The sequence below is a fragment of the Macaca mulatta genome, chromosome 6, assembly GCF_049350105.2.
Source record: "Macaca mulatta isolate MMU2019108-1 chromosome 6, T2T-MMU8v2.0, whole genome shotgun sequence".
In the NCBI taxonomy this organism is placed as follows: domain Eukaryota; kingdom Metazoa; phylum Chordata; class Mammalia; order Primates; family Cercopithecidae; genus Macaca; species Macaca mulatta.
The window spans coordinates 188503609-188644527 of NC_133411.1; the positions used below are offsets into that span (position 1 = coordinate 188503609).

The following is a 140919-nucleotide window of genomic DNA, read 5'->3' on the forward strand; positions in this document are numbered from 1 at the left end:
AAAACACAGAACATGAAATGAAAATTTAAAAGAGGAAATGGTGTCACAAAGAAAACGACGGCCACGGGACCCCGCGAAGCGCCGCAGGGGGCACAACGGTCCTGGGAGAAAGTTCAAGAGGAACTTCCCCGCGAACACGTCCTGCCGGCGGCAGGGAATACGCAGTTTTTATGTTATTGGACCTTCCCGAACCTTTCGAAGCTGCAGGAAGGCGAGGCGGGCGGTGAAAAGGAAGAAAAATCTCGCCTACCGAAGGGAAAGGCGGCGCCCGGCCGCGCCCACCCCGCTGGGTCACGTGACACGGTCAAGATGGCCGACAGGGAAGGCGGCTGCACTGCTGGGCGGGAGCTGGAGCCGGGGCTGGGGCCGGGGCCTGGGTCAGAGCTGGAGCCGGGAGAAGAGTTTGAGATCGTGGACCGAAGCCAGCTGCCCAGCCCGGGCGACCTGCGGAGCGCAACGAGGCCGCGGGCGGCGGAGGGCTGGTCGGCGCCCATCCTGACCCTGGCACGCAGGGCCACCGGGAACCTGTCGGCGAGCTGCGGGAGCGCGCTGCGCGCGGCCGCGGGGCTGGGCGGCGGGGACAGCGGGGACGGCACGGCGCGCGCAGGTAGGCTCGGGCCGGGTCTGTCCCGCGGCGGACCCGCGTGTCCCCGCTGGCCGCTGGCGCGGGCGCGGTGGGGGCCGGGCTGGGAGGGCGCCGGCCGGTCGGGGAGGTTACGCGAGCTGTTGGCCGGCGGACGGCGCCTGGCTGCGCGTGGGTCTCTACTCCGGCGGCCCAGCCGAGACCGCCCCCCGCGGCCCCGCGTGCCTGAGCGCGCTCCCGCTCCCGCGCCTCTGCGCTTTCCCACTAACTAGGTGAAGGACGTGTGCGCGTCCGGGCTTCGAAACTCTGTAGTAACTCCACCCACGGCACGGAGCCAGCAAGGTTCTGCTTTTCAGCCGCTCAGTGCGGGAGTGGAGCGCTGGCGGGTGTCGGGAGGGCGTGGGCCCTGCGCGCAGCGGACCAGCGGCGCCTCCGCTCACCCCTGCCTGTGAGATGGGGATTTTAAAGTCACCGGATGATCTCTGAAAGACTTTTCAGCCCTTGTAATGAATAAAGTGCCAGCATATCAGTGATAGTAAGATTTTAACTTAGCCCTCCAACGCCAGACATCCAGAGCTGTGCTATCCAATACAGCAGCACGCGTATGTTTGTGTGTGTTTTTCTTTTTTGTTTTTATTTATTTTTTGAGACCGAGTCTTGCTCTGTCGCCCAGGCTGGAGTGCAGTGGTGTGATCTCGGCTCACTGCAACCCCTGCCTCCTGGGTTCAAGCTGTGCTCCCGCCTCAGCCTCCCGAGTAGCTGGGACTACAGGCGCCCACCACCATGCTCGGCGTGAGCCACCTCCCGGCCCCGTATTTTTGGTAGAAACGGGGTTTCACCACCTTGGCAAGGCTGGTCTTGAACTCCTGACTTCGTGATACACCTGCCTCGGCCTCCCAAAATGCTGGGACTACAGGCTTGAGCCACCGCCCGCAGCCGAATTCCTCAATTTCTAACTGAATCAAATTGAAATTGAGTACTTTTAAATTGAATTAAAAATGAGTTCCTCGGCCGGGAGCGGTGGTTCACGCCTGTAATCCTAGCACTTTGGGAGGCCGAGGCGGGCGGATCACGAGGTGAAGAGATCGAGACCATCTTGGCCAACACGGTGAAACCCCGTCTCTACTAAAAATACAAAAAATTGGCTGGGCGAGGTGGCATGCACCTGTAGTCGCAGTTACTCAGGAGGCTGAGGCAGGAGAATCGCTTGAACCCGGGAGGCGGAGGTTGCAGTGAGCCGAGATCGCGCCACTGCACTCCAGCCTGCGTGACAGAGCGAGACTCCGTCTCAAAAAAAAACAAAAACAAAAGTGAGTTCCTCGATTACAGCGGCCACGTTTTAAGTGCTCAGTAGCCTGTGTGTAGCCAGTGGCTACTGTATGAGAGAGCACAGCATAGAACATCGCCAACTTCATAGAAAATGCTGGGACAGAGCTGAGGAAAGGTGGTGGTGCCTTCCAAGGAGCATCATAGCACACCCTTAAGGCCTCCTGATTCCTCCCCATCCACTGGTACCTTTGCTGTAGACGCACTGACCCCAGGTAGTGAATTGTGAGATTTGCAATGGTCAAGAATGATTAATAGGCCGGGCGCGGTGGCTCAAGCCTGTAATCCCAGCACTTTGGGAGGCCGAGACGGGCGGATCATGAGGTCGGGAGATCGAGACCATCCTGGCGAACAAGGTGAAACCCCATCTCTACTAAAAATACAAAAAATTAGCCGGGCGTGGTGGCAGGCGCCTGTAGCCCCAGCTACTCAGGAGGCTGAGGCAGGAGAATGGCGTGAACCCGGGAGCTGGAGCTTGCAGTGAGCTGAGATCGCGCCACTGCACTCCAGCCTGGGCCACAGAGCCAGACTCGGTCTCAAAAAAAAAAAAAAAAAAAGAATGATTAATGAGTAAAGTTGAAAGGCTGACTGGTTTTGAGATCCTGGCAGTGGAAAGTAGTATTAGAGGGTGATGCGAGCCTGTGCAGCCCGGAAATCTACTTCCCTCTAGCTTGACACCTTTTCCGGAGATTTCCACACATCAGTGGATGCTGAATTGCATACTCATTGACAGTCAATACTGAAAGTCAAGGCATGGCATCCCCTGGAGGCCTCTTAGATATTTCGTGGCAGGAGTAAGCAAATAATAAATGTTAGTTCTTCCCTGATAGAATTTCTTTCCTTTTTTTTTTTTTTTGAGACGGAGTCTCGCTCTGTCGCCCAGGCTGGAGTGCAGTGGCGCGATCTCGGCTCACTGTAAGCTCCACCTCCCAGGTTCACGCCATTCTCCTGCCTCAGCCTCCCGAGTAGCTGGGACTACAGGCGCCCACCACTGCGCCCAGCTAATTTTTTTTGTATTTTAGTAGAGACGGGGTTTCACCGTGTTAGCCAGGATGGTCTCGATCTCCTGACCTCGTGATCCATCCGTCTCGGCCTCCCAAAGTGCTGGGATTACAGGCATAAGCCACCGCGCCCAGCCAGAATTTCTTTCCTTTAATGCAGAATCAAGGAAACAAAAAGATAAATGTGTCAGTACCTGGTACAGAATAGTAAGTGTTTGCTGAACAAATGCATATTTGAAAAATACCTGTTTTCCATCTATGGAAGTGATATAAACAATAGCCAACACTTATATTGTCCTTCAAAGGTGCCAGGCATTAGTCCTAAATCTGTACAAGTATTCATTTAGTCCTCACAACAACCCTATGAGATAGCAGGACTAGCTTCATGGGTGTACGGTCAATGCAGGCTTTGATCACTCCGGTGGAAAGGGCCAGGCACTCAGAAGTATCCCATGCTTGAAATTCTTAATTTTATCTTTGAATTTGTGTTTTTTAAATGAAGGCCAATGGGACAGGTTCTCAGCTGCCCTGGCCCCCTAGAGCTGCCCTGGGGCTTCTCCCTAGCCTCCCTGATCCCACTCTTGCCCAGGCAGCATCGGGATTGCACCCTTTGAATCTCAGGGCAGGGTGGCAGGTACCACAGCACATCAGGCAGGCAAGTGGGCAGGGCCTCTCACCCGCCCCGTCCCTGCAGGGGAGTTGCAATCCATTAGGGCTGTAGTAAGGGGGAGTCTGACTTCTACGCTCTGCTCCAGGCCAGGAATTTTGCACTGAGCCTTGTAAATTATGCAGATGGCACAGGCTGATGAGTACCATTATTATCCCTGTTTTATAAAGAGGTAAACTGAATTAAAGAGAAGTAACTTCACCAACTGCAAAATGTCAATATATATACCCCATATGGATTTTTAAAAACTAGGCCAGGCATGGTGGCTCACGCCTGTAATCCTAGCATTTTGGGAGGCCAAGGCAGGTGGATCACCTGAGGTCAGGAGTTTGAGACCAACCTGGCCAACATGGTGAAACCCCATCTCCACTAAAAGAAAATACAAAAATTAGCCGGGCGTGGTGGTGCACACCTGTGACCCCAGTTACTCAGGAAGCTGAGACAGGAGAATTGCTTGAACCTGGGAGGCGGAGTTTGCAGTGAGCCGAGACCATTCCACTGCAAGACTGTCTCAAAAAATAATAATAATTAACTCGATTTAAGGAAAGTATTAATAACTGCCACTCACTCCAGCAAAAATGGTGACCATGGCTTAAAAAGAGATGAAATCTGGGGAACTGCTGGGTAGAGCCATGTGGCTGGTCCTGAAGGTCACCAGGATTTGAAGCCATCAGGTAGGACAGGAGCAGAGGTGGGGAAAGGAAATGGGCCAAGGGCGGTATGCTCTGCAGTGACACAAGAAAAACAGGTTGGGAAAAAGACAGTGACACCACTTCAGCCAGGCCCAGGCCCAAGGCTGACTCATGGTCTCTTTCCCCACTGATCTGCCTACACAAGCACTGTGGACAGGCAGGACTTTCAGAGGGAGCAGTTTAGGAGCAGAGATTAAATGTGAGCAGCACTCGTGCTGGCTAATATTTTTTCAATGGTAGAAGCTAAAGGAAATGCTGCAGAATGTTTTGAATACTTGTTTTAAAATGTCCCGGTCAGGCACAGTATCTCACGCCTATAATACCAGCACTTTGGGAGGCCGAGGTGGGTGGATCACCTGAGGTCGGGAGTTTGAGACCAGCCTGACCAACATGGAGAAACCCCATGTCTACTAAAAATACAAAATCAGCCAGGTGTGGTGGCGCATGCCTGTAATCCCAGCTACTCAGGAGGCTGAGGCAGGAGAATCTCTTGAACCCGGGAGGTGGAGGTTGCAGTGAGCCAAGATCGCGCCATTGCACTCCAGCCTGAGCAACAAGAGTGAAACTCCGTCTCAAAAAAAAAAAAAGGTTGTCCCATGTGGGGTCTGGTATGTGATTGCATTGTCCATAGGTGTCTTGTTTGGTTCTGGGGGATTTTTTTTTTAAGGTAATAAGTGAACATGATTTTTAAAAATCAAACCATACAAAAGCACGTTTGGACAGGCATGGTAGCTCATGCCTGTAATCCCAGCACTTTGGGAGGCCAAGGCGGGTGGATCACTTGAGGTCAGGAGTTCGAGACCAGCCTGGCCAACATGGTGAAACCCCGTCTCTACTAAAAATACAAAAATTAGATGGGCATGGTGGCACACACCTGTAATCCCAGCTACTCGAGAGACTGAGGCAGGAAAATTGCTTGAAACCCAGAGGCAGAAGTTGTAGTGAGCCAAGATCGCGCCATTGCGCTCCAGCCTGGGCAACAAGAGTGAAACTGTCTCAAAAAAAAAAAAAAAAGGGCAAATACTAAATCCTCCTTCCCAGAAATTTTCCCCAGTACTATTGTATCTTTGAGCTTTTCTGCACATCACACATGTGCTTTCCTCTCTCAACACTGGCTGTTTCCACACAAACAACAGGATGTACCCACAAGGAATACATCTTGCTTTTCAGAGAAATGCTTCCTAAAGGATGAGTAACAACCATGCGTGTTTTAAGAATTAACATGCTGGCGGGGTGCAGGTGGCTCACGCCTGTAATCCCAGTACTTTGAAAGGCCAATGAGAGAGGATTGCTTGAGCCCAGGCAAGCAATGGGCTTGTCACTTATTGCCAGTCAAGAGACTGGCCTAGCAATTTATTTAGCAATTCAGTAGGTGTAGAACTTCGTGATATTCTGTGTGTCATGTTGAACTATTATTAATGAAACTTAGAAATGTGAATGGTTTGACCAAGGTCATAAAGCCAGTACAACTGAGAGATGGAACCGCTAAAAGATCATTCCAGGTTTAATTTTCCATGCCTCTAACTTGAGTACTAATGGGAACAGGTCACCCACAGTAGAGGATGCATGAGATGGCAAAACACTGCCAGCAGCACTTCCAGAGACAGCACCACTCAGCGCTGATTGCCTGGAACACTGGTCTTAACAGTTTTTGCTCATGTAACCCCCTAAGAAAACTGCCTTTTTTCTTCTTCTTCTTTTTTTTTTTTTTTTTTTGAGCCAGAGTTTCACTCTTGTCACCCAGGCTGGAGTGCAATGGCGCGATCTCGGTTCACTGCAACCTCTGCCTCCCAGGTTCAAGCGATTTTTCTGCCTCAGCCTCCCAAGTAGCTGGGACTACAAGCATGCACCACCATGCCCAGATAATTTTTTGTATTTTTAGTAGAGACGGGGTTTCACCACATTGGCCAGGCTGGTCTCGAACTCCTGACCTCAAGTGACCAGCCCGCCTCAAGTGATATGCCCGCCTTGGCCTCCCAAAGTGCTGGGATTACAGGCATGAGACACTGCTCTCAGCTGAAAACTCCAACTTTTAAAATTAACGTATAAGATTCTTCATCATATTTCAAAGTTGCTCAGAATTCATTTTCTGGCATAGTGTAAATATTGACTTTTTAAAATAAAACTGTTACATTGTGTTTTGAAATGTATCAAGTGGTATGTAAATACCTTAATGAATTGATAATTACCACCATCCATCTTTAAAATAGGAAGTTATTTAATATTTGAAAATTTTACATTTTCCTTTTATTCATTGAACTTGAATTTCCATTCCACTTCTGCCATAGAATTAATGTAATAGATTTGTATGTTTTTAAAAGTGTTATTGGTCATCCTATAAGTCTCAGCAAAAAGTATGTAAATAAGTTAAAGTTTAATAAATTTTTATTATGACTAAAGCTCTAAGTGTATAAAAAATTTTTTTCTGGAGTGAATTATCATTAAGTTTATTAGTAATGCTACATTGGTAACAGGAACATAAATACAATTTTTATAAAAAATTATACATAAGTTTTTCTTGAATTGCATTTTTTTTTTGAGACAGGGTCTCATTCTGTTGCCCAGCCTGGAGTGCAGTAGTGCAATCTCGGCTCACTGCAAGCTACGCCTCCTGGGTTCAAGCGATTCTCCCACCTCAGCCTCCCCAGTAGCTGGGACTACAGGTGTGTGCCAGCACGCCCAGCTAATTTTTGTATTTTTAGTAGAGACGGGGTTTTTACCATGTTGGTCAGGCTGATCTCGAACTCCTGACCTTGTGATCCACCTGCCTCAGCCTCCCAAAGTGCTGGGATTACAGGCATGAGCCACCACGCCCAGCCAATGAATTGCATCTCTTAATGAGATGAATGGTGTTGGTTTTTGTTATTAGCATATATCTGTAGACAAATACATATGATTTACTGCTAAAGTGTGATAGAATTCAGCATCAGTTTTAGTCCTGTTTTTTGTTTGTTTGTTTTAGTAATGTTGGTCATCTCTGAACTCTTTCCAAGTTATATGCCCCAAATCACACTGATCTAATGCCAAAAATTATTATTATTATTATTTTTTTTTGATACGGAGTCTCGCTCTGTCGCCGGGGCTGGAGCGCAGTGGCCGGATCTCAGCTCACTGCAAGCTCCGCCTCCCGGGTTTACGCCATTCTCCTGCCTCAGCCTCCTGTGTAGCTGGGACTACAGGCGCCCGCCATCTCGCCCGGCTAGTTTTTTGTATTTTTTTAGTAGAGACGGTTTCACCATGTTCGCCAGGATGGTCTCGATCTCCTGACCTCGTGATCCGCCCGTCTCGGCCTCCCAAAGTGCTGGGATTACAGGCTTGAGCCACCGCGCCCGGCCCCCTTATTTTCATTCAAAGCAAATAACTGAAAATTACCTGACCTGCAGCCTAATCATATTAAGGAAATTTCTCAACTTTTGGGAGTTACCAAAAAAAAATTTTTACCAAGACTTATCAAGTGTGAGTCGGGCGTGGTGGCTCACGCCTGTAATCCTAGCACTTTGGGAGGCTGAGGTGGGTGGATCGCCTGAGGTCAGGAGTTCAAGACCACCCTGGCCAACATAGTGAAACCCTGTCTCTACTAAAAATACAAAAAATTAGCCGGGCATGGTGGCGGGTGCCTGTAATCCTAGCTACTGGGGAGGCTGAGGCAGAAGAATCTCTTGAACCCAGGAGGCGGAGGTTGCAGTGAGCCAAGATCGCACCATTGCACTCCATCCTAGGCAACAAAAGCAAAAGTCCGTCTCAAAAAAAAAAAAAAAAGACTTATCAAGGGATCATTTCACTTCTTATTCTTTCACTTAGGCACTTTGTTTAACCCAGAATACTCAGAATGGTTGCAGACATCTGAATATTGCTTATTTCATTCACCTTTGCCAATACAATACTTTTTGACAAAAATACTTTTAGTTTATCATGTATTTCAAATCCATTTTCATCAAAAACTTAGCTGCAGTTTGGGCTCGTTTAATTTATGGAAAATGGCCATCAAGCTAATGGCACATCTTAGGGTTGTGGATAGCAACTGGTTGAACATAATTACATAGATTTGTGGGGAGAAAAATTTAACTTTCTAAATTCAGGATACCCAAGCAGAGGGTTAGAGACCACCCCTCTGCCCCAAGCCCAAGCTTAACTAAATACCATAAAGCAGTAAAAGATCAGTCTTCACGTTTTCGGTTACTTAATCATCAAGGGCGACTCCCCCTCCATTCGGTGTGTGGAACCTAGTGCACCCCAGGTCACTGTATCAAGAGGAAGACAGGTTATGGAGTGAGTTGGCCTTCTTTAGAGGGAGGAGAAAGCGTGCCTGTGAAACTTGAAAATCTGGAAATTGAGTTCCTTAAAACATCTGGGCATACCTAGCTTTGGCAAGACTGCTGTATATGTATTCCAATTTCAAGACCACTAGATTATAGAACTGGGCTTCGTGTCTTTAAGGATAGATCTTTACAAATTGCTTTTATGGTTATTGCTCTCTTCAGAGTTTCTCCCTTCTCTTGATGAAGTTTTACAACTTTTATTTCCTTTGCCAATCATCCATTAAAGTTTTAAAATTTATAAATAATACATAGGCTTCTCTCGAAGTATAAAAATAATTATACTGGCCTGACGCGGTGGCTCGCGCCTGTAATCTTAGCACTTTGGAACACCGAGGCGGGTGGATCACCTGAGGTTGGGAGTTCAAGACCAGCCTGACCGACATGAAGAAACCCCGTCTCTACTAAAAATACAAAATTAGCCGGGCGTAATCCCAGCTACTCGGGAGGCTGAAGCAAGAGAATCGCTTGAGTTCAGGAGGCGAAGCTTGCAGTGAGCCGAGATCGCGCCATTGCACTCCAGCTTGGGCAACAAGAGTGAAACTCCATCTCAAAAAAAAAAAAAAAAAAAAATATTATACCGCGCCCAACCAAATGCTTTACTTAACCCACTTTTAACCCTCTCCATAACCAAGGTGAAATGCTTAGGCTGTTTCTTCTTGCCCGTGAGCTCTCCCCCTACCTTCTTGGGTTTTGCTGAGATAATTTTGAATTTTTAGTCCCAGGATGTCTCAATATTTATTTAAGACCTTTAGTACAAGTTCACGGCCATAATATTATCGTTCTTTTAGATTTAACTGCAGTTAACTATAAAAATATAGTACGTATAAATTTGCTCTTTAATTGTCCATATTAATCAATGCTGGTGAAATAAAACAGGTAAACAAAGGATTAATATCCAAAATATGCAGGTCAGTAACACTAAGGCAAGCAATTCACAGAAGAAATAGGAGACAATAAAGAGACGTTATTTAACCTCAGTAGTAATTGGACAACTGCAAACCAAAAACAATACGATCCCCCGCCCCCAATCCCATTGGTAAATATTTCGAGCGGGGTTTTCCTGCCAGGACTCTTACTTTGGGATCTAAACTTTTCGTTTCTAGGATACCAGCTTACTGGGTTTAAGAGAACGTTTGGCCTGCACATATAAATATCTGATGATAATTGCAGTCTTTATTATACCCTCAAAACAGTGCGACAAGGTAATGGGAGTTGAAATGGAATTCTCTGAATTCATTTGACTCCAAGGGAAGTGTGCGTAAAACCTAAAATTGTCCACTAGTAGCGGACGAAAGATTGGCAACAATTTGAGCCTGGAACTGGGGGGAAGATGCTTCCCTGCAGGCACCCGGCTGGCACTATCGGGCAAGAGAGAAGGCTGGAAAAGCTTTCCGGGCGGGGTGTGCATCCGCCCCCGTGCGGGCCAGAGGATGCAAAATGGCGCCCACTAGCTCCGTAGGCGTGGCCTTGAGCTGGACTCGCCCAATAGGAATGTCTGGGGGCGGGACGCTTTCCCAGCACGCCTTCTTAAGAGCTTGGGGCAGGGCTTCCTGTAGGTAGCGCCCTTCCATTGGTCGAAAACGGAACCGAGGTTGCGGGAGCAGCCAAACGCGGCGAGTCTTGCTAGAGCCGTCGCCGTAGCAACGCGCGGAGCCGCCTGGGAGAGGCCTCTGGAGCAGGAGGCCGAGTGGCTCTTCTGACCCGAGGCCCCGCTGTCCAGCTGGCGGGCTGTGGCCTCTAGGGATCAGGGACTACTTACCTGCGAAGCCCGGTTATCCGCCCGCCAGCACGTCCGTTCCCTAAGCAGACTGCCTGGCCTCTTGTCGGACCCGTCTTCTCACCGTGGCCCGGAGTCTGACCTGCCCACACGCAGTCCACTAACGAAGCTATCCCTGCGCCTGCCCCACAGCGTCTAAGTGCCAGATGATGGAGGAGCGTGCCAACCTGATGCACATGATGAAACTCAGCATCAAGGTCTTGCTGCAGTCGGCTCTGAGCCTGGGCCGCAGCCTGGATGCGGAGCATGCGCCCTTGCAGCAGTTCTTTGTGGTGATGGAGCACTGCCTCAAACACGGGCTGAAAGGTGAGCCTGAGGGGGCGTTTGGGAGCGTGGAAGTTCGGGCTGGGTGTTTGCTCGGCATTTTCTCATCAGTGCCAGACATCCTTCTAGGTGCCGAAATGCCAGCAGTGGACAGAGCAGACAAGGCTCCTGTCCTCAGAAACGACGTTCTAGAGCAGCGCTGGACAATAGAAATATCATGCAAGCTACATAGGCAGTTTTAAATTTTCTAGTAGCCAGGTTTCTTTAATAGTGTTAGATGAGGCCGGGCGCCGTGGCTCACGCCTGTAATCCCAGCACTTTGGGAGGCCGAGGCGGGCGGATCACGAGGTCAGGAGATGGAGACCAGCCTAGCCAACATGGTGAAACCCCGTCTCTACTAAAAATACAAAAAATTAGCCTGGTGTTGTGGTGGGCACCTGTAATCCCAGCTACTCAGGAGGCTGAGGCAGAGAATTGCTTGAACCCGGGAGGCAGAGGCTGTAGTGAGCTGGGATCGCCCACTGCACTCTAGCCTGGGCGATAGTCTAGCAAGACTCCATCTCAAAAAAAAAAAAGGATTAAGCAGTGAAGTTTAGCAGCTTTCACTTTCACTTGGCTTTTGGGGGAGAGGCTGTGGGTCCCTGAAGAAATTTTGCAACCCGTTCTTATGAATAACACTTTTGTTTTTCCTTTTAGTTAAGAAGAGTTTTATTGGCCAAAATAAATCTTTCTTCGGTCCTTTGGAGCTGGTGGAGAAACTTTGTCCAGAAGCGTCAGATATAGCGACTAGTGTCAGAAATCTTCCAGAATTAAAGTGAGTGAGAAGTAGTTATGCCGATTTGATGATTTTAAAAACTCCCTCGTATTTACTCATTTCTCAATTCCTTGCTGATGAAGCCCTTTCTAATTGGAAAGAGCTCTGCTGCTCATTATCCACATGATCTCGAGCAGGATTTGACTGTCTCTGAGCCTCAGTTTCCTTTTCTTTAAAATGGGGACAGTGATTCCTGCTTGCCACACAAGCCAAATAGGTTGAAAAGGTGTTGTCAACCAAAGGGCACTCAGGAGGAAAAGGAACTACTGATACACTCCTGGAATCACTGCTTCAGATACAGGTGGGCAGTTTTCTGAATAATACATTTTGGGCCAGATTGTAGACTCCAGGCCAAGGGACATTTGTAATTTGTTAGAGTAGGACTAACAAGTTACTTGCCATGTCTGGATCTGTCCTTGGGATCGCTATGCTTAGGCTCAAAATCAAAAACAGGCCAGAACACAAATAAGTCATCTTCATGGAATGTGGCATCTAGAAAGGGTCTTAGGGATCCTTGAGCCAATGCAAAAGAGCCCTCTGCACAGTTTCCCAGACGGGACTGGACTGTTCAGCGTTTATTTGACCCTTCTCCTAGGGAGCCAGCCTATTCCATTTTCAGAGAATAGTAAGAGTCACTGCCCTCAGGGCCTGCTCTGTGACAGGCATTGTGCTGAGAACATTCCTTTTCATTATCTCATTTAATCCTCCTCAGCTGTCCTCTAGGATAGCTGTTAGTGTCCTCGTCTACAAGTGTGGGAACTGATTAGAGTGGTTAAGTAACTTGCCTGAGGTGCCTCAGCAGGTGAGTGATGGAGTGGGAAGAAGACACGGGTCTGTTAGGCCCTGAAACCCTCTAAATCCCATGAAACTCCATTGCTGCCTTTTGCACCTGCCAACCTTTCAAATGTTTATTTGATGACTTTTTTTTTTTTTTTTTTTTTTTGAGGAGTCTCACTCTTGCCCCGGCTGGAGTTGCAGTGGCGCAATCTCAGCTCACTGCAACCTCCGCTTCCTAGGTTCAAGCGATTCTCATGCCTCAGCCTCCTGAGTAGCTGGGACTACAGGTGCGTGCCACCACAACCGGCTAATTTTTGTACTTTTTGTAGAGACGGGATTTCGCCATGTTAGCCAGGCTAGTCTCAAACTCCTGACCACAGGTAATCCACCCACCTTGGTCTCCCAAAGTGCTGGGATTACAGGTGTGAGCCATCACGCTTGGCCTTAATGACCTTTTTCATGAGCCTCTCAAGTCTACTGCCATGCTTCTTCAGTTGTTCTTCATATGGTACAATTTCTCATACCCTTCCTGCCCAGCTCGCTCGCTCTCTCAAGAGTAAAGCACCTACACAGACAGTGTCCTGATGGTTTCTTTTTTTTTTTTTTTTTTTTTGGAGATAGAGTTTCGCTCTTGTTGCCCAGGCTGGAGTGCAGTGGTGCAATCTCAGCTCACTGCTACCTCCGCCCCCTGGGTTCAAGCGATTCTACTGCCTCTGCCTCCCAAGTAGCTTAGGTTACAGGTTCCTGCCACCAGGCCGAGCTAATTTTTGTATTTTTAGTAGAGATGGGGTTTCACCATGTTGGCCAGGCTGGTCTCCAGCACCTGACCTCAGGTGATCCATCTGCCTCAGCCTCCCAAAGTGCTGGGATTACAGGCGTGAATCACTGTGCCCGGCTTTTTGTTTTGTTTTGTTTTTAGACAGAGTCTCTCTGTCACCCAGGCTGGAGCGCAGTGGTGGTGCAGTCTCTTAGCTCACTGTAACCTTCACCTCCCAGGCTCAAGTGATCCTGCCACCTTGGCCTCCCAAATAGCTGGAACTATAGGCTGAGGCAGGAGAATGGCCTGAACCCAGGAGGCGGAGGTTGCAGTGAGCAGAGATCACGCCACTGCACTCTTGCCTGGATGACAGAGTGAGACTCTATCTCAAAAAAAAAAATCATCTGCACTTTGACCCAGCAATTCCACTTACATGCATTTTATCCTACGCATGTAACACATGAAAATGACACGTGTACAGAATAATCTATTGCAGTCGTTATTTCTAACAGGAGATTAGAACCACCCTAGTTTTTTTTAACCCAGCTAAATAAATTATGGTGCTGTCCAACAGCGACACACTAAAGCTGTAGAAAAAAGTGAAGTCCTCTGTGTACTGATATGGAAAGATTTTCTTTTTTTTTTTTCTTTTTTTTTGAGACGGAGTCTTGCTCTGTCGCCCAGGCTGGGGTGCAGTGGCCGGATCTCAGCTCACTGCAAGCTCCGCCTCCCGGGTTTACGCCATTCTCCTACCTCAGCCTCCCAAGTAGCTGGGACTACAGGCGCCCGCCACCTCGCCCGGCTAGTTTTTTTGCATTTTTTAGTAGAGACGGGGTTTCACCGTGTTAGCGAGGATGGTCTCAATCTCCTGACCTTGTGATCCGCCCGTCTCGGCCTCCCAAAGTGCTGGGATTACAGGCTTGAGCCACCGCGCCCGGCAAGATTTTCAAGATGACGGATACTCAGCAAAATAAGTAGGTTGAGAACTGCATGTAAAACGTTAAATTTTTTTGTAAAAAGGGAGAGAATATATTTGGTACTAGTTTTCATGTGTAGAGACATGTTTTGGAAATGAACTTAAAGGACACTATATTAATGTATAGGGAAGGCGGGTGGGGAGGTGGAGGACAAGGAGACAAGTATATGCCTTTTAATACTTTCTAGGTTTCTTTTTTTTTTTTTTTTTTTTTTTTTTTTTGAGACAGAGTCTCACTCTATCTGCCAGGCTGGAGTGCAGTGGTGCAGTCTCGGCCCACTGCAGCCTTTACCTCCCGGGTTCAAGTGATTCTCGTGCCTCAGCTTCCTGAGTAGCTGGGATTACAGGCATGAGCCACCACCCCCAGCTATGTTTTGCATTTTTTGTTGAGATGGACTTTTACCATATTGGCCAGGCTAGTCTCAAACTCTTGACCTCTGGTGATCCACCTCCCTCGGCCTCCCAAAGTGCTGGGATTACAGGCGTGAGCCACCGCGCCTGGCCTACAATATATTTTTTAAATGGCCAAGTCGTATTCTGTTGTATATATAATTTTGTTTAACCCCCCTTGTGGCTGTCTTCAAATTCTTGTTACCACAAACCGTGATAATGATGTGGTGACCGCCCCGAAACATACATCTTTGTGTCCATCTTCAGTTATTTCTCTAGGATGTATTACTAAATGTAAAATTTTGGTAACCTGTTGTCATCAAATTGCCACTAGAAAGTTGTACAGTTGACCAGGCACAGTGACTCACGCCTGTAATCCCAACACTTTGAGAGGCTGAGGCGGGAAGAATGCTTGAGCCCAGGAGTTTGAAACCAGCCTGGACAACATGGCAAAACCCCATCTCTACAAAAAAAAAAAAAAAAAAAAAAAAAACCATTAGTTGGGTGTAGTAGCACGTGTCTCAGCTACTCCAGAGGCTTGACACAGGATTATCACTTGAGCCTGGGAGTTCCAGGCTGCAGGGAGCCATGATCATGCCATTGCTCAGCAACATGGACGACTGAGCAAGACCCTATCTCCAAAAAGAAAAAGGAAGTTGTAAAGTTTACAGTCTCACCAAGCAGCACTTGAGAAGCCTTTATTCTTTTAATGTTTAATGCAGGCCTGTTCTTTCTTTCTTTTCTTTTTTTTTCCTCTTCTTTCTTTTCTGCTTCTCTGGAGATAATGCTAGAATACAGAAAAATTACACCTTCAAGACTGGGGCTGGGCACAGTGCCTCATGCCTGTAATCCCAGCACTTTGGGAGGCCAAGGTGGGCGGATCACTTGAGGTCAGGCGTTCGAGACTAGCCTGGCCAACATGGTAGATGGTAGAAACCCCATCTCTACTAAAAATACAAGAATTAGCTGGGCGTGGTGGCAGGTGCCTGTAATCCTAGCTACTCGGGAGGCTAAGGCAGGAGAATTGCTTGATCCCTTGAGGTAGAGGATGCAATGAGCTGAGATCACAATGGTGAGCCAGGATTGTGCCACTGCACTCCAACCTGGGTGACAGAGTGAGACTCCATCTCGGAAAAAAAAAAAAAAAAATTGGTTCCACAACATTGTGAATGTACTTCACACTACTTAACTGTAAGATTAAAAATGGTTAAGATGGTAAATTTTATGTTCTGTGTATTTTACCACAATAATAAAACATAAAATTGTACCTTTAAGGCCAGGTGCAGTGGCTCATGCCTGTAATCCCAGCACTTTGGGAGGCCAAGGCAGTCTGATCACTTAAGGCCAGGAATTTGAGACCAGCCTGGCTAACATGACAAAGCCCTGTCTCTACTGAAAACACAAAAATTAGCCAGGCGTGGTGACACGTGCCTTAATCCCAGCTGCTCGGGAGGCTGAGCCACGAGAATTGCTTGAACCCAAGAGGTGGAGGTTGCAGTGAGCTGAGATTGCACCACTGCACTCCAGCCTGGGCGACAGAGCAAGACTATCTCAGAAAAAAAAAAAATTGTACCTTTGAGCTAACCCCTTGGAGATTTTACAAGCTTTAGCACTTTAGCAAGCACTAAGTTCTCTATTAGTCTTTTGAAAGAATGTTTATCTATTACACAAATCTAACCTGATATTTTCCTGTGATATTTTATGACTATAAGCAAAGCATTATCTAACTGTATTTGTAATAGTACTCAAAGGTGTGTGGTGAGCCATTTTCGATGCCTGCCCAGGCCACGTGCCTCCCTCCCCAACCCCAAACAGCCATTTGTAGAGTGTCCTCTGCATTTATAAGAGTGTGTTTCCTGTGTATCTCCCTAGGTAATTCAGGTTTCTTTTCTGTGTTTGTTGTTGTGATGTCACAATAGTTTGATGCTCTGTTTGAATTCTAGGACAGCTGTGGGAAGAGGCCGAGCTTGGCTTTATCTTGCACTCATGCAAAAGAAACTGGCAGATTATCTGAAAGTGCTTATAGACAATAAACATCTCTTAAGGTATTTCATCAACTAGGTTTGCTTATCTTTTGCTTGGTAAATAATTAGAACATAGGCCGGGTGTGGTGGCTCATGCCTGTAATCCCAGCACTTTGGGAGGCCAAGGCAGGTGGATTGCTTGAGTTCCGGAGTTTAAGACCACCATGGCCAACATGGTGAAATCCCGTCTCTACTAAAAATACAAAAATTAGCCAGACATGGTGGCAGGTGCCTGTAACCCCAGCTACTCAGAAGGCTGAGGCAGGAGAATCGCTTGAACCCAGGAGGCGGAGGTTGCAGACAGCCAACATTGCGCCACTGCACTCCAGCCTGGACGACAGAGGAAGATTCCATCTAAAAATAAATAATAATAGGCCGAGCGCAGTGGATCACGCCTGTAAACCCAGCACTTTGGGAAGCCGAGGTGGGCAGATCACAAGGTCAGGAGTTCAAGACCAGCCTGGCCAACATGGTGAAACTGTGTCTCTACTAAAAATACAAAAATTAGCTGGGCGTAGTGATGCATGCCTATAATCCCAGCTACTCAGGAGGCTGAGGCAGGAGAATCACGTGAACCTGGGAGGCAGAATTTGCAGTGAGCCAAGATTGCGCCATTGCACTCCAGCCTGGGTGACAGAGTGAGATTCCTCCTCAAAAAAATAATAATTAGAACATAGTTCTGTAGATCATTTTGAATTAAAATAAGTGTATCAGCCAAGCGTGGTGGCTCATGCCTGTAATCCCAGCACTTTGGGAGGCCAAGGCAGGCTGATCACTTGAGGTCAGAAGTTCAGAAACAACCTGGATAACATGGTAAAACCCCATCTCTGCTAAAAATCCGAAATTAGCTGGGCATGGTGGCATATGCCTATAATCCCAGCTACTCGGGAGGCTGAGGCAGGAGGATTGCTTGAACCCAGGAAGCAGAGGTTGCAGTGAGCCAATCACACCACTGTACCTCCAGCCTGGGCAACAGAGCGAGACTCTGTCTCAAAATAAAAAAATAAAATAAGTATACAATATTTATGGAAATTTACGACTGGTTCATTTTTGATATTTATAACTAAGCAAACATCATTATAAAAGGAATTTTCTCTAGACTATGGTGATTTATGAGGGAGGACTCTTTCCAGAGTTAAAGCTCTCTTGTAATTGAGAAACGTATTTTACAGCATAGCCTATAAAACCCAAGCTTTTCAGTGTTTTCAAGGCATGGCTCATTATTGAACTTAGCTTTACACGACAAATACTGATTTACAGTATTTCACGTACTCTGAGTACAGTTACACTGAGTAAGTTTGAGTTACAGATTTTGTTGTAATGAACTAATTCTTTTTCAATTAATTTTTTTATAATCGATACAAAATTATACATATTTGTGGGATACTGTGTGCATGTATACACTACATAATGATCAAATCAGGGTGATTACCATATTCCTCACTTTACTAATGAACTAATTCTTAAGAGAAAAGTTCCTACGCACACACACAGTGGCCTGGATGCCACTGGATTTGGTACCTGAGCAAGTCATTGCTGACCAGAGCAGTATCAGGCAGGGGCTGGACCCCCCCTCGCAAATGGTCATGATGACTGGTCAACAAGGAAGTAAAGCAGCACATGTTCCTCCGTGGGACACAAGAAGGAGGAGTGTTATGCTTGGATGTGGGATCCCATTTCCTGTTTATATGGGCATAAGTGGAGATGTAGTTCATATCAACACAGACGAGGAGCCAGTGGAGACACAGGAGGGGAGAGTGACAGGAGTCAAGAGGAGATGAGGAGAACCGGGGTCCAGGGTCTGCATGGAGCAGTTTACTTTAGACAGGAGGACGGGCGAGCCCATTCTAAGCCACAGGAAGAGAAGAGAGGACGGGAGAAAAAGCAGCCGTTGAAGCAGTGAAGGGAAATGAAAGGGAGGGAGGAAATCCACAGCAGTATCTTCCGGCTCCAGGGCACAGTTGAAAAGGCAGTTCAGGGTGGGGAAGGAGTGGGGATGGTGAAGCTATTTCTGAGCATCCCGCTGTCCTGTCCATCTCTTGTAGCGAGTTCTATGAGCCTGAGGCTTTAATGATGGAGGAAGAAGGGATGGTGATTGTCGGTCTGCTGGTGGGACTCAATGTTCTCGATGCCAATCTCTGCTTAAAAGGAGAAGACTTGGATTCTCAGGTAAAATGGAATTTTGGCTCTAGACAGAACACTTTCATTAGCCCAGGGACTTTATGTAGGATCTGCAGGCAGGTACTGAACCCAAAGAAGGGCAGATGGCAAAGAGCCCGCTGGTAGAGGACCAGCCAGGGGCAGGTGGGGAAGCAGCGGGGAAGGTCTCGGAAGGGTGAAGAAGTTGCATAGCCAGAGGTACACTTGGAAAGCTTGGCAGGTGTGGCAACAGGCAGACAGCTCTCCGTGGCTGAAGCAGAGGATGCTCCATGGCTGAGGTGGAAGTGGAGGCTAGGCCTGGTTGTGAGGCCATGGGTGCTGTGCTGAAGGGTGTAGCTGGAGTGCAGTGGCGCGATCTCAGCTCACTGCAAGCTCCACCTCCCGGGTTGGCGCCATTCTCCTGCTTCAGCCTCACAAGTAGCTGGGACTACAGGCGCCCGCCACCACGCCTGACTAATTTATTTTGTTTTGTTGTTGTTGTTGTTGTTTGTTTTGTTCGGTTTTTTTTAGTAGAGATGGCATTTCACCGTGTTAGCCAGGATGGTCTCAGTCTCCTGACCTTGTGATCCGCCCACCTCGGCCTCCCAAAGTGCTGGGATTACAGGTGTGAGCCACTGCGCCCGGCCTGAAGGGTGTAGCTTTTATCCCCCTTTATCCTGAGCTTTGGGAAGCTGTTGGAGGTTTTTAAGAAGTACACTGAAATGATCATGCCTGGGTTTGAGAAAGCTCAATCTAGCAGCCACTCAGGTTATGAGTTAGAAGTGGCCAGGAATAGATACAGCAAAAGACTTGAGGTCGGGCGCGGTGGCTCACACCTGTAATCCCAGCACTTTTGGGAGGCCAAGGCGGTTGGATGACGAGGTCAGGAGATCGAGACCATCCTGGCTAATCCGGTGAAACCCCGTCTCTACTAAAAAATACAAAAAACTAGCCGGGCGTGGTGGCGGCGCCTGTATTCCTGGCTACTCGGGAGGCTGAGGCAGGAGAATGGCGTGAACCCTGGAGGCGGAGCTTGCAGTGAGCCGAGATCACACCACTGCACTCCAGCCTGGGCGACAGAGCGAGACTCTCTCAAAAAAAAAAGCCTTGAGTCTAGTCTGGAAGTCCCGCAAGGCTGGATGGGGAGTAGGAAGATCGAGTCAGGAGAGAGTTGGGAAGTCAGGTTGATAAAGTGGCACTAATGAGAGTAACCAGTAAGGTGTGGAGTGCTCGGTGGGAAGGACAGCCGTCTTACGGGCTTTCTTCCTGCATGGGAGCTGGTAACCAGAGCCAGGGCCTAAACTCCTGGTGGCAGGGACCGTAAATGTGTGAGGGGGAATAGGCACCCTAACCCATTCCTCACTTCCACCCCCTCTTCAGGGCATCTGCAGCTGTGGCTGGGCCACTGCCAAGAAAAAAAGATTATTTTACACTGTCTGGCAAAATTCCCAGCCTTTTTCCTGTGTTGTGTTTGATGAACCTAAAGATTCCCTGATCCCTCCATGTGCAGGTCAATGTTTTTTTGTAACCTCTCCTCCCTTTAAAAAAAAAAAAAGTTTGATTGTCTTTGCATGTTGAAAAATATCTTTTTTTGAATTCAGAGAAGTAGTTTTGAAAAGACACTAAACGTCACACATATTCTCATTACTCTGAGACAGATAATTCAGGGTTACGTTGTGGTGTACATCCTTCCAGCACATGAATAAAGGTGTGTGCATGCATGTGTGTGTGTATATGTTTGTGTATTTTAGAGTGAGATGTTTGGAGGGTTTCTTTTTTTGTGAAACCAAACTATGATTATTTTAAGCACATCATTTTGTAATTTTTAAAAATGTAACAATATGTTCTACACAGTTCTCAATAACAAGAGATATAAACCATTTTAAATGACTATGTAGTGTTTCATTTTTTAATGTACCATTATGTAACCAGTACCTTATTAATTTAGATCGTTTCCATATTGTGACAGTATTATTGCTGGGCACATGGCTCACGCCTGTAATTCCAACGCTTCGGGAGGCCAAGGTAGGAGGATCACTGGAGCCCAGGAATTTGAGACCAGCCCAGACAACATAGTGAGACCTTGTCTCTACTAAAAATAAAAAAAATTAGCCAGGCATGGTGGTGTGCTGCCTGTCATCCCAGCTACTCTGGAGACTGAGGCAGGAGGATTGCTTGAGCCTGGGAGATCAAGGCTGCAGTGAGCTATAATCATGCCACTACAATGCACTCCAGTCTGGGCAACAGAGCCAGACTCGGTCTGGGAAAAAAAAAAAAACCACCGATATTATAGACATCCTTAAAGTTCTCTGTACTCTTGTCCATATATTTCCTTAGCATAAATTTGGGGTGGTTGTGTCAAAGTATACAGCCTACATTTTGCTAGATAATGTAAAACCAGCCTCCAGAAAGGTCTTCGTTATATACACCCACCAGCAGCGTGGGAGAACCCATTTCCTCCTGACACTGGATGTGGTAAACATTCTTGGTCTTTTTCAGTCTCATGGACAAAACAACTCATCATCTCGAATTTACAAGTATTTTTGTGTTTTATTTGCCATTGGGGGTTTAGCATTTGTGATCATCTTTTCATACTTGGTCCATTTTTGAGTTTTTTTTCTCTGCTTCTTTATTAACAACTAAGCACATTGACCTTTCTTCAGAATTATTTGTTATAATTTTTTTTTCTGGTTTCTCAGGGGTGGTGTGCCCTGTACATTTTTTATTTTTAATTTTTGGCAACCAGATTTAGTAGGTGTTTCCTTTACACCTTCTAAGGTATTGTGCTGTGAAGATCCTTCTCTATCTAAAGATTACCCTAACTTTTAAAATCAAATGTGGGGCGCCGGAACGCGGGTCCACGCGTGTGTTTGTCCGTCTGTCCAGCCTTTACCCCCACAGCTTTCAGTCACGGCCTCCGGTCAGTCGCAGCTCGGAGAGCCGGCCCCTGACTTCAAGGCCACTGCCCTGGTGGATGGCGCCTTCCAGGAGGTGAAGCTGTGGGCTACGAAGGGAAGTACGTCGTCCTCTTTTTGTACCCTCTGGACTTCACTTTTCTATGGCCCACAGAGAACATCGCTTTCAGTGACCTTGCCGAGGATTTCCACAAGCTGGGCTGCGAAGTGCTGGGTGTCTCGGTGGACTGAGTTCACCCACCTGAGTTGGATCAACAGCCCCCAGAAGTAGGGAGCCCTGGGCCCCCACGCATCTCCCACCTGCTGACATGATGGGAAGCTTGTCTGAGGATTACGGTGTGCTGAAAACCCATGAGGGTGTTCCTACCCTGCCTCTTCATCATCGATGGCAAGGGTGACCTTTGCCAGATAACTGCTACTGATTTGCCTGTGGGGTGCTCCATGGATGAGGCTCTGCGGCGGGTCCCGGCCTTCCAGTACGTGATGGAACACGGGGAAGTTTGTCCCACTGGCTGGAAGCCTGGTGGCAACAGTTAAGCCCAATGTGGATGACAGGGAATACTTCCTCAGTATTCCTTGAATGCTGGAACTAGGCTGGCCAATGGATAGTGAGCTTGTACTCCTACCTGGGTACCCTGTGCTGACCCAGAAAAGGCCAGACCTGCCCCTCCAGTCTCCACAGTCTGGGACCCTGGAGGGCTAGGCCAAGGCCTTCTGCTTCCACCTGGGTAATTTTTTACACACTTTATGTGTAAAAAATATGTAAATTTTACACATTTTTGCCATTTGTTTTGGCATAGTGTGAAGTAGGAATCTAAATTTCTTTTATAAATAGTTAACCAGTTTTCGCAATATCATCATGTAATGTATTTTTTCTACTAATTTGAAATTCCACTTTTATCATGTGTGAAATATCCATAATATGCATTCGTTTATTTCTGGACTCTTCTGTTGGAAATCTGAATCTCTGTTCCTATGCCAGTGGCACATTACTTTAATGACTGGAGCCACATAGTATATTCTAGACTCTGGTAGTTAAGTACCTGCCTACTCTACTGTAGTTTTGTTTCAAATATTTCTGGGCCATCCATTCTGCCAGATGAACTTGAACATTTTGTCAAATTCCAGAATAAAAACTCCATTGAGATTTTAGTTAATTAATAGACACGGTGAGCATTCTAGTCTAGTGCTATCTTGAATGACAGTGCCTATAGTGTGTTACCATAACGTATACATGTTTGCTGCCGATGTCTGAGGGATGCTATGTCTCACGTTTAGAGAGTGGTATTCCACTCCAGTTTACTTTGTGTTTTGTTGTTGTTTTGTTTTTTCTTTTCTTCGAGATGGAGTCTCACTCTGTTGCCCAGGTTGGAGTGCAATGGCATAATCTCCACTCACTGCAACCTCTGCCTCCCGCGTTCAAGTGATTCTCCTGCCTCAGCCTCCCGAGTAGCTGGGATTACAGGCGCCTGTCAACACGCCCAGCTAATTTTTCATATTTTTAGTAGAGATGGAGTTTCACTGTGTTGGCCAGGCTGGTCTTGAACTCCTGACCTCGTGATCTGCCCACTTCAGCCTCCCAAAGTGCTGGGATTACAGGTATGAGCCACCGTGCCCAGCCTACTTTGTGTTTTTGTTGGAGATGAATGTTGAATGTGGTCAAATACTTTTTTTGGATCTATCAACATGTCATACCTGTTTTTAACCCATAAGTATAATTGAATTAATCCATAGGTTTCTTATTGAATACTATCCCTGAATTTCTAAAATAATCCCTACTTGATCATTGTAAACCCCTGAATTTCATATGTTTACTGTTTGGAATTTTTGTGTCTCTGCTTGTAAGTGAAACTTCTGAATTTTCTATACTGCCTTTGCCACCTTTTGGTGTCAGAATTATATTAGTCTCATAAACTAGAAGGCTGGGTGCAGTGGCTCACACCTATAATCCCAGCACTTTGGGAGGCTGAAGTGGGCAGATCACAAGGTCAGGAGGTCGAGACCACCCTGACCAACATGGTGAAACCCCATCTCTACCAAAGATACAAAAATTAGCTGGGCATGGTGGTGTGTACCTGTAATCCCGGCTACCCAGGAGGCTGAGGCAGAAGAATCGCTGGAACCTGGGAGGCAGAGGCTGCAGTGAGCTGAGATCGCACCATTGCGCTCCACTCTGGGCAACAGAGCAAAACTCCGTCTCAAAAAAAAAAACATAAAACTAAAATAAACCTGAAAATAGCCTTCCTTTTCTTGTTTTCTACCACAGTTGATTAGATCAGGAATTATTTTTTCTGTGCAGGCTTGCTAGAACTTAGTGGTGTGAGCACTTCACCCTTATGCCTTTTTTGGTCTTTGTTCTTTGATCACTTTAACTTTTAGCATAGTTTTGATCAATTTATGGGTTTCCTAAGTCTTCAATTTTTAAAGTCATTTATAATTTTTTTAGAAACCATTTCATTCAGATCTATTAAGCTAGAGTTGTATGAAAGTATTCTCTTACAGCTTTTGAAAAATCTCACTGTTCTCATTTATAATGTGTATTCTAAATATTGATCACACTTAGTAGAAATTTGTCTACTTGGTTGAACTTTGACAAACCAGCTCTCTTATTTATCAATTCTACTTTGGGAGTAGGGCTTTATTTGCTTTCTAATCTATTAATTTTTGCTTTGGGTATTAATTCTCATCTTTCTGTTGGTTTTTTTCCGGCTGCATTTTTTTATTTATTTTTTATTATAAAAGAAATACTTGCTTGTTGAAAAAAGTTAGGCAATGCCAAAGTACATAATGTGAAAAGAGATGTTGAACCTCCTCATCCAATCCCCCGTCCCAGCCCCAGTTCTTCTCCCTTTCCCACAGGTAATGGTAAAGATTCTGGGGGAAATTTTTCTAGAAGCTTTTCTACTTTTTCTATACATTTATGTTCACATAGGTTTTGTTTTAAATTAAATCTTTTCTGATCTTCTATTACTGTGTAACAAGTCAGCAACAGCACTTCAGCCGTCACAATCGCTGTATCTTCCACAGTTGGGGGTGGACTGGGTTCAGCTGGTTGGTTCTTGTTCAAGAGCGCATGTGATTACAGTCAGCCGGTAGCTGGGGCTGGAATCACCTGAAGGCTCGCTCTCACCTGAAGGCTCTCGCTCTCTCCCGCGTCTGTCTGCTGTGCTGAGACCAAGGAGCTGGGGGCTGGAATGGCAGGGGTTTCTTGGACATCTCTCTGTGTAGATGGTCTGCAGCATTGTGGCTTCAGGGAAGTCAAGACTTTTTACATGAAAGCTCAGAACTTCAAATGCGTATGCCTCAAGAAAGAGCTGGGTGGAAGCTGTATTGCCCTTTTTAACCTACCTGCAGAAGTCACACAGCATCATTTCTACTGCATTTTACTCATCAAGACAGGCACTAAGACCTCCCAGAGTTGAAGGTTGGAAATATAGATTCCTTTTGGTAGGTGTGTCAGAGGTTGCAGACATGTGTTAGAACCATTACATATAGCCTTGGTTGCAACATAAGTAGGATTGTTATAATGAGATTGTATATATTATTCTTTGACTTAAAATTGTATCCTGTAGTTTTGTTGGGGTTTTTTGGTTGGTGGGTTGGTTGGTTGGTTTTTTAAGACACTGTCTCTCTCTGTCACCCAGGCTAGAGTGCAGTGGCGTGATCTCAGCTCACTGTAGCCTCAACCTCCTGGGCTCAAGCAATCCTCTCACCTCAGCCTCCCAAGTAGCTGGGACTACAGGCATGTACCACTGCACCCAGCTAATTTTTGTATTTTTGTGGACACAGGGTCTCACTGTGTTGCCCAGGCTGGTCTTGAACTCCTTAGTCCAAGCCATCCACCCGCCTCAGACTCCCAAAGTGCTGGGATTACAGGCATGAGCCACTGGGCCCAGCTTTTCTATATTACTGCAAACGTATCGACTGCATTCTTTGTTACAGTTGCATAGGTTCTGTGATATGGCTGTAACATGATTGATTTCAACTTTATTGATGAACATTTAGGGTGCACCCAATTTTCCTGTATTTCACATAAGAATGACCTCACTTACTCATTTTCAAGTGCTTTATTTATTGGCAAAGCCATTGATGTTTAGATGTGTAAGGGGTCTTGGTTCTCCCTTGTACCTAAGGGGTGGAGAATTTTCCTGAAATACTGATTAGACCATTTTACCAAAATCTGGGGGAAGACTCAGAAATGTCAGTTAAGGTCACCAGTTTAGAGATCCACATCTTTTTAAATTATAATTACTTTGTACACAAATAATGTTGTTGATCTTTGTAAACAATGGGATTATTGAATAAACAGAAAACTAGGTCGTGAAATTTCAGAATAGTCTCTGAAATCTGATACTTAGTCAGTTTTTCTTCTAGAAGGTGGTAGGGTTAGGTTTTTTTGGTTTGTTCAATTGATTGCCACTTCATAGAGCTGGTTGACGTAACTAAATGTTCCTAGGAAAGAGGTAAGAATGCAAATACCCTGAATTTCAAAGGTTGTAAGGTTTATGAAAAATAGGACATTTTATTTAAACTTGTGCATTTTATTTTATTTAGGTTGGAGTAATAGATTTTTCCCTCTACCTTAAGGATGTGCAGGATCTTGATGGTGGGAAGGAGTAAGTACTGCATTGTACGTCACTTTTTTTTTTTTTTTTTTTTTTTTTTTTTTTTTTTGAGACGGAGTCTGGCTCTGTCGCCCAGGCTAGAGTCCAGTGGCACGATCTCGGCTCAGCGCAACCTCCGCCTCTGGGGTTCAAGCGATTCTCCTGCCTCAGCCTCCTGAGTAGCTGGGACTACAGGTGCGTGCCACCACGCCCGGCTAATTTTTGTATTTTTAGTAGAGACAGGGTTTCACCGTATTGGCCAGGCTGGTCTCGAACTCCTGACCTCGTGATCTGCCCACCTCGGCCTCCCAAAGTGCTGGGATTACAGGCATAAGCCACCGCGCCCAGCTACATCACATTTTTAATAAAATTCTGGCAAAGGCAGGTCTTCCGGCCTGGGCGAGCGCCAGGTCTCCAGACGGATATTGCCGAAGACTAGCGGAGGCCCCGAAGCCAGGAATGGTGGGGCAGGAGGGGAGGGTGGGGGTGGGGAACTTCGGCCGAAGAATCCGGGTCGGACTGCGTGGTTGGGCCCAGTGGGGGTGGGGTGGGCAGGTTAGGTGTGGCCTCTCTCCACGATGGCAGTGCGGCCGGCCGAGGCGGTAGGAGCGCTGGGGTTGGAGGTGCGCACCCTGGGTGGTGTTCCCCGCCTGCAGAACGGGTAATGAGGCTCTTCTCTGCAGAAAAAAAAAAAAAAAAAAAAAAAAAAAAAAATTGGCAAAGAACACTTTTCTTGTTTTTGCTTTGAGATTTTAGATTTTGTTTAGTTATTTTTAAGTACAGAAGCAATGCATTATTCTCATTGTTTAAGGAATTTGGCTCTGCAGAAGAATAGAGTGTACAGGTGAAATTTCCTCATTCACAATGTCCCCTTGCCTCCATGTCAATCCCATTCTTCCCCTCAGAGGAAGACTGTTTAATGCCTTGCAGGTATTTGTTTGTTGGTCCTGTATTTTGCTTTACCATTTGTTCAGATATAAATGGGATAGTATTATATAAGTTGCCCTTGGACTTGTTCTTTAATCATAGTGTTTTAGATTTTTGTTTTGTTTTGTTTTGTTTGAGATGGAGTCTCGCTCTGTCACCCAGGCTGGAGTGCAGTGGTGCAATCTCGGCTCACTATAACCTCCGCCTCCCTGGTTCAAGCTATTCTTCCGCCTCGGCCTTCCGAGTAGCTGGGATTATAGGCATTCACCATCACGCCCGGCTAATTTTTTTTGTATTTTTAGTAGAGACAGGGTTTCCCCATGTTGGCCAGGCTGGTCTCGAACTCCTGGCCTCAGGTGGTCCGCCTGCCTTGGCCTCCCAAAGTGCTGGGATTACAGGTGTGAGCCACCACGCCGGGCCTAGATGTCTTTTCATGCCATTATGAAGCTCTCCCTCACCCTTGTTAACAAGGGTATTCTTTTAAAATAAGTTACCCAGGAGAAAAAATAATAACAACTATGCATAACATACTGCCATTTATATATATAGATAGATAGATATTTTTTTTTTGAGACTGAGTTTCGCTCTTGTTGACCAGGCTAGAGTGTGGTGGCACGATCTTGGCTCACCGCGACCTCCACCTCCCGTATTCAAGCAATTCTCCTGCCTCAACCTTCCTGAGTAGCTGGGATTACAGGCATGTACCACCATGCAAGGCTAATTTTGTATTTTTAGTAAACATGGGGTTTCTCCATGTTGGTCAGGCTGGTCTCGAACTTCCGACCTCAGATGATCCGCCCGCCTCAGCCTCCCAAAGTGCTGGGATTACAGGCATGAGCCACTGCGCCTGGCCCCATTTACGTTATAATAAAAAAGGATGTACGTACGTATGTTTTACTTCCATATGTATTCATGGAACATTTCTAGAGTGGCATATCAACCTTATAGTAGTGGTTGCCTGTGGAGGCAGGCATGGGAGGGGTTTTTCACTGTAAACCCTGCGATTGCGTTTGAATATTTCACCTCGTACGTATGTTACCTGCCCTTCCATGTCTTCCCGAGGACTCTCGCGGTCTCAGTGCCTGGCAGTGCACCTTACCAAAGAATGGACCAGCAGGAACCACACTAAAGCTTCATGCATCCTAAGTACAAGGGCTCACCCACTTGAAATTTAAACAAAATATATTATTTTATTTCATATTAGGCCAAATACTTCAAAGGAACAAAATATATTCCTTTTTTTTTTTTTTTTTGAGACAGAGTTTCGTTCTTGTTGCCCAGGCTGGAGGGCAGTGGTGCGATCTCGACTCACTACAACCTCCACCTCCCAGGTTCAAGCAGTTCTCCTGCCTCAGCCTCCCGAGTAGCTGGGACTACAAGCACATGCCACCACGCTGGCTAATTTTTTGTATTTTTAGTAGAGATGGGGTTTCACTGTGTTAGCTAGGATGGTCTCGATCTCCTGACTTCATGATCTACCCCCCTCGGCCTCCCAGCCACCGTGCCTGGACAGTTCTTTTGTTTGTAAGTCCCATGGGCTCCTTTCCTTCAGTGTAATAAGGGTTGTGTCAAAGCCATTTGCATGTGGCAGGTTGGTATTTTCACCTTGCTTGCTGATCCTGAAACCTTGGTCTGCAGGGAGCCCACTCCCCTGGCAGCCTGGCCTTGGAGACGCTGGCTACTGTGCCCCAGGCCGGCTTTGCTCTCTGTACTCTAGGACTGTGGATGTTACTAAGCTTTGGCTGTCTCTTGGTTTCTTGAAGACGTTGGTACTTCCACAAGGTGATTGGAAGGTTGGGGAACAGTTACAAAGTATTAATCATTAATAAAAAAAGTTCTCCCTTTTTATGCTCCTTTTAAAAGGCATGAAAGAATTACTGATGTCCTTGATCAAAAAAATTATGTGGAAGAACTTAACCGGCACTTGAGGTAAGACTCCTTTTTTTTCAGTGTGACAGTTACATGCGTGGTATACTGTCATTGTTTCATGGAACTTCTTTGAGTTGCCACATACTTATAAATAGCTTGTTTCCAAACCAAGACAAAAGGGTCATCATTCAGGCAACATTTATTTGTACAAACTGGAGAAGTATGATTTCTTCTTGATAAACTCTTGGGAAATCTTTATTCTCTGCTTTCTGCAGTTATATAATACAGAGAGGTAACTACATTAAACCTTGCCTCTCCACTCCTCGCCCCACAGCCACGTGGCTGGAAATGCCTTCATGGCAAGCACTGTTGCTGCTGGAATCAGCACACAGCACCCAGTGCATTAGGCCGGGAAAGAGAGTTGAAAACCACTGGGCTAGGCCCTCCAGAGCAATGTACTAGTGATCACAAGCATCTTTATCTTGATTTTTTTTTTTTTTGCTGGAGCTCTGTGGATGTGTTTCATGAAACACTAATCCTTGGAGGTATCCGTGGGGAATGTGGAGAGACACGTTAGAGGGTACATTGCGCATTACAGTTCTCCACAGGGCAGCCTCTCTGGCCCCAAAAGCCAGGTGAAGAAGCTGGCATGTTCCTCCCGGTGTAGTCAGGGACATACCGCTCTGGGGCTTTTTTCACTTTTCTTTTTTTCTTCTTTTGACAGGGTCTCACTCTGTTGCCCAGGCTGAAGTGTAGCGGCGTGATCTCGGCTCACTGGAGCCTCGAATTCCCAGGCTCGGGCAATTGATTCTCCCACCTCAGCCTCCTAAGTAGCTGGGACTACAAGCGCACGCCACCCCTCCTGGCTAGTTTCTGTGTTTTTTATAGAGACAGCGCTTTGCCATGTTACCCAGACTGGTCTCACCTGGGCTCAAGCAATCCTCCCACCTCAGCCACCCAAAGTGCTAGAATTACAGGCGTGAGCCACCACACCCAGCCTGTGGCTCTTCTTAACTGTGATGTTGGCTATTTTTTGAAAGTTTTTTGATCAATTCCTAGTTTATTGAGAGTATTTATAAGAAATAGATATTGAATTTTATCAAATGCCTTTTAGTGTCCATTAAAATAATCATGGTTTTTATCCCTTAGTCTACTGATGTGATGTATTTTATTCATAGACTTCTTCATACTGGACCATTCCTGTGTCACAGGGATAAACACCACTTGATCATATGTGGTGTTTTTTTTTTTTTTTTTTTTTTTTTTTTTTGAGGCAGAGTCTCGCTTTGTCGCCCAGGCTGGAGTGCACTGGCGCGATCTCAGCTCACTGCAAGCTCCGCCTCCCGGGTTCACGCCATTCTCCTGCCTCAGCCTCCCAGTAGCTGGGACTACAGGAGCCGCCACCACGCCCAGCTAATTTTTTGTATTTTTAGTAGAGACGGGGTTTCACCGTGTTAGCCAGGATGGTCTCGATCTCCTGACCTCATAATCCGCCCGCCTCGGCCTCCCAAAGTGCTGGGATTGATCATATTATTTTTATTAGGATTTTTTGAAACAAGATCTTACTCTGTCACCCAGGCTGGAGTGCAGTAGTATAATCATGGCTCGCTGCAGCCTCCACCTCCCGGGGCTCAGGTGATTTGCCCACCTCAACCTCCCAAGTAGCAGGAACCATAGGCATGCACCACTACACCTGGCTGATTTTTTGTATTTTTTGTAGAGACAGGGTCTCACTTTGTTGCCCAAGGTGGTCTCAAACTCTTGGCCTCAAGCGATCCTCCCTGGTTAGCCTCCCAACTGCTGGGTTATAGGCATGAGCCACCTTGCCCAGCCAGGATATAGTTTTAATAATTAAATTATCCTTTTCATATGTAACCTGGCTGGGTGCGGTGGCTTACACCTGTAATCCCAACACTTTGGGAGGCCGAGACCAACATGGAGAAACCCCATCTCTACTAAAAATACAAAATTAGGCAGGCGTGGTAGCACACGCCTGTAATCCTAGTTACTCAGGAGGCTGAGGCAGGAGAATCACTTGAACCCAGGAGACGGAGGTTGCGGTGAGCTGAGACTGCACCATTGCATTCAGCCTAGGCAACAAGAGCGAAACTCCATCTCAAATAAAAAAAATATATATAACCTGACTTGCTGGGAATTTCATAGTTTTCTTTCTCTGCCCTCATGTCAGGGGTATATAGTGTTGCAAAATGAATTAGTGAGCTTTTCCTCATGCCTGTGAACAGCTGGCTTCTAGATCATGGGCATTATTTGTCCCTTGCGAATATGAAGCAGCCAGGCGATTGTAATCCCAGCACTTTGGGAGGCCAAGGCAGGCGAATCACCTGAGGTCAGGAGTTCAAGATCAACCTGGCCAACATGGTGGCCATCTCTACTAAAAATACAAAAATTAGCCAGGCATGGTGGTGGGCACCAGTAGTCCCAGCTACTCGAGGCTGAGGCAGGAGAATCACTTGAACCTGGGAGGCAGAGGTTGTAGTGAGCCGAGATTGCACCACTGCACTCCATCCTGGGTGACAGAGTGAGACTCCATCTCAAAAAAAAAAAAAGAATTTATGAAGCTCAAAGCGTTTTTGAGGCAATATATTGCTAGCTTTTCAGTTTTTACTTAGTTGTTAGTTCATCAAAAAAATATATAAATATATAAAATATATTTTTTTAAAAATTATATATATATATATATATAAAATTTTTTTTTTAGATGGAGTCTCGCTCTGTCACCCAGGCTGGAGTGCAGTGGCACGATCTCGGCTCACTGCAAGCTCCGCCTCCCGGGTTCACGCCATTCTCCTGCCTCAGCCTCCCGAGTAGCTGGGACTCAGGCACCTGATACCACACTCAGCTAATTTTTTGTGTTTTTAGTAGAGATGGGCTTTCACCGTGTTTGCCAGGATGGTCTAGATCTCCTGACCTCGTGATCCGCCCACCTCAGCTTCCCAAAGTGCTGGGATTACAGGTGTGAGCCACCGTGCCCGGCCGGTCATTTATATTTTTAAGAAAAATATAAAATTTGGGGGTATTTTCTGAATTATCAAGTTGGCACAGAATTGACAATTGTATACTCTTAAAACTTTTCACTCCCTCTGTATCTTTTGGTTTTTTTCCCTTTTTCATTTTGTGTCTTTGTATTTTTATATTTGCCCCCTGGTTCCTAAGCCTTGGTTCATCAGCCTTGCCAAGTTTATTTCTTTGTGCCCCACTCACTGGCAACAGGGACTGGTGTTTGGCAGCATGGCCTGTTGCCCAGAAGTGCAGGCTCTAGAGCCAGATTCCCTGGGTTCAGAAGCCAGCACCCCTTTGTAGATATGTGAACTTGAGTGATTTCTTTTATATAAAATTATGGCTGCCTTGTCTGTAAGATAGGCTGACAATAGGATCTACCTCATTGAATTGTGGGGAAGATTAAATGAGTTGATGCATTTAAAGTGCTTAGAGGCCAGGTGTGGAAGCTCACACCTGTAATCTCAGCAGGTTGGGAGGCTGGGGCGGGAGGAAGATCACCTGAGCCCAGGAGTTCAAGATCAGCTTGGGCAACATAGTGAAACCCCACCTCTACAAAAAAAAAAAAATAGAAACATTAGCTGGGCCTGGTGGCAAGGTGAGAGGCCAAGATGGGAGGATCATGAGCCTTGGAGGTCGAGGCTGCAGTGAGCCACGATCACACCACTGCACTCCAGCCTGGGCAACAGAGCAAGACCCTGTTTCAAAAACAAAGAACAAAAAAAAGTAGTACATATTATTAAAGAGTATTTTTTAAATGGGGAAGGTGTAAAAGGGATTTAAAAACACGTTGGGGCCGGGTGCGGTGGCTCACGACTGTGATCCCTGCACTTTGGGAGGCCAAGGCGGGTGGATCACGAGGTCAGGAGATCGAGACCATCCTGCCTAACACGGTGAAACCCCGTCTCTAGTGAAAACACAAAAAATTAGCCGGGCGTGGTGGCGGGTGCCTGTAGTCCCAACTACTCAGGAGGCTGAGGAAGGAGAATGGCATGAACCCGGGAGGCGGAGCTTGCAGTGAGCAGAGATCACACCACTGCACTCCAGCCTGGGCGACAGAGCGAGACTCTCTCAAAAAAAACAAAAAACAAAACAAATAAACAAAAATAACACCTTGGATCCTTCTACCCAAAAACACTAATACCATGTTAATGAATTTTACTTTAGGTATATGAATGCCAACATATTTTGGTTTCTATCACCTTTTGTGTTGGGAGAAAAAAATTCTCTTTCCAGATGACTAAAAGAAAAAATAGGCTGGTCACAGTGGTTCATGCCTGTAATCCCAGCACTTTCGAAGGCCAAGGTGTGCAGCCTCACCTGAGATTAAGAGTTCGAGACTAGCCTGGCCAACATGGTGAAACCTCGTCTCTACTAAAAATACAAAAAAATCAGCCGGGTGCAGTGGCACACACCTGTAGTCTAGGCTATTCGGGACGCTGAGGCTGGAGAATCGCTTGAACCCGGGAGGCAGAGGTTGCAGTGAGCCAAGATCATTCCACTGCACCCTATCCTGGGTGACAGAGTGAGACTTCGCCTCAAAAAAAAAAAGATTAAATTTTTCTTTTTTTCTTTTTTCTTTTTTTTTTTTTTTTTTTTTTTGAGACAGTCTCGCTCTGTCACCCAGGCTGGGGTGCAGTGGTGAAATCTCAGCTCACTGCAAGCTCCGCCTCCTGGGTTCATGCCATTCTCCTGCCTCAGCCTCCCAAGTAGCTGGGACTACAGGTGCCCGCCACCACGCCCGGCTAATTTTTTTGTATTTTTAGTAGAGACGGGGTTTCACCGTGTTAGCCAGGATGGTCTCGATCTCCTGACCTCGTGATCCACCCGTCTTGGCCTCCCAAAGTGCTGGGATTACAGGCGTGAGTCAGCGCGCCCAGCCAAGAAAGATTAAATTTTAGAGATAAAACTTATTGAAAAGTATGTCGCAAATGTATATTTAGAATTCTCATCTTCTCTGAGTTAATTGGAGACCCTTTGCTTTTCCATTTCATACAGGAAATCTAGGAATCTCTCTTAACTGTTTCCAGTTTGAGAAAACAGTCAGCTTTTATAAGTTTATGTTTACCTAATATTGTTATTTTCTACAGCTGCACAGTTGGGGATCTTCAAACCAAGATAGATGGCTTGGAAAAGACTAATTCAAAGCTTCAAGAAGAGGTTTGTAAGTTTTATTGAAATTTTTAGACAAAACAGAATGGCCCAAGGTTAGAGAAATGGTCTAGTCGGTCTGTGGAAGCAGAGCTTCTTGCTGGTAGGAAGGGGCTTGCTGACCTCCAGTTGCCCCACGTAGGACAGGGGAATGTCTGTGTTCTGCCCTGTCCGAGGCTCCCGGTGAGACACTGCAGCTGATCACAAGCCAGTTCTAAGTGACTTAGATTTTATCACCTCAAAGTCATCCCATAGAAGGAAATTGCTCTTTGGAAAAGCCCAGCTTCTGTGGCGGAAGAGCCGTGTCTTCCTCTTCTTCTTCCCTTCCTATGATGCCGTGTGCCTCCCTGCTGCCCCAGAAAGCACAGACTCTGTCATAAGGAATAAGTGTCCTCGCCCACCCCTTCTGCTTTGGCCTCAGGAGCATGCAACCAGCCTCCCCACAGTGCGGTCTTTCTCTGCTTTCTCACTAGGAAGAGAGAATGAAAGGACAGGACAAAGGAGGGCTGAGCCGAGGAAGAGAGCTTGCTGCCAGCTGCCCGGCAGTCTGCTTGGTGGACACATCTTGTCTCCTGTTAGCAGGAGGGGGGTGCTCAGCCCTTCTGAGGCTCCCCACAGGTAGCAGTGTCCGGCTGCCCAGGCCTCCCACCTAGAAGGACGAGGGCTCTGAGAGGGGCTTGAGAAGGAACGCCTCCACGGCATGGAGGTGGGTTACAGCAGAAAGGAGAGCCTCAGAGCCCACCTCTGTAACGAGGGACCCCGTGTAAGGCTCCCTAAAGCCGACTGCTCCCTCCTGAGGCGCCAGCCCTGAAAGCCTTTCAGGAAAGGAGCTCAGATTGGTGTGAGGAGAAGGAAATTCGAGACAGCGTCTTAGATGGGGGTGTCATGGGGGAAACTTCATGGAACTTAGGATTGGAGGCTGCACAGTCATCTTGGTAGGCAGGCCTTCGAGCCTCAGGCTAGGTAGGTCGGTTGTTGAGCTCAGTTTTCTCACCCCAAGTTAGGTAATAATACGTACTTTACAGTACTGTTGCAAAGATTAAGACTAATATCTTGTAATGTGCTTAGGGCAACGCTTGCCACGTGGGAACTCGAGTTGTTTGATTTTAGGACAAGCAGATTCACTACTTCTCAGTCAAGGTGGCGTGCTTTGGTGAAGGTCCGATTCAGCTTTTGAAACCAAACAGAGTTATGTGGGGTTTTCCGCTTTTCAGACAGGGTCTCACCCTGTCACCCAGGCCGGAGTGCAGTGGTGCAGTCATCGCTTACTGCAACCTCAGACTCCTGGGCTCAAGAGACCCTCCTGCCTCAACCTCCCAGTAGCTGGCACTACAGGTGCACACCACCAACACCCGGCTCATTTTTTAACTTTTTGTAGAGACAGGATCTCACTTTGTTGCCGAGGCTGGTCTCAAACTACTAGGCTAAAGTGACCCCCCACCTTGGCCTCCCAAAGTGCTGGGATTACAGACGTAAGTCGCTGAGCCCAGCTTCGGTTATGTTTTCTTTTTTTTTCTTTTTTTTTTTTCTCCTTTTTTGAGACAGAGTCTTGCTCTATTGCCCAGGCTGGAGTACAGTAGTGACGTGATCTCTGCTCACTGCAAGCTCTGCCTCCCGGGTTCACATTATTCTGCCTCAGCCTCCTGAGTAGCTGGGATTACAGACGCCCGCCACCACATTCAGCTAATTTTTTTTTTTTTGTATTTTTATTAGAGACGGTGTTTCACCGTGTTAGCCAGGATGGTCTCAATCTCCTGACCTTGTGATCTGCCTGCCTCGGCCTCCCAAAGTGCTGGGATTACAGGCGTGAGCCACCGCGCCCGGCCAGGTTATGTTTTCTTTAAAGGCAAATGATTGTAATAGAAAATGTGCTTCAGCCAGGTGTGGTGGCTCATGCCTGTAAATCCCAGCTCTTTGGGAGGCCAAGGTAGAAGACTTGCTTGAGCCCAGGAGTTTGAGATCAGCCTGGGCAACGTGGCAACACTCTGTCTCTACCAAAAATTTAAAAATTAGCTGTGGTGACACACACCTGTACTCCCAGCTACTCGGGAGGCTGAGGTGAGAGGATCCCTTGAGCCTAGGAGTTAGAGGCTGCAGTGAGACAGAGTAACACCCTGTCTCAATTACAAAACAAAGAAATGTGCTTAGTGAAAAGCATCGCCCTCTTCAGGGTGTGCTCTCTGCATCTCCAGAGAGTAGAATGGGAATTAGCTTATGGTTTTTGCCTGCTTCTTCCCTTTGAGCAACTAACACGCCCTTTGAAGCCTTGATGTTTGTTTTTTTGGGCACAGCAGTTATGTGTAGAAACCCCAGGCTGGGTTCTGAGTCTAAGTGGAGAGTAATTCTCAGGAGTTTTAGACACCGTTGACAGAGAAGGTGAGGAGTTAGTGCTTCGAGTCCCTCCACTAGCGAATGATGCCGAAAGCCAGCCAAGCACCAAGGACGGAGATCTTGCTTCTTTCTCCCCAGCTGCACCTTCCTCTCTGCAAGCTGTGTGATGAGGCTGGAATGAGGAGGGGCTGGTTTCTGTGTTTACTCATCTGCCTTGCCTCTTGAGACAGCCTCTCCTTAGGCAGGTCCCTGACAGCATCCTGCTTCTCTGTGCTTTTCCCTCAGCCGTGAGAAGTCCTTCCAGGGGAAGAAGAGGTCCTCTCGGGCATATCTCCAATGATTTGTTTTTTATTCCTCCCTGCAAATTCTTTAATCCTCCCTCTAGTGATTGAAATACACTTTTACTGATCATTAGCCTGAAAAACTGGAAAGAAAGAAGAGTCAGGACAAAAGCCCGTAACCCCTTCACTAAGTGACAGCTATTCTTACCATTTTATTATTTGATATGTGTTGTTCCCATCTTTTCTTTTTTCTTTTTTGAGACAGGCTCTGGCTCTGTCCGTCACCCAGGCTGGAGTGCAGTGGCACGATCTCAGCTCACTACAACCTCTGCCTCCTGGGCTCAAGCCATCCTCCCACCTCAGCCTCCTATGTAGCTGGGATTACAGGCATGAGACATCACGCCTGGCTGATTTTTGTGTTTTTTGTAGAGATGGGGTTTCACCATGTTGCCCAGGCTGGTCTCGAACTCCTGGATTCAAGCCTCAGCCTGCCAAAGTGCTGGAATTATAGGTGTGAGCCACTGTACCCGGCCACTCCATCTTTTCTTAAGCATTTTTAACCTAGTTGATTTTTTTTTAAATACAGGTGAGAGCATACCATATGACCTTTTTTCCCATTAGTATTATATCTTAAGTATGTTCTCAAGTGATTAAAAGCTTTTGTAAACATTTTATTGACTACATATTTGTTTTATGCTTCCGCTATGATTTAACTATTTCCCTAATAGTGAACATTCAGGCTGTTTCTAATTTTTTGTGTCTGTAAATCTTTGTCCACATTAAGCAGTATGCTATCATTTTTGTAGAGGGAGAAAATCTGGAGCGGGCAGAGATGGCTGGGGCAAGGGCGGGGGAGAGATTTTACTACATACGTTTTCATGTCTTTGGAATTTGGAACCATGTATTATTGCCTGTTGAAAACAAGGAAATAAAATATCAAACCTGTGACATTGTCAACTGTGAAGATGCCAAATTAATGTTTTAAATTTGAACAATAAGATGAATTTTGATGTTAAGAACTGTAAAAATTTTCCTTAATCAGCTTTCAGCTGCAACAGACCGAATTTGTTCACTTCAAGAAGAACAGCAACAGTTAAGAGAACAAAATGAATTAATTCGAGAGAGAAGTGAAAAGAGTGTAGAGGTGAGAAATTGACCTTACAGCTGGGCAGCGTGTTCCTTCCTCAGACACACCCGTTGTCAATCTCAAGCTCATAGCTTAAGAACAAGCCCGTCTTCAGAATGCAAAGGTGCCTTGCTTGATGTCAGAAAGTGCCTCTCACCACCTTCCCTGCCCACATCACTCTAAGACCACCTGGATCACTTGGATGGGGACTCCCTGCCTGGCCTGTGGGCCTTTGCATGCCAAAGTTCCTACTCGTTCTTCAGCATCGACTCACCTGCCATGTCCTCCATGATGTCATCCCGGGGGCCGTGGGCGGGCATGGGCCATCCTCCCTCATTCCCGTTGCTCTTTGTGCCCTTCCGTGGTAGAGTCCATTTGACGTTTTGTAGGATTGTTGGCTTGCAGCTGTGTCACATGATGACTTAAGGGTAGAAACCACACCTGGGCCGGGCGTGGTGGCTCACGCCTGTAATCCCAGCACTTTGGGAGGCCGAGGCGGGCGAATCACGAGGTCAGGAGATCGAGACCATCCTGGCTAACACGGTGAAACCCCGTCTCTACTAAAAATACAAAAAGTAGCCAAGTGTGGTGGCGGGCACCTGTAGTCCCAGCTACCCGGGAGGCTGAGGCAGGAGAATGGTATGAACCCGGGAGGCGGAGCTTGCAGTGAGCCGAGATCGCGCCACTGCACTCCAGCCTGGGCGACAGAGCGAGACTCCATCTCAAAAAAAAAAAGACCATATCTGATTCACTTATAAATTCACTCAGTGCTAAAAACATGTTCATAAGTACTGGATGATGGGCTGAATGAGGGCTTTTCCTGTTAATGAAGTCTTGTTCCACTTTTTGTTGTTGTTGCTGCTGTTTTCTTGAGACGGAGTCTCGCTCTGTTGCCCAGGCTGGAGTAAGTGGCGCGATCTCGGCTCACTGCAAGCTCCGCCTCCCGGGTTCACGCCATTCTCCTGCCTCAGCCTCCCAAGTAGCTGGAACTAAAGGCGCCCGCCACCACGCCCAGCTAATTTTTTTGGTATTTTTAGTGGAGACGGGGTTTCACCGTGTTAGCCAGGATAGTCTCAATCTCCTGACCTCATGATCCACCCACTTCGGCCTCCCAAAGTGCTGGGATTACAGGCATGAGCCACTGTACCTGGCCAAGTCTTGTTCTGTTTTAAAGAAAACTGAATTTAAATTGCTTTATGAAAGTCACTTTTTTTTTTTGGAAACAGAGTCTTGCTCTCTGTCACCCAGGCTGGAATGCAGTAGTGCAATCTCAGCTCACTGCAACCTCCACCTCCCGGATTCAAGCGATTTTCCTGCCTCAGCCTCCCAAGTAGCTGGAATTATAGGTGCATGTCACCATGCCCAGCTAATTTTTATATTTTTAGTAGAGACGGGGTTTCACCATGTTGGCCAGGCTTGTGTCAAACTCCTGACCTCAAATGATCCTCCCACCTCAGCCTCCCAAAGTGCTGGGATTACAGGCATGAGCCACCACACCCAGCCTATGAACTTAACTTTTCAAATATCTATGGACTTAACTCTCATTCTTTCTTTTTTGAGAAGGAGTCTCACTCTGTCACCCAGTCTGGAATGCAGTGGCACAATCTCAGCTCACTGCAAGCTCTGCCTCCCGGGTTCACGCCATTCTCCTGCCTCAGCCTCCCAAGTAGCTGAGACTGCAGGCACCCACTACCATGCCATGCTAATTTTTTGTAGTTTTAGTAGAGACGGGGTTTCACTGTGTTAGCCAGGATGGTCTCGATCTCCTGAGCTCGTGACCTGCCCACCTCGGCCTCCCACAGTGCTGGGATTACAGGCGTGAGCCACTGCGCCGGGCCAAATTTTTACCTTTTTCTATCTTGCTTAAAAAATAAAAATTACTTTACATTTTTTACAATTGTGGTATATTTTTAAGTACTTCATAATTAGCTTGCTTTCCACAAGCAAACAATTCCTCTTTTGGTGTCCTTGTTTGATACAGATAACAAAACAGGATACCAAAGTTGAGCTGGACACTTACAAGCAAACTCGACAAGGTCTGGATGAAATGTATAGTGATGTGTGGAAGCAGCTAAAAGAGGAGAAGAAAGTCCGGTTGGTGAGTGTGCAAGACTGAGTGTCTTTAGAGTTTCCCAGTAGCCCTCTAAGTTAATTCTGTCAACACTTCTCACAGGCATGCTTAACCGTCCTGATGCTCATGGAAAGTCAGAAGCTGTTCATTTAAAAAAAAGTTATTTTAAGTCTATGGTTACAACTCAGTTGTGCATTGTCACTTATATATTTTCCCATTTTATAAATCTTTATTTTTGTTTGTTTGTTTATTTGTTTGTTTTCAAGACGGAGTCTCACTGTGTCTCCCAGGCTGGAGTACAGTGGCACAATCTCGGCCCACTGCAACCTCTGCCTCCTAGGTTCACGCAGTTCTCTGCCTCAGCCTCCCGAGTAGCTGGGATTGCAGGCGCCTACCACCACGCCCAACTAATTTTTTGGTGTTTGGTTTTTTTTTTTGAGACAGAATTTCACTCTTTTCGCCCACGTTAGAGTGCAGTGGCGCGATCTCAGCTCACTGCAACCTCCGCCTCCCAGGTTCAAGCAATTCTCCTGCCTCGGCCTCCAGAGTGGCTGGGACTACAGGCACATGCTACCACGCCTGGCTAATATTTGTATTTTTAGTAGTAACGGGGTTTCACCATGTTGGCCAAGATGTTCTCCATCTCCTGGCTTTGTGATCCTCCTGCCTCAGCCTCCCAAAGTGCTGCGATTACGGGCCTGAGCCACCATGCCCGGCCAGTTTTTTGTATTTTTAGTAGAAATGGGGTTTCACCATCTTGGTCAGGCTGGTCTTGAACTCCTGCCTCGGCCTCCCAAAGTGCCGGAATTACAGGTGTGAGCCACTGCGCCCAGCCATTTTATGAATCTTTTACAGGGATTGCTATGAGACCAGATTGATGGTTTATTTGACAATACAATTCTCTCAGTCATAACTTCTGCCCTATTTATTTCCACTCAGCCTGTGCATCAGTGACCAGGTTACTTGTAAACGCTGTTCTTGTGCCTGCTTTATTTCTTTGCTTTTTTGCATGAATGCAAAGAGACATGTCCTGGGTCAGGACGGAACCATTTCAAAATGGTTGCACTTTCGTTGCTATAAACTAGCAAATCATTCTAGAAATTCTAACATTGCACTATCAGATCCCTTCCAGCACTCAGACGAGACAGATATTCTTTGAGAACATGCATTCTGATCTGTGGGTATGGAAAACATGGTTGCTGGAACCTAGGCTCATCCTGCCACTGACCAGCTTTCTGTTGACTTGATGTGGAGCCTCCTTTAACCGTACAGTGAGGAACAGGGGAAACAGCATCTAATCCTGCTCAGACAGACTCTTTTCAGTCTGCCTAACCTACTCTCACCTTGTTTGTTTGTTTTGGTTTGGTTTGGTTTTTTTCTTTAAGACAATCTCACCCTGTCACCCAGGCTGGAGTACGATGGTGGTGTGATCTCGGCTCACTGCAATCTCCGCCTCCCGGATTCAAGCAATCCTCCTGCCTCAGCCTCCTGAGTAGCTGGGATTACAGGTGCCCACCACCACACCCAGCTAATTTTTGTATTTTTAGTAGAGACGGGGTTTCACCATGCTGGCCAGGCTGGTCTCGAATTCCTGGCCTCAAACGATCCGCCCGCCTCAGCCTCCCAAAGTGCTGAGGATTACAACCATGAGCCACACCCAGGCTTCAGTTTGTATTTTAAGCACTACTTGAGATTCAACCCCAGTTAAATACATTTCTGTGATCTATTTTAATAACATTTTCCTTGTAAATATCCTTTTAAGGAACTGGAAAAAGAACTGGAGTTACAAATTGGAATGAAAACCGAAATGGAAATTGCAATGAAGTTACTGGAGAAGGACACCCACGAGAAGCAGGACACACTAGTTGCCCTCCGCCAGCAGCTGGAAGAAGTCAAAGCGATTAATTTACAGATGTTTCACAAAGCTCAGGTGGGAGTTGGCTTTGTGTGCCTAGCACATCCTGGTTTCTGCTGCTCGTCAGTCTTGTGTCATTCTTCTTACAGAATGAGCGAGAAGACACGTAGAGCCCCGCTATGTGTCAGACCTGCTCCTATTATGATTTCGATCCTCATGGCAGTCCCTGAGAAATGGGGGGAAATGTAAGTGACAAGGCAGAGCCAAGTCACTAAATCACATGCCCCTGGTGACAGCTCATGAGGGGAGACGTGGGTGTTTTTAACCCAAACCCAAACTTTGTCCATCCACCTTCGCTGTCTCTCCACTGTCTGTTTCCTTCTATTTCAACGATTTACTGTTTACACCAAGCATGGAGGAGTGAATTAAAGATGTCATTTAGGGCCGGGCACGGTGGCTCACGCCTGTAATGCCAGCACTTTGGGAGGCCGAGGCGGGCAGATCACGATGTCAGGAGTTCGAGACCAGCCTGGCCAACATGGTGAAACCCTGTCTCTACTAAAAGTACAAAAATTAGCCAGGCATTGTGGCGGGCACCTCTAATCCCAGATACTCAGAACGCTGAGGCAGGAGAATTGCTTGAACCCAGGAGACAGAGGTTGCAGTGAGCCGAAATCATGCCATTGCACTTCCAGCCTGGGTGACAGAGCAAGACTCCGACTCAAAAAAAAAGTTATTTAGTATTGGCTTTTCAAACTTGCCGTTAAGATAATGTTTCTGAGTGTTCTGGGCCACATAGGTAGCTGGTTGCCTCTCCTGTGTCATTTCAGGGTGGTCCAGGGGAACTGTCCCAGACAGAACCAATCATGCCAGAGTTTGAAAAACAGCATCTAGGCCAGGCACAGTGGCTCACGCCTGTAATCCCAGCACTTTGGGAGGCCAAGGCAGGCAGATCACGAGATCAGGTGTTCGAGACCAGTCTGGTCAACATAGTGAAATCCCATCTCTACTAAAAATACAAAATATTAGCTGGGGGTGGTGGCAGGTGCCTGTAATCCCAGCTACTTGGGAGGCTGAGGCAGGAGAATCCCTTAAACCTGGGAGACAGAGGTTGCAGTGGGCCGAGGTCACGCCACTGCACTCTAGCCTGGGTGACAGAGCGAGATTCCATCTCAAAAAAAAAAAAAAAAAGGAAAAGAAAAACAGTATCTAAAAATTAGAAAGCTTTTATTCCTCAGAAGCTCCTCAGAAGGGGACCATTCTACATCTTTCTCAAAACTTTTGACATTTTGGTTCCTATTTTCTTGCCAAAACAGTCCCATTTCATTTTCCATGGATATAGCTTCACTCTTACTTCCTGTAACATCTGTGTCACAGATAGTATGAGACAGCAATAATAAACTTATTTTTTCCTGTCTTTTTAAAACTATTAATCAGCCGGTCACGGTGGCTCACGCCTGTAATCCCAGCACTTTGGGAGGCCAGGCGGGCGGATCGCCTGAGGTCGGGAGTTTGAGACCAGCCTGACCAACATGGAAAACCCCATCTCTACTAAAAATACACAATTAGCCGGGCGTGGTGGTGCAGGCCTGGAATCCCAGTCACTCGGGAGGCTGAGGCAGGAGAATCCCTTGAACCTGGGAGGTGGAGGTTGTGGCTCGTGCCACTGCACTCCAGCCTGGGGGACAGAGCGAGACTCTGGCTAAAAAAAAAAAAAATTACGATTATAATAGTAACAATAACAATTGGGCCGGGCGCGGTGGCTCAAGCCTGTAATCCTAGCACTTTGGGAGGCCGAGACGGGCGGATCACGAGGTCAGGAGATCAAGACCATCCTGGCTAACACGGTGAAACCCCGTCTCTACTAAAAATACAAAAAATTAGCCGGGCGAGGTGGCGGGCGCCTGTAGTCCCAGCTACACGGGAGGCTGAGGCAGGAGAATGGCGTAAACCCGGGAGGCGGAGCTTGCAGTGAGCTGAGATCCGGCCACTGCACTCCAGCCCAGGCGACAGAGCGAGACTCCGTCTCAACAAAAAAAAAAAAAAAAAAAAAAAAAAAAAAAACAACAATAACAATTGAAGTAAAACAAAAGAAGAAAGGAAGAATTTGCATCTCTTCCGCAGTCATTACAAAAAAAAAAATTAAAGGAAGGAAGAAAGGCTGGGCACGGTGGCTCACACCTGTAATCTCAGCACTTTGGGAGGCCGAGGCAGGCAGATCACAAGGTCAGGAGATCGAGACCATCCTGGCCAACATGGTGAAACCCCGTCTCTATTAAAAATACAAAAAAATTAGCTGGGTGTGGTGGCGTGTGCCTGTAATCCCAGCTACTCAGGAGGCCAAGGTGGGGGAATCACTTGAACCGGGGAGTCAGAGGTTGCAGTGAGCCGAGACTATGCTACTTACACTTCAGCCTGGTGACAGAGCAAGACTCCATCTCAAAAGAAAAAAAAGGAAGGAAAAAATAGGAAGAAAATAGTTTCAGCCTCCTGATAAATCATCTTTTTTTTTTTTTTTTCTAAGATGGAGTCTCACTCTGTCACCCAGGCTGGAGTGCAGTGGCGCGATCTCGGCTCACTGCAACCTCCACGTCCCAGGTTCAAGCGATTCTCCTGCCTCAGCCTCCTGAGTAGCTAGGAGCACAGGCACGCAACACCACGCCCAGCTAATTTTTGTATTTTTTTTTTTAATTTTTTTTCCTTGAGACGGAGTCTCACTCTGTCGCCCAGGCTGGAGTGCAGTGGCTGGATCTCAGCTCACTGCACGCTCTGCCTCCCGGGTTTATGCCATTCTCCTACCTCAGCCTCCCGAGTAGCTGGGACTACAGGTGCCCGCCACCTCGCCCGGCTAGTTTTTTGTATTTTTTAGTAGAGACAGGGTTTCACCGTGTTAGCCAGGATGGTCTCTATCTCCTGACCTTGTGATCCGCCCGTCTCGGCCTCCCAAAGTGCTGGGATTACAGGCTTGAGCCACCACGCCCAGCCAAATTTTTGTATTTTTAGTAGAGACGCGATTTCACTGCATTGGCCAGGCTAGTCTCAATCTCCTGACCTCGTGATCTGCCCACCTCAGCCTCCCAAAGTGCCAGGATTTCAGACACGAGTCGCCGCGCCTGGCCATCTATTTTAATTTTTTAATGTTTTCTTCTGATGTTGGTTAGTAAATAGACATAATGTAAATATGTGTTCGTTAGGGGAAACTAATCTGCTGTGAGAATTTAGCAGACCCCAAAATAGAGTGACTTAAAAGTATGGGAATTTGATTCTATTCTTGAAGGCGATGAAAAAAGAAAAACACATACATACACGCACACACACACATATATATATGGGTGTGTTATGTATATGGGAATTTATATGGGAATTTGTATTTCTGTTATGTAATGGTTGCAAGATGGGCATTTCAGGCTAGCAGTTTTGTTCCCCGCAGTCATTCGGGGCCCCAGCTCTCCAGGCCACTCTGGTTGTCACCATTCCTGCCATTGCAAGGTGGTGGAAAAACCAAAGTCCAGGGCCGGGACCTCCTCTCAGGCAGTGAGACAGAAGTTGCACACAGGCGTCCAGTCAGTTCCGTAGGAAGGGGTTGTCACCAGTGGCCCACGTGGGTCTGAGGGGGACCTGGGAGCTCCTTTTTTCCGGAGCTACAAGCCCACTGAAGGGGAGGAGTGATGTTGGTAGACGGATCTTTGTCTCTGCCAGAGTTGGCCCACGGGAACTGCCGTGACATCCCGGCTGGACCCTGCATCCTCTTCAAGTCTGCAGTCCCTGGCTGATGTGTGGCCCTCTCCAGCAGGCCACGGGACCTGTGGCCCAGAAGGCCAGCATCTTCCTCACGTTAGCCTGTCACCCCCAGCATGAAACGGTGGAGGAGAAACAAGACACACATAGGGGAAGTGCCCGTGTGGAAAAGGGAGACACACAGCAGTCGCCGGCCCCATTTCTTAGCATGCCTGGCCACACTGGTTCTGCCTTTGAGGGAATTTCTTGATCAGCTGACCCCACAGCCCCTCAGAGGTCCGCCGTCATCTATGGCCACATCTGAAGGGGGCTCAGAGCATGCCCTCCTCAGAGCCTGCGCAGCTTTTTCGAGCAGCTTCTTCCAGGTATCTCTTGGCCAGCCTGGCGGTTGTAGTGGGGATTGGTCACAGGTGTTTTTCAGATCAGACTTGATGTCTTTGACAAGGCAGTTGCCTCAATCGCAGTCTCTTTTCAGTTCATTTCCCCTTGGTCTGTGTGTCAGCGACCAGAGTTCCTCCCTGAACTCAACTCAGTTCTTGTTCCTGCCTTACTGCTTTTGCTTCTTTGGGTGTGTGTGTGTCTGTGTGTGTCTGTGTGTGTCTGTGTATGTCTGTGTATGTATGTCTCTTCCTTTCTCCTCCCTCTGTCACTGTAATGACCAATCATCTGAAACAACAGATTTAGGTGTGAGAGAAGCACCTTTGATCTGATCTTCGCTGCAGGGCTGTTCTATAGCGCCTTCGTTGCTATTCTTAGTCTTGTCTATTTTAGGGTCCAAAAGCAGTTGACGTTTCTGGTTCTGTGAAGTCCCTACCTTTGGCCTCTTTATTCCTGTGCGTCTTTCTGCACCAGCCAGCTGACTTCCACCTGCGCACGGCCCTTCCTCACAGCGCCTTGTTCAGACAGCAGGATAGCCAACGTGCACTAGACTGACTCCTGCAGCTCTTTCTATGCGTTCTGGCACTGCTGGCCGGTGCTGTTTGCCAAGCTTAGGCAAGTGACAGCTGTACCCAGCGCTTTGCCATAGCTAACAGGGATCACCAGCTTTCCAGCTGCCAGTATCTACTTTGACAACACCCACCCCTGCCTCCCAAGTCAGTGCCGCATATGGTCAGTTTTATTTTTTATTTTTTATTTTTTATTTATTTATTTATTTTGAGACAGGGTCTGGCTTTGTCGCCAGGCTGGAGTACAGTGGTGGGATCTCAAGTCACTGTAACCTCTGCCTCCCGGGTTCAAGCAGTTCTGCTTCAGCCTCCCATGTAGCTGGGACCATAGGCATGTGCCACCACGCCCGGCTAATTTTTGTATTTTTGGTGGAGACAGGATTTGGCCATGTTTCCCGGGCTGATCTTGAACTCCAGGGCTCAAGCAGTCTGCCTGCCTCAGCCTCCCAAAGTACTGTGATTGCAGGTGTGAGCTGCCACACCTGGCCCAATATGGTGCGTTTTCATTTGGGAAGCACCATACACCAAGAGACCTCTGGTACTGCTATGATCATATCATCATGTTTTCACTTCAAACCCTTTTTCCCCATTGGGCTTCCAATGCAGATGGTTGAGTCAGTCATAATCTCTTTTTTTTTTTTTTGAGACAGAGTTTCACTCTTGTCTCCCAGGCTAGAGTGCAATGGTGTGATCTGGGCTCACTGCAACCTCCGCCTCCCAGGTTCAAGCGATTCTCGTGCCTCAGCCTCCTGAGTAGCTAGGATTACAGACATACGCCACCATGCCCAGCTAATTTTTGTATTTTTGGTAGAGATGGGGTTTCACTGTGTTAGCCAGGCTGGTCTCTAACTCCTGAGCTCAGGTGATCTGCCCTCCTCAGTCTCCCGTAGTGCTGGGATTATAGACATGAGCCACCACTCCCAGCCTTTTTTTTTTTTTTCCAATAGAGACTGGAGTGTCACTGTGTTGCCCAGGCTGGTCTCGAACTCCTGAGCTCAGGTGATCTGCCCTCCTTGGTCTCCCATAGTGCTGGGATTGCAGACATGAGCCACCGTGCCCAGCCTTTTTTTGAATAGAGACTGGAGTCTCACCATGTTGCCCAGGCTGGTCTCAAACTCCTGAGCTCAAGCGATTCTCCCACCTTGTCCTCTCAAAGTGCTGAGATTACAGGCATGAGCCTCCGAGCCCAGACTGTAATATTCTTTTACAAAATTTTGAAATCTCTTTCATTCAGCATTTTTAGTTGCATTTTCTGCCTTTCTTCCTTATTGAGTCTTACCAAAGGTATGTCTCTTTTAAGAATCTTCCCGGCCAGGCGCGGTGGCTCATGCCTATAATCCCAATACTTTGGGAGGCCAAGGCTGGCAGATCATGAGCTCAGGAGTTCGAGACCAGCCTGGCCAACATGGTGAAACCCCATCTCTACTAAAAATACGAAAATTAGCCGGACATGGTGGTGCATGTCTGTAAGCCCAGCTACTCGGGAGGCTGAGGCAGGAGAATTGCTTGAACCTGGGAGGTGGAGGTTACAGTCAGCCGAGATCGCACCACTGCACTCCAGCCTAGGCGATAGAGTGAGACTCCGTCTCAAAAACCAAACAAACAAAAACTTCCCGAAAAAACAACTTTTTTATCCTAATGTTTTTTTGTTTTTGATTTTGTTTTTGTTTTTTGGGTTTTTTTTTTTTTTTGAGACAGTCTTGCTCTGTCACCCAGGCTAGAGTGCAGTGGCATGACCTCAGCTCACTGCAACCTCCGACCCCCAGGTTCAAGCAATTCTCCTGCCTCAGCCTCCCGAGTAGGTGGGATTACAGGTATGCACCACCACGCCCAGCTACTTTTTGTATTTTAGTGGAGATGGGGTTTCACCATGTTGGCCAGGCTAGTCTTGAACTCCTGACCTCAGGTGATCCACCCGCCTTGCCCTCCCAAAGTGCTGGGATTACAGGCGTGAGCCACAGCGCCCGGCCTATTCTAATATGCTTTACTGTTGTTCCATACTTAATTGATTTCTACTGTGGCATAACAAGAAATATATGTTTGGTCTCTGCCCCTGGTTCCTGGTACGCAGCTTCCTAAACCCTTGGATGCTCTAGAGTGAAAGACTGTCTTTTGTATGCTGACAGCTGGTAGCTGGGGCTTCTGGGTAACGTTAGGATAGTCATGGTCCCCTGAAAGACAAAGCATGATTACAAACCTAGAACTTTTCAGCCCCACCCCAGGAGGTAGGGGTGACGGACTGAAGATTGAGCTAATCACCAGTGATCAATGATTTCATCAGTCGTGACTCCATAATGAGACCTCCCTAAAAACCCCAAACCACAGGGTTCGGAGACCTGCTGGCCTGACAAGCCCAGCAAGGTGCTGGGAGGGTGGTATACCCAAAGAGGGTGCGGAAGCTCTGCACCCCTTCCCCCATCCCTTACCCTGTGCGTCTCTTCCATTTGACCATTCCTTTATAATAAACCAGTAATTGTAAGTCAAGTGCCTTCCTGAGCTCTGTGAGCCGTTCCAGCAAAGCCGAGGAGGGGCTCATGGGAAGCCCCAGTGTACAGCTGCCTGGTCAGAAATACAGTGGCCATCTAGGGCTCCCAGCTGGTGGCTCAGGGGGCCAGTCTTGTGGGACTGAGCCCTTCCTAACTGTGGAGTCTACACTGACCCTGAGTAGTTACAGTAGTATGCGAATTGAATTGTAGGACGTCCAGTTAGTGTCAGAATTGGTTGGTGTGGAAAACCCACATAGCTGGTGTCAGTAGTGTGACTGGAACAGCTCACCCTCACCTTTGTGTTCTACTTGCTTTATTTGGGTTTGCTCTGTAGCTCATTTTCAGCTTCTGAAATGCACACTTACTGCATTAGTTTTGTCGCCGTTTCCTTAAAAAATTTCTTTAAAGTTGAAAATTGCCCACAAGAACTAGTTTAGCTGCGTCTTCCAAATTGTGACTGAAGTATTTCATCATTGCAGAAGCCCATTTTCCCCATTTTAGCATCTCGGAAATTGAGATGCAGCTTTTAGTCAAGATGGTACATCCTGTTTCAATCAGCAGCTTTTTCCTTTCTCAGTGGTATATGAAATTATGGTGTTTCCTAGACTCAGTGCCATGTTCAGTGCAGTGAAGTATCATATGGTGTTTGCATTGTCTTTTAGCTCTAAGTATTTCATAATTTCCCTTTTTTTTTTTGAGACGGACTCTCTGTCACCCAGGCTGGAGTGCAGTGGCGCAATCTTGGCTCACTGAAACCTCTGCCTCCCGGGTTCAGGCGATTCTCCTGCCTCAGCCTCCTGAGTAGCTGGGACTACAGGCGCCCGCCACCACCACACCCAGCTAATTTTTGTATTTTTAGTAGAGATGGAGTTTCATCATGTTGATCAGGATGGTCTCGATCTCCTGACCTCGTGATCCACCTGCCTTGGCCTCCCAAAGTGCTAGGATTACAGGTGTGGGCCACTGCGCCCAGCCCATAATTTCTCTTTTTTTAGCTCAATCGTTTCTAGTAATATGCTATTTAGTTTCCAGATAACGAGGTGTTTCTAGCTGTTCTTTTGTTATTAATGTCTGATTTTATTACATTAAGATCAGAGAATACAGTCTTTATGGTTTTTTTTGTTTGTTTGGTTGGTTGGTTTTTTTTGAGACGGAGTCTTGCTCTGTCGCCCAGGCTGGAGTGCAGTGGCGCGATCTCGGCTCACTGCAAGCTCTGCCTCCTGGGTTCATGCCATTCTCCTGCCTCAGCCTCCTGAGTAGCTGGGACTACAGGCGCCTGCCACTACGCCTGGCTAATTTTTTTGTATTTTTAGTAGAGACGGAGTTTCACCATGTTAGCCAGGATGGTCTCGATCTCCTGACCTCATGATCTGCCCGCCTGGCCTCCCAAAGTGCTGAGATTACAGGCGTGAGCCACATGTGCCCAGCCTCCGTATGTTATTTTTCATGAATTTATTAGGACTTTTGTCTTCAGGCTCTTTTTTTGCTTTTTTTTTTTTTTTTTTTGAGACAGAGTCTCACGCTGTTGGCCAGGCTGGAGTGCAGTGGCACAATCTAGGCTCACTGCAACCTCCGTCTCCTGGGCTCAAGCAGTTCTGCCTCAGCCTCCGGAGTAGCTGGGATTATAGGCATCTGCAACCATGCCTAGCTACATTTTGTATTTTTAGTAGAGATGGGGCTTCACGATGCTGGCCAGGCTGGTCTCGAACTCCTGACCTCAGGTGATCCGCCCGCCTTGGCCTCCCAAAGTGCTGGGATTACAGGCGTGAGCCACCGTGTCCGGCCTGTCTTCTGGCTTTTTAAGGGTGTCTCTTGTTTGTTTTTTTTTTTTGAGACGGAGTCTTGCTCTGTGCCCCAGGCTGGAGTGCAGTGGCGCGATCTCGGCTCACTGCAAGCTCCGCCCCCCCCGAGTTCACGCCATTCTTCTGCCTCAGCCTCCCGAGTAGCCGGGACTACAGGCGCCCACCACCTCGCCCGGCTAATTTTCTTGTATTTTTAGTAGAGACGGGGTTTCACTGTGTTAGCCAGGATGGTCTCTATCTCCTGACCTCGTGATCCGCCCGTCTCGGCCTCCCAAAGTGCTGGGATTACAGGCTTGAGCCACCGCGCCCGGCCTGGGGTGTCTCTTGTAAACACACAGGAACACACAGTGCCCGCTCCTGGCCGCTCTGTGTCTGTCATGGCTAAAAGCTGTACTTAGAGAAAATCACACAGATGTGGGTGCGAACCCAGTTCCACCCCTCATTTGCTCTTAACCTTCATCAGTCGCTTTCCTCTGAGTTTCTCGGTGGGAAAAGTGGGGTGAGAGCATCTTCCTTGAGAACCTTCAGGGCTCAGATGAACCAGTGGATGTGCCTGGCACGTGGGGACAGCTGGGGAACACTGAGCCTGACCCGACTCTGGAATACGCTGTCAAAAATGAGCAAAGACTCCAGGACCTCCCTCTCTACCTTTCCTTCTGCTGACAAAACTGAGAGCCTCGAGTCCGTTTGTCTTCCAGGGGTGTGGGGAAGAGCAGCGATTAGCAGAATACTGTTGAAAGTGCCACAAAGGTACAAGGTTAACAAATAAGCCCCGTTTGTAATCCCGAGCAGGCGCAAGGATGCGGGACAGGCAGAGTATGAACCCCTCCTTTGCTTTTGTAGAATGCAGAGAGCAGTTTGCAGCAGAAGAATGAAGCCATCACATCCTTTGAAGGAAAAACCAACCAAGTTATGTCCAGCATGAAACAAATGGAAGAAAGGTAATCACTTCCGCCTGCAGATTCTCTCTGGAAGGTGCCAAGCATTCCCTGGGCCTGGAACTTATTCAGAGTTCCTCTCCAAAGTGCAGGGCAGGGGCTGGGCGCGGTGGCTCACGCCTGTAATCCCAACACTTTGGGAGGCTGAGGCCGGTGTATCACCTGAGGTCAGGAGTTCAAGACCAGACTGGCCAACATGGTGAAACCCTGTCTCTACTAAAAATACAAAAAATTAGCCAGGCGTGGTGGCGTACGCTTGTAATCCCAGCTTCTTGGGAGGCTGAGGCAAGAGAATTGCTTGAACCCAGGAGGCAGAGGTTGCAATGAGCTGAGATCGTGCCATTGCATTCCAGCCTGGCCAACAGGAAGAGACTCTGTCTCCAAAAAAAAAAAAAAGCCAGGCACAGTGGCTCATGCCTGTAATCCTAGCACTTTGGGAGGCCGAGGCAGGCAGATTACAAGGTCAGGAGATTGAGACCATCCTGGCTAACACAGTTAAACCCCGTCTCTACTAAAAATACAAAAAATTAGCCAGGTGTGGTGATGGGCACCTGTAGTTCCAGCTACTCGGGAGGCTGAGGCAGGAGAATCGCTTGAACCTGGGAGGGGGAGGTTGCAGTGAGCCGAGATCACGCCACTGCACTCCAGCCTGGGTGACAGAGCAAGACTCCATCTCAAAAAAAAAAAAAAAAGTCTCAAAGCTCAGCAGTAAACAGTCAATCCAATTGAAAAATGGGCACAAGCTTGGCACAGTGGCTCACACCTGTAATCCCAGCACTTTGGGAGGCCGAGGCGGGTGGATCGCCTGAGGCCAGGCGTTCAAGACCAGCCTGGCCAACGTGGTGAAACCCCGTCTCCACTAAAAATACAAACATTTGCTGGGTGTAGTGGTGCATGCCTGTAATCCCAGCTGCTTGGGACGCTGTGGCAGAAGAATCGCTTGAACCTGGGAGGCGGAGGTTGCAGTGAGCCAAGATCATGCCATCGCACTCCAGCCAGGGCAACAAGAAAGAAACTTCATCTCAAAACAAACCAAAAAAAATTGGGGGGCAAAAGACTTGAACAGATACTTCATCACAGAGAACATCTGGACAGCAGAAAAGTACACGAGATGATGTTCAGACCATGGGCCATCAGAGAAATGAGTGGCGCCATCCCACCACACATCTGTTAGGACAGCTGTGGTTTCTTTTTTTGTTTTGTGTGTGTGTGTTTAATTTTTTTGAGCCAGAGTTTCGCTCTTGTCACCCAGGCTGGAGTGCAGTGGCACGATCTCAGCTCACCGCAGTCTCTACCTCCCAGGTTCAAGAGATTCTCCTGCCTCAGCCTCCCGAGTAGCTGGGATTACAGGCATGTGCCACCACGCCCAGCTAATTTTGTATTTTTGTAGAGATGGGTTTCTCCATGTTGATCAGGCTGGTCTCGAACTCCCGACCTCAGGTGATCTGCCCGCCCTGGCCTCCCAAAGTGCTGGGATTACAGGCGTGAGCCACCGCGCCTGGCCAGCTACAGTTTCTTTAATGACAACACCAAGTGCTGATGAGGACACAGAGTTAATGGATCTCTCATACGTTATTGGTAGGAATGCAAAATGGTGCAACCACTTAGGAAAACAGTTTCTCAAGAAGCTAAACGTCCTCTTACCATGTAATCCAAATAGAAATGAAACTTACGTCTACACCAAAACCAGTACATATGTTTATAGCAGCTCTGTTCATAACTTCCAACAACTAGAAGCAGTCCCCGTGTTCTGCATTGGGTGAATGGATAAAGAAAGTGGTAATCTGTGCAGTGAGATACAGCTCAGCCATACAAAGGAATGAACCACTGCCCTTTGAGAATGTTCAGAGAGGAAACAAAAGGAATGAACCACTGACATACACAGAAACTTGGATTGATCTCAGCGACATTATTCTGAGAAAAAGCCAGTCTCAAGGTTATATAACGTATAATCACATTTAGATTACATTCTCAAAAAGCCAAAGCCATATTGTTGCAGAACAAATGAGTGGCTGCCAGGGGCTGAGGTGGGGAGATTGTGTGGCTCCGGACGGCAGCACTGGGGGGTTTTGGGAGTGGTGGGACTGTCCTGTTCCTGAGTGTGGTGGAGCTGACTCTCCATGTGTTAAAACTCACAAGAGCTAATTTTACTGTGTGTTAATTTTAAGAAAGAATTTCAGCCAGCAAAAGTCATCCTTTCCTTACAAAGATTTGCTTCATTTGTGCTCTTGCTGGTGTCGCATCCAGGTTGCAGCACTCGGAGCGGGCGAGGCAGGGGGCCGAGGAGCGGAGCCACAAGCTGCAGCAGGAGCTGGGCGGGAGGATCAGCGCCCTGCAGCGGCAGCTCTCCCAGCTGCACGAGCAATGGTAGGGGCCCTGCAGGGAGCCTGGGCTGGGTGTGGCTCAGGAGGGACTGGGAAGAACTGGGGGCAAGTAGTGTCCTGCTTCAGCACTCACCCCTGCAGCGTTCGTATGTTACCCCTAGGGAGCTCCCTCCCCACAGGACGACTCACGTGGTCCAGCTCACCCCCAGAAGGTCTGGCCACGCTCAGACCATGGTCCCAGGTCACAGCCTTTATCACCCTTAACCACCCTTTCTAAAAAGAAACAACCGTGTGTCAGTGTTGAGCAGAAAGCCACCTTTCACCTACCCTTTGCTGACGGAAGCTTCATATGATTTTGTGCACAGTTCGTCTACAGATTTTTTATTTTTTTTTTATTTTTTTATTTTTTATTTTTTGAGACGGAGTCTCGTTCTGTCGCCCAGGCTGGAGTGCAGTGGCCGGATCTCAGCTCACTGCAAGCTCCGCCTCCGGGGTTCACGCCATTCTCCTGCCTCAGCCTCCTGAGTAGCTGGGACTACAGGCCCCCGCCACCTCGCCCGGCTAGTTTTTTTTTTTTTTTTTTTGAGACGGAGTCTGGCTCTGTCACCCAGGCTGGAGTGCAGTGGCCGGATCTCAGCTCACTGCAAGCTCCGCCTCCCGGGTTTACGCCATTCTCCTGCCTCAGCCTCCCGAGTAGCTGGGACTACAGGCGCCCGCCACCTCGCCCGGCTAAGTTTTTGTATTTTTAGTAGAGACGGGGTTTCACTGTGTTAGCCAGGATGGTCTTGATCTCCTGACCTCGTGATCCGCCCGTCTCGGCCTCCCAAAGTGCTGGGATTACAGGTGTGAGCCGCCGTGCGTGGCCTGTAGATGTTTTGAGATAGTGTATGTGGCAGATTAAAAGCCTGATGTTGGGAGAAGAGAGAGAAGAGACATGTTTATTCCCACAGGGAGAGAGCAGACTCCAGGGGTCCAGCAGGGCCCCCAGGGCCACTTAGCGGGCACAGGGGAGGAGTCAGGTTCAGGCCGGGGCTCACTCCCGGCCTCTTCTCCCTCCAGGGTTCTCCATCGTGAGTCTGGCCATAGGTTATAGAAAGCAGAATGAGGCCGGGCACGGTGGCTCACGCCTGTAATCCCAGCATCTGGGAGGCCGGGGCAGGGAGATCACGAGGTCAGGAGTTCAAGGCCAGCCTGGCCAACATGGTGAAATGCCATCTCTAGTAAAAATACAAAAAATTAGCTGGGCATGGTGGCATGTGCCTAATCCCAGCTACTCGGGAGGCTGAGGCAGGAGAATCGCTTGAACCTGGGAGGCAGAGGTTGCAGTGAGCCAAGATCACACCACTGCACTCCAGCCTGGGCGACAGAGCAAGACTCCGTCTCAAAAAAACAAAAAGAAAGCAGAATGAATTGGCCAGTGCGGTGGCTCATGCCTGTAATCTCTGCACCTCGGGAAGCTGCGGTGGGAGGATCACTTGAGCCCAGGAGGTTGAGGCTGCAGTGAGCTGAGGTTGCGCCACTGCGCTCCAGCAGGGATGACAGAGCTAGACCCTGTCTCAGGGAAAGGAAAGAAGGAATTTTGAACTTCCTTTCCTCAGGTCTCCACGTCAGGGGCGCGCTCTCTTCTGTGGTCCAAGTGTTCAGAGCTCTCTCCCTTCTCTCCTGCGTAAGAGTCGAGTATGGCCCTGCAGGCTTTTCTCTCCCTGGCTCCTGCTCTTTCCTGTGGACGGGCAGGTGACCCTGGGGGAGAGGAAAGCCTTGCCAAAGGGTTTCAGTGCTCAAGTGGCAATTCAGAGACTCCCCGTTTCCTGGGCAGTGTGTAGGGTTGTCGGTCCTCCATGAAGATCTCCCACGAGACTAACTCAAGTTTGTTTTATGGAAACAGCTCAAGCCTAGAGAAAGAACTGAAATCAGAAAAAGAGCACCGACAGGCTCTTCAGCGCGAATTACAGCGCGAGAAAGACACTTCCTCTCTACTCAGGACGGAGCTACAACAAGTGGAAGGATTGAAAAAGGTGAGGTGGGCCCTCCTGGGGCGGGAGAGCCTCTGGCAGGCTCCTCTCCCCGCACCCTGTGTGTGGGGGCTCCAGGGCGTGGGGAGGCTGTTAGGGGCTCCTATTTTAGGAGCGAAGACAAATAAATCACTAAGCCTGCTGGCCAGCTCAGATAGAGGCGAGTGCCATGAAGAGAATAAAGCAGAACAGTGTCCTCACCCGTGTGCAAGGGGCCTGGGGAGGGAGCGACCGGTGAGCAGAGGCTCCAGTGAGTTACGCCGTACAAAGCACCGCTTGGGCAGAGGCTGCAGGAGCAGCCAGGAGTGTGAGGAGCAAAGGGGAGGCCTCGGCGGCAGGCGGCAGGAAGCCCTTCGTGGGCCCGGGGAGCCAGGGGAAGGAACGTGGGTTTTGTTTTGAGCACAGTGGGAAGCTGGTGGAGGGACAGGATCCGTTTCGTTTGCGGACGGTCGTTGGTTCCTGTGTGGAGAGTGAGTGGCAGGCTTGCAGGAGAGGAAGCTGGGAGGAGCCAGTCAACATCTCCCAGCACATGGCAGTCCTTACCTCAGCCACTGCCCAGGGTCGGGTCATCCCTGGGAAGCAAACTGACCCCAGCCCTCCACTGCCCCCTCCCCTCAGTCCCCTGGAGGACCCTCTCACTTGGAGGCATGGCCTGGATGCGGTGGGCTTCAGAGGGCGAGAGAAGTGGGGTCCGGGAGGCCTTCACTGTCTGGCTGTGGAACGAGACCTCCCAGGAAGCTCCGAGGCCGTGTGGAACATTCGCCCTAATGTAAAACCATCGACTTTTCCCAGAGAGGAGGCGGCTCTGAGTCCTGGGCGGGCTGACTGCGGCCTGGGGCGCTGTGGGGCTCCTCCCGTGTGGGGATGGTGTGCCCTCCTCTCAGGCCCCCGCACTGCCGAGCACTGCGGCGCAGCGGAGCCCAAAGCAGGCTTCCCTCGGCACCTTCCCAGGAGGAGCCCAGGGCTGGCTGGCTTCTGGACCTGGATTTTGTGGCGTTGAACACGGTAATGGACACCACTGAGCGATTCGAGAGAGTTAGAAAAGGCCCTTTTGATTTTTCCATCGGAAAGTGCCTGGAGTTGTCGGGGAAGGGAGGGCTCTCAAGAGCCAGGTCAGGCTTGGAGAGTGGAACGGAGGAAGTGCAGGGCAGAAGAGGACTTTCAGAAAGTTCTGCCTCGTCACGGGGCACACCTCCTTTATTCTGCTTCAAAATGCTTTGGTCAAAAGATTCGAATCACACAATTACAGCCCGCCCCAACAATAGGAACAAAACAATGTCTAGTATCCCCAGTTAAGCCACAGCGTGCCTTGCAAGCATGTACACAGAAGCAGAGGCTACGGCACAGGGTGTGCGGGGAGCTACCCCGCCGCTCGGGCCTAAGCTCCACCGCCGTCCCCCGTGGTCCCAGAAACCCCAGTTACTCTCTGGGTCTCCATCCTGGCCTTACCAGACTGGCTCAAGGTGCACTGGCCCCAGGTGTCAGTGCCGTTGTCCCCTGGGATTCTGCTCCATGCAGGGCTCTTCATGTGGTCCAGCCAGCCCCCAGGTGGTCTAGCCATGAAATGAGGTCCCAAGTCACCGCCTTCATCATCCTTGACCAGTGCTTTCCAAAAAAGCAACTTTTTCAGAGTTGAACAGGAAACCACCTTTCAAACTAGTCTTTGCTGATGCAAGCTTCGTGTGATTTTTGTGCACAGTTCTTCTTTAGATTTTTTGAGATAGCAATCTGTTTTGTAAAAAGTTTATCTTTTAAAAAGCAGCTCAAATAGGCAAAGCCTCATTTGTCCCATGAGGGTAACTTTTTTTTTCTTTGAGACAGAGTCTCACTCTGTCGCCCAGGCTGGAGTGCAGTGGCGCGATCTCAGCTCACTGCAACCTCCGCCTCCCCAGTTCAAGCGATTCTCCTGCCTCAGCCTCCCGAGTAGCTGGGATTACAGGCATGTGCCACCACGCCCTGCTAATTTTTGTATTTTTACTAAAGGAGGGGTTTCGCCATGTTGGCCAGGCTGGTGTTGAATGCCTGACCTCAGGTGATCCGCCCGCCTCAGCCTCCCAGTGCTGGGATTACAGGTGTGAGCCCTGTGCCCGGCCAAGGGTAACTGTTTTTAATGTGGCTGATGAATGTCACTGTCCTGTCCCATGTCTCTGTCCCAGCTGCAGAGCCCGCGTACAGTGCCTGCCTTCGAGCTGCCCGGTGTCGAGAGGAAGCTAGCAAGAAATAATCTTGAATGACATTAACACAGGACTACATTTTGCTTTTTTTTTGAGACGGAGTCCCACTCTGTCGCCCAGGCTGGAGTGCAGTAGCACGATCTCGGCTCACCACAACCTCCACCTCCCCAGTTCAAGCTATTCTCCTGCCTCAGCCTCCCAAGTAGCTGGGATTACAGGTGCCCACCACACCCAGCTAATTTCTGTATTTTTAGTGGAGACAGGTTTGCACCATGTTGGCCAGGTTGGCCTCAAACTCCTGACCTCAGGTAACCCTCCTGCCCCAGCCTCCCAAAGTGCTGGAAGTACAGGCATAAGCCACTGTGCCCAGCCGCCTTTTGCTATTGAAAAACATTCTGATCTGCTTGTTGCTCTGGTTGCTAAATCTTTAAAAAAAAAAAAAAAAAAAAAAAAGGCCGGTGCAGTGGCTCATGCCTGTAATCCCAGCACTTTGGGAGGCCAAGGCAGGTAGATCACAAGGTCAGGAGTTCAAGGCTATCCTGGCTAACATGGTGAAACCCTATCTCTACTAAAAATACAAAAATTAGCAGGGCATGGTGGCGGGCACCTGTAGTTCCAGCTACTTGGGAGGCTGAGGCAGGAGAATCGCTTGAACCCAGGAGGCAGAGGTTACAGTGAGCCAAGATGGTGCCACTGCACTCCAGCCTGGCGAGAGAGCGAGACTCCGTCTCAAAAAAATAAAAAAATTTTTAAAAAGGCCCGTGAATCCTCCGTCCAGCGTCTGGTTGGTTTGTTCATTTTAGGAGTTGCGGGAGCTTCAGGACGAGAAGGCAGAGCTGCAGAAGATCTGCGAGGAGCAGGAGCAAGCCCTCCAGGAAATGGGCCTGCACCTCAGCCAGTAAGAGCCCCACTCCCCTCGTCTGCCGCTGCAGGCACACCAGTCTACCCGGCACACCCCTCAGGCCCCAAACCTACCTTCTGGCGAAAGGAGGGTGGGCCGTTTAGGAGCCCCGTCCACTGTTCACGGATGAGCTCTCAGGAAGCCAGGCCTCAGGGGGACCAAGCACTGATTCCTGCTAACCCCCTGGGGATGTCAGTCAGCTCTTAGTTAATTCATCAAGCGCACTCATTTCTAGTGACCAGGACACTCCTATTCCTTAGCTTCGTATCCAGGGCCTTAGGGAACAGATGGGCAATGAGAGGATTGCTTGGTCAGTCTACAGTCAGGCCAGAGGGAGCGTGGCGGGTTTGAGAATGGAAGCCTGGCCCGGTAGAGGTGCACTCACCGGCCTTGGGCAGCACAGCCCCTTCCTTTGGGGAACTGGCCACAGCAGCCGCCGGAGCCTGTCTGTCTGTCTGCTACAGATGCTGATGGGCACAGACCCTGGTAGTTCTGCTGTCCTCTGACTTGACAGCGCCCCTCCTTGGTGTCCCAGTCTGGACACGTTGCTGTGGACACCTGGGCCTTGGGGTGTATCACACTTCGGATTGTGGAGCTTGTCCATTTGTGTGATGATTTTGCATTTTCAACATAGTGGGTAGCCTTTTCTCCTCGAGTCAGGCCTCACGGTTGCAAGTAACAGAAATCCAACTCAAAGTAGCTTAAGCAAAAGAAGCCATCAGGAATCGGGCTCTGTTTCCTACCTCTGCTATCCTGTCTACCTCACAGGTGGGTCTGGACCCTTCAGGGGCAAAACAGCCGTCAGCAAGGCCATCTATCAGAGGAACAAAGTCCCTCTTCTTTCTGCATAGCTCCCAAGGTCACCCAAGGTTGACTCTGCTCCCGAGTACCCATGCCTGCCGTAAGCACCATGACCAAGGAGATGGGGCTCACAGCCTCAGCACAGCCTGGGCTCAGGCCCAGCACTGCATATATTTGACCGGAAAAGGTCCACACATGGAGACCAAAATGAGAATCAGCTCGAAACACACTGGGGTATAGATGCGTGCAGCCTTAGAATTTTTCTTGCAGTCTGGAAAGGTGTAGAGTCTAGTAGTAGTAAGAAAATAGGCCGGGTATGGTGGCTCACACCTGTAATCCCAGCACTTTGGGAGACCAAAGTAGGCAGATCACCTGAGGTCAGGAGTTCGAGGCCAGCCTGGCCAACATGATGAAACCCCGTCTCTACTAAAAATACAAAAATTAGCCAGGCGTGGTGGTGGGGCACCTGTAATCCCAGCTACTCGGGAGGCCGAGACAGTAGAATCGCTTGAACCCGGGGGGCAGAGGTTGCAGTGAGCCACAATTGTGCCACTGCACTCCAGTCTGGGCGACAGAAGTGAGAATCCGTCTCAAAAAAAAAAAAAAATAATAGCTGGTCAAGGAATCTGATGTCTGTGGTGGGAATGCAGTCTGCCCACTCCCAGATGCAGGTGCTGGCCACTCGCCATCTATCCTGCGCCCCTTACCTCTCTACATTAGCCCATGGCCACTGCTCCCTCCCCTCCCACCCTCCGCCCTGCCTGCCACCCGCTCAGCTGAGTGCCCTGTGCTGCTCTCGTCTGGCCTGTCAACTTGCCATGCTGTGGCCCCTGTTCCTCCCCAACCCCCAGGGAGCTCCTTGAGCGACGCAAGGCCCAGTGTCTGTCCCCATGCTCAAGAGCACAGGCCAGCTGTGAGGGCATCCCAAGAGCACTCACCAGAAGCAGACGTGGAACAGGGGCGGGCGTGGAGCTGGCTTCTGGGGTTTGCAGCCAGTGTTTTCCTCTTTACATTGGATGGATGGCAAGGCAGTGTCACAGGTCCCCTCCTAGTGACCATAGACCTCGAAACTGTGGATGGTCTCTGATCTTTAAAATGTATCTTTGTGGCCGGGTGTGGTGGCTCATGCCTGTAATCCCAGCATTTTGGGTGGCCGAGGTGGGCATATCACCTGAGGTTGGGAGTTCGAGACCAGCCTGACCAACGTGGAGAAGCCCCGTCTCTACTAAAAATATAAAATTAGCCAGGCGTGCTGGAGTGCGCCTGTAATCCCAGCCACGGGGGAGGCTGAGGCAGGGGAATCGCTTGAACCTGGGAGGCAGAGGTTGCAGGGAGCCGAGATCGCACCATTGCACTCCAGCCTGGGCGACAAGAGTGAAACTCTGTCTCAAAAACAAACACAAAAATGTATTGTTGCACTTAGTGGCTGCCTGGCACTACCGGCTACCCTAGCTTCCGAATTCCAGTGTGAGCTGCCTGGCCACCACTCCCTCCCAGCAAGTGCTGTGCGTGTGACAGCATCAGGTGTATGCAAACCCACACAGGGCTACCTGAGGAGCTGCTTTTGTGCTCTCTCTCCTCTTCGCTTCTTCCTCTTGCGAGCCTGTGCCGGATGACAGACGGCAAAGCCTCTTCGCAGACCCTACATTAGCTACAGGAACAGTTTTCCAGTTTCATTATCTTGGGAACATCTGGATTCTTCCTAAATTGTGTTTCCCAGAGTTCTTGTATGTTCAGTTTGCCATCTTGACCTGGCTTCCCAAGGTCTGTCCATCTGGGCAGCCTGTTCTGATCCTGTCAATCTGCTGGCCTATTTCCTGTGTCTGCAGCCGGACCAGGAAGGGAAGGAGCTGCCTCCCAATCTTTAGTAAAAGCCACAGGGATTTTTCTAAATGCCCTGATGCTGTTTTCTAATCCCTCCCTTAGAAGTCTAGCGTGTGTTTCCCAGAGACCTGCCATTTTCTCACTTTGATTAGTCTAATCTGATGATAGTTCAGACTGATCTCAGTTTTTAACAAAGGCTCAGACCAGGCTGGGCGTGGGGGCTCACGCCTGTAATCCCAGCACTTTGGGAGGCCGAGGCAGGTGGATCACTTGAGATCAGGAGTTCAAGACCAGCCAGGCCAATATGGTGAAACCCCGTCTGTAGTAAAAGTACAAGAAAATAAGATGGGCATGGTGTCAGGCGCCTGTCATCCCATCTACTTGGGAAGCTGAGGCAGGAGAATCGCTTAAACCCAGGAAGCAGAGGTTGCAGTGAGCCGAGATCACACCACTGCACTGCAGCCTGGGCGACTCAGCAAGACTCCATCTCAAAAAAAAAAAAAAAGAAACGCTTCGGCCCATAATCCCAGCACTTTGGGAGGCTAAGGCAGGCAGATCACTTGAGGTCCGGAGTTCAAGACCAGCCTGGGCAACATGGCAAAACCCCACCTCTACAAAAAAATACAAAAATTAGCCAGGCATGATGGCTCGCACCTGTAGTCCCAGCTACTTGGGAGAATCACTTGAGCCCAGGAGGTTGAGGCTGCAGTGAGCCATGATTGCATCACTGCATTCCAGCCTGGGCAATATAGCAAGACCCTGTCTCAAAAAAAAAAAAAAAAAAGATCACACTGTTTCCCCAAATCGCACAAACTGCCTCATTTTATTTGGTTTAGTTCTGCCAATTTAAACCGTGTTCAGTCCTGTCTCTTACGTAAACAAAGGAATTGTTCTGACACTAACAAGAATGGAGCAAGAATAAATGGCTGTGCCCTCTGAGCCTGCCCCTTCCAGACAGCAGGCAGCAGATTGGAGGCCGGGGAGAGGCTGCAGACTCAGGTTCCTGCTGGGGACAGCGGGAGAGACCAGCGCAGAACAGGGCCAGGTCTTGGACTTCTGGCCTCAGGCCATCCTCTCGCCTCAGCCTCCCTCAGAGTCTGTTTGAGCCCCTGCAGGCTAAGCAGTGTGTTCTTGTGCCGGGTGCAGTTCCAGGCTCAGCCGCAGCCCCCAGCAGACGGGAGCCAGTGTGATGAGGCGACTCTGGGATTGTACAGAGGCGGAAGGCATTTTAACAACCCATGCTCTGGGTCTCCTCACAAGTCCGGTATCTTCACAAAGCTAGTCATGAGAGCCAGCTGTGTTAGGGAGTCAGAGCCTCACGCTCTCTCACTGCTGTCAAATGGCCTTTTCTTCCTTAGGTCCAAGCTGAAGATGGAAGATATAAAAGAAGTGAACCAGGCACTGAAGGTACTGGCTTGCTAAGAACCACTTCTTCGCCGTCAGCTTGTGCTGATGGCCTGTGTGCTCGTACGTTTAAGTATCCCAACAGTCAGGTGAGAGCGTGTGGTCGAAGCAGTGGTGGTGATGACATATTTACAGAGAAGCCAGACGCTGCTCAGAAACGTGTCCCTCAGCTGAGGGATGCTGACAAGTGGCAGGGCCAAAGCTGAACCTAGGTCTTCTGCCTCCAGTTCTTCTGCCATCAGCTGTGCTTTGAAAATAGGCCTGATGGGTCTTCCTAAAGGGGGAAGCAGGTGGCAGAGAGGAGAGACCCGCAGGTATCTTTAAACAGTGAAAAACAGGCCCTTCTGTTGAAGCGAGGGGCCAGAGGCCAGCCAGCCCCACCGCAGTGCCCTGTGCCATGGCTAAGGACCACTCAAGCCAAACCCTGAGTTGGGCCAGGTTTCCACACCCTTGTGGGGAGGGCAGAATAACACATTCCACTGAATAGCAGGAGCTTGCGGGTGGCCTGGTGCAGGTGCCAGGCTGAGCTGCAGGGCGGAGTGTGTGGGAGAGGAGGCAGACATTCAGGGGCACGGCAGCCTGGCCTGCAAGATGGCCTTGCCTGCAGGAGCGTCCACCCTTCGGCCTCAGCTGTGCCGTGGCAGCGATGCAAAAGCAGCCCCTTTCCACACTCTCCCACGTGGTGCAGAGCAGGGACCCTAATGTCTCTGGGCATCTAACTTCCAAGTGTCAGGTCAGGGGCAGCAACTAACAGCAGCCTGGACTTCTAGGTAACATCAGTTTCACAGTATCAGAGGGAGGGTAAAAATCATGAAACAGGACTTTAGAGCCGCCAGAGCTCTTTGATGTCAGGATGAACGTCCTGGGCACACACTGGCAGCCCCAAGGGTGTGTGACTCTAGCTCAGTCTATGAGGATCTGTCTGTCAGCAAGAAGATCACATCCAGCAGATGCTAATAGGCCAGAAAAGTACCTCATGCCTTTGACTCCTGGAACGCCCCAGTCCCTAAGCCTGAATAAATCACAGGTGCTGCTCCCTGAGAAAGCCCTCCCAAGAGCCACCTTTCAAAGCCTCAGCCGCCTCCCCTGTGGAATGGAGTCCATCTGCTCCCCAGGGCTGTTCAGGAATCAAGGCTTTGGCCCGCAAGGAGAAGCGCTTCCTCAGGCCTGTGGGATGCAGTGCCCGCTGTCCATCACCACCTGTCTCTCCACAGGCATCAGCGTCAGCAGGTGTCCCAGTCTCCCTCAGACTTGGCCCTTCTGCCGCGCCTGCCAGTTCAGCTAGTCCCTTCGACCAGTGTCTCAGGCAGGGTCTAGGGTTGCAGGCACCAGAAGCTCACTCTGCTTACTTCAGCCAAAGGGAACTGATGGAAAGTGGGGGTGTGCCTGAGTGAGCGGACGCTGGAGACTGCCTTGAGGCCCCGGGGCAGCCTGCAGAGGCCAGGAGGTGAAGCGTGGAGCTAGGACACAGGAATCCTGGCTGCAGCCAGACCGGGCAAGGGCCCGTTGATGACAGTGCTGTGAGGCCACATCTGATGGAGAAGAAACAGTGCCTCACTAGGAAACAGGTGCTATGAGGGACAATGGATGCAGCCAGAACACAGCTACGCACTCATCAGGGGCTTAGACAGGAAGTGGATTCTAGGATGTCCTCTCCTCCTCAGGGCCACGCCTGGCTGAAAGATGACGAAGCGACACACTGCCGGCAGTGTGAGAAGGAGTTCTCCATTTCCCGGAGAAAGGTATGTGGGGCTCCGCCCACCCTCCCAGTGCCCTGGGTCCTTGCCCGCTGAGATTCCGCTTTCTTTGGTTCCAGAAGCCCGCATCACACCAGGCGCGCTGCCCTGTGACTGCTCCCTGGCTGGCAGATGGGCGGCCCCGCCTCTCCTGCTTGCCTGTGCAGATGGCTTTCCATCCCGGCACCCTCTTTCTGGGAGGCCTTGGCCAGTCACAGGCCCCTGGTCTCCAGCACATCCTTGCAGGAATTGACAATGATTTGGGGGGAGATGGGGCTCCTTGTGCCGAGCTGCTCTAGGGGATTGTCATTGAAAATTCTCTGTGTGCGGCAGGACCGAAATCTGGCCCAACTTAGGCAAAAACAGAATCTATGGGGAACCTACAGGGCAGCAGGTCACCAAAAATCACTGGTGATCTAGGCAGGGTGCTTGTCCCTGTCTTTTAGGTTCTGGAAACAAGGTCCTAGGCTCACCCTTGGGTCTAGGGTTGCCAGGGCCTTATTAATAGCCTCACCAAGACCAGCTGGGTAGGGGAAGAGTTGGATATAAGCAAAACTGGGAGCTAAAAGAAACACTGCCACCGCCATGTTCTGTCTGTTCCCATCAACAGCCTAGCTCTGGAAAAGAGGAAGCCTCAGCCACCCCCACTCCCCACCCCGAGTTTCAGGCAGTGCCTTGCAGTAAGCTCAGAGCTAGAAACCACGGCCTGAGGCTGCCTGAGATCACATATGTCTACAAGGCCTGGCTGTTCCCATCTGTGGAACCACAAAAGCAGAGGCTGCTCAGGTGCTCATCTCGGTGTCTTATCAGGCACCTAGGGAACCTGTTCAGAAAGGGGAAGACCCACTCCCACCCCCTTGGAATGCAGCAAAGAGAACAAAGCAGACTCTTCCCATAGCTGGCTGGCTTAATGATGAAGTACAGCTAAAGTAAACTTTTTGTCTTAAGACCATTAGGCCGGGCACGGTGGCTCACGCCTGTAATCCCAGCACTTTGGGAGGCCAAGGTGGGCGGATCACAAGGTCAGGAGATCGAGACCATCCTGGCTAACACCGTGAACCCCGTCTCTACTAAAAATACAAAAGATTAGCCGGGTGAGGTGGCGGCGCCTGTAGTCCCAGCTACTCAGGAGGCTGAGGCATGAGAATGGTGTGAACCCGGGAGGTGGGGCTTGCAGTGAGCCCAGATCATGCCACTGCACTCCAGCCTGGGCGACAGAGCGAGACTGTCTCAAATTAAAAAAAAAAAAAAAAAACCCTTTGCACACACCCCTCACCACTCCACAGAAACAGAACCCATTCCAGGCCAGGCGCGGCGGCTCACGCCTGTAATCCCAGCACTTTGGGAGGCTGAGACGGGCGGATCACAAGGTCAGGAGATCGAGACCATCCTGGCTAACACGGTGAAACCCCGTCTCTAATAAAAATACAAAAATCAGCCGGGCACAGTCTGGGCGACAGAGCGAGACTCCGTCTCAAAAAAAAAAAAAAAAAAAACCCATTCCAAACAAATGCGCTTCTGAGTTAGGAAGCAGGGAGGGTGTGTGGATGGCTTTTCCCTGGGTGTCCTGTGACTGCCTTCTTCCCGTCCTCTAGCACCACTGCCGGAACTGTGGCCACATCTTCTGCAACACCTGCTCCAGCAACGAGCTGGCCCTGCCCTCCTACCCCAAGCCGGTGCGAGTGTGCGACGGCTGCCACACCCTGCTCCTGCAGCGCTGCTCCTCCACGGCCTCCTGAGCGTCTGTCCTCGGGAGCACAGCCTCGCGGACAGCGCCAAACCCTGTGGGTCTCCAGGGGCTTGGGAATTGTGTTCTTTCCCAAGAGAATCGAAGGAAAGAATCAAACTTCTCGCCCGGGCACTGGCACTCCAGAAGACAGTGTGCCAGAACCAGCAGCTCTCACCGTGCCGTGATTCGTTCGGAATTAACTCCTCTGGATGGAAACTTCCATCTTACGGCTCTGGTTCAGATACAACGTCATGATTTTGCTACTATCATTTTTCACTTTTCAAAGAATTTAACCTGTTTTACAGCAGTTCAGTTCTGCTAGTGAGTACTTTCCCTCTCCCACCTCCCTTCTGAAAACCTGACTCGTGTACAGCGTTTGACACACATGGGGTCTGTCTGTGCCTTCTCTGCTTCAGTCAAGAAATCTGCCATTTCATGCCCTTGTGACTACCTATCGTTGGTCCGGCAATAAAATCATTTATTTTTCACTCTGGCGCATGCAGAAGCTCCTGTCAACTTCCAAAGAGCCACCGCACCGGAGGAGGCCTCCGCACCCCTCGTGCCCGAGCCCAGTGTAAGCAAGAGGCCGCCGGTGCTGCCCCAGAGCCTGCAGGGCTGTGCCTGGTGGGCCAAGGGCAGTTTGCAGGGGCAGCCTGCCACCAACAGGCAGAGGAAGTGACCCCAAGCCTGTCACCAAAGTGCAAGAGTAGTTCACATACATGACTGGGAGTTGGACAGGTTACAGATGGAGACACCTGTGGAAAAGCACTTGGCAGGCAGTCATTTTTTACATTTCAAATGCAGTGCTAGGACTGGCTTCCAGTCCCTCCCTCGGAGGCCCCTACCCCCAAACAGCCAATGGCCTGGGGCTCTCTTCCGGTCAAGTCCAGACAGCCAAGAGTCAGTCTGCCAGACCTCATCCTTCACCTTCTATACGTGCACCTTGTCCAGGACCCTACCTTCCCTTCCCGCAGGCTCCCTACCCTCACCAAATGCAGGCCTCAGGATCGCACCCCTCCTCTGGGCTCCCCCACGACCTGGTCAGCCCTGGTAGATGCTTGCATGGCACCCTCGACTGAGTTTCCTCCTCTGCCGCTCCCTCCCTCCCTCCCTCCCTCCAACCGCTCTCAAGATGGAAAAGGTGGGAGCTTGGGCAAGGCTCAAAGATTCACCCACCATCCTATACAGCTTAGGACTGTGCAGCCAGACTTCAAGACGAGGTCTGCCCTGCTCCAAAGCCATGTCCTAGCAGGTTTCCAACCCTGTTAGGGAAGCCCAGTGGCAGCCCTCCCCTTCCCTCACCTCACCGTAGCAGCTGCCATCTCATACAGGGCCAAACTTTGAGAAAAAACTGCCTCTCACTACCCCTAACTGGCATATACGACATCTGTGCCTTTTCAATACACCCAGTGTGGACCCCTAACTTGCTGGGCAGCCTTAGGCAAGTCGGTTCACTTGAGTCTTAGCTTTCATCTGCACACACAAAAGCAGAATAATCCATCCCTCCCCTACTTCAAGTCAGTTCTGGCAGCTCAGTATAAAAACATGCAGGAGGTTCCCACCTCTATGCCTGACACTTGTGTTTAAGTGAAATTTATCACACCCATTTTCAAAGTTGGCAATATTTGGTCAAGATAACTTCCCTACTCACAAATTCAAACATACTCTAAGCCCTAACTATGGCATCTCCAGTCCCTGGTCTGGTACCATACCACCTTTACCCAGCCTGAGAAACGAAGGACAGATGTTCTAAGGCAGCACTTCCCAAGTCAACTGAGGTAGGGGTGAGTGGTCAGGATTTTGTTTAAAATGCAGATTCCAACTCACAAGGTCAGCAGATTAAGTCACTGCAAACAAGCTATGGAGCACAAGATTCCAAAGAACCATAATGCGTCTAGACTTTTTTTTGAAACAGGAATTTCTCTCTTGTCGCCCAGACTAGAGTACAATGACGCGATCTTGGCTCACTGCAATCTCTGCCTCCCGGGTTCAAGCAATTCTCCCCTGCCTCAGTAGCTGGTATTGCAGGTGTGTACCACCACGCCCAGCTAATTTTTGTATTTTTTAGTAGAGACAGGGTTTCCCCATGTTGGCCAGGCTGGTCTCGAACTCCTGACCTCAGGTGACCTGCCCACCTCAGCCTCCCAAAGTGTTGAAACTACAGGCGTTAGCCACTGCCCCTGGTCTAGACTAGCCATATGGCTCTGGATTTAGTTTAACCTTACTCCAAGTGTCTAGTTCTAGTCCCTTCTCTAACAGGGCAAGCTTTTTTTTTTTTTTTGAGACGGAGTCTAGCTCTGTTGCCCAGGCTGGAGTGCAGTGGCCAGATCTCAGCTCACTGCAAGCTCCGCCTCCCGGGTTTACGCCATTCTCCTGGCTCAGCCTCCCGAGTAGCTGGGACTACAGGCGCCTGCCACCTCGCCCGGCTAGTTTTTTGTATTTTTTAGTAGAGACGGGGTTTCACCGTGTTAACCAGGATGGTCTCGATCTCCTGACCTTGTGATCCGCCCGTCTCGGCCTCCCAAAGTGCTGGGATTACAGGCTTGAGCCACCGCGCCCGGCCACAGGGCAAGCTTTATCCCTAAATATACCACAGTTAACTCAGGACCCAGAGAAGGAACCCTCAATCCTTCTCAATACTGGGCCTCAGTACCAAACTATTAACACAAGATCTGAAGGGCAGTAACCAGGCTTAGAACACAGCTCAGCAACTCTCAACACTGCCTTCCCCCGGGACAACTGCTGCTCTCTCTAGACCTGCCAAAGACAAAACCAACGATACATACTCCAGACCCTTCCCTCTGCTGGTATCCAGTCCTGACGGGGCAACCTGGTAGAGCAAGCAAGGATCTGCGAAGCCCTCCCTCCATGTCTCCTGCACGCACTGCTCCTGTGGGCAGATGGTTAGAAATGACCGATACTAAGCCACTCTGTCCAACCTACCTAGCCCTACCCCAACAAACTCAAGAGAAAGCTTATCCACACTTTGCTTTAAAGGGCACAAGCCCATCTGACAGCCTAGCTCAGACACATTTACACTCTCATTTCATTATCAGGGACTTGAATCTAATGGGATGAGTAGCTGCCGGGCCCTCAGCATCTACTGAAGGAACTCTGGGACCAGACTTTTCAGGACTGCTTTTCTAATACCCAACCTTGTATTATTAATGTGAATAGACTCTCCCTTAGATACCTAACCTTGTTTTAATATGAATAGACTCTCCCTTAGCTGAGAAAGCCGGACGGACTCCATTTGGCTCCTTCATTTACAAGACATCAAGGGCTCCTCACCCACCCGCTTCCTCAAGGACTTAACTTGTGCAAGCTCTCAGCATATCAGAGTGCAATTAACCAAAAAGGTGCTGAGGCAAGCAGTTCCCAGCAATTTACTCGGAGATGGTACCATAAAGCCCCATTTGTCCCATAGGTAACGCCAGAGCCCCCACGCCTATCACCTTGTGATGAATTTAAAGCCCCTGCACCTGGAACTGTTTTCCTGTAACCATTTGTCTTTAACTTTTTTGTGTTTTTCTTGTTAAGATTGCTGCAGCTAGAATCCCCCTCCCCTCTCTAAACAAAGTATTAAAGAAAATCTAGCCCCTTCTTTGGAGAGAATTTCGTGCCTTAGCGGTCTAAGGACTAACAAAGGACTCCTGAATTCATCTCAAAGTGTGGCGGTTCTAACTCGCTCAGGTACACTTTAAAGCAGCTTGAATACTTCCTAGCATCATGTTGGAGCTCTGAACTACCAAAACGGGGATATATTTAGAGTTCATTTAAACTAGTCACATTAGCTCTCAATCACTATCACTCTACCCAAATTTACATGTAATTCTGCTTCCAAGTAGAATTGATTTTTAGGAATGAGCCAAAAATGTAAAAGTTCAAAACCTCAATTTGAAAAACCATCTGTGAAGGCTGGGAACAGTGGCTCAAGCCTATAATCCCAGTACTTTGGGAGGCTGAGGTGGGCAGATCACATGAGGTCAGGAGTTGATCAGACTGGCCAACATTGTGAAACCCCGTTGTCTACTAAAAATACAAAAAAATTAGCCTGGAGTGGCGGCGGCACCTGTAACCCCAGCTACTTGGGAAGCTGAGGCAGGAGAATGGCTTCAGCCCGCAAGGTGGAGGCTGCAGGTGAGCCGAGATCACGCCACTGCAATCCAGCCTGAGACGGCTAAAACTGCGCCTCAAAAAAAAAACAAAACAAAACAAAACCCACCACCCCTGAGCTAGAAGAAACCCACGTATTCATCATAACCTCCCTTGCCTCCAGCACCTTCCCAGCCAAGCATGAAGGCCTCATAGACATGCAGGCCATGCAGTGAGGGCACTGGCACCTCCCCCTTCGCTCTGTGCAAGTGCTTAACAAGTTATAGGCAAGTTCAGATCAGGTCCTGTGCAGCCAAATGACATACAGCCCTTCCACAAGGGCCCCAAAGACGAGTTTACCTTCAGTTGCACTGGAGGGAAGTCTGAAGACATCTACACAACAGCCTCAACTGCCAAGCCTCTCTGCCACAGCCAGAGATGTGGCCCTAGATGTGTACCCAGGTGGGCACAGAGCACCGAGACTCAGTCCACATGACACTGAAGCACAGACAAGACAGAGTGCAGTTTTTAAAAGGAGGATTTATTTGACAAGTTTCACTTAGCGCAATATACCTAAAAGGAAATCACAATACAATGAAAGATTTAAATCAAGGCCTCAGAATTTCATACAAACACCAAGACCAAAATCCTAAAGTACTGGTATTGCGTCTCAAAATTTTCCCATTAACTTAAAAAAAAAAAGAAAAAAAGCTTAAACTTACGTGCCTTACAGGTTATTAAATGAAACTAGAATTAACGAACATGCCAAAATGTTTCACTTTTAATTGTAGACATAGCTCCTATATTGAGTTTTACAAAAAAATAAAAGCATGTCTTTCAACATGCATCCAAACAGTGTTCAATGTAACGTGGCAAAGGGCAACATTTAACATAATTCAACTGCTTTTACCTAAATACGCTTACTGCTTAAGTACATCCTATAACTAACTTGAGAAAAGCTGGAACTTAAGTTTAACAGTTATAGTTTACTCAGCTTCACTGTTACATCCTAGATTGAGTATTGTATTCAAAAATACTGGGCCTTAAGTCTTCATAACAATCCTGATTTCCACTTAGAGTAAGCATAAATCACAAGCTTGTATTGCAGAAACTGTTAAACTGAAGTTTTTTTTTCTTAAAAAAAAAAAAAAAAAAAAAAAGGTTGACCAAGAGTCAGTGATCAGGACAGATCAATTACATTCCCCATCCACCACTCATACTGGACATGCTAGACATCCCTCCCATTCCGTTCACGCCCATAGATGCACGGCTTCCACTACTGTAGTAGCTGCTGTTCATTGCTCCTTGGTTACCTGCAAAGAGATCAATTTGACAAGTTAGGAGTAATGTCAGACTACCAGTCAAATAAAATATAGTATTCCAAGAAAAAGTTTAAAAAGTATACGAGTACAAATGGCTGCTGTCCAAGTGGCGAGACGCATGTTTGGGAAAGGGGAATCCCGACTCCAAACAAGCCTCAATTAACCCCTTTTCTCTGCAGTACCAACTTGCCAGACTCTTGTGCTACCATTTTAACGGATTCTTCAGGATCAACATGAAAAATTAAGTTTAAAGGAAAACTAGTGTTTTTCAAAAATTGCAAAATTACTTCGTATTTTTAAAGCTAAACAAGGCATTTTTTAAAAAAATTTACCATAAACATTCACAATGTGTCCCTCGAATGGCATTTGAGAAAAGGGAGCACAGGGGAAGTCTCTTGCTTTTCCTATTCACGGTGGGCAGGAAGTGAGACAACCAAGGTGGACTAAAGGCAACTCACTGTGCCCAAATGGCAGCCTCCATGGAGTTAAGTCAGAGCCATTGACTGCTATAGAAAGTATTATTACAACATATCAGTATTTGCTATTGGGAATTTAAATTATATTTTTTGAGAAAATATTTACCTATGCAATGTTTGATTGAAAATCACTGGAGTTTTCCTGTAAAACTTGGTCTGCAAAAGGATTTTGTAGGGTAAGACTATAATACCAAAATCACCATTCTTTAGACCAATTGAAAAAAAATAAATAAAACCAATCCTAGGTTAACTAATAAATACGGTCCTGAACCCAACCACCATTCTACTATTCCAAATTCTCCCTCCATCTAAAATTGATGTACTGCTAACCAAAAGATAAAAAAGCGAACAACTTTATTTAATGTTTTAATAAATGGAGGCAGATATTTTCTGGCTCGACAGTATTCCAAAGTTGCAATGACTAGTTTTTTATTCACAGAACACTTCCCCCTCCCAATGATTGTTTCTGAAAATTAAGCTAGTAAAAAGTTACATTTGGATTGAAAGCATACATTTAATAACCCAATTTCACCAAAAAGGAGCCTGCACCTTCCCAACTAAAGAAACCTGCCTAAAACTTAATTCTAAGTATATTTAAAAAAACAGGCTTACCGTATCCACTCATGCTGCTCTGGCCACCATAGCCGCCTCCGTAACCTCCACTCAGCTGCTGGCTGGCTGGGCCACCGTAACTGGACTGGTTTGCTGTTAAGTTAAGAAAACTTTAGAACCTTGTTCCTTACATAATGTGGTACCTGGTGGTACCGGGCTTGTAATTCTATATCTATATTTTCCAGTCTTGATCTTATATTACTATAACCCTCTGCCTCCTTCTGCCTACTGTCTATAACCGGGCTACCCTTCTATCCATCATTTGAGCTACTCAAATATTTATAAACCAAAGTGCTAACGGTATATACATCAGCAGGACTAAAACCCACAAGATTCCCTAAGTAGAGGCATTTTGTGAAGATCTTATGAAACTGCCTGACTAGATTTAGTGGGGTTCCCCCTTAGATATATCAAAGGCACGTCAATACACCTAATTATGCCCACATTTATCTTAATCCTATTTTGCTATTTAAACTTTATACTCAGAAAATTTAAGTAGTTTCACTCCGTAGTCCCCTCCCCCAAGAGTACTTAAATCTAATTTGAATTATCTATCCTAAGGAACTTCATAACAAAGATTTAAGTAAGCCAGATACAAAATTCAAATATCAAGAAACTGCTTTCTTTGCCTAAGTTTGTTATGCTAAACTTATTAAATAGATTAACAACTTATAATTGACTTATACAGATATAAACGTTTTGGTTTTTAAAAAAACTAACGATATTTACACAAGCCCATGCCTCCCATCATTTGGCTACCATAAGCACCACCGCTTGCTCCTGCTGTAGAATTCAAGAAGAGTTCTACATATCTGTGTTCTGAAATGAGAGAAAAGGCATACAAGGTTAGCTTAAAAAAAAGACACTAAAGTGATATTTACACAAACCCATGCCTCCTAGCATTTGGCTACCGTAAGCACCACCGCTTGCTCCTGCTGTAGAATTCAAGAAGAGTTCTACATATCTGTGTTCTGAAATGAGAAAAAAAAAGTTTGAAAATGTTTGTTGGTGAAACACAACAGGATAAGCACTTTTATAAAGTTTTTAAACGAGCAGATCTGTGAACTTCAAATACCTTGGCAAAGAAAATTCTAGCTACTTCTCTTAGGTGATCTACTTTAACTCTAATATCTAGCCTTTACATATTCATCTATGTTGTCAATTAAGGATATAAACTTCAAGATGTGCGTATCACAAATCCGTTAGACTAATTTTTAAAACCCAAACCTTCTTCAACCCACTGCCCCCCATCCCCCAAGAATTAATCTATTACTGGAGAGGAAACTTCTCATATATCCTTATTTTTCCATTTCTCTATTGTAAATGTTAGTCACACAATCACCTGTTAAGAGCCCACAAACGCTCAATCACACTTACGCATATTTGCTTTGTCTTTTGACATAGCTGCCACGGCATCTTCATGAGTTGCAAACTCGACATCTGCTTCACCAGTTACTCTGCCATCAGGACCAATTTCAATGTGTACTCTCACAGGATTGAGTGGTGAAAAAAACTACAACACAAGGCATTTCAAAGAATTAAATCAACTTTCTAATGTTACAAAATAAAACTACAATTTCTAACACAGTGCTCACATTTATAGAGTAAGGCTCAGACTTTTACTGCCATACTGAAATAAGACTTGTGAGTTCATCCTACACTTACATTATAAATGTCATTCTCAGTAGCTCTGTAAGGTAATCCACGCATGTGTACACAGTGTCCTGTTGTGCTCTGGAAAGTAGAGCCACCATCCCCGTATCTGTGATCAGACATTCCTGAAAAACAGTAATTGAGGTCTAGATGGACAAGAGTGTAAGCATCCTTCAACTGAGAAATTCAATTCTTACCTTACCTCTTCCAAATCTATCTGACCCAAATCCATAGCCATCATTATAGCCATTGTAATCGTCATAGCCTCCATAGCCTGAAAGACAAAGTACAATCCATCAAACAAAACACCTAAACAAAGGAACAGACTACTTGCCAAACCCTGGGAATCCTCACGTACCTCCACCGTAAGCACCGCGCCTCATCCTCTCAAAGCCAGCTCCTCTGCCAATGCTGTTATACCCTCTGCCAGCCCCAGGTCTGTCATAGGGACCTGGCCGCTGCATGGCCATAAGCTTTCGTGGTGGATCATAATGAGTTCTAACTTCAGCTCTACTGCTCTTAAAGATCTCAATATACCTAAAGCATCGTTCATAAGGAAGGGGTAGGGAGGGGAGAGACAACATTAGTTCATTTTATACAGGTATTTAGTTACACAAGAAATACAATCTAGTCATAGCCATGAAACTGACTAATATTTAAAGCCAGATTTCTTATATTTGCATAGGCAATGACCAGAAATTCACTCAATAAATAGTAAGACAATGTAAACTTTACAGAAAAAAAACACTCACTCCTCCTGAGGCAGAGCCCAACCTTAGGGGTAGAGAGGAGTACTGTAAATAAACGTTCTAGGAGGGAAATAATTCCACTCAACTTTCAACATTTCAAGTCTTAAATCCATTGGCAGCATGTATAGCAAGTGGGCTAAAAAGCCAGCCTCCACCAACAGTCTAGCCCACACTACACATTTCCTTTCGCCAATAAATACCCCAGCCTATGCTTTTAGTAAGAATCAGCATAGGTAAGCGCATGCTTCAATGAAAAATAGTCACAAGCAAAGAGAATAAAACCTTTTGTGACAATTTCTTGAAAGCTATGCTTATTAATACTATGCAGAATATTTATATACAGCAAGAAAAAGTTTGTTGCATTTCAACTTTAAAAACAAGATCAGAAAGTATCACATTTTCTTATGGTAATATTAATTTACTCTAGGTGGGTGTTATTACAGCTAAAGCCAGGTTTGCATTAATTTTTTAAAGCCATAGTCTCTCAACTCTATTGATTGGGGTTAATAAGACTCACAAAATTGTCAAGTAGACCAATTAACTAGGGACAAATTTTAAACCTAAAATTTAGTTTGCGTGTAACATGGGACTGACACAAGAAAAGTTTGGAAATCATGGCAAAACATCAATTACCTAGGACTACAAAACATTAATTTCTTCTTTTAAGCAGAGAGAATATGGATTTAATTGTTTACCATAAGAAAAGTGACATATCCAACCAACCATCCATCCCCACCTGTGCCCTATTCTTTCCTTGTGTTTCTTTAGAGCCTTTTCAGCTATTTCCTGTGAAGCAAACTGCACGAAGGCCTCCCCCGTACTCCTCCCCTGGAAGTCCACCGGCAATGTTATCCCATTTGGCACGATTTCCAACCCTTCAACCCAAGGACAAATAACCCCAGTAGGGGGGCAATATTAACATCACAAGCCCAGAAATGATTCTTCTTATAGCTTTAAATAAACCAGAACTTTTAACTTTAGGTGAATGGTATGCTTTCAACAAGTACTCTTTAAATATGCATTGCAATAATATGAAGTTCCATTATTACGAAGTATAACTATTCTTAACACACCCATGGTACAGTATAAATTAAAAAAAAAAAAAACTTGCTGAACGCAGGATGCATTAAGAATTCAACAACTTAAGAACACATATCTATGCAACTTAATGTTGAGAATTATACAAGAATTCAATTAAGTTTTAAGCATTAAATAACAGTTTTACTAAATTCAAAACACCTTTTACCTCATTTTATATTTCAATGCTTTAAGTTATTGGAACTTCGTCTTTAAAAAGGTATACATTTAAACATTTCATATAAAAACTAAAACATTAAATTATAATTGACAAACATAACAATCTAAACTTTCAACAAAACTGATCTACACAGCACAATCATGCATGCTTATGCTCTAACAGTAGTTATGATTCACTTCTGGAAATTCCGTCTATGAAAAATCCTTTCCGTGGATACATTCCCAAGCTTACAAAAAGGACTTAAAGCACTTTCCTAGAAGATATGAAATTATGTTCATATTTAACGTTGACAGATAGCATTCAATTCTCACCAATTTAGAGTAAAAACAAAACAAGACTTGATTTTTAAAATTCTGACATTAGGACTTGATACATATATAAATTTTTAACATACTACACTAAACCATGAAAGGATTTCTTGCTTCCAGTGTATCACATCATAAATATTACTATTTAAAATATACGATATCTAACATTGTTAAACATGCAATCTTATCAGCTCTTCAGCATAAAAACATTCAAATACTTTAGGCCCAGGAACAATTTCAAAACACTTTGTTATTTCAGATACTGAGACTACAAGCATTCAAACTACTCTCACTACATCTGATTTTCAGTAAGTTTATATCACACTGGTTAAACCAAGTCTTTCATAAATCGACTTCTGCATTAAAGAGAATTAGACCATTCTGGTCACATGACCCAAATGTGTCTCTTGCAACAACACAGACACTTGCCATAATTTACAACAACCTAATTCGTCACACTAATCTGATGTTAAGGGATCTTACCTTTAACGTGAAGTACTTAGCTGGACACCAATGTGAGGAAAAGCAGTTAAGCTGTTGAGGGCAATCCTCAATGAAAGATCTACTCTGAACTATAATACTAAATATAGGCAAAGTTAACATTTTGGAAGTACTTCATTTCCACCTTTAAGATGGGCTTAAATTATTTGAAGGTCTCTAGGAAGAAAACATTAATTCATTGGCAATTTACACAACCTATTGAAATACCTAAGCTACTCAACTTTAAGGTCTATTAAATCACCTTGCAGAAGCTAGCCAAAACTCACTGCTCATCAACAAACAGGACTACATACCTGAGAAGAACTGAACAATTTCTTCCTTGCTACATCCAAAGGGAAGTCCTCTAAGCCGTACAAAGCCATCATTGGCCGTGTCAGGACTATTTGGACCAGTATGCTTCAACACCCAATCCATTTCAACGTTGTTTGACTTGAATACTGAAAGAGGTGCTTAGAATTAGTCACTTTTGGAAAATTAGGTAACAAAGTTCAGACTTCCTGGGTCTTTAGATAAGCTAGGAAGAGCTGCCACAAACTCCCTTAGATGACCATTTCCATGCAGTCAAATACCTAAAATTCAGAAGGGGTAAGACCTCTATTGTTTAATGCTTTATTTACTGTAACTAGGGCAATGTAAATCAAACCTTCAACATATCTGTGTCCCATAGTTTCTCTGTCTTTTTTCAGGGCCAATTTGACTTCATCTTCTGATTCAAGTTCAACAAAAGCCTCGCCACTTGGTCTGCCTTCTCTGGTGTAGATGAAACGAATACCTTGAGCCCCATTTTGAATTTTGCAGTCTGGAAAGAAAACAACCGTTAATACGGAATTTAAAACCTAAAACCACCTCTGGGTGACACAGATTAAATGTCTATTCCGTGTCCCCACTACAAATTACGTAACTTGTGAAGCCTGCATATAATGATGGTATTACCAACTCCTGGAACTCCAATAAAAAAAAAAAAACCTCATTCCCAAGGTGATGTATTTCCAACCCATCAACAACATACAATATTCAAAGCAGTTTCAGAATGAATTTCTCTCTTAAGTCCCTGCTACTTATGTCCACATCACACATCTTTTATCAATTTCTCAGAACATTATCAAGCCTGGACTTTGTGACTTTATGGCAAACCTACTTCGTTGCGAGTTGCTTTGGTCTGGTCTGGCGCGTTTGTCAAGTTTTACCTTACCAGCAGCCACATTACGGTTTCTCATTCAAATCCAAATTACAGGCCCAATACTCACCTGAAAGGGGATCAGTGTTACCAAGCTAAAATGCTCCAAGTTGCACAGCTGAAGCCAAACCCAGCGTTGCCCCCTGCAAGGTGGCTTCCAGTGTACTTGGTTCTTGTTTTACAGGTCGTTTTCCGTTACCAATGCTAAATTCAGATAGTAAGTCAACACTACAAACGTCTTGCCAAAAGCTGTCAATTTCATACAAGTAGAATTTTATCAGTCTAATTTTTCCCAGTCTAATAATGGGAACAAGGACATTCTGATAGAAAATATTCAGGAAACCTAGGGACTGCAAAAACACTTCCCTGGGTTTCAGTGTTTTCAATTGTATAGTCAGCCAAATTAAGAACTAGATGAGCACACACTCTTCAATTACCAAATCTTGATTAGGAAAACTGAAATTAAGACGTGACATTTTAACTTTCCGAAGAATGCTCCTTTTCAAGGAAACACCAGAACTGGAAACAAGAGATTACACTTCAAGATACTGAAAAACATTACTATTATTGGTCTAATTACTCGGCAATTTTCTCGAGATTGAGGAGGAAACCCACCTATGCCAATTCATCTTTTCGCAAAAAGACACCGGAGCCAGGCGCGGTGGCTCACGCCTGTAATCCCAGCATTTTGGGAAACCGAGATGGGCTGATCACTTGAGGTCCAGAGGTTCGAGACCAGCCTGGCCAAAATGGTGAAACCCCGTCTCTACTAAAAAAACAAAAATTAGCCGGGCGTGGTGGTGCGCGCCTCTAGTCCCAGCTCCTCGGGAGACTGAGGCAGGAGACTCGCTTGAACCCAGGAGGCGGGGGCTGCAGTGAGCCGAGATCGCGCCACTGCACTCCAGCCTGGGTGACAGAGACTCCCAACACAAAGGAAAAAGAAAAACGACATCCATAAAAGAAAAGTTGGTGTTCAAAGGTAGTAAAGAAATCAAAGGGTCTGCCAGATCTGCCGCACTCCCCCCGCAGGGCCAGGAGGACGGGCGGGGCTTTCGAAAATTCCATTGCGTAACCGCGGCCGGCCGGGCGCGAGCCACACGGCGGTGAGTGCAGTCGCCCGCGCCTCGCCAGGGGGCGCCCCGGGTCCCGCCGCCCCGCCCCGCCCCAGCCCGGCTGCCCGCCAGCCCGCCCGCCCCGGCCTCGAACTCGAACTCCCGCGTCCTAGTTCTAACTCACCAGAAAAAAACCTCTGCACTTCATCGGCCGAGCAAGACCACGGCAAGCCCCGGACCTTCACCACGAATCCCTCTCCGCCTTCGGTGCCCAACATCATCGTCTCTTACGCGGTCCGGCGTCGAAACAAACTGCAAGGCGGGGAGGACCAGACCTGAGAGCGCCAATTAAGCTGTCCTCCGCCTCCGAGGCGCCCCCGGGCCCGCACCGGCCCCCCCACCAAGCAAAAACCGGGGGGATGCACCCACCCCGGCGGCTCCAATACCCAACACCTCCTCGTCCGGCGGCCGGACCCCCAAAAGCTGTTCTGAGCAGCAACCGTCGGCGCCCCGAACCGTGGGGGCCCGGGCCGAGCCAGCGTGGAGGAAAGGAAATGGCGGCGGCCGCTTCCGCTCCGCCTCCTCCGACTTCTCACACAATAGAGTCGGCGCGGCCTGCAGGCCTCAGCTGCGGTGCCGACATTCAGCGAACCACTCGCGGCTCTCGATGGCAGCCCGCAGCTCGCCAAGGTCCCCGTGGCCCTCCCAGAGGTATGAGGACAACCAATCCTCGCAAAAACGGCGCCCACGGTGGTCGGTGAACTGCAAGCGAGGACCCACCGAGACTCACCCAGAAACCCGACTTCTGCGTGGCTAAGACGAAATGGCCAGCGGGCGCCTGCGCAACCTAAATAAGGCCCTTTGTGCGAGTTCTGCGCACGCGCAGCCAGCTGCCCGCACCGCCCCGTTGCGTCACAAAGAGCTCTGGCGCATGCGTAGTTTCAAGAGCCAGCCCACCGTCCGCCGGCGGATTATTACACGCTTGGGATTTGGGCGCAGCACCCCCACCCATAAACCCGCCGGGCTTTTTATTGCGCATGCGCCTTCCCGCGAATATTGAACTTGGGAGTCTTAGCGGTTTATAATTGTTTCATGCGCATGCGTCTTCCTTGAAACCGTTCTCTAGCCTTACCCGCCAGCGTGGGGGAGGGGAATGGCGGCCGCCTGTTCCCTATGGGACTGTATAGGAGTCCCGAGCTCTGGGTTGAAGAGGTGGGCGTCTTTCTACCCCTTACCCCCTGGCTCTTACCGGTGCGCTCCTGGCCGACCTGAAAGGAGAGGCGCGGCCTTCAGGCGTTCCCACTCCCCGCGCCGCCTGTCTCCCCTTTATCCCCAAACCGGCCGAAGCTGATCAGCCGCAGATGGTCGAGCGTCCTGGGAGCTGCGGGGCTGCGGACGTCCCGCGCCCGAAGCCACCCGGATGGTGCCTGGGGCACGTCCCAGCCATGTGTGCCTCCACTTCCCCTTACCTGCGGTCGTCGGGCCTAGGGCCCCGGTCGGCGCGAGGTTCCCGTGCCTGTGGCTCGCGCCTGTACCCAGCTTTTGCCTAACGAACTCGCACCCTGTGTACCCCTTGACCCGCCTCACGGTCGGTGGGCCTTCCGTGCCCTGGGGCCCTGGCACGAGGAGGAATCGCGAGCGCGGGCTTCTCCACGGGTGCGTGCCGGCCTCTGCCCGGTAGGTTACCGCTGAATCTCCCAGGACAGAATCGGTAACAGTGCGTCCAATCCCCGGGCGTAGACGCCGCATTCGAGGAGACCCCCGGCTCACCCCATGTGCACACATGCTGCCAGATGAGTAATGTTCGTGGTTTCTAACAGCACTGCCCAACACCGAAGATGCCGTAGCCTCCCAGGCCTCCCCAGGTCTGAGCTGGCTGCCCTCCTCACCCCAGCTCTAGTGGACACAGACAATAAACAAATTAACAATAAGGCAGGGTTGGACCTTGCCGCAGGGCTACCTTAGCTAGTGCAGGCCTAAGTGCCACCCTGGGAAGATGCAGACGAAGCATGTTTCCAACCCCAGGGCCACAGAGTCCGAATCCAGTTTTGACAGGTTTGAGAAAAGTAGAGAGGACATCAAAAGAAAGACGGGAGCCCAGAGCTAAGCAGGGCCTGATCTTCAAAAGCCACTTAGGCCTTGGCAAGGATGTTAACTCCGAGAGAAGGCTTTGGCAGGTGATCAGCAGGGGAGCAATAAGCCCTATGCAAAGGAAAACTTGCTGGATGTGAGGGGGATGCAGATGGAGCAGGCAGGGTGAATGACGGTACATGCCATGCCCTCTACTACAAACGGAACTGGAAGCACATATCTGTGGTACCATTTCAGAAAACACTTTGGCTGAGGTAATCAAGAAGAGAGACTCTGGCCAGGTGCGGTGGTTCACGCCTCTAATACCAGCACTTTGGGAGGCCGAGGCAGGCAGGTCACTTGAGGTCAGGAGTTTGAGACCAACTTGGCCAACATGGTGAAACACCATCTCTACTAAAGATACAAAAATTAGCTGGGCATGGTGGCGCACGCCTGTAATCCCAGCTACTCTGGAGGCTGAAGCAGGAGAATCACCTGAACCCAGGAGGCAGAGGAAGCAGTGAGCTGAGATCACACCACTGTCCTCCAGCCTGGGCAACAGAGAAAGACTCCCTCTCAAAAAAAAAAAAAATATTAGCCAGACATGGTGGCATATACATGTAATCCCAACCACTTGGAGAGACTGAGGCAGGAGAATTGCTTAAACCCAGTAGGCAGCGGTTGCAGTCAGCTGAGATCATGCCATTGCACTCCAGCCTGGGCAACAAGAGCGAAACTCCATCTCAAAAAAAAAAAGAATAATAGTGAGGTAGAATAAATTTCATACATTTATAGCCAATGCTCTTATATATAAATTGTCCAACTTATATTAAAACAAGGTTTTTAAATATTTATTTTTTATTTATTATTTATTTATTTTTGAGAAACGGCCTCACTGTCACCCAGGCTGGAGTGCAGTGGTGCAAACATGGCTCACTACAGCCTCTACCTCCTGGGCTCAAACAATCCTCCTGCCTCAACCTCCTGAGTAGGTAGGACCACAGGCATGTGCCACCTTGCTCAGATAACTTTTTTATTTTTCTTTTTGTAGCAATGGGGTCTCATTTTGTTGCCCAAGCTGGTCTTGAATTCCTGGACTCAAGGAGTCATCCCACCTCAGCTGCCCAGAGAAAGTGCTGGGATTACAGGTATGAGCCACCATGTCTGGCAATGAAAGAAGGTTTTTTTGTTTGCTTTTGTTTTTGAGACAGTCTCACTCTGTCACCCAGGCTGGAGTACAGTGGTGCAATCTCGGCTCGCTGCACCCTCTGCCTTCCAGGTTCAAGGAATTCTCGTGCCTCAGCTTCCCAAGTCTAAAGGGATTACAGGTGTGTGCCACCACACCTACTTTTTTTTAATTTTTAGTTGAGATGGGGTTTTGCCACGTTGGCCAGGCTGGTCTGGAACTCCTGACCTTAAGTGACCTGCCTGCCTCGGCCTCCCAAAGTACTGAGATTACATGCATGAGCCACCACGCTCAGCCAAAGGTTTTTTAAAATAAAAAGTTCATCATCAGCCCAGGCGAGGTGGCTCATGCCTGTAATCCCACCACTTTGGGAGGCCAAGGCCGGTGGATCACGAGGTCAGGAGTTCGAGACCAGCCTGACCAACATGGTGAAACCCCCTTTCTACTAAAAATACAAAACGTAGCCGGGTGTGGTGGCGGCGCGTGTAATCCCAGCTACTCAGGAGGCTGAGGCAGGAGACTCACTTGAACCTGGGAGGTGGAGGTTGGAGTGAGCAGAGATTGTACCACTGCACTCCAGCCTGGGCCACAGAGCAAGACTCCATCTCAAAAAAATTCACCATCTTGCCTCAGTGGTCTTTATGTCTTGGTACACTTCTTATAGTTTACAGAGCTCTTTGTTAAGGCTGTTAGCCCTTAGGATAGTTGCCCCAAACATTCTTCTCAGTTTGCCTACCTTTTAATTATTTTTGTGGTTTTGTGGTGGTATTTTTTGTTTGTTTTACAGACAATGTCTTGTTCTGTGCCGTGACACAATCATAGCTCACTGCAGCCTTGAACTCCTAGGCTCAAGCCATCCTCCACACTCAGCCTCCTGAGTAGCTAGGGCTACAGGCACTTTCAACCAGGCCTGACTAATTGTTTGTATTGTTTTGTGGTGATGCGGGTCTCACTATGTTGCCCAGGCTAGTCTTGAATTCCTGGCGTCAAGCAATTCTCTCACCTTGGCCTCTCAAAGCACTGGAATTATTCTACATGTGAGCCATGATGCTCGGCCCCGATTTGTGATTGCTTTTTTTTTTTTAAGACAGGATCTCACTTTGTCACTCAGGTTGGAGTGCAGGTATGTGATCTCGGCTCACTGCAACTTCCACCTCCTGGGTTCAAGCAATTTTTGTGCCTCAACCTCCCAAATTGCTGGGATACCCCAGGCGCAGTGGCTCACACTTGTAATCCCAGCACTTTGGGAGGCCGAGGTGGGTGGATCTCTTGATGTCAGGAGTTTGAGACAGCTTGGCCAACATGGTGAAACCCTGTCTCTACTAAAAATACAAAATTAGCCAGGCGTGGTGGTGAGTGCCTGTAATCCCAGCTACTTGGGAGGCTGAGGCAGGAGAATCACTTGAACCCAGGAGGTGGAGGTTGCAGTGAGCAGAGATCCCGCCAGTGTACTCCAGCCTGGGCAACAGAGGGAGACTCCATCTCAAAAAAAGAAGGAAAAAAGTACCAAATAGCTGGGATTACAGGCAGGCACCATCACACCTGGCTAATTTTTGTATTTTTAGTAGAGATGGAGTTTCACCATGTTGGCCAGGCTGGTCTGGAACTCCAGACCTCAAGTAATCCACCCACCTCAGCCTCCCAAAGTGCTGGAATTACAGGTGTGAGCACTGCACCCGGCCTATGATTGCTTTTTAATATTTGGACATATAGAATGTTTAAATTTCTTGATGTCAAAGCCATGGATATGTTCCTTTGAGGTTTGTCTTTAAGTTTAGAAAGGCTTTCCCATCCAGAGATTAAACACATATTTGTTATCTTTGGTATCATTTATAAGACACCTTTTGTACAGCTTAGCCTCAATGAGATAGGAATGTGTTTTATTTATTTTCTTCTGCTTTTTTTTTTTTTTTTTTTTTTTGAGATGGAGTCTTGCTCTGTCACCCAGGCTAGAGTGCAATGGCGTAATCTCGGCTCACTGCAACCTCCACCTCCGGGATCCAAGCAATTCTCCTACCTCAGCCTCCAGAGTAGCTGGGATTATAGGCGTCCGCTATCATGCCCAGCTAATTTTTGTGTTTTTAGTAGAGACGGGGTGTCGCCATGTTGACCTCAGGTGATCCACCCACCTCAGCCTCCCAAATTGCTGGGATTATAGGCATGAACCACCTCGCCTGGCCAGGAATGTGTTTTAAAACCAATGATATCAGCTGGGCGTGGTGGCTCACCCTGTAATCCTAGCTCTTTGGGAGGCCATGGTGGGCTGATCACTTGAGGTCAAGCGTTCCAGACCCACCTGGCCAACATAGTGAAACACCGTCTCTACTAAATTGTCACATCTCATCCTTTGAGCAAAGATCAAGTGTAGTAAAAAAGATAAATTAACCGGGTGTGATGGCACACACCTGTAATCCCAGCTACACAAGAGCCTGAGGTGGGAGGATGGCTTGAACCCTGGAGGGAGAGGTTGCAGTGAGCCAAGATCACACCACTGCACTCCAGAATAGGTGACAGAGCAAGACTCTGCCTCAAAGAAAAGAAAAGAAATGCAATCATAAATAACATGGCTGGGCGTGGTGGCTCACACGTGTAATGCTAGCACTTTGTGGGCCGAGTCAGGCAGATTGCTTCAGTTGAGGAGTTTGAAGCAAGCCTGGGCAACATGGTCAAAACCCATCTCCACAAAAATACAAAAATTAGCCCGGCACAGTGACAAAGTGAGACCATCTCAAAAAATAATAAAAAGGCCGGGCGCGGTGGCTCAAGCCTGTAATCCCAGCACTTTGGGAGGCCGAGGCGGGCGGATCACAAGGTCAGGAGATCGAGACCACAGTGAAACCCCGTCTCTACTAAAAATACAAAAAATTAGCCGGGCGCGGTGGCGGGCGCCTATAGTCCCAGCTACTCAGGAGGCTGAGGCAGGAGAATGGCGGGAACCCGGGAGGCGGAGCTTGCAGTGAGCCGAGATCGCGCCACAGCCTGGGCAACAGCGTGAGACTCCGTCTCAAAAAAAAAAAAAAATAATAATAATAATAATAATAATAATAAAAATACAGCCAGGCGCGGTGGCTTACACTTGTAATCCCAGTACTTTGGGAGGCCGAGGCGGGCGGATCACGAGGTCAGGAGATGGAGACCATCCTGGCTAACACGGTGAAACCCCGTCTCTACTAAAATACAAAAAAAGTAGCTGGGCATGGTGGCGGGCGCCTGTAGTCCCAGCTACTTGGGAGGCAGAGGCAGGAGAATGGCGTGAATCTGGGAGGCGGAGCTTTCAGTGAGCCGAGATCACACCACTGCACTCCAGCCTGAGCGACAGAGCGAGACTCCATCTCAAAATAATAATAATAATAATAATAGTAATAATACTATGTCGCCCAGGCTGGAGTGCAGTGGCACGATCTTGGCTCCCTGCAACCTCCCCCACCCAGGCTCAGGTGATCCTCCTGCCTCAGCCTCCCAACAAGTAGCTGGAACTCTAGGCACATGCCACCACGCCAGGCTAATTTTTGTATTTTTAGTAGAGACAGGTTGACCAGGCTGGTCTGGAACTCCTGAACTCAGGTGATCTGACTGCCTCGGCCTCCCAAAGTGCTGGGATTACAAGCCACCATGCCAGGCCAGAATTTGTTTGTAGTAGTACAGAAAATAATGGTGGGACTTAAAATTGATGATATTTTAGATTTGATGGAAACTGTTATACTCCAGTTATTTTGTGTGATGACATGTTACAGCCATTAAAATTATATTTTCATGGATTTCTTAATAATGTGAAGTAGACTGGGCACAGTGGCTCACGCCTGTAATCCCAGCACTTTGGGAGGCCGAGGTGGGCAGATCACCTGAGGTCAGGAGTTCAAAACCAGCCTGGCCAACATAGTGAAACCCTATTTCTACGAAAAATACAAAAATTAGTCAGGTGTGCTGGCAAGTACCTGTAATCCCAGCTACTTGGGAGGCTGAGGCAAGAGAATCACTTGAACCTGGGAGGCGGAGGTTGCGGTGAGCCAAGATTGTGCCACTGCACTCCAGCCTGGGCAATAGAGCAAGACTCGAACTCAAAAAAAAAAAAAAAAGAGACCTGGTCAATATGGTGAAACCCTGTCTCTACTAAAATACAAAAATTGGCCAGGTGTGGTGGTAGGTGTCTGTAATCCCAGTTACTCAGGAGGCTGAGGCAGGAGAATCACTTGAACCCGGGAGGCAGAGGTTGCAGTGAGCCAAGATCGCACTACTGCACTCCAGCCTAGGTGACAGAGCCAGACTCTGTCTCAAAAAAAAATAAAATGCTTACTGGTATCTCAGCTAATTCCCAAAACAACCCAATGGGAGATGAGTACTATTATTTACCCCATTTTACAAATTTTACAAAGAGAGGTTAATTAATTTGCTCCAGGTAGGTGCACAGCTGGTAAACACTGCCATGATTGACCTGCTAGTCGGCTAGGATCCGGAAACCACCGCTCACCATACAGCCCTCAAGAAACAGAACCCTGGGCTAGGCACAGTAGCTCACGCCTGTAATCCCAGCACTTTGGGAGGCCGAGGTGGGTGGATCACGAGGTCAGGAGATCGAGACCATCCTGGCTAACATGGTGATACCCCGTCTCTACTAAAAAGACAAAAAATTAGCCAGGCGTGGTGGGAGGTACCTATAGTCCCAGCTACTCGGGAGGCTGAGGCAGGAGAATGGCGGGAACCCAGAAGGCAGAGCTTGCAGTGAGCCTAGATTTTGCCACTGCACTCCAACCTAGGTGACAGAGCAAGACTCGGTCTCAAAAAAAAAAAAAAAGCCAGGCGTAGTGGCTACACCTGTAATCCCAGTACTTTGGGAGGCCAAGGCAGGTGGATCACCTGACATCAAGAGTTGGAGACCAGCCTGGCCAACATGGTGAAACTCCGTCTCTCCTAAAAAAATACAAAAATTAGCCGGGCATAGTGACACGTGCCTGTAATCCCAGCTACTTGGAGGCTGAGGCAGGAGAATCACTTGAACCTGGAAGGCGGAGGTTGCGGTGAGCCTAGATCACGCCACTGCACTCGAGCCTGGGTGACAGAACGAGACTCTGTCTCAAAACAAAACAAACAGAAAAACAGAACCCTGAGATTTGCAAAAGAAAATATGCAGATGACCAGGCTCACGCCTGTAATCCCAACACTTTGGGAGGCCAAGATCGTGGATTACCTGAGGTCAGGAGTTCAAGACCAGTCTGACCAACATAGAGAAACCCTGCCTCTACTAAAAATACAAAAAATTAACCGGCCGTGGTGGCACATGCCTGTAATCGCAGCTACTCGAGAGGCTGAGGCAGGAGAATCGCTTGAACCTAGGAGGTGGCAGTTGTAGTGAGCTGAGATCATGTCATTGCACTCCAGCCCGGGCAACAAGAGCAAAACTCAAAAAAAAAAAAAAAAAAAAAAAAACACAGCTGGGCTCAGTGGTTCACTCCCATAATCCCAGCACTTTAGGAGGCTGAGGTGGGCGGATCACCCGAGGTGGGGAGTTCAAGACCAGCCTGACCAATATGGAGAGACCTCATCTCTACTAAAAATGCAAAATTAGTGGGGCATGGTGGCACATGCCTGTAATCCCAGCTACTCGGGCGGCTGAGGCAAGATAATCGCTTGAACCTCGGAGGCGGAGGTTGCGTTGAACCGAGATCACACAATTGCACTCCAGCCTGGGCAACAAGAGCGAATTTCTGTCTCAAAAAAATAAAGAAAAGAAAATATGCAGATGATCCATAGGCTTGAGAGGTGTCCCTCTGAGTGGTAACCAAAGAAATGCTAATTAAATAAAATAACACAAAGCCTTTGCAACTAATTTTCAAATTAGTGATCCTTTAAACGAGTAATTAAGAGAGCTGGAAAGCATGCAGGGAGATGTCATCGAGGTACATTGTGGTTGGAGTGTAAATTGTACATCCTCTCGCTTAGGGCTATTTGCAGTATAAACACATACATTTCATTAAAACATTCATTCCATTCCTGCTTTTGCACTGATTTAATTACAAGATTGTTCATGGCAGCATGAAATAGGGAAGCTTTAGAAAGCAGCTTAATGTCTAATGAAGTATGGAATAAATTGTGGTATGAGTGCATGGGGGTAGTGGGATGGGGAGGCTATGAGGGGGAAGGAAACAAATCTTAGGTAACACAATGGTTTGTTGCCTTCCAAAGGGCCACAGGACATAAAAAGACATACGTTACAGTATATCTATGTTATTAAAATGTCATGTGGTGGGGAACTAGGAAAAAAGATCTAGAAAGGATCTTTAAGATGGTGATCATGAAAAAAAAGTTGAGAAAAAATGATCTAGGTTCCGTGTGATGGCTCACGCCTATGATCCCAGTACTTTGGGAGGCCAAGGCAGGCACATCACCTGAGGTCAGGAGTTCCAGATCATCCTGGACAACATATTGAGGCCCCATTTCTACAAACATTTAAAAACATGCTGGGCGCAGTGGCTCACGCCTGTAATCCTAGCACTTTGGGAGGCCGAAGCAGGCAAATTACCTGAGATCAGGAGTTCAAGACCAGCCTGGCCAACATGGTGAAACCCCGCCTCTACTAAAAATACAAAAAATTAGCCGGGTGCAGTGGCCCAGGGCCATAATCCCAGCTACTTGGGAGGCTGAGGCAGGAGAACTGCTTGAAGTCAAAAGGCGGACGTTGCGATGAGCCGAGATCGCGCCACTGCACTCCAGCCTGGGCAACAAGGGCGAGACTTCAGTCTCAAAAAAAAAAAAAAAACAAAAAAAAAATGTAAATATTAGCCAGGCCTGGTGGCACATGCCTGTAGTTCCAGCTACTCAGGAGACTGAGGTGGGAGGATCGCTTGAGCCCAGGAGGTGGAGGATGCACTGAGCTGAGATCGCGCCCCTGAACTCCAACCTAGGCAAAGTGGGGAGACCCTGTCTCAAAACAAACAAACTTTACATTTCTGAGTGATAAACAGCATGGGCCGCCTCCGGGACCTGCTCGGGTGGGACACTCCAGGCTGCTCCAGGCTGCCCTTAAGAAACGGGCATCTCGGTTGGAGCGCGGGTATGGGGTACCACCCGCCCCCGCCACGGCCGGGCAGCGCGGGCCGCCCTTCCGGCGGGGATCCCCGCGTCTCTCGGCCTTTCCCGGAGCCCCACTGTCGTGTTGAAAGAGACCGCCCTTCGACGCGGAGTCCGGCTCCACAACCACGTAAACAAATTGTGGATGCAGACACCACGAGCGGCGGAAACAAAGGCGTCCCCAGTGTCCCGCCGCCCGCTGAGCAGAAGGGTCCGCCCGGCGCGGACCTGGGGAGGGACCGAGCGCGCCGCGCCCCGCCTTCAGGCCGACAACACACGGTCCGTTTTGAACTTTCTGGGTGCGGATCTCCCAAGGCTTCCGCCGGGTCACTCACAGTCTTCAGCCAAATCAAATCTTCAAAACCTACCGCCGGCTAATTTTTTTTTTTTTTTTGAGACCGAGTCTCGCTCTTGTTGCCCAGGCTGGAGGGCAGCGGCGCGATCTCGCTCACTGCAGCCTCCGCCTCCGGGTTCCAGTGATTCTCCCACCTCAGCTTCCCGAGTAGGTGGGATTACCGCCCCACCACACCCGGCTAAGTTTTTGTTTGTTCGTTTGTTTGAGACGGAGTCTCGCTCTGTCTCCAGGCTGCAGTGCAGTGGCGCGATCCCGGCTCACCGCAACCTCCACCTCCCGGGTTCAAGCGATTCTCCTGCCTCAGCCTCCCGAGTAGCTGGGATTACAGGCATCCGCCACCACGCCCGGCTAAGTTTTTGTATTTTTAGTAGAGACGGGGTTTCACCGTGTTGACCAGGATGATCTCAATCTCTTGACCTCGTGATCCGCCCGCCTCGGCCTCCCAAAGTGCTGAGATTACAGGCGTGAGCCACCGTGCCCGGTTAAATTTTGTCTTTTTAGTAGAGATGGGGTTTCACCATGTTGGCCAGGCTGGTCTTGAACTCCTGATATCAGGTAATCCGCCCGCCTCAGCCTCCCAAAGTGTTGGGATTACAGGCGTGAGCCACCACGCCCGGCTTTTTTTTTTTTTTTTTTTTTTGAGACAGAGTCTTGCTCTGTTGCCCAGGCTGGAGGGCAGTGGCGCAATCCCGGCTCACTGCAGTCTCTGCCTCCAGTGTTCAAGTGATTTTCCTACCTCAGCTTCCCAAGTAACTGGGATTACTGCCCCACCACGCCCAGCTAATTTTTGTATTTTTAGTAGTGACCGGATTTCACCATGTTGGCCAAGCTGGTTTCGAACTCCTGACCTCGTGATCCACCCTCATCAGCCTCCCGAAGTGCTGGGATTACAGGTGTGAGCCACCGCGCCCAGCCCAAGTCTTCATAATTTCATTCTCCATTTGGAAGGATGCTTGGCCCACTGCTTACCAGCTCCACATTTGTGTCTTCATTTCACGCATTTGTCCATCCAGTGAATGTTCAAGTACATTCTATTTGCCTTGTCCTGGGATGACCAGAGGAGAAAAGATCCCTTTCCTGGAGAAGCTTCGAATCTAGCAGGGAGATGAAGAAAAATGAGTAATTTTACAATACAGTCCACAGCTACAAGTTTCAGCAAGTGCTATGCACTACAGTGAGAGCCCCTAATTGGGAGCTATTTGGGAGTTGGGGAGAGTTGCTGAGAAAGTGATGCGTAACCTGGGATTTGGCAGGTGATAGATAGGGCCTGGTCAGGCAGAGGGAAGCAGGCTTTGAGGCTAAGAGGCCAAGGGCCTGGAGCAGTAGCCTCCAGGCTGGACAAGCAGGGAGCAGATTCTACTTGGAGGACAACTACTGAAGGCTCAAGCAGCACAGTGACACAATCGAATTCATGTCCTTTTTTTTTTTTTTTTTTTTTAAGGATGGGGGCTAAGGCAGGTGGATCACTTGAGGCCAAGAGTCCGAGACCAGCCTGGGCAACACAGCGAACCCCATCTCTACAGAAAATACAAAAATTAGTCAGGCAGGCCGGGCGCGGTGGCTCAAGCCTGTAATCCCAGCACTTTGGGAGGCCGAGACGGGCGGATCACGAGGTCAGGAGATCGAGAGACCATCCTGGCTAACACGGTGAAACCCCGTCTCTACTAAAAATACAAAAAAAAAACTAGCCGGGCGAGGTGGCGGGCGCCTGTAGTCCCAGCTACTCCAGAGGCTGAGGCAGGAGAATGGCGTAAATCCGGGAGGCGGAGCTTGCAGTGAGCTGAGATCTGGCCACTGCACTCAAGCCCGGGCTACAGAGCAAGACTCCGTCTCAAAAAAAAAAAAAAAATTAGTCAGGCATGGTGATATGTGTCTGTGGTCCCAGCTACAGGGAGGTTGAGGCAGAAGGACTGCTTGAGCCTGACAGGAAAAAAAAAAAAAAATAGCCAGTGGCTCACGCCTGTAATCCCAGCATTTTGGGAGGCCGGGGCCAAGGGATCACTTGAGGCCAGGAGTTTGAGACCAGCCTAAGCAGTGGTAGTGAGCGCCTGTAATCCCAGTTACCCGGGAGGCTGAGGCAGGATAATCACTTGAACCCAGGAGGAGGCAGGATAATCGCTTGAACCCAGGAGGTGGAGGTTGCAGTGAGCCGAGACCACGCCACTGCACTCCAACTTGGGCGATAAAGTGAGACTCTGTCTCAAACAAACAAACAAAGAAAAAGGCCGGGCACGGTGGCTTACGCCTGTAATCACAACACTTTGGAAGGCCGAGGCGGGCGGATCATGAGGTCAGATCAAGACCATCCTGGCTAACACGGTGAAATGCCATCTCTACTAAAAATAAAAAAACAAAATTAGCCAGGCGTGGTGGTGAGCACCTGTAGTCCCAGCTACTCGGGAGGCTAAGGTGGGAGAATTGCTTGAACCCGGGAGGCGGAGGTTGCAGTGAGATGAGATCGTGCCACTGCACTCCAGTCTGGGCGACAGAGCAAGACTCCGTCTCAAAAAAAAAAACAAGAGAAAGGGAGGAAAAGTAATCGAATGTATGAACTCATGCTATCATAATTTTAATGTCCAGCTATAAAAGTATATGATTATAGCAATAGCTATCTAAAATTTTTATGAGCTACAGTAGCTGTTTTCCATTTTCATTACAATTTTTTAAAGTCTTTGCTTGGTTATCTAAAGATGTTGTTCAAATTTCAAAAGATCTACTATTATCGTCCTCCTTGTGCCCCTAAGGAATTGATAAAATGCACATTCATTTCCTTCTTTCTAAATGTTCCAGTTATAAACTAAAAAATAAAAAAATGGGAAACATTTTCTCGGGCCATTTTTGTTTTCACTGTAACAACAAAAAATGTGCAAGATAAACAGAACTCAAGTTTTGTTTTACTTTTCTTTTTGTCTGTTTATTTGTTAACAAGTCTGTCCAGAATACTACAGGTTACATAGCTGTCACCATCTTAAGGAAAATGACATTAAGTTTGCAACAAATACTTGCTGGTGAAAACACATTACTATCATTTCAAAAATTTAACAAAATATCCTAAACAGCTATCTTTAGATTTGTAAATGAAGTATAAACAACTGGCTTAACCAGTTTCCACGGCGCATCAAACAGGTGGCAAAGTGATAGAGATCATCTTTGATTTTTAAAGGAGAATAATAAAAACTAATTTATATCCCACACATTACAATTCTAGGGGATTAGGAACAGGATAACACATGATGTCATCTACTTTAACAGCTTTTTCATTTACTTGTATTGTCTTGATACTTTACAATGATTTTTTTTATTCCTATAACAGTATTGTTGCTGTAAAAGCCATACTTCTTTTATTTATTTATTTATTTTGTATTCCCTTAAAGAAATAGTGTGATCCATTTCCCATTAGATTTCATAAACACACGTGAAACTTCAGACATAATAGGAGGGTGGTGGTTCTTTTTCAGTTTCTGAGGCCTTCTCTCTGAAATATCAGAGCTGATAATAGTTCGGCCTATACATGCATGCTGCCATAGATAATTGAGTGGTACCTGCACCTCCTATTTCAAAAACACAAGCAGAAAGTAGGTCCAGACAAGGGCAAACTGCAACTCAATTTCTGCTGCAACCCCATCTCAGGTCAGTTATGTTTCTTCCTTCACTTTGCTGATAGTCAGTGAGTCTGTTGCGGTCTTCTTCCTGCTCTTGTAGGGCATCCAGGACAATGCCCGTTGGTGTCCTCTTCAAACCTATTCCTTCCATTTTATTCTCCAGTGTGTTCCTGAGGTTCCACAGTCTCAACGATGCATGGATAAACATCAACAACCAAGGAAAAGTGATGCCAAACACAAAGACCATGACTCCTCCAGACATGGATATAAGGAAATAGCTGGTGAACATGACCACCATAAGGAACGTCGTAGGGTGGCGCTTCTTCATCCGGCGAAGGATGTCTTTATTGTGGGCTGCTCACACAAACACTGTGAACGCCAGCACCACCACGATTCCTCCCAGGATCATGTTGAAGGGACTCAGAAACCCCACGACGGAAATCATCATGGCAGCCACCACCAGGTAGTTGGTCTGGCAACAGAGCAGGTTGCTCACCACGTGGTTGTTCCATTTGCAAATGTCCCTGAAGTCCGGCCAGGCAAAGTGATCGGAGCTGGGGAAGAAGTCATCCCAGGTGTGGAGTGGGGTGATATTCTTTTCTTTTCTTTTTTTTTTTGAGACAGAGTTTCGCTCTGTTGTCAGGCTGGGGTGCACTGGTGCAATCTTGGCTCATTTCTTTTTTTTTTTTTTTTTTTTTTTTTTTTGAGACGGAGTCTCGCTCTGTCACCCAGGCTGGAGTGCAGTGGCCGGATCTCAGCTCACTGCAAGCTCCGCCTCCCGGGTTCACGCCATTCTCCTGCCTCAGCCTCCCGAGTAGCTGGGACTATAGGCGCCTGCCACCTCGCCCGGCTAAGTTTTTGTATTTTTAGTAGAGACGGGGTTTCACTGTGTTACCCAGGATGGTCTCGATCTCCTGACCTCATGATCCGCCCGTCTCGGCCTCCCAAAGTGCTGGGATTACAGGCTTGAGCCACCGCGCCCGGCCTCTTGGCTCATTTCAACCTACACCTCCCGGGTTCAAGTGATTCTCCTGTCTCAGCCTCCTGAGTAGCTGGGATTACAGGTGCCTGCCACCATGCCTGGCTAATTTTTGTAGTTTTAGCAGAGACGGGGTTTCACCATGTTGGCCAGGCTGGTCTCAAACTCCTGACCTCAGGTGATCCGCCTGCCTCGGCCTCCCAAAGTGCTGGCTATGTTTTTATTTCATAAAATTTTTTTGTGGAGATGGGGGTCTTGCTACATTGCCCAGGCTGGTCAACTCCTGGCCTCAAGTGATCCTCCTGCCTCAGCCTCCCAAAGCACTGGGATTACAGGCATGAGCCACTGCACCTGGCCAAATTTGCATTTCTTTGACACACTATTAACTGCATACTCAATATCCAGTACCTGTTGTATTAATGGAACCTTGATTTTGTTCGTTGGCTTAGCCTAGGTGAGACACCCATGTTTACAACCTCCCTGGCAGCCTGGGGTGCCATGTGGCATAGTTCTAACCAATGAGCTGTAACCAAATGTGTTGGTGCTTCTGGGAAATCTTTTGCTTTCCTCAGTATATGGAAAAATATAGCTAATGATCCATGTCCTTTTTCTTTTCTTCCTGCTTTGACTGTACATGTGATAGCTGGAGCTAGGGCAGCCTTTCTGCCATCATAAGATGACAAGCATGAGGGAATGGTCAAGGTAAATGACCCTATTTAAGCCACAGTAACTCTCCCACTTGCCGCTGAAAGTGCTCCTGAATGATGAAGCAGGCTGGCTGAGCATCGGTTTGGATGCCGTATGATAGTCCTTCGTTTGTCTCTCCGACTCCTTTCTATAGGGGGAGCTCCCTGGGACAAGGAACCACGTGGCAATTCCTCCCACTTCTGTGTTGCAGAATGGATACAGAGTGAGTGCTCATGACCTGAGTCTGGTTTCTATTGCTTCTGAGAGAATACCTGAAACTGAAACTAGATATACCTAATTTATAAAGAAAAGGAATTTATGTATTTCAATTAGGAAGTCCAAGGTTGAGAGGCCACATCTGATGAGGACCTTCTTGCTGGCGGGAACTCTGCAGAGTTCAGAGGGCGATGCAGGGCATCACATGGTGAGGGGCTGAGCGTGCTCACATGCTCGCTCAGATCTGTCTTCCTCTTCTTACATAGCTGCCAGTTCTGACCTCTCTTCCTCTTCATATAAAGCGGCCAGTTCTGGCTGGGCTCCGTGGCTCACACCTGTCTTCCCAACACTTTGGGAGGCTGAGGTGGGTGGGTCACTTGAGGTCAGGAGTTCGACACCAACCTGGCCAACATGGCGAGGCCCTGTCTCTACTAAAACTACAACAATTAGCTGGGCTTGGTGAATGCCTGTAATCCCAGCCACTTGGGAGGCTGAGGCACGAGAATTGTGGAGGTTGCAGTGAGCCAAGATCATGCCACCACACTCCAGCCTGGGTAACAGAGCAAGGTTGTAAAAAAAAAAAAGCAGTTAGTTTACCAGGAATCCATTCATCTGTGGGAATAGAGCCCTTGTGATCCAATCACCTCTTAAAGGCCTTACCTCTCAATACTGTCACCCTGGGGACTGAGTTTGAACTTTGGCGGGAACCCTATTCAAACCATATGCAAACCATATGCAAACCATATTCAAACCATCTTCAAACCCAATTCAAACCCTATTCCTACCCTATTCCAACCATATTCCAACCCTCTTGAAACCCTATTCCAACCCTATTCCAACCCTATTCAAATTATTCAAACCACATGCAAACCATCTTCAAATCCAATTCAAACCCTATTCCTACCCTATTCAAACCCTATTCAAACTTTATTCAAACCACATGCAAAATGTATTCAAACCATCTTCAAGCCCTATTCAAACCATATTCAAGCCCTATGCAAACCATATGCAAACCCTATGCAAAGCATCTTCAAATCCTATTCCAACCCTATTCAAACCAAATGCAAACCATCTTCAAACCGTCTTCAAACCCTATTCCAACCATATTCCAACCCTATTCCAACCCTATTCAAGCCCTATGCAAACCACATGCAAACCACATTCAAACTATCTTCAAACGCTATTCCAACCCTATTGTAAACCTTATGCAAACCATCTTCAAACCCTATTCCAGCCCTATTCCAACCCTATTCCAACCTTATTCAAACCATATTCAAACCCTATGCAAACCCTGTGCAAACCCTATTCAAACCCTATTCAAATCATTGCACTCATTAAGTCTGTTTTGAAGGAAAGAGTGATATGATTTAATTCCATATGCAAACTGTTTTTCTGCTGGAGAGTCCAGGATGATTCTTCACTTTTCTAGGGTAGGTGGCTCTTCCTAGTCATTTCTTGAATCAATATTCTCAAACTTGATGGTATTTTTACTCCTTTATTAGGACCAGAAATTCTCACTCTCTGAAGCTGTGCCTCTTAATCTTTTTCACATTATGATCCACCTGGCACATGATACTATTTGTTGTACAACACAGCATTGTAAATGGACAGAGCCTGCTTGCTGCAGAGGTAACCCTTGGGAAGTCTGGCTCCCCCGAATTTTACCTGCTCATCTCTGGGCCAAGGGCATAATATCTCTGCACAGCTAAGAGCCCAGTGGCCACACTAGTCCAGACACTCCGCTCTGCTCTGCACAGAGATGAAAGTTCATCGACTTCTCAGTGACGAATATCATGAGTTCTTTAAAATTTATGCCAGTACAGGCCGGGCGAGATGGCTCATGCCCGTAATCCCAGCACTTTGCGAGGCCAAGGCGGGCAGATCATTTGAGGTCAGGAGTTCAGACCAGCCTGGACAACATGGTGAAACCCCATCTCTACTAAAAATACAAAAATTAGCCAGGCACGGTGGCAGGTGCCTGCAATCCCAGATACTCAGGAGGCTGAGGCAGGAGAATTGCTTGAACCCGGGAAGCCACTGCACTCCAGCCTGGGCAACAGAGCAAGACTCTGTCTCAAAAAAAAAAAAAAAAAAAAAAGCCAATATAAAGACAGACACAACTACGTAACAGTTCTAAATGTTTGGCTGCCACCTAGTGATCGAAAATGGATTTGGGTTTCTAATTATCTGGAATTTGACAGTATCCATCCATCCATCCATCCATCTGCCCTTCCACCCACTTATCCACCCTCCCATCCACCCATCCACCCACCCATCATCCACCTACCCACCCATCACCCACCCATCCATCCACCCACACACCCACCCATCCATCCACCCACCCACCAATCCACCCACCTTCCCATTCTTCCATCCATTTATCTTTATCCACTTTTTTTCTTTTTAAACCCTTTGTTTAAGTTCAGGGGTACATGTGCAGGTTTGTTACATAGGTAAACGTGTGTCATGGGGTGGGGGGGTTGTTGTACATATTATTTCATCACCCAGATATTAAGCCTAGTACCCATTAGTTGTTTTTCCTGATCCTCTCCCTCCTCCCACCCTCCACCCTTATGTTTATGCATCTTTCTTTTTTTTTTTTTTTTTTTTTTTTTTTTGAGACGGAGTCTGGCTCTGTCGCCCAGGCTGGAGTGCAGTGGCGCGATCTCGGCTCACTGCAAGCTCCGCCTCCCGGGTTTACGCCATTCTCCTGTCTCAGCCTCCCGAGTAGCTGGGACTACAGGCGCCCGCCACCTCGCCCGGCTAGTTTTTTGTATTTTTTAGTAGAGACGGGGTTTCACCGTGTTAGCCAGGATGGTCTCCATCTCCTGACCTCGTGATCCGCCTGCCTCGGCCTCCCAAAGTGTTGGGATTACAGGCGTGAGCCACCGCGCCTGGCCTGTTTATGCATCTTTCAATACATCCATCATCCGTATCCATTCTCCCTATGCCTTAAGTAATCTGGCCCCTGCCAGTCTTTCTGACCCCGTTTTGTATCATTATCTGTGAATTTAAGTCTCCCATGATTTTTTTCTGTTCCTTAAACGCACCAACTCTGTTCTTTGCATGTGCGAAGAACTGGACTGGTTTTTCTGGACTGATTTTGTCCTAGTCTTGGCATGTCTGGCTTTTTATCATCATCATTCATATCCAAGCTCAATTAAACTTTTCAGACACACTTTTTCTAGCCATTCTAAAATATGCATCCCTCCCAACCTCAAGTCCCTGTGCCACTTCACACAGTTTTCATTTTTTTGCCGTTCTTATCACTTCCCAGTATTTTCCTGTTGGAGTTTTATTTGGTATTGTCTGCCTCCCCTCCCAGAATGTAGCTAGAAAAGTACATTTCCTCTAGAAAGCTTGTCTGTGTTGCTCACAGCTGGATCCCAGTGCTCATAACAAACTACTCTTAATGTTAGTGACTTTAAACAAAAAAAAATCATTTCATGTTGTATTAGTCTGTTTTTATGCTGCTGATAAAGACATACCTGAGACTGGGCAATTTACAAAAGAAGGCGGTCTCTTGGACTTACAGTTCCACGTGGCTGGGGAGGCCTCACAATCACGGCAGAAGGTTAAAGGCGAGTCTCACACGGTGGCAGACCAGAGAGGAGTGTTTGTGCAGGGAAACTCCCCTTTTTAAAACCATCAGATCTTGATAGTGGGATTTATCAACTATGAAGAGAATAGCACAGGAAAGACCTGCCCCCATTATTCAATTACCTCCTACGGGGTCCCTCCCACAACAGGTGGGAGCTCAAGGTGAGAATTGGGTGGCGACACAGCCAAACCATATCACATGTTCACCCTGCACAGCCGCTGTGGCTTAGCACTGTTGCCCCACATCTCTTTCATTCAGAGACCTGGCTGGCCAAGCCTCCCCCCTCTGGAACTTCCTTCATGCCCCCTGCAGGGGGAAGGGAACAGGGGACAGTGACGTGTCCCAAAAGGCACAAAGTGACCTGGGCTACTTTTTGCTCACGTTTCAGTTGTCAGAGTGGACACATGGCCGTACCTAACTTCAAGGGTGTGGGGAACTGTAGTCCCACCACGTACCTAGAAGAGGAACCAGACCCAGAGGTGACCAAGGCTCATGACTTCCACCTTGGTGAGGCAGCCACACGCAGTGAGTGCCCTGAGGGGCTTTGTTGGAAGGGGCAGCTGCGTGTAGACTCTCCTGATGCATGAAGGAGCCGGGGTCCGTTCTCCAGTGGTGGTGGGTGGTGTAGGAAAGGATTCACAGAGAAGCTAACACGGCTTGAGCCTGGAAAGAGCAGCGGCTGCTCACCCGCATGGTGGAGCTGGGGCGGGGGCGGGCACTGGGCAGAGGAGCCAGCCAGAGAAAAGGCATGGAGCCCTGCAGCTGCGCCAGGACCTGCGCCTGTGGGGAAGGGGTGTGTGTGGCTTTGAGTGACGCAATAGGTGGTGGCGAATCTGGAAAAATGGTCTGGGTGCAGGTCTTGGAGGGTCCCATGTGGACTTGATTCTTCATAGGTAACAGGGACAGTGTAGCTTGCAAAGTAGGGGAGGGATGTGCTCAGAATTGTGCTTCAGAAATGAGAATCTGGAGGCAGATGGGGTGATCGAGGGCAGGTGAAATCAAGGGCCTGTAGACGGTTGGGAAACTATCCACAGTCATCCAGGTGAGACATGAGGACTGACAGAGGCAGAAGCAGCAGGGATTTCACAAAGGAGTCGAAGACCACAGATGCTGGAGAAGGGCGGTGGGGAGGCCATGGCTGTTGGTTGGACAGGGGCTGGGGGAGGGGAATGAAGTATCCGCTGGGCTTGCTGAGCTGGGCATGGGTGAGTTGGGGGGCAGAGGACGCATCCAATGTGGATGTCCAGGTGGAAGCTCAGGCCTGTGAGTACCCCAGGAGCGCAGCTGTGTGTGTCTCCTGCCCCACAGACAACCATGAAGGGGTGCTGGTGTACATGTCAGCCCAAGGTAGGAGGAAGGGCTGGGTGGGGCAGGGAGAGAAGGCCCCAGACCTTTCTACCAAAGCCTCTTTCCCCGGAGGAGCACAGACTGGGCTCTCGTTCCTGTCCTCCCTGTTGTTCCTGACTCTGGGTAACCTTGGTGGACCCTGGTGACTGTCTGGCTTTAGGATTCCTCTCCTGCACAAGAGTGATGCTGCCTCGTGAGCTTGTGGGGACTCTCACATGCTGAGCTTTTTACCTAAAAAAATAGCACATGACTGCATGAGTAGATTCTCTTTTTTTTTTTAGTTTTTTTTTTAAATTTTTTTTTAATTTTTTGAGTTGGAGTGTCGCTCTGCCGCCCGGGCTCCAGTGCAGTGGCACAATCTCGGCTCACTGCAAGCTCTGCCTCCCGGCTTCAGGCCATTCTCCTGCCTCAGCTTCCCGAGTAGCTGGGATCACAGGCACCCGCCACCACGCCCGGCTAACTGTTTTGTATTTTTAGTAGAGATGGACTTTCACCATGTTAGCCAGGACGGTTTCGATCTCCTGACCTCCTGATTCGCCTGCCTCGGCCTCCCAAAGTGCTGGGATCACAGGCGTGAACCACCGCGCCCGGCAACTACATGAGTTTATTCTCATTGCAAAAAATCAAAACACGGAAAAGGAAAAGTCCAAGTTTCTGTTCTCCAAACCTCCTTGCCTGCCCCGCCCCCCACCTGCCCAATTCCTTCCCTTCCCTTTCTGCGTATCCATATAGACAGTTTCCTTCGCATTCACTTACAGACACAGACATATATGACAAATAGTTTTGTTTTTGGTGTTTCCCTCTTAACATTTTGTCCAGAAAAATGTACAGAAAAGTTGAAAGAATTACAGAATGAACACCCTTATAACCACCTAGGCTTTAGAGTAAACACTTTGCTATACCGCGTTATCAAGCCCCTCCTCACTTACCCGCGCTTCCTTTCCTCCATCCATCCTTTCACGCTTTCACTTTAGCATGCAGTGAGTTGCACCAATCTGGAGTCAACATTGCGTAAGGGTTTTTTTGTTTTGTTTTTGTTGTTGTTTTTTGAGATAGGGTCTTGCTCTGTCTCCCAGGATAGAGTGCACTGGCACGTATGATCTTGGCTCACTGCAACCCCTGCCTCCTGGGCTCAAGCGATCCTCCCGCCTCAGCCTTCTAAGTAGCTAGGACTACAGGTGCACACCACCACGCTTGGCTAATTGTTTTATTGTTTGTAACGGTGGGGTTTTGCCATGTGGCCCAGGCTGGTCTTGAACTCCGGAGCTCAAGCTATCTGCCCACCCAGGCCTCCCACAGTGCTGGGATTACAGGTGTGAGCCACTGGACCTGGCCTATTTCTTTACTTCAAAACCTCAGAAGATAACTTATCTCAAATAAAAAATTACTAAAATTAAGGATTTCTCATTGGCTGATTCTTTTTGTTTTTAATTTGTGGTAAGAACATTTAACATGGGATCTACCCTCTTCACAAATTAATTGTACAATGCAGTATTATGAACTCCAGGCACAACGTTGTGCAGCAGATCTCTAGAACATGTTCATCTTGCATAGCTGAAACTTTCAACCCACTGAACAGCAACTCCCTACCTCCTCCTCCCCTCAGCCCCTGGAAGCCACCATTGTACTGTCTGCTTCTGTGAGTTTGACTGTTTTATTTTAATTAATTAATTAATTAATTTTTTTAGACAGAGTCTCGCTTCGTCGCCCAGGCTGGAGGGCAATGGCTTGATCTCGGCTCACTGCAACCTCCGCCTCCCTGGTTCAAGCGATTCTCCTGCCTCAGCCTCCAAGTAGGTGGGATTACAGGCACCTGCCGCCATGCCCAGCTAGTTTTCACAATATTTTTAGTAGAGACGGGGATTCACTATGTTGGCCAGGCTGGTTTTGAACTTCTGACGTCAAGTGATCTGCCCACCTCGGCCTCCCAAAGTGCTGGGGTTACAGGCATGAGCCACCACACCCAGCTGGTTTCTTTTTTTCTTTTTTTTTTTTTTTTTTTTTGAGAGAGTCTCACTCTGTCCCCCAGATTGGAGTGCAGTGGCATGATCTCAGCTCACTGCAACCTCTGCCTCCCAGGTTCAAGTGATTCTCCTGCCTCATCTCTTGAATAGCTGAGATTATAGGCATGCGGCACCACGCCCAGCTAATTTTTGTATTTTTAGTAGCAAGAGACTGGGTTTCACTATATTGGCCAGGCTGATCTCGAACTTCTGACCTCCGCCTCTGCCTCCCAAAGTGCTGGGATTAGAGTCATGAGCCACTGTGCCCAGCCAGCGGTTTCTTTCTAGGTAGATGGTGATATCATCTTCAAATGATGGCAATTTATTCTCACCTTCCAATCCTTACATCTTTCCTTTTCTTTCCCTAGGGCATTGACTAGGACAATGTATTTCTGTGTTAAACCATAGGAGATTACAGAGTATTTTTGTGCTAATTAATCATGACCTTAAAAGATTAGTTAATTAAGGATCTTTGCAATTTTCTTTACCAAGTAAAATTTTGATGTAAGGTTTTGGTATATGAAATTTACTAGTTGTGAAAGTTTCTTCCAGTCTTAATTGGCTAAGAGGGAAAAAATCATAAGTAGGTTTTGAATCCTATCAAATTTCTTTCTGAACAGACTGAGATAATTATATGATTTTTTTCTTTTTAATGTGGTAGCTCACGTTAATAGATTTTTTTGATGTTGAAAAATTCTTCCCAGGACTTTGAGAGTCTGAAGCAGGAGGATCACTTGAGTTCGGGAGTTGGAGACCAGCCTGGGTAACATAGTGAGATCTCATTCCTATTAAAATAAAATAAAATATACGTGTGTATATACATATATACGGGCGGGTCACAAGATCAGGAGATCGAGACCATCCTGGCTAACACGGTGAAACCCCGTCTCTACTAAAAATACAAAAAATTAGCCGGGCGAGGTGGCGGCGCCTGTAGTCCCAGCTACTCGGGAGGCTGAGGCAGGAGAACGGCGGGAACCCGGGAGGCGGAGCTTGCAGTGAGCCGAGATCGCGCCACTGACTCCAGCCTGGGCCACAGAGCGAGACTCCGTCTCAAATAAATAAATAAATATGTGAAATGAATTTTAATATATTTAATTCAGTATGTCCAAAGTAGTGTCATTTCAACATGTTATCAACATAAACACGAATGAAATATTTCACCTTCTATTTTTGCACTACTTTTTTTTTTTTTTTTTTTTTTTTGAGACGGAGTCTCGCTCTGTCGCCCAGGCTGGGGTGCAGTGGCCGGATCTCAGCTCACTGCAAGCTCCGCCTCCCGGGTTTACACCATTCTCCTGCCTCAGCCTCCCGAGTAGCTCGGACTACAGGCGCCGCCACCTCGCCCGGCTAGTTTTTTGTATTTTTTAGTAGAGACGGGGTTTCACCGTGTTAGCCAGGATGGTCTCGATCTCCTGACCTCGTGATCCGCCCGTCTCGGCCTCCCAAAGTGCTGGGATGACAGGCTTGAGCCACCGCGCCCGGCCTGCACTACGTTTTTGAAATCTGATATTTTGTATTGATAGCACTTCCTAATTCAGACAGGAAATTTTCATAAGAAATACATGATTTGTATTTAGGTTTCATACAATTTACAATTCAAAAAGTAGATTCACATACGCGAATCGTTTCAAACATACCTCTGGGCCCAGCTCCTCGCCCGGCCTCGCCCGGTGAAGGCAGCCCGGACTGCAGCTGCGGAGCGCCCGCCCGTGGTCCCCGGAGAGGGCGCCTCGGACGCCAGCGCAGAGCCCCGGGGAGGGGCGGGAAGCCGGAGGAGGGCGAGGGGGGCGAGGCGGGGCGAGAGGGGCGAGGACGGCGATGGGGGCGAGGCGGGGCGAGCGGGGACTCGGGGCGAGGGGGGCGAGCGCCGGGCCGCCGCAGCCGGAGAGAGCCGCCCCTCCTGAAGGCCGCGGGCAGGTGGAATGAGACCAGCGCGGACAAAGGGCGGGACGCAGAAGACTCCTCAGGAGCGACTTGGGAGCCGAGACCACCCTGGGGAAGCTCCGCCTCGGATCCGCGTCCACAGACCCGGCGGCCTCAGACCGGGCGCCCGGGGAAGAGGCAGCGACTGTGAGCACCGCGGTGAGGAAACCAGGCTCCTACCATGCCCAGGCCTTAGGCCGCGACCCCAGGGCGTTCGGGAGCGGGTCTGCGTCCGGGACCAGCACACTCTGGACGGGAGCGCTGCCTTTCTGGGGTCCTCCAGCTGAAGGATGCGATTTGCAAGAAACCCGCTCTGTAGACCTCGACAGCGGTGGGGTCCCAGGCACTTGGCGGGGTGCGGGGACTTTGATGTGGCTCCCGCGCACCCACCCGGCACCGCGTGGATTGCAGGCGCGGGACGAGCTTGAGTGGACGCTGGGTTCGCTGAGCCCCCCAGAGGCTCCTCGCCGTGGGTCCCCTGTGCCGCCTTGGACCCCCCAGAGAAACCTTCCTCCTGTCAGGGGAGGCCAGGCCAGGCGCCAGGCCTGAGTGTGCCCTGGACGGGGATTTCTCTGTGAACAGCCCATCATCCCGTCATATCCATGTTATCTTAGCCTCGTGTTCTGAAGAAACACGAATGTCATGCACAAGCGTGGATTTTAGCGCGTTTTAAATTGTAATAGGACTACAAGGAAGTTGGAACTTGAAGCAGGCTCCAAGCAAACTTTTGCGTCACCCCCCACCATCCTCCAGGGTAAACTGAGGAGCATAGTTAATTGGTTTTCCACAGGTATTTGGCTGTTCTGGATGTAACCACGTAATTCCTGGAACCCAGTGAGAGTCAGCTTCCTTTATGGGCGTCTGGCAAGATGCGCTCAAACACCTTGAAGATCTTTATGGAAACAACTTTTGGTGCTTTATCAAGATGTCATTCAGGGCTCTGAACAGTCGAATACATTGAATTGGGCTGTTAGGTGGATGGGTTTGATGTAGTTATACAGTGTGCATTTGGTACTTGTCAATAGTGCAAGTAATGATATTGCGAAAATAAAGAAAACCTTCTTTGAAAAAGAAAAGCAGCCCGGCACGATGGCTCATGCCTGTAAACCCCGTCTCTACTACAAATACAAAAATTAGCCAGGCATAGTGGCCCGCGCCCAGGCAGGCTGTTCTGGAAGGGGATGCTTGGCTCTCCAATGCAGTGTGGCCATTTGGCTATGATATCACACTGCACAGTTTAATGACTGAAATCAGACCTCTTGTTGTTGGAGATGACTGGAGGATTTTTTTTTTCTTTTTTCGTTTTTTTTCCTGAACGTAAGTAGGTAAGCCATGAAGATCCCAGATTTCATTCAGGGACTCGGAACCAGCAGCAAGGAGCAGGCTGCAGGGAGAAAACTGTTGGCTCTGAAGTACCCCAGAAGTCCAGCTTGTTCAAAGTAAGCGGCAATGGCTTTGAGATCACAAAAACAGCCCTTTAACATCCAAGTCAGTTAGTAGAAACCCCTAAATACCATGTGGCAAAAAAGATTTGAAATTTATTTAAATATTCAGTTTATTTTCTCAGATGGGACTTTTTTTTTTTTTTTTTTTTTTTTAGACAGAGTCTCTGTTGCCCAGGCTGGAGTGCAGTGGCGCCATCTTGGCTCACTGCAACCTCTGCCTCCCAGTTCAAGCAATTTTCCTGTCTCAGCCTCCTGAGTAGCTGGGACTACAGGCACGAGCCACCACACCTGGCTATTGTTTGTATTTTTAGTAGAAACGGTTTCACCATGTTGGCCAGGCTGGTCTCAAACTCCTGATCTCAAGTGATCTGCCCGCCTCAGCCTCCCGAAGGGCTGGGATTATAGGCGTGAGCCACCGTGCCCCGCTGGAACTCAATTTTTAACACTAGCTTTTGTGCTAATAAATTAAATTGATTAATTCTTTAAGAAAACCCCAATTGTGTGTACTGTAACAGGTAAAACTAAGTTGGTTATAATGTGACAAAAATACAAGCAATAATAATAGCAAAATGATCCAATAGGAACCATGCAAAGAGTTTATATTATAACTCATGTCCCCTTTCCTGCAATGTTCTTAACTTCCATCCCCATTTTCCATATCAAGGAAATTAAGTTTGGAGACACTGAGTGAGTTACCTAAGTCACAGATCTGGTAGGTGGAGAGTTTCTCTCACTTCAGGGACCACAATCTACAGAATAAACTTGCGCATTCTGCAAAATATTTGTTACCATTGGAAGTAGGTAGGCAAAGTGTTACTAGCATCAAATTATGGCAGGACTAAAAAGGAAGGGTGGTGGGCTGGTCTTGCTTCTACAGTTTAAGGGGGATCCGTGCACCGAGATGTCTGGCTAAGTGGTCATTGTAACAAATGGCAGAGATCGTGAAAACATCAGGGAGCAGGTGGTGGCCGTTCCAGTTTCTGATCTCAGGAGGAGGGAAGAACTGCCGATGTCTTTACTGTGAATGAGGGAGAGAAACGCTAAAGCGCAGAAATGCTCAGAACCAAAGAGCTGGATCACTCATACTTCTAGAAAAGACATTAGCATCTTCTCATTGCTCATCTACTGTGCCTGGCACAGCCTTATTTTCTAGCTTTCTGAATGTGAGTTCCATCCATATCCTTTGCATAAGGGTGGTACCGGGCTGTGGAGAGCTTGGAATGTGTGTCCATGGGCAGATGGACTGTTCTGGTTATTATAAAACGGCCAAGGGAGGGCGCCATGGCACACCTCTGAGTAACCCAGGACACTCTCTCCTGTTCGGAAAATGCAAACCATCCATATGGCAGGGTCACAATTATAAAGCTTGATCCTGTCACGGGAATGGTTTCAAATCTGACCAAGCTCATGGCACACATGGGGAAGCAATTGTGAAACCCCTTCGTTCTCTGGCTCTGGACACGCTGTACTGCGACAGTGGTTTGCAGGTGACAGAAAACGTAGCTGTGTCTACTGGGAAAGACGGGGGAGATTTCTTCCCATGGAGTTCTTTATAAAGCAAGAATGCGTGAAACTGTCAGTAATATTGTAGTCTATAAAAGGAAATTGCTCTTAGAGGCTAATATTGCACAATGACTACTTTTTTTGCTTATTTGGAAAAGATCTTTATCGCTTGTGAGTATTAAGAAGTCAACATATAATTGCCACCCTAAACATTGTGTTCTGGAATGCCTGATTTATTGAAATCAGTGTGAAACCTTTTTTTTTTTTTTCCCAGATGAAGTCTCGCTCTGTCGCCCAGGCTGGAGTACGGTGCGGCCATCTTAGCTCACTGCAATCTCTGCCTCCCGGGTTCACGCCATTCTCCTGCCTCAGCCTCCTGAGTAGCTGGGACTACAGGTGCTTGCCACCATGCCCGACTAATTTTTTGTATTTTTAGTAGAGAAGGGGTTTCACCGTGTTAGCCAGGATGGTCTTGATCTCCTGACCTCGTGATCCTTCCGCCTCAGCCTCTCAAAGTGCTGGGATTATAGTCATGAGCCACTGCACCCGGCCAGTGTGAAACCTATTTTAAATAAAAATCTAGTTCAAAACCAAGGCCAGACATGGTGGCTCATGCCTGTAATCCCACACTCTGGGAGGCTGAGGTGGGAGGATCACTTGAGGCCGGGAGTTCAAGACCAGCCTTGGCAATACAATCTTCACCAAAAAAAAAAAAAAAAAAAAAAGGCAGCAATTAGCCAGGCCTGGCGGCACAGACCTGTCTGTCCCAGCTACTCTGGGGACTGAGGCGGGAGGATCGTTTGAGCCCGGGAGGTCAAGGCTACAATAAGCGGTGCCGCACCACTGCACTCCAGCCTTCGTGTGAGACTGTGTCTCCAAAAAAAAAGAAGTCTGGAAATATTGATAAAGGCATAAATTTACACCCTGGAAGTTGGACACATAAATCATCTGCAGCCATGTATGGTGGACACAGGTGCAGCAGATGCTGGGAACGTTGCTTTAGTGCACACCGTGCACTGCAGTTTTGCACAACCTATTGAACTAAGAATTCCTAGTGAGGGACAGCGCATTAAACATGTCATAACAGCTGGCCGGGCGCGGTGGCTCAAGCCTGTAATCCCAGCACTTTGGGAGGCCGAGACGGGTGGATCACGAGGTCAGGAGATCGAGACCATCCTGGCTAACATGGTGAAACCCCGTCTCTACTAAAAGAATACAAAAAAAACTAGCCGGGCATGGTGGTAGGCACCTGTAGTCCCAGCTACTCGGGAGGCTAAGGCAGGAGAATGGTGCAAACCCAGGAGGTGGAGCTTGCAGTGAGCTGAGATCCAGCCCCTGCACTCCAGCCTGGGTGACACAGCGAGACTCCGTCTCAAAAAAAAACAAAAACAAAACAAAACAAAAAAACATGTCATAACAATAAGCTATTTATTATGGACAGTTGTCTGTTTTCAGACATTGTGGCTACCCCAAACCACATTAAGTGAAAAGACATGATCATTTAGTTTAACCCTGTTTAAAAGGGTACACTGCTCTGTAATGTATTTTCTGTGGAAATCTTTCCTAGTTGGTCCATTGTTCTGATGATTAAACATCTGTTGCACTAGAAACAGAATATAAGCCGACAGTGCACTAGAGGATACTCATGACCATATTTCATCATTTTGTGATTCAATGACATTAAAGGGAGTAAAGTAAAAAATATAATAGGTATAAATGCGTAATTATAAGGACGAGGAGGGAAGTTCTTGTTGGAATAAATTGGCTTCCAGGGCCTTCGTGTCGACTTCGCTCCTTGTGAGGAAAGTCGTGTGATGCTTTTACCCTGAGGGATGATCTGAGAGACTTCACCAGGGACACGTGCTTGACAGATGCTCTGAAAGCAGACTTTAACCAGCCAACGACAGCAGTGAGAAATACACAGTCTCAACAAAGTGCACCCTTTAGAAAGTGCTGGGCATATAAGTAGTGAGGGCTTTCGTTATTCTAATACACATGTTGACTAAATGGGCACTGTCTTCAATTCAGATGACAAGACACCTCTTTCCAGCAGTTTAAATGGGCCGTGTATCTATCTCAAGCATACATTCAGTGAGAAATCCTGTAAGATTCCAAGATATTTCAAGAATCACATCCTTTTTTAACCCTTTACTGAAGATAAAATGAAGCCTGACCTCCTGAGTCTTGGAAAATGTGCATTTCTTAGAACTATTTAAAAAATGAATCCTACGGCTGGGCATGGTGGCTCACACCTGCAATCCCAGAACTTTCGGAGGCCAAGCGGGGACTTGAGGTCAGGAGTTCAAGATCAGCCTGGCCAACATGGTAAAACCCCGTCTCTACTAAAAATACAAAAATTAGCCAGGCATGGTGGCGGGCGCCTGTAGTCCCAGCTACTTGGGAGGCTGAGGCAGGAGAATTGCTTGAACCCAGGAGGCAGAGGTTGCAGTGAGCCGAGATCGCATCACTGCACTCCAGTTCGGGTGACAGAGCGAGGCTCAGTCTCACAAAAAAAAAAAAAAAAGGAATCCTTCTAAGTAATTCATCAGCTTAAGCCATGTTGGCTGAACATTAAGACTTTGTCAAATCCTAAGGAACAAAATAATATCAAAATTACGACGAATTATTTTGCCATAGAATAAAATAGAAATATTACCATACATTTGACTCATTTGTTTGAAAATCTTTATATGATTGTTGCTTCATTTTAAAAACCAGACCTCACAAACCTGACCCAAGTTATGTGCAAAATAACGTGTCAGTTGCACAGCCCCTGGAGGCGAGTGAGCCCACATGCCTCTGCTGGTGTAATTTCTAGAGTCTGTTTGCTGTGGGCCTTTATCATGTTTCCAAAATAAGGAAGTCACCCAATGACATTTTAAAATATAACATTGATACCGTTTGACTAGAAAATAACTAAAATTGGGCAAAGAGGATATTTCACTCTCATTGGAGGATGCAGCATTTTATTCAGGTTTAAAATTTGTGATTCATCCAGGTGTGGTGGCTCAAGCCTATGATCCCAGCACTTTGAGAGGCCGAGGTGGGCAGATATCTCAAGGTCAGGAGTTCAAGGCAAGCCTGGCCAACGTGGTGACACCCTCTCTAGGCTAAAATTACAAAAATTAGCTGGTGCATTGACACGCGCCTGTAATCCCAGCTACTAGGAGGCTGAGGCAGGAGAATGGCTTGAATCTGGGAGGCAGAGATTGTGATGAGCCAAGATGGTGCCACCGCACTCCAGCCTGAGCAACAGAGTGAGATCCCATCTAAAAAAGAAAAAAGAATTGTGATTCTCCAAACTGTGGGTCAGGGAACTGCAGAGAACATGGAATCTGCAGTGCTGTTAGGAAAGAATGGCATTGCGAAAGAGCAACAATTCCTGAGCCTCTTCCCTGGCAGAGTCCATTTTAGCGACAATGTTGACAATGACCCAAAGTCTCTGGGTTTTCCGGCGGAGGGCACAGCTGATGTCATCCCTCCTGTGCTGGCAGTTTTCTAAGTGAGTTCAGATCCTCTAGGAAGGAAGAATGGACACTCTGAGATCTCTGCGGGAGGTCTTTGCTTTGCAGTGGCAGGTCTCTATGTGCAGCGCTGTGGAGAAGTCTCTGGGGGGGGCCAAGCCTCCCAGGGAGATTTACGGGCTCCAGGGACTGGAGGTTTGGACCCTATCTCCGCCTCTCCCAATCCATTACAACACGTGTTTCTAGCATCTGTGGAGTGCCTGAATGAGGGGACATGCCTCCAAGTTGTCCTCAGGAGATTCCGAATTGTTCGTGGATGTCGGATGTGCGGTGTCCATGGGAGTGTCTGGGATTTTGGTGTCTTGTGCGTCCAGCAGCGTTGGCACCTCCAAGCTGAGGGAAGTGGGGTCCCTGCCTCCACCTGCCCGCATGTGGGGTCTCCCTAGAAGGAAGCCTTTGGTAGGTGCGTGGGAAGATTAAGGTGCTCGAATGCGTACTGCGAGGAGGTGCAGAGGCACCAGGCTCTAGCAGCCTCCTGCCTCCAGGAGAGGCCCAGGTCGAGATCACTGCGGCGACCAACGCCTCGGATCACTCGAGGACTAGAAGGCACCCACCAGCTGTGTCGACAGGAGTGCGCAGGGGCCTTGCACATTGGGCATATTGTGGCGTCAGTTTCGGAATCAGCCTGCGTGGAGTCGGTCCAGGACACCCAGCCAGGATTCCGTCGTCGGGGAAAGGAACGCCCACGTGACTTGGATGAAGGACACGCCAGGGGATGCAAAGGCTCTGGTTGCTGGGAGGAGCTGAGGGATGACAGATACCCCAAGGATTCTGCGGAGGTGGTCGTGTTTGGTGATAGGGTGCTCGCAGGTGGCTCCTGTGAAGGCTGCTTCAGGGGACACAAAGGCTCTGGTGACTTGGAGGAGCTCAGGGATGACAGAGACTCAAAGGACCCTACAGAGGTCTTCGGGACTGATGACGGTGCGGAGGCCAGAGGAGCCGGGGGAGCCCGTGGGGACACATGGAAGCTGGTGGGAGAAGCTTTCCCATGCCCCCCACGTGGCCGGTGGTTCTTCACAGATGTTCGTTTGTACACTGACCCCGAGCGGGCTTGGCGTGGAACGTGCTGGGAGCTGCCCTCAACAAGGAGCTTCCTCAGGCACCTGCAGCAGACGGGAGGCACAGGCTGCAGCTGGGAGCACTGGGCACCTGCGGCCCACGCCTCTCCAGGGCCCCCCATGCTGACTTCACAAAGCTCTGCCTACCCCTGCCCCAGGGCTTTAGTGACATCCTGGCTGTGATCTCCCCTCCCACATCAGCCCCAGGCCCTGGGCTGGCATCCTAGGTCCTGGTAGGAAGGAGGACACGGGAGAGAAGGGGAAAGAGACTCACTTTTTCGACAGGAAAGTGTAGAACTCAAGGTTCTCCAATTCTTTCAAGAGACTTCTGCAAGCTGGAAAGCAGGAGATGGGTTATGGTGGTGAGGGAGGAAACTGGGACTTACAGGAGGCTGAGTGCATGTGCCCTTAGGGGAGACCCCGGGATCGGGGATTAGACCCTGGAGCCCCAGCATCCCTGTGGAAGGCCACAGGGCCCCAAGAGTGAGAGCCAGGTGCCCGGGGGCCAGCACTGTGTCATTTACAAAGTGCTTCCCGACATGCCACCTCCTGGGGAGAGAGGACGGGGCACTCTCAAAGAGGACTCAGCCATGTTAAACAGCTGCCCACATAGACCTGCATCCCCTCCAGCATGTCCAGGTGGTCACTGGTCCCCTCCCCCACACAGTCCCCTCCTGGGCAACACCCGCTCCCTGGACCCCAAGGCTTCATCCCAGCAGGGAACGGGAGACATATCCCAGGTTCCAATCGCCTTACCAGGAGCTTCCCCACCAGGCCTCTGCAAATGACTTCCTAGGAGACTTGGTGCTTATTCCTAGGGACAGGTGAAGCTGTCATCTCTGGGGCTTCTGGGACCCTCAGAGCCTTACCTTTCCAGGTGATGTATTTATTTCCGATCCTGAGCCATTCCCCCACTTCAGCTTTATCCTGAGAGACAAGACAGAGTGAGGGCGCAGGCCGGGTCTCAGTCTCCTGTCCCCACAGCTGCAGACCCACAGTGCTCGTGAATGACACACTTTCTCCACCCAGCTCACGGAGCCCTGTGTGCTTCTCTTTCCTTTCACTCGATTCTAAAGTGCATAATAACCTGTTCTGGTTTCCTTCTTCGAAAAGCACAGAGGGGTTTTCTTTTTTTTTTTTTTTTTTGTTTTTTTTTTTTTGAGACGGAGTCTCGCTCTGTCGCCCAGGCTGGAGTGCAGTGGCGCTATCTCGGCTCACTGCAAGCTCCGCCTCCCGGGTTCCCGCCATTCTCCTGCCTCAGCCTCCCGAGTAGCTGGGACTACAGGCGCCGCCACCTCGCCCGGCTAATTTTTTTGTATTTTTAGTAGAGACGGGGTTTCATTGTGTTAGCCAGGATGGTCTCGATCTCCTGACCTCGTGATCCGCCCGTCTCGGCCTCCCAAAGTGCTGGGATTACAGGCTTGAGCCACCGCGCCCGGCCATGCACGGAGGGGTTTTCTATGTGAGGCCCGCCCTGGGCGTCCTCAGTGCCTGTTCCCCTGCTTGGGAACCACACACACTTGCGTCCGCAGGAGCCTCTGAGCTGGCAGGGGAGGATTCGGCTTCCTAGGAGGCCAGAGGCGAGTCCAGGCTCAGGTGGGGGCTCTCAGGGGCTCAGCACAGCCGCCAGAGCACCCCACACAGAGGCTGGGCCCCGAGGCACCTGCCCGGGAAGGCGGCTGATGAGCCCGGGCTCAGGGCCTGTCCTCCCACAGAGACCTCACCCCTCTCAGGACCGGGTCCTCGCCGCTGAGTCCCGGGGTTTGTTTTTGCTCTGACGCCTCCCGTGCACCCCACAGATGGTCTGGGAGCTGGGGATGGAAATCCTATGCCCACTCCAACCCCTGCCTGCCCTGCTGTCCCTAGAGGGATGATGAGACTTCCCATCACAGGAGCGCCTCTGCTTGATTTGGAAAAGTGGAAAAGAGAGCAGGAAAAATAGAATCATTCTCTGCTGGGTGTGGGCTGAGGGCTCCTTACATTCTCGCTGTTCTCCTCTCTGGGAGGCACTGAGGACGGCTCCCTGGGAAAGTAGGGGCTTAAGATGATGAGGAACACCAGGCTAAACCCAACGAAGAGGATGAGATGGATGATCTGGGGAACGGGGCTGGGGCACAGCTCTGTATCGATAACACTCAGAGGAAAGAGAATATCCATGTCAGCTGCACTGCTGTCCTCTGGCTACTGAGCCCTGGGCATCCCCTCTGGGAGTATTTATTGGGGCCCAGGCCCACATCACAGAGCTGGGGCCTCCCCCTCACAAAGGGCTCCTAAGGGTGGGTGGGCAGTGGCAGGAGGAGGCTAAATCCCAGCCCTGCCCACCACCACCCACCCCTGCAGTTCCCCTCACCCTCCTGGTCTTCCAGATCCCTCCTTCCCACTCCATCTGCTCAACCTGTCAGAGACAGACCTGGTCCGTTTTCTGTCCTCTCACCCTGGCATACAGATGGTATCTGGCTCCTTGGAGATCTCTGCTCAGGCTCCCTCAATTTCACATTTTTTGAGGATCTGGATTTGTCCCTGAAATTTCCGTTATTTCCAGGAATTATTGTTCTAGGGTCTCCTCTGACTGCTCACTGCAACCGCCAACTCCCAGGGTGTTTTTGAGACGGAGTCTCACTCTGTCGCCCAGGCTGGAGTGCAGTGGCCGGATCTCAGCTCACTGCAAGCTTCATCTCCCAGGTTCACACCATTCTCCTGCCTCAGCCTCCAGAGTGGCTGGGACTACAGGTGCCTGCCACCACGCCCGGCTAATTTTTTTGTATTTTTAGTAGAGACGGGGTTTCACCGTGTTAGCCAGGATGGTCTCCATCCTCTGACGTCGTGATCTGCCCGACTTGGCCTCCCAAAGTGCCAGGATTACAGGCGTGAGCCACCGCGTCTGGCCTTAAAAAAGTTTTTCTAGGGCTGGTCGGGCGCGGTGGCTCAAGCCTGTAATCCCAGCACTTTGGGAGGCCGAGACGGGCGGATCACGAGGTCAGGAGATCGAGACCATCCTGGCTAACACGGTGAAACCCCGTCTCTATTAAGAAATACAAAAAAAACTAGCCGGGCGAGGTGGCGGGCGCCTGTAGTCCCAGCTACTCGGGAGGCTGAGGCCGGAGAATGGCGTGAACCCGGGAGGCGGAGCTTGCAGTGAGCTGAGATCCGGCCACTGCACTCCAGCCTGGGTGACAGAGCGAGACTCCGTCTCAAAAAAAAAAAAAAAAAAAAAAGTTTTTCTAGGGCTTTGGCTAAATATATGAACATAAGTGATGCCCAATTCGGGTTTTGCCAAATAACACAACTCTTTTCAGAAACTACAAATTCCAGTGGCTCCGGCAGAATGAGTATCCACCTAGGGAATTAATATCAACCTAGGGAGTGAGTGTCAACCTAGAGAATGAGGATCAACATCAACCTAGGGAATAAGGATCAACCTAGGGAATGAGGATCAACCTAGGTCAGCTCTCCATAACAAGAACCCACAAATTTGAGAGTCCACTTCACATCTCAACTGTTAGATAACAGCAGGCAAGATGCATGTTCCTGACGGGCACAGGTTGTTTATATGGTGATTCTTTTAGTTGTTGGTGTTTTCTCCCTTTCTTCCCTCTCTCCCTCCCTCCTTTCCTCCCCTCCCCTCCACATAATAGAGGGCCCGAGTCTCCACAGGGTGCTCACCTCTAACTGCCTCCACCATTAGAAAAGGAAGTCAGGGCCAGGGGTGGTGGCTCACGCCTGTAATCCCAGCATTTTGGAAAGCCAAGGAAGGAGGATCACGAGGTCAGGAGATCGAGACCATCCTGGCTAACACGGTGAAACCCCGTCTCTACTAAAAATACAAAAAATCAGCCGGGTGTGGTGGTGGGTGCCTGTAGTCCTAGTAACTGAGGAGGCTGAGGCAGGAGAATGGCATGAACCCGGGAGGTGGAGCTTGCAGTGAGCCGAGATCACGCCACTGCACTCCAGCCTGGGCGACGACTCCGTCTCAAAAATAAATAAATAAATAAGTCAGAAAGCTAAGCAAGGCCTGGATCAGGAGAGCTCCTTATTCTGATGATGAGAAACCACCACAGGTCTCTGGGAAGGGAAGTGGCATGGTCTGATTTACCTATTTTTAAAAATCCATGTAAAGATTATGGGGAGAGCTGCTGGGCACAGTGGCTCACGCCTGTAATCCCAGCACTTTGGAAGGCCGAGGCGGGCGGATCACGAGGTCAGGAGATCGAAAACCATCTTGGCGAACACGGTGAAACCCCGTCTCTACTAAAAATACAAAAAAATTAGCCAGGCGTGGTGGCGGACGCCTGTAGTCCCAGCTTCTTGGGAGGCTGAGGCAGGAGAATCACGTGAACCTGGGAGGCGATGGAGCTTGCAGTGAGCGGAGATCGTGCCACTGCACTCCAGCCTGGGAGACAAAGCAAGACTCAGTCTCAAAAATAAAAAATAAAAAATAAAAAAAAGATTAGGGGGGGAGCAGGGGCAAGAGTGGAAGCAGAGATGCCAGGTAGGAAGCAGTTAGAAGAATCCAGATAGGAATGGTTGCGGGTTGCTTGGACTGGTGTGATAATACTGTAGACAGGTTCGGGATGTATTTTGAAGATGAAACCAGCTGGTCTTGCTCATGTGAACACTGAGAGAAACTGGGGCCGCAGAAACAGGTAAATTACGGGATAGGTGGGGAAGGGCGAGAAGGATGCTACTTTGAGATGGAAAACACGGGGGGAGGATCTGGATGTGAGTTGTGTGGTGGCTTCAGAAACCTTTTGACCTTAAATGTCAGATGGCATCAGACATACCAGTGGCATTAGAAGCTGCGGAAGCACGGGTACAATCTAGAAATCGGCCGAGAGTTTTGGCTAGAGATGTAATGTAGGAATCATCAATTTATAGGTGTCATTGGTGTATTTAAAACCATGGACCAAGGGCCAGGCGCCGCGGCTCACGCCTGGAATCCCAGCACTGTGGGAGGCCAAGGTGGGCAGATCACTTGAAGTCAGGAGTTCAAGACCAGTCTGGCCAACATGGTGAAACCCCATCTCTTCTGAAGATACAAAAATTAGCTGAGTGTGGTGGCGTGTGCCTATAGTCCCAGCTACTCAGGAGGCTGAGGCAGGAGAATCACTCGAACCCGGGAAGTGGAGGTTGCAGGGCATTGAGATCATGCCACTACACTCCAGCCTAGGCAACAGAGACTCCGTCTCAAAAAAAAAAAAAAAAAATGTGACTGGGGACTCAAAAAGTGTGGAGAGCAGGAGCAGGGGAAGGGCTGGAAAACCACCTGTTGGGTACTGTGTTCACTATTTGAGTGACAGGTTCACTAGAAGCCCAAACCTCAGCACCACACAGTTTATCCACGTAACAAGCCTGCACATGTACCCACTGAATCTAACAATTTTTAAAAAGTGATGAGCCATGTTAATAGCAGATACCCTTGGTGTGATGTGATGAGAATGACATTTTCCCTGTGGGCTTCCTCCCCATGGCACAGGGGCCACCCCAGTCATGTTTACAGCCCCGGCCCCGGACAGTATTGAGTCCCTGAGCCCCCAGCACGCGTGTGTACAGCTCCCGTCCCCCTGCCCCACCTCACCCGGCCGGCCCTGCCTTATTTTGACGTCACAGCTGAGCACCGTGGTGGGAGGTGGCCACGGTACAGCCTGTAAGTAGGGCTGTAAGCAGTCACAATGGGCTGTAAATAGCCCAGCCCCATTACCACATGCTCCAAGCCAGCTGGCTACAGATCAGTTGTTTCTAGAACCAGAGTTTATACGATGAGAAAAATAGAAGGGACAGAACAGTGTGTTCCCAGAACACACCTGCAGCTCCCCCAGGCTGGGGCGGGGGTCTGGGGCCGGCTCTGCTGGCTCAGTCCCTTTGCATCTCCTCAAGTTCCCTCTGTGGGACTGGGCGCTGTTTCCACCAAACCGTCTGCTCTCCAGTCCCACAGGGGGTTGCTGTCAGTCATCCTACGGCCTCTCCGCCTAGGCTTTGAAACTGATTCATTGCTCTTTTGCTGTATTTTTCTTTGTAGGTTTCAGAATTCTCTATTTATTTGTGATAATCTTTCGGAAGGATCCTGTGAGAGTGAAAATAAATGAAGTGCTCAATCAGCCAAGTTTCACCGGAGGCTCCACTGATCCTTCCACCATGCTCGAATGCCTGCAGGAAATCTGAGGAATCATCTTTCCCACCCTAAGATCTTGTGTGATACCCTACCTTGTTTTAACCTGATTAACTCTCTCTTAGCTGAGAGATCCAGACAGACTCCATTTTGGTTTCTTCGCTTGCAGCCCCTTGTCCCCCTCCTTTAAGGACATAACTGGTGCAAGCTGACTCCAGGCACACCCAGGAGTGCGCTTACTGATAAGATACTGCGGCAAGCTGTGCCAGCGGCTCCTGGGAACGCGCTTGGTTAGTGGTACCCAAAGGCTCTGTGTTTATCACTTTGTGATAATTGAAGCCCCTGCACCTGGAACTGTTTATTTTCCTGTAACTGTTTCTGTAACCATTTATCTTTTAACTTTTTGCCTGTTCTGCTTCTGTAAGAAAAAAAAAAAAAATTGCTCCAGCTGGACTCCCCTTCCCCTATTTAGACCAAAGTTATAAAAAGAAATCTGCCCCTTCCTCGGGGCCAAGAGAATAAGACTCCTGAATTAGTCTCAGAGTGTGGTGTTATCTCTACAACTCGCTGGGTTACGACACCTGGGACTCAGCACTGGCCCTGAGGCCCCTGACAGCAAACGTGCAGGAAAAATGCGGAGCTGCAAGATCAAAGTCAGATTCCCACTCTCCCTAAAGGCCGGGCTTCCCCTGGAAACCCACGTCCCCACTGCCTGGAAGGAGGGGTGAGGACCCAAGGGAGTGGCTTGGGGCATCAACTGGTCCAGGCAGGAGGCGGTTCCCCATCTCCCATCTTTCCAGCGCCCAAGGGAGCCTCTCAGAGGACTCTCATTGCCTCCCCCCACCATCACAAAGCAGCCTGCTCCTGGCCTGTATCCAAACACCCCTGGGGACAGCTGCCCTGGGCATGCTCCCCTTGCCCTGATGGCCCCTAGAACTCCATAAGGAAAGGCTCGCCAGGGCCACCCAGACAGTCCCTGACCCCACATTGTCCCAACACACAAGGCTTCACCCTGGAGGAAATAGGAAAAGGGAGTGAATCCCACAGGCTCCCCTCACAAAAGGAAAGCTACATGCTGTCACTTGGATGCTAGGTGGGCTCTGAGGCTGGAGAAAAGCTCCCAGGGACGATGCCTCCTGGAGTTTTTTGTTTTTTGTTTTGAGATGGAGTCTTGCTCTGTTGCCCAGGCTGGAGTGCAGTGGTGCAATCTCAGCTCACTGCAACCTCCACCTCCCTGGTTCAAGCCATTCTCCAGCATCAGCCTCCGGAGTAGCTGGGATTATAAGCGCTCGCCACCACGTCCAGCTAATTTTTTTGTATTTTTAGTAGAGATGAGGTTTCACCATGTTGGCCAGGCTGCCCTTGAACTCCCGATCTCAGGTGATCTGCCTGCCCTGGCCTCCAAAGTGCTGGGATTACAGGCATGAGCCACCACATCTGGCCACCTCCTGAAGTCTTTGCTGCACAGGACTCCGTCCTTTTGTGGAGCCAGGAGGGTGGGATTCTGCCCTCGTCTGCTGGCCAGTGCTCCCACCTCATTTCAACAGGGACTGCCCGGCCAGGGAATGTTAGCCTGGGATGCACCCACCACTCGGGGGCCTGTGGGAGGTAGTCACCCCCTCCTGGCCAGACTGAGCGCCTTTGCTTTGCAGTCCACGGATTCAAGTGTTAATCCCTCCCTCACCACCATAACCCATCTCCTGCTTTCCAGCTTGGAGAAGTCTCTTGAAAGAATTGGAGAACACTAAGGACCACACTCTCCTGCTAGAAAAGTGAGGCTCTTTCCTCTTCTTTCCCGTGTTCGCCCTCCTACCAGGACCTAGGATGCCAGCCCAGGGCCTGGGGCTGATGTGGGAGGGGAGATCACAGTCGTGATGTCACTAAAGCCCTGGGGCAGGGGTAGGCAGAGCTTTGTGAAGTCAGCATGGGGGGCCCTGGAGAGGCGTGGGCCGCAGGGGCCCAGTGCTCCTGGCTGCAGCCTGTGCCTCCTGTCTCCTGCAGGTGCCTGAGGAAGCTCCTTGTTGAGGGCAGCTCCCATCACCTTCCACGCCAAGACCGCCCAGGGCCAGTGTACGAACGAGCCCCTGCGAGGAACCACCGGCCACGTGGGGGGTGTGGGAAAGCTTCTCCCACCAGCTTCCATGTGTCCCCACAGGCTCCCCCGGCTCCTCTGGCCTCCATGCCGTCATCAGTCCCGAAGACTTCTGTAGAATCCTTGGGGTCTCTGTCATCGCTGAGCTCCTCCAAGCCACCAGAACCTTTGTGTCCCCCGAAGCACCTTTCACACCAGCCACCTGCGAGCACCCTATCACCAAACCCAGAATGAATCCTCTCCTACCCGGCTTTTGTGTTCTGTTCAGGTCTTTGATGGATTGTAGGGGCCACCCACACTGGGGAGGGCCATCTGCTTTGCATTCCACTGGTTCAAGTGTTAATCTCACCTAGAACTCCCTCACACACACCCAGAATAATGTTTGGCCAAATGCCTCCCCTCTGTGGGCCAGTCAGGCAGACCCATGAAATTAACCGACACAGGCTCTGAGACTCCAGGCCCAAGAGGCCCATGTCCTCCAGCTTCTGCTGATGTGGCCCGGGGGTCCCTGGGGACAGGCTGTGGCTGGGAGGCTGAAGCTGTGGCCTGGACAGGGATGGGGCCACTCAGCAGCATGTCCCCTGGTCACGTCCTTCACACCTGAGCCTCCCTCCTCCTCCGTAAGTGGGCTGTACTGTTGTGCTGCCCGTAACTGATGACCCATATGGTGTGCTTTGACAACCTCCCCCAGTGATAGACGTGACACCAAGACCCCGCCTGGGCGTGTCCCTGTTGGCTGCTACCAGATGAGGGCACTGGGGCTGGAAGGGGTCAGCTGACTGCTTGGGGTTCCATGGCTGGTTAGAAGCATGGCTGGGATCTGAGCCCAGGCAGTCTGGCTACAGAGGCCACATTCCCACCCCTGACCACCCCTCTGCCTGCCCCTCATGGGGGTGGTGTGGCTTCCCCCACTCTCGCTGGCTCATGGCTGCTTCTGAAGGTGGTGAAGGAGCCCACCAGCCCAGGTCCTGGGGCCAGTCCAGGCTTTGTAGCAGGAAGCTGAGGCAGAGTGGGGGCCTCAGGGTGGGGAAGATGACCCTCTGCCGTCAGGAGAGGACCTCGTCCTTTGCTGGGACCCAACCCGGGCTGACCTCAGTTGGGCGATGCCCAGGGCATGAAGTTGGAGGGAGCTGAATGGCCTCAAAGGAGGAAGGCTCCCCACACTCGGGTGAAACCCCCACACGGAGACCCGAGACTTAGTGTGCGATCCCAGAGAGAATGGCCTTCACATACGGTCGATACAGGCTCTTAAAATACTGAAATAGTTCTAGTGAGTGCTGAGATGTGTTGGAAAGTGTTTAAAATCCTGGAATGTGTGCATGTGTGCGTGCACGCTCATCTGTGTGTGTGTGTGTGTGCGCGCGCGCATGCTCGTGTGTGTGTGTGTGCATGGTGAGAGTGCTGGTGAGCTTGGAGAGGCTCTAGTGTTAAAAAGGAGTCTGGCCTCGAGAAGCTCTCCAAGTGTAAACAAAGGACAGCCTGCATGGTCCTGGAGGGTGGGTCTTTAATTCCTGCTTCCTCAACAGGGTCCCTGAGGGCTCAGGATGGAGGGATGGAGGCTGCTAGGGGGTAAAAACAGCACGTCCCTGGCAGGGAAAGGCCCGGCCTGTGAGGGCTCAGACGAAACCTGGCTCCACACGCAGTTAATGCTGCCTGGGCCTCAGGGACCAGCCCATCCACCTCCTGTCCTCCAGTTGGGGCCACAGGGCTCCCAGAGAAAGAAGCAGGGTCCCCTCAAGCCCCCGACACCAAGGACCAGCCAGGCTCCAGGCTCCACCCCTCCTTGTGCATTTCTGCCCTCCCCAGGCTTCTCTGTGGCTTTGCTGCCATCTCCTGGAAACCAGCCTAGCGCTGACCCAGCCTTGTCCTCAGCAACCATGGCCTTCACATCGCATTCCATGTGCCTGAAATTCCCCTCTGGACACACAGGCTCCGTGAAGACGGTTTAGGCAGTTCCCAACTTCATGATCACAACAGGGCCTTCTGGCCGTCACTGCATGGTCCCTAGTCTGGGCCAGGGTCACCCCACCCATGGGAGGATGGGTCAGAGCTGTCCTCCCATAGCCAGGCTGGAATGGGCCCCACAGCCTTCAGGGAAGTGCCTTTTCCTCTACAAAGCTGGTCACCTGCTCTCACTCACCCTTAAAGGCTCTGTACCTGGGAGTCTCCATTCCCAGGGACCCTGTGTATTTAAGTCTAGGTTGGGTATTGACCCGGTCACCCCGGCTTTCTTCCCATCCGCACTCACACTGCATACTATTCCACACCCTCTTGCCTTCTACCTTTCTACACTTCACTGTGACCTTTGTAAGCAACATCTGGCTAGATTTTGTTTTGTGTCCAATCGGAGAGGCTCTGTTCTGTACATTTATGGATCTTATTTTTATTGATCTATGAGAATTATTTCCACCACTTAATTTTTTGTCCTGGCTTTTCTAAACTTCTATTTTCTCTCTCTTTTCCTAATTTCTAGTAGAGAGACTCAGTTTTCTGTATTCGCCTTCCTCTTTCGAATGACTTGGAGGTTATGGTAGGCAGATCATGGCTCCCGCAGATACACCCATGTCTAAGCCCTGAAGCCCCTGAGCATCACCTTGTGTGGTGATAGACGTGATTAGGGGAGGGACCCTGAGAAGAGGAGCATATCCTGAGTCTTCCAGGCCAGCCCTAAACGCCTTATAAGAAAGAAGCAAAGGGAGCTTCCACCCAGACCCGCCGCACAGGCAACAAGGCCCTGTGAAGGATGGAGTAGGTCTTGGGACACAGCCACAGCGCAGGAACGCCACGGCAGCCGCTGGAGGCCGGAAGAGGCCAGGAATGCTCCTTCCCGAGGGAGCCTGGCCCTGCCTTCTCCAGGCCTTGATTTCTGTCTTCTGGCCTCCAGGACTGTGAGGGGGTAAGTTTCTGTTGCTGTGAACCCCCAGGCCTGTAGGAGCTTGTTACAGCAGCCACAGGAAACACAGAGGACGTATTTTCTCTTTTACTGTAATAAACTGCCTTGAACACTTTATCGTGTGTACCCGGACACGCCTGCTCTCGGCCTAGACACAGCCAGCGTCTCTGCAGGTTCCTCTCCTAACCCATTAGAACACACATTTCCCCAACTGCGGGGTACCCCGATCAGGGAGAGGACGCAGCTCCACGTTGCCCTCAGGATATTCCTAATTGTTGTGGATGTTGGACGTGCGGTGTCCATGGGAGTGTCTGAGATTTTCGTGTCTTCTGCATCCAGCAGCTTTGCCACATCCAGGCCAAGGGAAGTGGGGCTCCTGCCTCCACCTGCCTGCTTGTGGGATCTCCCTAGAGGGAAGCGTTTGGTAGGTGGGTGGTAAGATTAGGGTGCTCGAATGGGTGAGGAGGTGCAGAGGCACTGGGCTCTAGCAGCCTCCTGCCTCTAGGACAGGCGCAGGCTGGGATCACTGTAGCGACCAATGCCTTGGATCACTCGAGGGCTAAAAGGCACCCACTAGCTACACAGCTCAGGGGCGTCGCACATTGGGTATATTGTGGCATCAGTTTCGGAATCAGCCTGGGTGGAGTCAGACCAGGACACCCAGCCAGGATTCCGTGGTGGGGAGAACGCCCACGTGGCTTGTGTGAAGGATGCTCCAGGGAATGCAAAATCTCTGGTCACTGGGAGAAGCTGAGGGATGACAGCGACCCCAAGGGTTTTATAGAGGTGCCCAGGTTTGCTGATACGGTGCTTGCAAACGGCTCATATAAAGGGTGCGTCACAGCGGGTCTGGAATTGGTGGGTTCTTGGCCTCGGTGACTTCAAGAATGAAGCCACCAACCCTTGCGGTGAGTGTTACACTTCTTAAAGATGGCGTGTCTAGAGTTTCTTCCTTCTGGCGGGCTCAAGCCGCAGACCTTCCCAGTGAGCGTTACAGCTCTTAACCCCAGCACATCCGGAGTTGGTCCTTGTCTGGCCAGCTTCAGGAGTGAAGCTGCAGATTTCTGAGGTGACTGTTACAGCTCATAAAGGCAGCGCCAACCCAGAGGGCACATAAAACTAAACAACAAAGATCCCACGATGCAGAAAAGGACCCAAACGGATTGCAGCGGCTGGCTGGGGCCAGCTGCTTTTATTCCCTTATCTGGCTCCACACACATCTGCTGATTGGTCCATTTTACAGAGCGCTGACTGGGCCGTTTTACAGAGAGCTGATTGGTCCGTTTTCACAGAGTGCTGATTGGTCCGTTTTGACAGAGTGCTGATTGGTCCGTTTTGACAGAGTGCTGATTGGTGCATTTACAAACCTTTAGCTAGACACAGAGGGCTGATTGGTGCGTTTACAATCCGTTAGCTGGACAGAAAAGTTCTCCAAGTAACCACCGGTTCCGGAAGCCCAGCGGGCTTCACCGCTCCCTGGTGCTGGTGCGTGGGAGTTTGCGGCGTCTAGCCAGGGCGCTCCCGCAGCCAAGAGAGCGCTGGTCCCCTGTTGGAGTCCAGCAGGCACCCCTCTGGCTGCTCTGAGGAGGGCCCGCCGAGCCCGCGCTCACCCGGAACCGCTCCTGCCCGCCAGCGCCCCAGCTCCCGCCCACGCCTCCCCCCAACACCTCCGGGCCAGCAGAGGGAGCGGACTCCGGCCTCGGCCAGCCCCAGCGAAGGGCCCCCGCAGCGCAGAGGCGGGCTGAAGGGCTCCTTGAGCGCGGCCAGAGCGGACACCAAGACTGAGGAGGCGCCGAGAACCAGCAAGGGCTGCTAGTACGTTGTCACCCCTCAAGAGGACATGAAGACGCTGGTAGCTTGGAGGAACACAGGCATGACAGAGACCCAGAGGACCGTATGGAGGTCTTTGGGACTAATGATGGCGTGGAGGCCAGATGAGACAGGGGAGCCCAGAGACAATCTGGTGGGAGAAGCTTTCCCATACTGCCCCCAACCTGGCCAGTGAACCTTCCAAGGGCGTCGTTCAAACAACTTCCTCAAGCGGTGTCGGCTTAGAAGACAATGGAAGCTGACCTCACCAGGGAGCTTCCTCAGCAGCCTGCAGGGCACAGGAGGCACAGGCTGCAGCCAGGAGCACTGGGCACCTGCGGCCCACGCCCCTCCAAGGCCCCTCACGCTCACCTCACAAAGCTCTGCCTACCTCTGCTCCAGGGCTTTAGTGACATCACGGCTGTGATCTCCTCTCCCACATCAGCCCCAGGCCCTGGGCTGGCATCCTGGGTCCAGGTAGGAAGGACACGGGAGAGAAGGGGAAACAGCCTCACTTTTCTGGCAGGAGAGTGTTGTCCTTAACGTTCTCCAGTTTTTTCAAGAGACTTCTCCAAGCTGGAAAGCAGGAGATGGGTTATGGCGGTGAGGGAAGAAACTGGGACTTACAGGAGGCTGAGTGCATGTACCCTTAGGGGAGACCCCGGGATCGGGGATCAGACCCTGGAGCCCCAGCATCCCTGTGGAAGGCCACAGGGCCCCAAGAGTGAGAGCCAGGTGCCCGGGGGCCAGCACTGTGTCATTTACAAAGTGCTTCCCGACATGCCACCTCCTGGGGAGAGAGGACGGGGCACTCTCAAAGAGGACTCAGCCATGTTAAACAGCTGCCCACATAGACCTGCATCCCCTCCAGCATGTCCAGGTGGTCACTGGTCCCCTCCCCCACACAGTCCCCTCCTGGGCAACACCCGCTCCCTGGACCCCAAGGCTTCATCCCAGCAGGGAACGGGAGACATATCCCAGGTTCCAATCGCCTTACCAGGAGCTTCCCCACCAGGCCTCTGCAAATGACTTCCTAGGAGACTTGGTGCTTATTCCTAGGGACAGGTGAAGCTGTCATCTCTGGGGCTTCTGGGACCCTCAGAGCCTTACCTTTCCAGGTGATGTATTTATTTCCGATCCTGAGCCATTCCCCCACTTCAGCTTTATCCTGAGAGACAAGACAGAGTGAGGGCGCAGGCCGGGTCTCAGTCTCCTGTCCCCATAGCTGCAGACCCACAGTGCTCGTGAATGACACACTTTCTCCGCCCGGCTCACGGAGCCCTGTGTGCTTCTCTTTCCTTTCACTCGATTCTAAAGTGCATAATAACCTGTTCTGGTTTCCTTCTTCGAAAAGCACGGAGGGGTTTTCTTTTTTTTTTTTTTTTTTTTTGAGACGGAGTCTTGCTCTGTCGCCCAGGCTGGAGTGCAGTGGCGCTATCTCGGCTCACTGCAAGCTCCGCCTCCCGGGTTTACGCCATTCTCCTGCCTCAGTCTCCCGAGTAGCTGGACTACAGGCGCCGCCACCTCGCCCGGCTAATTTTTTTGTATTTTTAGTAGAGACGGGGTTTCATTGTGTTAGCCAGGATGGTCTCGATCTCCTAACCTCGTGATCCGCCCGTCTCGGCCTCCCAAAGTGCTGGGATTACAGGCTTGAGCCACCGCGCCCGGCCATGCACGGAGGGGTTTTCTATGTGAGGCCCGCCCTGGGCGTCCTCAGTGCCTGTTCCCCTGCTTGGGAACCACACACACTTGCGTCCGCAGGAGCCTCTGAGCTGGCAGGGGAGGATTCGGCTTCCGAGGAGGCCAGAGGCGAGTCCAGGCTCAGGTGGGGGCTCTCAGGGGCTCAGCACAGCCGCCAGAGAACCCCACACAGAGGCTGGGCCCCGAGGCACCTGCCCGGGAAGGCGGCTGATGAGCCGGGGCTCAGGGCCTGTCCTCCCACAGAGACCTCACCCCTCTCAGGACCGGGTCCTCGCCGCTGAGTCCCGGGGTTTGTTTTTGCTCTGACGCCTCCTGTGCACCCCACAGATGGTCTGGGAGCTGGGGATGGAAATCCTATGCCCACTCCAACCCCTGCCTGCCCTGCTGTCCCTAGAGGGATGATGAGACTTCCCATCACAGGAGCGCCTCTGCTTGATTTGGAAAAGTGGAAAAGAGAGCAGGAAAAATAGAATCATTCTCTGCTGGGTGTGGGCTGAGGGCTCCTTACATTCTCGCTGTTCTCCTCTCTGGGAGGCACTGAGGACGGCTCCCTGGGAAACAGGGAGGAACACCAGGCTAAACCCAACGAAGAGGATGAGATGGATGATCTGGGGAACGGGGCTGGGGCACAGCTCTGTATCAATAACACTCAGAGGAAAGAGAATATCCATGTCAGCTGCACTGCTGTCCTCCGGCTACTGAGCCCTGGGCATCCCCTCTGGGAGTATTTATTGGGGCCCAGGCCCACATCACAGAGCTGGGGCCTCCCCCTCACAAAGGGCTCCTAAGGGTGGGTGGGCAGTGGGAGGAGGAGGCTAAATCCCAGCCCTGCCCACCACCACCCACCCCTGCAGTTCCCTTCACCCTCCTGGCCTTCTCAATGTTTCTCAGGGTTTCTCAATGTTGGTCAGGCTGGTCTTGAACTCCTGACCACAAGTGATCCGCCCGCCTCGGCCTCCCAAAGTGCTGGGATTACAGGCATGAGCCACCATGCCTGGCCATTTTTTTAGTTCTTTTAACATACAGTAACTGCTTTGAAGTCTCTGTTTGCTAAGTGTGACATCTAGGGACATGAAGACAGTTTCTATTGACTGGTTCCCTCCACACTTTCCTGTTTTTTTGTCTTATAACTTATCATTGAACACTGGATGCTTTAGGTTATAGACTGTTCTACGCTGGATTCTGATTCTTTTCTCCTGAGAATTGTTGTTACTGTTTTGTTCATTTGTTTGTAACCTGCCTGTACTAAATTTGTAAATTCAGTCAGCAGTGTGTAGCCACAGCCGCCTCTGCTCATTTTTTGTTTGTTTCTGTTCTTATGCATGGCTTCCCAGGAACCGCTCCTTTATCTGCATGCATGGTATTCCGCCAACAGTTGTGTGAATTTGTGCACTAACACCTTGAGTCGGTGAGGCTTCCATTGCTGCTGATGGATCTCCCCGTGGACTGGGGCGTGCACACAGAGCTCAGGCCATCTGCTTTCCACAGGCATCTCCCCTCGCCATGTCTTCTCTTCACATGCGCTCAGGCACTGTCATCAGTCAGGGATGCTGGGTGGTTCGGGCAGGTTCTGGTCTCTGGGGAGACGAGCAGAGCTACTGGTCCTTCCTGTTTGTTTGCATCAATATCCCTGTTTGAAAATTCTCAAATCATGTGAGGCCCTCTGGTGGTGACAGCAAAGCTGCTGGTTTCGTGGCGTTCAACAAACGTGTTTTACATTTAGGTCTATGAGCCCGGAGTGGTGGCTCAGGCCTGTGATCCCAGCACTTTGGGAGACTGAGGTGGGTGGATCACCCGAGGTCAGGAGTTCAAGACCAGCCTGGCCAGCATGGTGAAGCCCCATCTCTACTAAAAATACAAAAATTAGCTGGGTGTAGTGGCGCATGTCTAATCCCAGCTACTCGGGGGGCTGAGGCAGGTGAGTCACTTGAACCCGGGAGGTGGAAGTTGCAGTGAGCTGAGATTATACACAATAAATTAACGATTTAATGCCCATATAATGGAGTGCTGTGAAGCTCTTAAAAAGAATGCCATGAGGATGATCAACAAATACTGTTCTCCTGGATGAGGTTTATTACCATCAGCTCCATTTTTCAGATGAGAAAACCGAGACTTAGAGAGGTTACATAATTTTCCGAAGGTCACTCCCTACCGAATGTAGGAGCGGGGATCTGACAGCCACCTGATCACACCCAAGAACAGCATTCTCTCCTCCGCTCTCCTCCATGGCCCCCTGTGACACCCAGGAGACCTCCCCAGCTCTGCAGTCCCCAGGGCCCTGGTGTCCATAACCCGAGGAAGGGGAAGGGCCATGAGATCTTGGGCTTTCTCACTCTCCGAAAATGAGCAAGTGAGAATGAGACTTTGCTTAGAAGTATAAATAAATGCGACATTTATTGCCTATCAGATATGAGAAGCAGTTTCTCTGTTTAACACATGTGTTAGTATCGGTGTCTCTTGTTATTCAAACTCTCCCTACTGAGCTCGAGAATCAAAGTCAGATAACTTTGTCGATAAATCCCTTCCTCTCTGCACCCTTGCTACTCACTGTCTCAAGACCCAAACTCACTGGGACAGGGCGCTGGCCTCCTGATTCTAGCCTGGTGTCTGCCTCTCACTACGCACATCGGGAGCCAGAGAGCAGAGGAGGGGCGGCTGTGAGTGCACAGAGCACACACGTGCGATTGCCCCCACCCCGCCCCCATTATCTCTATGGGTGTGATGATGAGAAACTTTCACCTTTCCAGTGAGCTACTGTGCTGCTTGGACTTTCACAGGCGTGTTTACGTGATGGATTTTCGTACATACAGCCGTCAGTGGAGGCCTCTTGTCCCCATCTCGGGAACCATAACCCAGAGTCCCAAAGGGGAGCTTGCCCTCATGGATGGAAACTGAGGCCCTCAGAGATGCCATCGGCCTTGATCCCTTGCTGCTATTCAAAGATCTCGACGTTACCGGAGATTCCTTGGGGCAGCCGGACATGCCTGCGTTGAGGAAGCGTCCACTCACACGCCGTGGGAACGTTGTAGATTTTACTGTGATGCAAACACTCCCTGTGAGGCCGCCGGTGCCCAGGGCCCATTGTTGGGTGCTTTTGAGGGTGGGAGGTGGAGGCGTTTCCGTTTTGCTTGGGGGATCAGCATCACCCTTCCTTTCTTTTCCTCTGGGCTGGTGCTCAGATGGTGAGAGCACAGTGCTGATGAGGTGGGCCCTGGGGTGGAACCCACGGCCCCCTCTGACTCCCAGGAGACCTGGCCAGCTGCAGCGGCCCCCGCGGACCAGCAGAGGGACAAGAGAGGAGCTGACGTGGAGGAGCCGAGGCCCACTGGGGGCTCCGGGAGAGTCCGTCCGCCTGTGGACAGCAGCTCAGGGCTTCAGCTGCTTCCGGAGAGGAAACACCGCTCCCTAGACTGAGGCATCGTTTTGGTTAAAAAAAAAAAAAAAAAGTTGTTTTCATCTTCGTGTAAATTTTTGTTTGTAACAATATGTTAGTTGTGACAGTTACCACTATTTGTTTTTTTTTTTTTGAAATTATTTTTAGAGATGGGCTTTCGCTATGTTGCCCAGGCTGGTCTCAGACTCCTGGCCTCAATGGTCCTCCCACCTTGGCCTCCCAAAGTGCTGGGACTACAGGTGTGAGCCATGGCAGCTGGCCTGTTTTTGTTTATTACTACAGATATTATATGGAGCCTTAAAGCCTCCTGGAGTGAGAGCTAGTTCATAACCACACTGTTTGGAGAGAAGAGAACTAGCTGGAATTCTTGTTCTCCAAAGATGTAGAATTATCATCCCAACAACAGCCGTCCCTCACTCTGTCCTGAGGAGCCTCAGGTGTGGCCCATCCACCCCCTCAGCGTTTCCCTCTGTCCTGAGGACCCTCAGGTGTGGCCCATCCACCCCCTCAGTGTTTCCCTCTGTCCTTGGTACGCCCAGATGTGGCCCATCCACCCCCTCAGTGTTTCCCTCTGTCCTGGGGCTGCTCAGGTGTGGCCCATCCATCCTCAGTGTTTTCCTCTGTCCTGGGGACCCTCAGGTGTGGCCCATCCACCCCCTCAGTGTTTTCCACTGTCCTGGGGACCCTCAGGTGTGGCCCATCCACCCCCTCAGTGTTTTCCACTGTCCTGGGGACCCTCAGGTGTGGCCCATCCACCCCCTCAGTGTTTTCCACTGTCCTGGGGACCCTCAGGTGTGGCCCATCCACCCCCTCAGTGTTTCCCTCTGTCCTTGGTATGCCCAGATGTGGCCCATCCACCCCTTCAGTGTTTCCCACTGTCCTGGGGCCGCTCAGGTGTGGCCCATCCACCCCCTCAGTGTTTCCCTCTGTCCTTGGTATGCCCAGATGTGGCCCATCCACCCCTTCAGTGTTTCCCACTGTCCTGGGGCCGCTCAGGTGTGGCCCATCCATCTTCTCAGTGTTTTCCTCTGTCCTGGGGACCCTCAGGTGTGGCCCATCCACCCCTCAGTGTTTCCCTCTGTCCTGAGGACCCTCAGGTGTGGCCCATCCACCCCCGCAGTGTTTTCCTCTGTCCTGGGGACCCTCAGGTGTGGCCCATCCACCCCTCAGTGTTTGTCCTGAGGACCCTCAGGTGTGGCCCATCCACCCCTCAGTGTTTCCCTCTGTCCTGAGGACCCTCAGGTGTGGCCCATCCACCCCCTCAGTGTTTCCCTCTGTCCTTGGTACGCCCAGATGTGGCCCATCCACCCCCTCAGTGTTTCCCTCTGTCCTGGGGCTGCTCAGGTGTGGCCCATCCATCCTCAGTGTTTTCCTCTGTCCTGGGGACCCTCAGGTGTGGCCCATCCACCCCCTCAGTGTTTTCCACTGTCCTGGGGACCCTCAGGTGTGGCCCATCCACCCCCTCAGTGTTTCCCTCTGTCCTGGGGCCGCTCAGGTGTGGCCCATCCATCTTCTCAGTGTTTTCCTCTGTCCTGGGGACCCTCAGGTGTGGCCCATCCACCCCCTCAGTGTTTTCCACTGTCCTGGGGACCCTCAGGTGTGGCCCATCCACCCCCTCAGTGTTTCCCTCTGTCCTTGGTATGCCCAGATGTGGCCCATCCACCCCTTCAGTGTTTCCCACTGTCCTGGGGCCGCTCAGGTGTGGCCCATCCATCCTCTCAGTGTTTTCCTCTGTCCTGGGGACCCTCAGGTGTGGCCCATCCACCCCTCAGTGTTTCCCTCTGTCCTGAGGACCCTCAGGTGTGGCCCATCCACCCCCGCAGTGTTTTCCTCTGTCCTGGGGACCCTCAGGTGTGGCCCATCCACCCCTCAGTGTTTCCCTCTGTCCTGAGGACCCTCAGGTGTGGCCCATCCACCCCCGCAGTGTTTTCCTCTGTCCTGGGGACCCTCAGGTGTGGCCCATCCACCCCTCAGTGTTTCCCTCTGTCCTGAGGACCCTCAGGTGTGGCCCATCCACCCCCTCAGTGTTTTCCTATGTCCTGGGGACCCTCAGGTGTGGCACATCCACCCCCTCAGTGTTTTCCTCTGTCCTGGGAACTCTCAGGTGTGGTTCATCCATCCCTTTAGCGTTTCCCTCCAACCTTGGTAAGCTCAGGTGTGACCCGTCCACCCCCTCAGTGTTTCCGTCTGTCCTGGGGACCCTCAGGTGTGGTCCATCCACCCCCTCAGTGTTTTTCCTCCCACGTTCTCTATGTTTTGTTTCCAATCTTCCCACACAGGTGGAGAGAGGAGGGGATCCCATTGCCTGTGAGGAGGACACGGCTCCTGGGTGGGCCCTGCAGATTGTGAAGTTCAAGTAACAGCTCCTGGGAAGGTCTCTGTGTGTCAAGATCGTGGGGATGAGACAGATGCAGGGACCACACTGTGCCCTGCTCTGTACCTCTGAGTGTTGATCCAGCTGCCTTGTGACCAGGACACTTAGAAGAACCGTAGATCCTGCAAGAGGGCAGGTTTGGAGAGCGAGATGAGCACGCCTGAGGGATTAAAGTGTAACTTGAACCACTGCCTTGCAAACTGCATGAGGATGTGCAGGTGTGTGTGTGCTGGGAGGATGTTTAGCAGCCTCATGGAGGGGTAACTGACATACAAGAGAACAAGGCTGGGCGAGGTGGCTCATGCCTGTAATTCTAGCACTTTGGGAGGCCGAGGTGGGTGGATCACCTAAGGTCAGGAGTTTGAGACCAGCCTGACCAACATGGTGAAACCCCGTCTCTATTAAAACTACAAAAAATTAGCCAGGCATTGTGGTGGGTGCCTGTAATCCCAGCTATTCTTGAAGGGTTCCAGATGCCAGGAGCCATGGAAATTATCCTCATCCTGATCATCTGGCTTGGCAAATGATGATGAAGGTAGTTTTCCCACAAGATAGGCATAGCCTTTGGGACAGTGCCTTGTTTATTTTCTAGCACAAAATAGGCATTAGAACAGTGGGACTTTGTAGGCATATGGAGATTTTTAAGGTTCCTTAGGAGTCAGGTAAAAATTTCTTCAATAAGACAGACAAAACACTATCCCCAAAGAAAGTGATTGATACATTGGGTGATAGTAAAATTAAGAATTTTTCGTCAATAAGAGAGCAAAAAGATGGGACTGGGTGTAGTGGCTCATGCTGTAATGCCGGCACTTTGGGAAGCCAAGGTGAGAGGATCTCTTGAGGTCAGGAGTTAGAGAACGGCCCGAGCAACTTAGCAAGACCTTGTATCTAGCAAAAACGAAAAATTAGCTGGGCGTGGTGGTGCATGCCTGTGGTCCCAGATACCTGGGAGGCCGAGGCAGGAGGATCACTTGAGCCTGGGAGGTTGAGGCTGCAGTGAACCATGACTGTGCCACTGCACTCCAGCCGGGGTGACAGGGTGAGACTCTGTCTCTTAAAAAAAAGAGGCGGGAATGGAGGAGGGTGAATCACAGGTAGAGTATAAAGAGAATTCCTGTACATTAATAAGAAAAATGCATGCAGGGCTTAATACCTAGGTGACGGGTTGACAAGTGCAGCAAACCACCATGGCACGTGTTTACCTGTGCAACAAACCTGCACGTTCTGTACATGTGTCCCAGGGCACATGTTTACCTGTGCAACAAACCTGCACGTTCTGTACATGTGTCCCAGAACTTAAAGTAAAATAAATTTTTTTAAAAAATTAAGAAAAAAGCTGGCAGGCCAATAGGTGAAAGAAATGAAGAGGGACAAAAAAGGGAAGGAGGAGGGAGGAGGGAGGAGGGAGGAAGGGAGAGGAAAGAACAAATGAACATCCCAGTGGCCAAAAAGCATATAAAACATGCTCAACCTCGTAAGCCATCAAATTTAAACCACAGTGAGAAGCCAATATTACACCTACTCGAATGGCTAAAATTAAAAACACTGTTGATACCAAGTTTGGGCAAGAATGTGGAGTAACTGAAACTTCATATACTACTTTTGGAAATGTAAAATAGCACAACTACTTTGGAAAACCCTTGGGTAATACCTACTAAAGGAGACCACATCTGTGATCCCCACATTCCACTCCTATGCATAGACCCAAAAGAACTGTGCACTGGGCCGGGCGCGGTGGCTCAAGCCTGTAATCCCAGCACTTTGGGAGGCCGAGACGGGCGGATCACGAGGTCAGGAGATCGAGACCATCCTGGCTAACACAGTGAAACCCCGTCTCTACTAAAAACCACAGAAAACTAGCCGGGCGAGGTGGCGGGCGCCTGTAGTCCCAGCTACTTGGGAGGCTGAGGCAGGAGAATGGCGTGAACCTGGGAGGTTCAGTAAGCTGAGATCCAGCCACTGCACTCCAGCCTGGGCAACAGAGCGAGTCTCCATCTCAAAAAAAAAACAAACAAAAAACTGTGCACTGTACATGTGTTCACCAAATGATGTGCACTAGAGTGTTTTATCAGCACAATTCACAGTAGCCCCAGCTTCCAACAGGAGAATGGATAAGTACCTCTCAGTATATTTATAGAGTAAAATTCTTTTTATTTTTATTTTTATTTTTATTTTTTATTTTTTTTGAGACGGAGTCTCGCTCTGCCGCCCAGGCTGGAGTGCAGTGGCCAGATCTCAGCTCACTGCAAGCTCCGCCTCCCGGGTTCACGCCATTCTCCTGCCTCAGCCTCCCGAGTAGCTGGGACTACAGGCGCCCGCCACCGCGCCCGGCTAGTTTTCTGTATTTTTTAGTAGAGACGGGGTTTCACCGTGTTAGCCAGGATGGTCTCGATCTCCTGACCTCGTGATCCGCCCGTCTCGGCCTCCCAAAGTGCTGGGATTACAGGCTTGAGCCACCGCGCCCGGCCTATAGAGTAAAATTCTTATAGCACTGAAAATGGATTAACAGCTACCATGCACAGTTGGTGAATCTCAGCAACATAATGCTGAGCAGAAGAAGCCAGACACAAATGAATGCGTACTGCACGATTCTGTTTCTGTGAAGCTCTAAAACAAGCAAAAGAAACATCTGGTGAGAAGTCAGGATAGCAATTATCTTAGTGCTCTGGGGGAGGTAATATTCTATTTCTTGATCTGAGGGCTGGTGTCCAGATATATTCACTCTACAATAATTTACCAAGCTGCCCACTGGGGATTGGTGGCTTCTCTGTATGTATATTATACTTCAATTAAAAAAAATAGTCAACAACAAAAACCTAACAATCAAATTAAGAAATGAGCAAGGCCAGGCGCAGTGGCTCACACCTGTAATCCCAGCACTTTGGGAGGCTGAGGCGGGCAGATCACCTGAGGTCAGGAGTTTGAGACCAGCCTGGCTAGCATGGCAAAACCCTGTCTCTACTAAAAATACAAAAAAATTAGCTGGGCGTGGTGGTGGGAACCTGTAATCCAAGCTGCTTGGGAGGCTGAGGCAGGAAAATCATTTGAAAGAAAGTGGAGGTTGCAGTGAGCACAGATTGCACCATTGCACTCCAGCCTGGGCAACAAAAGTGATACTCTGTCTCAACAGAAAACAAACAACAAAAAAATTAGCCAGGTGTGGGGGCACATGCCTGTAATCCTAGGTACTCAAGAGGCTGAGGCAGGAGAACCACTTGAAGCCAGGAGGCAGAGTTTGCAGTGAGCAGAGATCACGCAACTGCACTCCAACCTAGGTGACAGAGGGAGACTCCCGTCTCAAAAAAAAAAAAAAAAATTCTAGTTTGTTGCTTTGTGTGTGTGTATACATATATGCACATGTGCGCGCACACACACATATAAAACAGTGTGTTAAATTATTTCATATGAATGCAAGAAAATAATAATTTTCTTTCTTTTTTTTTTTTTTTTGAGACACAGTTGTGCTCTGTCGCGCAGGCCAGAGTGCAGTGGTGCGATCTTGGCTCACTGCAAACTCCGCCTCCCAGGTTCACGCCATTCTCCTGCCGCAGTCTCCTGAGTAGCTGGGACTACAGGCGCCTGCCACCACGCCTGTCTAATTTTTTGTGTGTGTTTTTAGTAGAGACAGAGTTTCACTGTGTTAGCCAGGATGGTCTCGATCTCCTGACCTTGTGATCCACCTGCCTCGGCCTCCCAAAGTGCTGCGATTATAGGCGTGAGTCACTGCACCCGGCCAGGAAAATCATAATTGTTTTGGTAAATTGATCACTTTGCAAAGCATGTGAATTCAGACCATTACAGGAAGGTATTAACATAAATTAAGAGGGTAACGGTTAACTCTGTTTTTGTAAATGTGATTTTAGGCTTGCCACAGAATTCTGAAGGAATGCTACTCACTAAATTCATTTTTCCTCTACTTCAAATAGTGCTATTAATATCCATGTGGAAATTAGAGTGTGAAGGGGATAACCGAATCGAGAATGGTAATATTCTGTACTCCCGAGTAATTGATATCATCAGTCCTTTAGAGCTATATTCTTAGCCCAAGAAACTCGCAAATTACGCTTTGAAATGGCAGTGGGATAATTAAGGAATCAGAGAGACCGAGGGGTGGAGGAGGAATTATTTAATTATTTAGGTGCACCCACCCAGTCGGATTAACATCCAAAGGACTGAGCCCCGAACAAAGAGTCGAGTTACCTTTTAAGCATTTCGTGGGGCGGGGGGAGATCTGTGCAGGGGGAAGCACGTTACAGAAGCGAGAAACAAAGACAGTTATTCAGTTGAGACATGCATTACATCATTTTTTACTTTTCAAGGAACAACATGTTTTACGACTTATCGGTCTAGTGCCCTTGCAGCTGCACAGCTGGAGAAACGGTCTTCACAATGCCTGGGATAGGGAGAGAGAAGGCTCAGTAGCCACAGACAGAAAAACAGGCAGTTAATTTTTAGAGGACTCCACCTCTTTCTCTTCTTCAGGGGGAATTGGGTTTTCTTACATAAACTGAGTTTTTGTTTACACGTTCTTTAATTTCTTTTCATTCCTGTTTCATTTCCCCCCTTTGGTGCTTTGTATAACAAAGGTGTTAATAGAAAGCACCAGTATTTGCCACCTCTTGGTGGAGCTGAGCTGCTGCTTTTACTGGCAGTGGCTGATATTTGGTTAATGCCATCCACGGCGTGGTAGTGTGTTGGGTTACTGCTGCCTCTGTAGTTGACTGAATACTCCTAATACACAGGGGTGAAAGGCAAGGGAGGATGAGGCAGATGCCAAGAATAAGCAAAAGCCTACCAATGAGGGTTTTGAATCCTCCAAAGGTTGAGAACCATCCTCCAAACAAGGAATCCGGGGACCATCCGGACCAAGTCTAAACTGGAGCTTGGGCCAACTTGCGTATTCTAGCTGTGATTATGCTTCTAGTTTTTTTATTTTTATCATAAATTGGATACCCTAAGAGTTCCCCTTGGTTTAGAGGAAGTAAAAAGAAGGATGGCTTGATTGTTTCTAACACACATCCTTGTCCATTTAGCCGGCAGTTGCCGATATGCCCGTGCTCCACATGTCCAATATCGGCCAGAGGGTGCTTTCCAAGCATCTGGAGCCTCTAGCTGATGCCAAGAGTGGCTTAGAGTAGAGAATCGAGAGAAAGGGTTTGGAGCTGGTAAGTAGGAGTGGTTCTGGGCGTTTCTCCGTTGAGTTTTGTTTTCGGCTTGTTGTAATACATTGCCCTGGGCAGGTGGTTTCTCCTACTGCCTCTGTGAAAGTCTTTCCTTAACGGGAGATACAGTATTTTCCAATTATGGAGGTTTTTAACAACCAAACACTGGCTGAGGCTGTAGGTTCACTGGCAGGGTTAGGCGAAGTGAAGTTATCTTGTGGCATTAATTTCTTTGCCTCTCCTGGCCACTGGTTCCCCATATCAGTTCCTCCACATACGAGGGATGAGGAAATTCCTAAGCTGCCAGCTATGTTTTCAGCTGGTTGAGTAAGTTTTTGGTTGATGGGAAAACTCAGGCACTGACTGATCAAAATGCTTATTGAATGACTTATGGACCTGAAATTGTGGGGTTGGACATACTTGAGTCTTTCTAGTCTATTTGACCATTAGTAGTGGAACTTTTTTTTTTTGTTTTTTTTTTTGTTTTTTGTTTTTGTTTTTGTTTTTGAGACAGAGTTTCGCTCTTTTTGCCCAGGCTGGAGTGCAATGGCGCGATCTCGGCTCACCGCAACCTCCGCCTCCCGGGTTCAAGCGATTCTCCTGCCTCAGCCTCCCGAGTAGCTGGGATTACAGGCATGTGCCACCACCCCGGCTAATTTTGTATTTTTAGTAGAGACGGGGTTTCTCCATGTTGGTCAGGCTGGTCTTGAACTCCCCACCTCAGGTGATCCACCTGCCTCAGCCTCCCAAAGTGCTGGGATTACAAGTGTGAGCCACCGCGCCCAGCATTAGTAGTGGAACTTTAAGGCCTGCTTCTTGTCTATTAACTCGTAATAGTGCCATCTGTCCTGTAGACCAAAAAGGTAGCTCTGGCTTTAAGATAGTAAATTTTTTTTTTTTTTTTTTTTTTTGAGACGGAGTCTTGCTATGTCGCCCAGGCTGGAGTGCAGTGGCCGGATCTCAGTTCACTGCAAGCTCCGCCTCCCGGGTTCCCGCCATTCTCCTGCCTCAGCCTCCCGAGTAGCTGGGACTACAGGCGCCCGCCACCGCGCCCGGCTAAGTTTTTTTTGTATTTTTTAGTAGAGACGGGGTTTCACCGTGTCAGCCAGGATGGTCTCGATCTCCTGACCTCGTGATCCGCCCGTCTCGGCCTCCCAAAGTGCTGGGATTACAGGCTTGAGCCACCGCGCCCGGCCAAGATAGTAAATTTTAAAGGATTGCATGTTCTTGTCTTACAATTTGGTTTGATTGACATACTACTTAGCAGAGCAGTCCTTCCTGAATATAAGTGTTGGAGCTGTGGTAGCATAGACCACTGAATGTTACAGTCTAGGCATCCGATTTGTGGTTCTCTGTACAGATACTTAGGGCTGCTCCTGCTAAGCCTCTCTTGTGTTAAACCATTGCAGACTATTTCTGGTTGTATGTGTAGGTTTGTAACTTGGTTCTTGTACATTTATAGTAGATATGATACAGTAGAGTTTTAACTGTCGTATGTTTTTACTCAGTTAGTGTGTACACAGTGTGGGCATCCTTCTAAAGGTTTCTCCTCTTCTAGTATAGGCGGAAATGGTAACAACATCAGTGTATGTAATAGAAACATGCTAACACTACACATGGGCATAGCAAACCTTCTTCTGGGCATAGACATTTGCAGCATTTGCAGTAATAACATGACAACAGAACAATCAGTACTGATAGAATTATAACTAGGCTTATAAATGGTATCCACATTCACTTATCTGGAGATGGTCCTCTTAGCTTCAGCTGTGCATAGACTAGTCAGCTTCCGGGATGTGACTAGAGCAGAGCTTGCAGGATTCTCAAGCTTCAGCCGTGCGTAGACTGACCAGCCTCCAGTGTGGTCAGAGCAGGGCAGTCGTCCTTCTTACCGGTAGGCGTAGGACTATTCGGGTGGGGAGATCTGGGTCTTGTTGGTTAATCCACTGGTCATCGTCAGGAGTCACTGCTGCCGCTGGTTTCAGCCGGCTAGGATGAATCCAAGGTGTGACACCTGCAACTTTCACAGCAGTGGAAGTAGACATGATTACAATATGAGGTCTATCCTATATGGGTCCTAGATTGGTTGGATTCCATTTTTTTTTAGCTTAAACAAAATCCTTAGGTTTAAAGGGTGTACTGGGTCTGTTAGACTTACAGTCATTTTTCTATACCTAGCCATGCATTTTTACATGGCCATACCTAAAGTCTGCATTTGCCTTCTTAAAGTTAGTTGTTCTCGTTTATAGAAATTACCTTTAATCTGACTTATGATGGGGGTGGGGGTGGCCGGCCGAACAAAATCTCACAGGGCGAATACCCAGTTTGTTTGGTGGAGGTGCACCCGACTCGGAGGAGGACCACGGGCAAGACCTGATCCTACCTCTGATGAGTTTCTTGACACAATTTCTTCAGTAGTTGTTTGAATGTCCGGTTCATGCGTTCCACCTTCCCTGAACTCTGTGGTCAGTAGGCTGTGTGCAGTTTCTATTTGATCTTTAAAAGTTGAGTCAGCTGGCCGGGCGCGGTGGCTCAAGCCTGTAATCCCAGCACTTTGGGAGGCCGAGACGGGCGGATCACGAGGTCGGGAGATCGAGACCATCCTGGTTAACACGGTGAAACCCCGTCTCTACTAAAAAAAAAAATACAAAAAACTAGCCGGGCGAGGTGGCGGGCGCCTGTAGTCCCAGCTACTCGGGAGGCTGAGGCAGGAGAATGGCGTGAACCCGGGAGGCGGAGCTTGCAGTGAGCTGAGATCCGGCCACTGCACTCCAGCCTGGGTGACAGCGCGAGACTCCGTCTCAAAAAAAAAAATTAAAAAAAAAAAAAAAAAAAAAAAAAGTTGAGTCAGCTGTTGCACAACTTGTGCCACAAATGCAGGACCATTGTCTGATCCTAGGGTTAGAGGCGACCCAAACCTTGGTATGGTGTCTTTCAGTAGCACCTTTGTCACCCCTCATGCCTTTTCAGTTCTGGTGGGGAAGGCCTCAGCCCACCCCGAGTAGGTGCAAACAAACACTAGTATATACTGGTAACCTCTTGCTCAAGGCAACTCGGTAAAGTCTACAAGCAGGTTCTCACAGGGCACAGCTCCCACTTCCTGAATTCCTGGAGGTCGAGTAGGTCCTTGTTTTGGATTATTCCGGGC

General features: G+C 49.1%; 4 protein-coding genes and 1 pseudogene across 29 annotated transcripts; 2 read left to right on the top strand and 3 right to left on the bottom strand.

The window, feature by feature from the left end:
* The first annotated feature begins 295 nt into the window (after nucleotides 1-295).
* Nucleotides 296-66958, top strand: RUFY1 (RUN and FYVE domain containing 1). Of its 7 annotated transcripts, none has more exons than XR_013395040.1 (19): nucleotides 296-607; nucleotides 10498-10671; nucleotides 11326-11443; nucleotides 16287-16388; nucleotides 18413-18536; nucleotides 25976-26037; nucleotides 27551-27649; nucleotides 28816-28881; nucleotides 33930-33999; nucleotides 37645-37746; nucleotides 39710-39826; nucleotides 41562-41899; nucleotides 51471-51568; nucleotides 53813-53932; nucleotides 55775-55904; nucleotides 58879-58973; nucleotides 62960-63008; nucleotides 64670-64747; nucleotides 66337-66958. XR_013395040.1 is itself a non-coding variant. In XM_077937512.1 (19 exons), the coding sequence occupies exons 1-19, from the start codon at nucleotides 310-312 to the stop codon at nucleotides 66478-66480; spliced, it is 2214 nt and encodes a 737-aa protein (XP_077793638.1). In that variant the 5' UTR covers nucleotides 296-309; the 3' UTR covers nucleotides 66481-66958. The 7 variants fall into 7 exon arrangements, 6 of the variants coding, with proteins under 6 accessions (XP_077793638.1, XP_028705823.2, XP_077793639.1 ...); XM_077937512.1 differs by having other exon boundaries at nucleotides 41562-41729; XM_028849990.2 differs by lacking the exon at nucleotides 27551-27649 and having other exon boundaries at nucleotides 41562-41729.
* Nucleotides 66959-71085: 4127 nt separating this feature from the next.
* On the bottom strand, nucleotides 71086-81544 carry HNRNPH1 (heterogeneous nuclear ribonucleoprotein H1). 20 transcript variants are annotated; one of them, XM_028849995.2, is made up of 14 exons: nucleotides 81143-81544; nucleotides 79858-79985; nucleotides 78088-78243; nucleotides 77738-77881; nucleotides 76114-76252; nucleotides 74987-75165; nucleotides 74831-74902; nucleotides 74641-74774; nucleotides 74353-74488; nucleotides 73887-73946; nucleotides 73705-73794; nucleotides 72976-73068; nucleotides 72470-72519; nucleotides 71086-71878 (listed from the first exon to the last, which is right to left on the bottom strand). In XM_028849995.2, exons 2-13 carry the CDS (start codon nucleotides 79952-79954, stop codon nucleotides 72470-72472), a joined length of 1350 nt encoding a protein of 449 aa, XP_028705828.1. In that variant the 5' UTR covers nucleotides 79955-79985; nucleotides 81143-81544; the 3' UTR covers nucleotides 71086-71878. The 20 variants fall into 20 exon arrangements, with proteins under 20 accessions (XP_028705828.1, XP_028705834.1, XP_014997115.1 ...); XM_028850001.2 differs by lacking the exon at nucleotides 81143-81544 and adding an exon at nucleotides 80464-80498 and having other exon boundaries at nucleotides 73735-73794; XM_015141629.3 differs by lacking the exon at nucleotides 81143-81544 and adding an exon at nucleotides 80464-80498.
* An 11719-nt stretch (nucleotides 81545-93263) lies between these two features.
* Nucleotides 93264-100307, bottom strand: LOC144341357 (PRA1 family protein 3 pseudogene; annotated as a pseudogene).
* Nucleotides 100308-110583: 10276 nt separating this feature from the next.
* On the bottom strand, nucleotides 110584-114465 carry LOC704674 (putative protein SPATA31J1). Its single transcript, XM_077937526.1, has 6 exons — nucleotides 114221-114465; nucleotides 113110-113167; nucleotides 112515-112575; nucleotides 111944-112285; nucleotides 111401-111515; nucleotides 110584-110927 (listed from the first exon to the last, which is right to left on the bottom strand). The coding sequence occupies exons 1-6, from the start codon at nucleotides 114395-114397 to the stop codon at nucleotides 110784-110786; spliced, it is 897 nt and encodes a 298-aa protein (XP_077793652.1). The 5' UTR covers nucleotides 114398-114465; the 3' UTR covers nucleotides 110584-110783.
* A 15260-nt stretch (nucleotides 114466-129725) lies between these two features.
* Nucleotides 129726-132889, top strand: LOC100424814 (uncharacterized). Its single transcript, XM_078004382.1, is given in 7 exon segments — nucleotides 129726-129896; nucleotides 130088-130183; nucleotides 130747-131305; nucleotides 131450-131518; nucleotides 131703-131949; nucleotides 132000-132109; nucleotides 132210-132889. Coding segments are annotated over 7 exon segments (1806 nt in total). The 3' UTR covers nucleotides 132764-132889.
* Nucleotides 132890-140919: the final 8030 nt, after the last annotated feature.

Excerpts from the sequence above, each read along its gene's own strand:
- RUFY1 (XM_077937512.1), top strand. The coding sequence starts at position 310 with ATGGCCGACAGGGAAGGCGGCTGCACTGCTGGGCGGGAGCTGGAGCCG. Across the intron at positions 18,537-25,975 it reads GAGAAGACTTGGATTCTCAG|GTTGGAGTAATAGATTTTTC; the intron begins GTAAAATGGAAT and ends TATTTTATTTAG. Across the intron at positions 55,905-58,878 it reads AAGTGGAAGGATTGAAAAAG|GAGTTGCGGGAGCTTCAGGA; the intron begins GTGAGGTGGGCC and ends TGTTCATTTTAG.
- LOC704674 (XM_077937526.1), bottom strand. The coding sequence starts at position 114,397 with ATGGATATTCTCTTTCCTCTGAGTGTTATCGATACAGAGCTGTGCCCC. Across the intron at positions 112,576-113,109 it reads TAAATACATCACCTGGAAAG|CTTGCAGAAGTCTCTTGAAA; the intron begins GTAAGGCTCTGA and ends CCTGCTTTCCAG. Across the intron at positions 112,286-112,514 it reads TACACTTTCCTGTCGAAAAA|GTGCCTGAGGAAGCTCCTTG; the intron begins GTGAGTCTCTTT and ends CGTCTGCTGCAG.
- HNRNPH1 (XM_015141626.3), bottom strand. The coding sequence starts at position 79,954 with ATGATGTTGGGCACCGAAGGCGGAGAGGGATTCGTGGTGAAGGTCCGG. Across the intron at positions 74,903-74,986 it reads GCGCGGTGCTTACGGTGGAG|GCTATGGAGGCTATGACGAT; the intron begins GTACGTGAGGAT and ends TTTGTCTTTCAG. Across the intron at positions 74,489-74,640 it reads CTGAGAATGACATTTATAAT|TTTTTTTCACCACTCAATCC; the intron begins GTAAGTGTAGGA and ends CTTGTGTTGTAG.